This window comes from Scomber japonicus, chromosome 7, assembly GCF_027409825.1.
Source record: "Scomber japonicus isolate fScoJap1 chromosome 7, fScoJap1.pri, whole genome shotgun sequence".
Classification (NCBI taxonomy): Eukaryota; Metazoa; Chordata; class Actinopteri; order Scombriformes; family Scombridae; genus Scomber; species Scomber japonicus.
This window is the reverse complement of record NC_070584.1, coordinates 17,270,015-17,414,193: the sequence shown is the minus strand read 5'-3', so window position 1 is coordinate 17,414,193 and position 144,179 is coordinate 17,270,015. Positions and strand designations below refer to the sequence as shown.

At 43.0% G+C, this 144,179-nt stretch overlaps 2 protein-coding genes and 1 long non-coding RNA gene across 3 annotated transcripts; 2 read left to right on the top strand and 1 right to left on the bottom strand.

Annotated features, from left to right (window-relative positions):
- The first annotated feature begins 73,927 nt into the window (after positions 1–73,927).
- Positions 73,928–74,306, top strand: LOC128362408 (uncharacterized). Its single transcript, XR_008321624.1, has 3 exons — positions 73,928–73,984; positions 74,074–74,173; positions 74,262–74,306. It is a non-coding gene; the product is annotated as an uncharacterized LOC128362408 (long non-coding RNA).
- Positions 74,307–80,953: 6,647 nt separating this feature from the next.
- Positions 80,954–91,752, top strand: enc3 (ectodermal-neural cortex 3). Its single transcript, XM_053321945.1, has 4 exons — positions 80,954–81,207; positions 82,302–83,336; positions 83,438–84,211; positions 91,249–91,752. Exons 2-3 carry the CDS (start codon positions 82,314–82,316, stop codon positions 84,182–84,184), a joined length of 1,770 nt encoding a protein of 589 aa, XP_053177920.1. The 5' UTR covers positions 80,954–81,207; positions 82,302–82,313; the 3' UTR covers positions 84,185–84,211; positions 91,249–91,752.
- Positions 91,753–106,228: 14,476 nt separating this feature from the next.
- Positions 106,229–143,290, bottom strand: arhgef18b (rho/rac guanine nucleotide exchange factor (GEF) 18b). Its single transcript, XM_053322056.1, has 31 exons — positions 143,179–143,290; positions 142,403–143,022; positions 141,868–142,051; positions 141,023–141,149; positions 140,850–140,904; positions 140,194–140,238; positions 139,644–139,715; positions 139,321–139,429; positions 138,749–138,923; positions 131,034–131,101; positions 130,095–130,140; positions 128,544–128,751; positions 127,834–127,940; positions 125,564–125,704; positions 125,067–125,317; positions 124,859–124,984; positions 124,619–124,736; positions 124,250–124,504; positions 124,050–124,126; positions 123,645–123,823; positions 123,430–123,503; positions 122,893–123,078; positions 122,553–122,699; positions 122,107–122,222; positions 121,079–121,147; positions 120,930–120,977; positions 119,348–119,629; positions 119,090–119,239; positions 111,915–112,251; positions 111,047–111,190; positions 106,229–110,600 (listed from the first exon to the last, which is right to left on the bottom strand). The coding sequence occupies exons 2-31, from the start codon at positions 142,570–142,572 to the stop codon at positions 110,275–110,277; spliced, it is 4,392 nt and encodes a 1,463-aa protein (XP_053178031.1). The 5' UTR covers positions 142,573–143,022; positions 143,179–143,290; the 3' UTR covers positions 106,229–110,274.
- Between the last annotated feature and the right edge of the window lie 889 nt (positions 143,291–144,179).

The following is a 144,179-nucleotide window of genomic DNA, read 5'->3' as shown; positions in this document are numbered from 1 at the left end:
GTTTTTTTCAATTTTTGGCCGCTTTGGAAAATCCTTCATAATTTTCACACAATGCCCTCACGGTGCTTGATTTTACAAATTTTTCATTCAGGCCGCCCCTCTGGCCCCTTGTAGCAAGTTTTGGGACAATCCCCCACCCTTCCCATTTTTGACTTTTTCGACACTACCGGCCCTGTCGTTTTTTTCAATTTTTGGCCGCTTTGGAAAATCCTTCACAATTTTCACACAATGCCCTCACGGTGCTTGATTTTACACATTTTTCATTCAGGCCGCCCCTCTGGCCCCTTGTAGCAAGTTTTGGGACAATCCCCCACCCTTCCCATTTTTGACTTTTTCGACACTACCGACCCTGTCATTTTTTTCAATTTTTACCCCTATGGAAAATCCTTCACAATTTCCACACAATGCCTTCACGGTGCTTGATTTTACACATTTTTCAATCAGCCCGCCCCTCTGGCCCCTTGTAGCAAGTTTTGGGACAATCCCCCACCCTTCCCATTTTTGACTTTTTCGACACTACCGGCCCTGTCGTTTTTTTCAATTTTTGCCCGCTTTGGAAAATCCTTCAAAATTTTCACACAATGCCCTCACGGTGCTTGATTTTACACATTTTTCATTCAGGCCGCCCCTCTGGCCCCTTGTAGCAAGTTTTGGGACAATCCCCCACCCTTCCCATTTTTGACTTTTTCGACACTACCGACCCTGTCATTTTTTTCAATTTTTACCCCTATGGAAAATCCTTCACAATTTTCACACAATGCCCTCACGGTGCTTGATTTTACACATTTTTCAATCAGCCCGCCCCTCTGGCCCCTTGTAGCAAGTTTTGGGACAATCCCCCACCCTTCCCATTTTTGACTTTTTCGACACTACCGGCCCTGTCGTTTTTTTCAATTTTTGGCCGCTTTGGAAAATCCTTCATAATTTTCACACAATGCCCTCACGGTGCTTGATTTTACAAATTTTTCATTCAGGCCGCCCCTCTGGCCCCTTGTAGCAAGTTTTGGGACAATCCCCCACCCTTCCCATTTTTGAATTTTTCGACACTACCGGCCCTGTCGTTTTTTTCAATTTTTGGCCGCTTTGGAAAATCCTTCATAATTTTCACACAATGCCCTCACGGTGCTTGATTTTACAAATTTTTCATTCAGGCCGCCCCTCTGGCCCCTTGTAGCAAGTTTTGGGACAATCCCCCACCCTTCCCATTTTTGACTTTTTCGACACTACCGACCCTGTCATTTTTTTCAATTTTTACCCCTATGGAAAATCCTTCACAATTTCCACACAATGCCTTCACGGTGCTTGATTTTACACATTTTTCAATCAGCCCGCCCCTCTGGCCCCTTGTAGAAAGTTTTGGGACAATCCCCCACCCTTCCCATTTTTGACTTTTTCGACACTACCGGCCCTGTCGTTTTTTTCAATTTTTGCCCGCTTTGGAAAATCCTTCAAAATTTTCACACAATGCCCTCACGGTGCTTGATTTTACACATTTTTCATTCAGGCCGCCCCTCTGGCCCCTTGTAGCAAGTTTTGGGACAATCCCCCACCCTTCCCATATTTGACTTTTTCGACACTACCGACCCTGTCATTTTTTTCAATTTTTACCCCTATGGAAAATCCTTCACAATTTTCACACAATGCCCTCACGGTGCTTGATTTTACACATTTTTCAATCAGCCCGCCCCTCTGGCCCCTTGTAGCAAGTTTTGGGACAATCCCCCACCCTTCCCATTTTTGACTTTTTCGACACTACCGGCCCTGTCGTTTTTTTCAATTTTTGGCCGCTTTGGAAAATCCTTCATAATTTTCACACAATGCCCTCACGGTGCTTGATTTTACAAATTTTTCATTCAGGCCGCCCCTCTGGCCCCTTGTAGCAAGTTTTGGGACAATCCCCCACCCTTCCCATTTTTGAATTTTTCGACACTACCGGCCCTGTCGTTTTTTTCAATTTTTGGCCGCTTTGGAAAATCCTTCATAATTTTCACACAATGCCCTCACGGTGCTTGATTTTACAAATTTTTCATTCAGGCCGCCCCTCTGGCCCCTTGTAGCAAGTTTTGGGACAATCCCCCACCCTTCCCATTTTTGACTTTTTCGACACTACCGGCCCTGTCGTTTTTTTCAATTTTTGGCCGCTTTGGAAAATCCTTCACAATTTTCACACAATGCCCTCACGGTGCTTGATTTTACACATTTTTCAATCAGCCCGCCCCTCTGGCCCCTTGTAGCAAGTTTTGGGACAATCCCCCACCCTTCCCATTTTTGACTTTTTCGACACTACCGGCCCTGTCGTTTTTTTCAATTTTTGCCCGCTTTGGAAAATCCTTAAAAATTTTCACACAATGCCCTCACGGTGCTTGATTTTACACATTTTTCATTCAGGCCGCCCCTCTGGCCCCTTGTAGCAAGTTTTGGGACAATCCCCCACCCTTCCCATTTTTGACTTTTTCGACACTACCGACCCTGTCATTTTTTTCAATTTTTACCCCTATGGAAAATCCTTCACAATTTTCACACAATGCCCTCACGGTGCTTGATTTTACACATTTTTCAATCAGCCCGCCCATCTGGCCCCTTGTAGCAAGTTTTGGGACAATCCCCCACCCTTCCCATTTTTGACTTTTTCGACACTACCGGCCCTGTCGTTTTTTTCAATTTTTGGCCGCTTTGGAAAATCCTTCATAATTTTCACACAATGCCCTCACGGTGCTTGATTTTACAAATTTTTCATTCAGGCCGCCCCTCTGGCCCCTTGTAGCAAGTTTTGGGACAATCCCCCACCCTTCCCATTTTTGAATTTTTCGACACTACCGGCCCTGTCGTTTTTTTCAATTTTTGGCCGCTTTGGAAAATCCTTCATAATTTTCACACAATGCCCTCACGGTGCTTGATTTTACAAATTTTTCATTCAGGCCGCCCCTCTGGCCCCTTGTAGCAAGTTTTGGGACAATCCCCCACCCTTCCCATTTTTGACTTTTTCGACACTACCGGCCCTGTCGTTTTTTTCAATTTTTGGCCGCTTTGGAAAATCCTTCACAATTTTCACACAATGCCCTCACGGTGCTTGATTTTACACATTTTTCATTCAGGCCGCCCCTCTGGCCCCTTGTAGCAAGTTTTGGGACAATCCCCCACCCTTCCCATTTTTGACTTTTTCGACACTACCGACCCTGTCATTTTTTTCAATTTTTACCCCTATGGAACATCCTTCACAATTTTCACACAATGCCTTCACGGTGCTTGATTTTACACATTTTTCAATCAGCCCGCCCCTCTGGCCCCTTGTAGCAAGTTTTGGGACAATCCCCCACCTTTCCCATTTTTGACTTTTTCGACACTACCGGCCCTGTCGTTTTTTTCAATTTTTGGCCGCTTTAGAAAATCCTTCATAATTTTCACACAATGCCCTCACGGTGCTTGATTTTACAAATTTTTCATTCAGGCCGCCCCTCTGGCCCCTTGTAGCAAGTTTTGGGACAATCCCCCACCCTTCCCATTTTTGACTTTTTCGACACTACCGGCCCTGTCGTTTTTTTCAATTTTTGGCCGCTTTGGAAAATCCTTCACAATTTTCACACAATGCCCTCACGGTGCTTGATTTTACACATTTTTCATTCAGGCCGCCCCTCTGGCCCCTTGTAGCAAGTTTTGGGACAATCCCCCACCCTTCCCATTTTTGACTTTTTCGACACTACCGGCCCTGTCGTTTTTTTCAATTTTTGGCCGCTTTGGAAAATCCTTCATAATTTTCACACAATGCCCTCACGGTGCTTGATTTTACAAATTTTTCATTCAGGCCGCCCCTCTGGCCCCTTGTAGCAAGTTTTGGGACAATCCCCCACCCTTCCCATTTTTGAATTTTTCGACACTACCGGCCCTGTCGTTTTTTTCAATTTTTGGCCGCTTTGGAAAATCCTTCATAATTTTCACACAATGCCCTCACGGTGCTTGATTTTACAAATTTTTCATTCAGGCCGCCCCTCTGGCCCCTTGTAGCAAGTTTTGGGACAATCCCCCACCCTTCCCATTTTTGACTTTTTCGACACTACCGGCCCTGTCATTTTTTTCCATTTTTGGCCGCTTTGGAAAATCCTTCACAATTTTCACACAATGCCCTCACGGTGCTTGATTTTACACATTTTTCATTCAGGCCGCCCCTCTGGCTCCTTGTAGCAAGTTTTGGGACAATCCCCCACCCTTCCCATTTTTGACTTTTTCGACACTACCGACCCTGTCATTTTTTTCAATTGTTACCCCTATGGAAAATCCTTCACAATTTTCACACAATGCCCTCACGGTGCTTGATTTTACAAATTTTTCATTCAGGCCGCCCCTCTGGCCCCTTGTAGCAAGTTTTGGGACAATCCCCCACCCTTCCCATTTTTGACTTTTTCGACACTACCGGCCCTGTCATTTTTTTCCATTTTTGGCCGCTTTGGAAAATCCTTCACAATTTTCACACAATGCCCTCACGGTGCTTGATTTTACACATTTTTCATTCAGGCCGCCCCTCTGGCCCCTTGTAGCAAGTTTTGGGACAATCCCCCACCCTTCCCATTTTTGACTTTTTCGACACTACCGGCCCTGTCATTTTTTTCCATTTTTGGCCGCTTTGGAAAATCCTTCATAATTTTCACACAATGCCCTCACGGTGCTTGATTTTACACATTTTTCATTCAGGCCGCCCCTCTGGCCCCTTGTAGCAAGTTTTGGGACAATCCCCCACCCTTCCCATTTTTGACTTTTTCGACACTACCGGCCCTGTCGTTTTTTTCAATTTTTGGCCGCTTTGGAAAATCCTTCACAATTTTCACACAATGCCCTCACGGTGCTTGATTTTACACATTTTTCATTCAGGCCGCCCCTCTGGCCCCTTGTAGCAAGTTTTGGGACAATCCCCCACCCTTCCCATTTTTGAATTTTTCGACACTACCGGCCCTGTCGTTTTTTTCAATTTTTGGCCGCTTTGGAAAATCCTTCATAATTTTCACACAATGCCCTCACGGTGCTTGATTTTACAAATTTTTCATTCAGGCCGCCCCTCTGGCCCCTTGTAGCAAGTTTTGGGACAATCCCCCACCCTTCCCATTTTTGACTTTTTCGACACTACCGGCCCTGTCATTTTTTTCCATTTTTGGCCGCTTTGGAAAATCCTTCACAATTTTCACACAATGCCCTCACGGTGCTTGATTTGACACATTTTTCATTCAGGCCGCCCCTCTGGCCCCTTGTAGCAAGTTTTGGGACAATCCCCCACCCTTCCCATTTTTGACTTTTTCGACACTACCGACCCTGTCATTTTTTTCAATTTTTACCCCTATGGAAAATCCTTCACAATTTTCACACAATGCCCTCACGGTGCTTGATTTTACACATTTTTCAATCAGGCCGCCCCTCTGGCCCCTTGTAGCAAGTTTTGGGACAATCCCCCACCCTTCCCATTTTTGAATTTTTCGACACTACCGGCCCTGTCGTTTTTTTCAATTTTTGGCCGCTTTGGAAAATCCTTCATAATTTTCACACAATGCCCTCACGGTGCTTGATTTTACAAATTTTTCATTCAGGCCGCCCCTCTGGCCCCTTGTAGCAAGTTTTGGGACAATCCCCCACCCTTCCCATTTTTGAATTTTTCGACACTACCGGCCCTGTCGTTTTTTTCCATTTTTGGCCGCTTTGGAAAATCCTTCATAATTTTCACACAATGCCCTCACGGTGCTTGATTTTACAAATTTTTCATTCAGGCCGCCCCTCTGGCCCCTTGTAGCAAGTTTTGGGACAATCCCCCACCCTTCCCATTTTTGACTTTTTCGACAATACCGGCCCTGTCGTTTTTTTCAATTTTTGGCCGCTTTGGAAAATCCTTCACAATTTTCACACAATGCCCTCACGGTGCTTGATTTTACACATTTTTCATTCAGGCCGCCCCTCTGGCCCCTTGTAGCAAGTTTTGGGACAATCCCCCACCCTTCCCATTTTTGACTTTTTCGACACTACCGACCCTGTCATTTTTTTCAATTTTTACCCCTATGGAAAATCCTTCACAATTTTCACACAATGCCCTCACGGTGCTTGATTTTACACATTTTTCAATCAGGCCGCCCCTCTGGCCCCTTGTAGCAAGTTTTGGGACAATCCCCCACCCTTCCCATTTTTGAATTTTTCGACACTACCGGCCCTGTCGTTTTTTTCAATTTTTGGCCGCTTTGGAAAATCCTTCATAATTTTCACACAATGCCCTCACGGTGCTTGATTTGACAAATTTTTCATTCAGGCCGCCCCTCTGGCCCCTTGTAGCAAGTTTTGGGACAATCCCCCACCCTTCCCATTTTTGACTTTTTCGACACTACCGGCCCTGTCGTTTTTTTCAATTTTTGGCCGCTTTGTAAAATCCTTCACAATTTTCACACAATGCCCTCACGGTGCTTGATTTTACACATTTTTCATTCAGGCCGCCCCTCTGGCCCCTTGTAGCAAGTTTTGGGACAATCCCCCACCCTTCCCATTTTTGACTTTTTCGACACTACCGGCCCTGTCATTTTTTTCTATTTTTGGCCGCTTTGGAAAATCCTTCATAATTTTCACACAATGCCCTCACGGTGCTTGATTTTACACATTTTTCATTCAGGCCGCCCCTCTGGCCCCTTGTAGCAAGTTTTGGGACAATCCCCCACCCTTCCCATTTTTGACTTTTTCGACACTACCGGCCCTGTCGTTTTTTTCAATTTTTGGCCGCTTTGGAAAATCCTTCACAATTTTCACACAATGCCCTCACGGTGCTTGATTTTACAAATTTTTCATTCAGGCCGCCCCTCTGGCCCCTTGTAGCAAGTTTTGGGACAATCCCCCACCCTTCCCATTTTTGAATTTTTCGACACTACCGGCCCTGTCGTTTTTTTCAATTTTTGGCCGCTTTGGAAAATCCTTCATAATTTTCACACAATGCCCTCACGGTGCTTGATTTTACAAATTTTTCATTCAGGCCGCCCCTCTGGCCCCTTGTAGCAAGTTTTGGGACAATCCCCCACCCTTCCCATTTTTGAATTTTTCGACACTACCGGCCCTGTCGTTTTTTTCAATTTTTGGCCGCTTTGGAAAATCCTTCATAATTTTCACACAATGCCCTCACGGTGCTTGATTTTACAAATTTTTCATTCAGGCCGCCCCTCTGGCCCCTTGTAGCAAGTTTTGGGACAATCCCCCACCCTTCCCATTTTTGACTTTTTCGACACTACCGGCCCTGTCGTTTTTTTCAATTTTTGGCCGCTTTGGAAAATCCTTCACAATTTTCATACAATGCCCTCACGGTGCTTGATTTTACAAATTTTTCATTCAGGCCGCCCCTCTGGCCCCTTGTAGCAAGTTTTGGGACAATCCCCCACCCTTCCCATTTTTGAATTTTTCGACACTACCGGCCCTGTCGTTTTTTTCAATTTTTGGCCGCTTTGGAAAATCCTTCATAATTTTCACACAATGCCCTCACGGTGCTTGATTTTACACATTTTTCATTCAGGCCGCCCCTCTGGCCCCTTGTAGCAAGTTTTGGGACAATCCCCCACCATTCCCATTTTTGACTTTTTCGACACTACCGACCCTGTCATTTTTTTCAATTTTTACCCCTATGGAAAATCCTTCACAATTTTCACACAATGCCCTCACGGTGCTTGATTTTACACATTTTTCAATCAGGCCGCCCCTCTGGCCCCTTGTAGCAAGTTTTGGGACAATCCCCCACCCTTCCCATTTTTGAATTTTTCGACACTACCGGCCCTGTCGTTTTTTTCAATTTTTGGCCGCTTTGGAAAATCCTTCATAATTTTCACACAATGCCCTCACGGTGCTTGATTTTACACATTTTTCAATCAGGCCGCCCCTCTGGCCCCTTGTAGCAAGTTTTGGGACAATCCCCCACCCTTCCCATTTTTGAATTTTTCGACACTACCGGCCCTGTCGTTTTTTTCAATTTTTGGCCGCTTTGGAAAATCCTTCATAATTTTCACACAATGCCCTCACGGTGCTTGATTTGACAAATTTTTCATTCAGGCCGCCCCTCTGGCCCCTTGTAGCAAGTTTTGGGACAATCCCCCACCCTTCCCATTTTTGACTTTTTCGACACTACCGGCCCTGTCGTTTTTTTCAATTTTTGGCCGCTTTGTAAAATCCTTCACAATTTTCACACAATGCCCTCACGGTGCTTGATTTTACACATTTTTCATTCAGGCCGCCCCTCTGGCCCCTTGTAGCAAGTTTTGGGACAATCCCCCACCCTTCCCATTTTTGACTTTTTCGACACTACCGGCCCTGTCATTTTTTTCTATTTTTGGCCGCTTTGGAAAATCCTTCATAATTTTCACACAATGCCCTCACGGTGCTTGATTTTACAAATTTTTCATTCAGGCCGCCCCTCTGGCCCCTTGTAGCAAGTTTTGGGACAATCCCCCACCCTTCCCATTTTTGACTTTTTCGACACTACCGGCCCTGTCGTTTTTTTCAATTTTTGGCCGCTTTGGAAAATCCTTCACAATTTTCACACAATGCCCTCACGGTGCTTGATTTTACACATTTTTCATTCAGGCCGCCCCTCTTGCCCCTTGTAGCAAGTTTTGGGACAATCCCCCACCCTTCCCATTTTTGAATTTTTCGACACTACCGGCCCTGTCGTTTTTTTCAATTTTTGGCCGCTTTGGAAAATCCTTCATAATTTTCACACAATGCCCTCACGGTGCTTGATTTTACAAATTTTTCATTCAGGCCGCCCCTCTGGCCCCTTGTAGCAAGTTTTGGGACAATCCCCCACCCTTCCCATTTTTGACTTTTTCGACACTACCGGCCCTGTCGTTTTTTTCAATTTTTGGCCGCTTTGGAAAATCCTTCACAATTTTCACACAATGCCCTCACGGTGCTTGATTTTACACATTTTTCATTCAGGCCGCCCCTCTGGCCCCTTGTAGCAAGTTTTGGGACAATCCCCCACCCTTCCCATTTTTGAATTTTTCGACACTACCGGCCCTGTCGTTTTTTTCAATTTTTGGCCGCTTTGGAAAATCCTTCATAATTTTCACACAATGCCCTCACGGTGCTTGATTTTACACATTTTTCATTCAGGCCGCCCCTCTGGCCCCTTGTAGCAAGTTTTGGGACAATCCCCCACCATTCCCATTTTTGACTTTTTCGACACTACCGACCCTGTCATTTTTTTCAATTTTTACCCCTATGGAAAATCCTTCACAATTTTCACACAATGCCCTCACGGTGCTTGATTTTACACATTTTTCAATCAGGCCGCCCCTCTGGCCCCTTGTAGCAAGTTTTGGGACAATCCCCCACCCTTCCCATTTTTGAATTTTTCGACACTACCGGCCCTGTCGTTTTTTTCAATTTTTGGCCGCTTTGGAAAATCCTTCATAATTTTCACACAATGCCCTCACGGTGCTTGATTTTACAAATTTTTCATTCAGGCCGCCCCTCTGGCCCCTTGTAGCAAGTTTTGGGACAATCCCCCACCCTTCCCATTTTTGACTTTTTCGACACTACCGGCCCTGTCGTTTTTTTCAATTTTTGGCCGCTTTGGAAAATCCTTCACAATTTTCACACAATGCCCTCACGGTGCTTGATTTTACACATTTTTCATTCAGGCCGCCCCTCTGGCCCCTTGTAGCAAGTTTTGGGACAATCCCCCACCCTTCCCATTTTTGAATTTTTCGACACTACCGGCCCTGTCGTTTTTTTCAATTTTTGGCCGCTTTGGAAAATCCTTCATAATTTTCACACAATGCCCTCACGGTGCTTGATTTTACAAATTTTTCATTCAGGCCGCCCCTCTGGCCCCTTGTAGCAAGTTTTGGGACAATCCCCCACCCTTCCCATTTTTGACTTTTTCGACACTACCGGCCCTGTCGTTTTTTTAAATTTTTGGCCGCTTTGTAAAATCCTTCACAATTTTCACACAATGCCCTCACGGTGCTTGATTTTACACATTTTTCATTCAGGCCGCCCCTCTGGCCCCTTGTAGCAAGTTTTGGGACAATCCCCCACCCTTCCCATTTTTGACTTTTTCGACACTACCGGCCCTGTCGTTTTTTTCAATTTTTGGCCGCTTTGGAAAATCCTTCACAATTTTCACACAATGCCCTCACGGTGCTTGATTTTACACATTTTTCATTCAGGCCGCCCCTCTGGCCCCTTGTAGCAAGTTTTGGGACAATCCCCCACCCTTCCCATTTTTGAATTTTTCGACACTACCGGCCCTGTCGTTTTTTTCAATTTTTGGCCGCTTTGGAAAATCCTTCATAATTTTCACACAATGCCCTCACGGTGCTTGATTTTACAAATTTTTCATTCAGGCCGCCCCTCTGGCCCCTTGTAGCAAGTTTTGGGACAATCCCCCACCCTTCCCATTTTTGACTTTTTCGACAATACCGGCCCTGTCGTTTTTTTCAATTTTTGGCCGCTTTGGAAAATCCTTCACAATTTTCACACAATGCCCTCACGGTGCTTGATTTTACACATTTTTCATTCAGGCCGCCCCTCTGGCCCCTTGTAGCAAGTTTTGGGACAATCCCCCACCCTTCCCATTTTTGACTTTTTCGACACTACCGACCCTGTCATTTTTTTCAATTTTTACCCCTATGGAAAATCCTTCACAATTTTCACACAATGCCCTCACGGTGCTTGATTTTACACATTTTTCAATCAGGCCGCCCCTCTGGCCCCTTGTAGCAAGTTTTGGGACAATCCCCCACCCTTCCCATTTTTGAATTTTTCGACACTACCGGCTCTGTCGTTTTTTTCAATTTTTGGCCGCTTTGGAAAATCCTTCATAATTTTCACACAATGCCCTCACGGTGCTTGATTTTACAAATTTTTCATTCAGGCCGCCCCTCTGGCCCCTTGTAGCAAGTTTTGGGACAATCCCCCACCCTTCCCATTTTTGACTTTTTCGACACTACCGGCCCTGTCGTTTTTTTCAATTTTTGGCCGCTTTGTAAAATCCTTCACAATTTTCACACAATGCCCTCACGGTGCTTGATTTTACACATTTTTCATTCAGGCCGCCCCTCTGGCCCCTTGTAGCAAGTTTTGGGACAATCCCCCACCCTTCCCATTTTTGACTTTTTCGACACTACCGGCCCTGTCATTTTTTTCCATTTTTGGCCGCTTTGGAAAATCCTTCATAATTTTCACACAATGCCCTCACGGTGCTTGATTTTACACATTTTTCATTCAGGCCGCCCCTCTGGCCCCTTGTAGCAAGTTTTGGGACAATCCCCCACCCTTCCCATTTTTGACTTTTTCGACACTACCGGCCCTGTCGTTTTTTTCAATTTTTGGCCGCTTTGGAAAATCCTTCACAATTTTCACACAATGCCCTCACGGTGCTTGATTTTACACATTTTTCATTCAGGCCGCCCCTCTGGCCCCTTGTAGCAAGTTTTGGGACAATCCCCCACCCTTCCCATTTTTGAATTTTTCGACACTACCGGCCCTGTCGTTTTTTTCCATTTTTGGCCGCTTTGGAAAATCCTTCATAATTTTCACACAATGCCCTCACGGTGCTTGATTTTACAAATTTTTCATTCAGGCCGCCCCTCTGGCCCCTTGTAGCAAGTTTTGGGACAATCCCCCACCCTTCCCATTTTTGACTTTTTCGACACTACCGGCCCTGTCGTTTTTTTCAATTTTTGGCCGCTTTGGAAAATCCTTCACAATTTTCACACAATGCCCTCACGGTGCTTGATTTTACACATTTTTCATTCAGGCCGCCCCTCTGGCCCCTTGTAGCAAGTTTTGGGACAATCCCCCACCCTTCCCATTTTTGAATTTTTCGACACTACCGGCCCTGTCGTTTTTTTCAATTTTTGGCCGCTTTGGAAAATCCTTCATAATTTTCACACAATGCCCTCACGGTGCTTGATTTTACAAATTTTTCATTCAGGCCGCCCCTCTGGCCCCTTGTAGCAAGTTTTGGGACAATCCCCCACCCTTCCCATTTTTGACTTTTTCGACACTACCGGCCCTGTCATTTTTTTCCATTTTTGGCCGCTTTGGAAAATCCTTCACAATTTTCACACAATGCCCTCACGGTGCTTGATTTTACACATTTTTCATTCAGGCCGCCCCTCTGGCCCCTTGTAGCAAGTTTTGGGACAATCCCCCACCCTTCCCATTTTTGACTTTTTCGACACTACCGACCCTGTCATTTTTTTCAATTTTTACCCCTATGGAAAATCCTTCACAATTTTCACACAATGCCCTCACGGTGCTTGATTTTACACATTTTTCAATCAGGCCGCCCCTCTGGCCCCTTGTAGCAAGTTTTGGGACAATCCCCCACCCTTCCCATTTTTGAATTTTTCGACACTACCGGCCCTGTCGTTTTTTTCAATTTTTGCCCGCTTTGGAAAATCCTTCATAATTTTCACACAATGCCCTCACGGTGCTTGATTTTACAAATTTTTCATTCAGGCCGCCCCTCTGGCCCCTTGTAGCAAGTTTTGGGACAATCCCCCACCCTTCCCATTTTTGACTTTTTCGACACTACCGGCCCTGTCATTTTTTTCCATTTTTGGCCGCTTTGGAAAATCCTTCACAATTTTCACACAATGCCCTCACGGTGCTTGATTTTACACATTTTTCATTCAGGCCGCCCCTCTGGCCCCTTGTAGCAAGTTTTGGGACAATCCCCCACCCTTCCCATTTTTGACTTTTTCGACACTACCGGCCCTGTCATTTTTTTCAATTTTTGCCCGCTTTGGAAAATCCTTGACAATTTTCACACAATGCCTTCACGGTGCTTGATTTTACACATTTTTCATTCAGGCCGCCCCTCTGGCCCCTTGTAGCAAGTTTTGGGACAATCCCCCACCCTTCCCATTTTTGACTTTTTCGACACTACCGGCCCTGTCATTTTTTTCCATTTTTGGCCGCTTTGGAAAATCCTTGACAATTTTCACACAATGCCTTCACGGTGCTTGATTTTACACATTTTTCATTCAGGCCGCCCCTCTGGCCCCTTGTAGCAAGTTTTGGGACAATCCCCCACCCTTCCCATTTTTGACTTTTTCGACACTACCGGCCCTGTCATTTTTTTCAATTTTTGCCCGCTTTGGAAAATCCTTGACAATTTTCACACAATGCCTTCCCAGTGCTTGATTTTACACATCTTTAATTCAGGCCGCCCCTCTGGCCCCTTGTAGCAAGTTTTGGGACAATCCCCCACCCTTCCCATTTTTGAATTTTTCGACACTACCGGCCCTGTCGTTTTTTTCAATTTTTGGCCGCTTTGGAAAATCCTTCATAATTTTCACACAATGCCCTCACGGTGCTTGATTTTACAAATTTTTCATTCAGGCCGCCCCTCTGGCCCCTTGTAGCAAGTTTTGGGACAATCCCCCACCCTTCCCATTTTTGACTTTTTCGACACTACCGGCCCTGTCATTTTTTTCCATTTTTGGCCGCTTTGGAAAATCCTTCACAATTTTCACACAATGCCCTCACGGTGCTTGATTTTACACATTTTTCATTCAGGCCGCCCCTCTGGCCCCTTGTAGCAAGTTTTGGGACAATCCCCCACCCTTCCCATTTTTGACTTTTTCGACACTACCGACCCTGTCATTTTTTTCAATTTTTACCCCTATGGAAAATCCTTCACAATTTTCACACAATGCCCTCACGGTGCTTGATTTTACACATTTTTCATTCAGGCCGCCCCTCTGGCCCCTTGTAGCAAGTTTTGGGACAATCCCCCACCCTTCCCATTTTTGAATTTTTCGACACTACCGGCCCTGTCGTTTTTTTCAATTTTTGCCCGCTTTGGAAAATCCTTCATAATTTTCACACAATGCCCTCACGGTGCTTGATTTTACAAATTTTTCATTCAGGCCGCCCCTCTGGCCCCTTGTAGCAAGTTTTGGGACAATCCCCCACCCTTCCCATTTTTGACTTTTTCGACACTACCGGCCCTGTCATTTTTTTCCATTTTTGGCCGCTTTGGAAAATCCTTCACAATTTTCACACAATGCCCTCACGGTGCTTGATTTTACACATTTTTCATTCAGGCCGCCCCTCTGGCCCCTTGTAGCAAGTTTTGGGACAATCCCCCACCCTTCCCATTTTTGACTTTTTCGACACTACCGGCCCTGTCATTTTTTTCAATTTTTGCCCGCTTTGGAAAATCCTTGACAATTTTCACACAATGCCTTCACGGTGCTTGATTTTACACATTTTTCATTCAGGCCGCCCCTCTGGCCCCTTGTAGCAAGTTTTGGGACAATCCCCCACCCTTCCCATTTTTGACTTTTTCGACACTACCGGCCCTGTCATTTTTTTCCATTTTTGGCCGCTTTGGAAAATCCTTGACAATTTTCACACAATGCCTTCACGGTGCTTGATTTTACACATTTTTCATTCAGGCCGCCCCTCTGGCCCCTTGTAGCAAGTTTTGGGACAATCCCCCACCCTTCCCATTTTTGACTTTTTCGACACTACCGGCCCTGTCATTTTTTTCAATTTTTGCCCGCTTTGGAAAATCCTTGACATTTTTCACACAATGCCTTCACAGTGCTTGATTTTACACATCTTTAATTCAGGCCGCCCCTCTGGCCCCTTGTAGCAAGTTTTGGGACAATCCCCCACCCTTCCCATTTTTGAATTTTTCGACACTACCGGCCCTGTCGTTTTTTTCAATTTTTGCCCGCTTTGGAAAATCCTTCATAATTTTCACACAATGCCCTCACGGTGCTTGATTTTACAAATTTTTCATTCAGGCCGCCCCTCTGGCCCCTTGTAGCAAGTTTTGGGACAATCCCCCACCCTTCCCATTTTTGACTTTTTCGACACTACCGGCCCTGTCATTTTTTTCCATTTTTGGCCGCTTTGGAAAATCCTTCACAATTTTCACACAATGCCCTCACGGTGCTTGATTTTACACATTTTTCATTCAGGCCGCCCCTCTGGCCCCTTGTAGCAAGTTTTGGGACAATCCCCCACCCTTCCCATTTTTGACTTTTTCGACACTACCGGCCCTGTCATTTTTTTCAATTTTTGCCCGCTTTGGAAAATCCTTCACAATTTTCACACAATGCCCTCACGGTGCTTGATTTTACACATTTTTCATTCAGGCCGCCCCTCTGGCCCCTTGTAGCAAGTTTTGGGACAATCCCCCACCCTTCCCATTTTTGACTTTTTCAAAACTACCGGCCCTGTCATTTTTTTAAATTTTTGCCCGCTTTGGAAAATCCTTGACAATTTTCACACAATGCCTTCACAGTGCTTGATTTTACACATCTTTAATTCAGGCCGCCCCTCTGGCCCCTTGTAGCAAGTTTTGGGACAATCCCCCATCCTTCCCATTTTTGACTTTTTCGACACTACCGGCCCTGTCATTTTTTTCAATTTTTGCCCGCTTTGGAAAATCCTTGACAATTTTCACACAATGCCTTCACAGTGCTTGATTTTACACATTTGTCATTCAGGCCGCCCCTCTGGCCCCTTGTAGCAAGTTTTGGGACAATCCCCCACCCTTCCTATTTTTGACTTTTTCAACACTACCGGCCCTGTCATTTTTTTCAATTTTTGCCCCCTATGGAAAATCCTTCACAATTTTCACACAATGCCTTCACGGTGCTTGATTTTACACACTTTTAATTCAGGCCGCCCCTCTGGCCCCTTGTAGCAAGTTTTGGGACAATCCCCCACCCTTCCTATTTTTGACTTTTTCAACACTACCGGCCCTGTCATTTTTTTCAATTTTTGGCCGCTTTGGAAAATCCTTGACAATTTTCACACAATGCCCTCACGGTGCTTGATTTTACACATTTTTCATTCAGGCCGCCCCTCTGGCCCCTTGTAGCAAGTTTTGGGACAATCCCCTACCCTTCCCCATTTTTGACTTTTTCGACACTACCGGCCCTGTTATTCTTTAAAATTTTTTCCCGCTTTGGAAAATCCTTGACAATTTTCACACAATGCCTTCACGGTGCTTGATTTTACACATTTTTCATTCAGGCCGCCCCTCTGGCCCCTTGTAGCAAGTTTTGGGACAATCCCCCACCCTTCCCATTTTTGACTTTTTCGACACTACCGACCCTGTCATTTTTTTCAATTTTTGCCCGCTTTGGAAAATCCTTGACAATTTTCACACAATGCCTTCACGGTGCTTGATTTTACACATTTTTCATTCAGGCCGCCCCTCTGGCCCCTTGTAGCAAGTTTTGGGACAATCCCCCACCCTTCCCATTTTTGACTTTTTCGACACTACCGGCCCTGTCATTTTTTTCAATTTTTGCCCGCTTTGGAAAATCCTTGACAATTTTCACACAATGCCTTCACAGTGCTTGATTTTACACATCTTTAATTCAGGCCGCCCCTCTGGCCCCTTGTAGCAAGTTTTGGGACAATCCCCCACCCTTCCCATTTTTGAATTTTTCGACACTACCGGCCCTGTCGTTTTTTTCAATTTTTGCCCGCTTTGGAAAATCCTTCATAATTTTCACACAATGCCCTCACGGTGCTTGATTTTACAAATTTTTCATTCAGGCCGCCCCTCTGGCCCCTTGTAGCAAGTTTTGGGACAATCCCCCACCCTTCCCATTTTTGACTTTTTCGACACTACCGGCCCTGTCATTTTTTTCCATTTTTGGCCGCTTTGGAAAATCCTTCACAATTTTCACACAATGCCCTCACGGTGCTTGATTTTACACATTTTTCATTCAGGCCGCCCCTCTGGCCCCTTGTAGCAAGTTTTGGGACAATCCCCCACCCTTCCCATTTTTGACTTTTTCGACACTACCGGCCCTGTCATTTTTTTCAATTTTTGCCCGCTTTGGAAAATCCTTGACAATTTTCACACAATGCCTTCACGGTGCTTGATTTTACACATTTTTCATTCAGGCCGCCCCTCTGGCCCCTTGTAGCAAGTTTTGGGACAATCCCCCACCCTTCCCATTTTTGACTTTTTCGACACTACCGGCCCTGTCATTTTTTTCCATTTTTGGCCGCTTTGGAAAATCCTTGACAATTTTCACACAATGCCTTCACGGTGCTTGATTTTACACATTTTTCATTCAGGCCGCCCCTCTGGCCCCTTGTAGCAAGTTTTGGGACAATCCCCCACCCTTCCCATTTTTGACTTTTTCGACACTACCGGCCCTGTCATTTTTTTCAATTTTTGCCCGCTTTGGAAAATCCTTGACAATTTTCACACAATGCCTTCACAGTGCTTGATTTTACACATCTTTAATTCAGGCCGCCCCTCTGGCCCCTTGTAGCAAGTTTTGGGACAATCCCCCACCCTTCCCATTTTTGAATTTTTCGACACTACCGGCCCTGTCGTTTTTTTCAATTTTTGCCCGCTTTGGAAAATCCTTCATAATTTTCACACAATGCCCTCACGGTGCTTGATTTTACAAATTTTTCATTCAGGCCGCCCCTCTGGCCCCTTGTAGCAAGTTTTGGGACAATCCCCCACCCTTCCCATTTTTGACTTTTTCGACACTACCGGCCCTGTCATTTTTTTCCATTTTTGGCCGCTTTGGAAAATCCTTCACAATTTTCACACAATGCCCTCACGGTGCTTGATTTTACACATTTTTCATTCAGGCCGCCCCTCTGGCCCCTTGTAGCAAGTTTTGGGACAATCCCCCACCCTTCCCATTTTTGACTTTTTCGACACTACCGGCCCTGTCATTTTTTTCAATTTTTGCCCGCTTTGGAAAATCCTTGACAATTTTCACACAATGCCTTCACGGTGCTTGATTTTACACATTTTTCATTCAGGCCGCCCCTCTGGCCCCTTGTAGCAAGTTTTGGGACAATCCCCCACCCTTCCCATTTTTGACTTTTTCGACACTACCGGCCCTGTCATTTTTTTCCATTTTTGGCCGCTTTGGAAAATCCTTGACAATTTTCACACAATGCCTTCACGGTGCTTGATTTTACACATTTTTCATTCAGGCCGCCCCTCTGGCCCCTTGTAGCAAGTTTTGGGACAATCCCCCACCCTTCCTATTTTTGACTTTTTCGACACTACCGGCCCTGTCATTTTTTTCAATTTTTGCCCCCTATGGAAAATCCTTCACAATTTTCACACAATGCCTTCACGGTGCTTGATTTTACACACTTTTAATTCAGGCCGCCCCTCTGGCCCCTTGTAGCAAGTTTTGGGACAATCCCCCACCCTTCCTATTTTTGACTTTTTCGACACTACCGGCCCTGTCATTTTTTTCAATTTTTGGCCGCTTTGGAAAATCCTTGACAATTTTCACACAATGCCCTCACTGTGCTTGATTTTACACATTTTTCATTCAGGCCGCCCCTCTGGCCCCTTGTAGCAAGTTTTGGGCCAATCCCCCACCCTTCCCATTTTTGACTTTTTCGACACTACCGACCCTGTCATTTTTTTCAATTTTTGCCCGCTTTGGAAAATCCTTGACAATTTACACACAATGCCCTCACGGTGCTTGATTTTACACATTTTTCATTCAGGCCGCCCCTCTGGCCCCTTGTAGCAAGTTTTGGGACAATCCCCCACCCTTCCTATTTTTGACTTTTTCGACACTACCGGCCCTGTCATTTTTTTCAATTTTTGCCCCCTATGGAAAATCCTTCACAATTTTCACACAATGCCTTCACGGTGCTTGATTTTACACACTTTTAATTCAGGCCGCCCCTCTGGCCCCTTGTAGCAAGTTTTGGGACAATCCCCCACCCTTCCTATTTTTGACTTTTTCGACACTACCGGCCCTGTCATTTTTTTCAATTTTTGGCCGCTTTGGAAAATCCTTGACAATTTTCACACAATGCCTTCACAGTGCTTGATTTTACACATCTTTAATTCAGGCCGCCCCTCTGGCCCCTTGTAGCAAGTTTTGGGACAATCCCCCACCCTTCCCATTTTTGACTTTTTCGACACTACCGACCCTGTCATTTTTTTCAATTTTTGCCCGCTTTGGAAAATCCTTCACAATTTTCACACAATGCCCTCACGGTGCTTGATTTTACACATTTTTCATTCAGGCCGCCCCTCTGGCCCCTTGTAGCAAGTTTTGGGACAATCCCCCATCCTTCCCATTTTTGACTTTTTCGACACTACCGGCCCTGTCATTTTTTTCAATTTTTGCCCGCTTTGGAAAATCCTTGACAATTTTCACACAATGCCTTCACAGTGCTTGATTTTACACATCTTTAATTCAGGCCGCCCCTCTGGCCCCTTGTAGCAAGTTTTGGGACAATCCCCCACCCTTCCCATTTTTGACTTTTTCGACACTACCGACCCTGTCATTTTTTTTCAATTTTTGCCCGCTTTGGAAAAGCCTTCACAATTTTCACACAATGCCCTCACGGTGCTTGATTTTACACATTTTTCATTCAGGCCGCCCCTCTGGCCCCTTGTAGCAAGTTTTGGGACAATCCCCCACCCTTCCCATTTTTGACTTTTTGAACACTACCGGCCCTGTCATTTTTTTCAATTTTTGCCCGCTTTGGAAAATCCTTGACAAATTTTCACACAATGCCTTCACGGTGCTTGATTTTACACATTTTTCATTCAGGCCGCCCCTCTGGCCCCTTGTAGCAAGTTTTGGGACAATCCCCCATCCTTCCCATTTTTGACTTTTTCGACACTACCGGCCCTGTCATTTTTTTCAATTTTTGCCCGCTTTGGAAAATCCTTGACAATTTTCACACAATGCCTTCACAGTGCTTGATTTTACACATTTTTCATTCAGGCCGCCCCTCTGGCCCCTTGTAGCAAGTTTTGGGACAATCCCCCACCCTTCCTATTTTTGACTTTTTCGACACTACCGGCCCTGTCATTTTTTTCAATTTTTGCCCCCTATGGAAAATCCTTCACAATTTTCACACAATGCCTTCACGGTGCTTGATTTTACACACTTTTAATTCAGGCCGCCCCTCTGGCCCCTTGTAGCAAGTTTTGGGACAATCCCCCACCCTTCCTATTTTTGACTTTTTCGACACTACCGGCCCTGTCATTTTTTTCAATTTTTGGCCGCTTTGGAAAATCCTTCACAATTTTCACACAATGCCCTCACGGTGCTTGATTTTACACATTTTTCATTCAGGCCGCCCCTCTGGCCCCTTGTAGCAAGTTTTGGGACAATCCCCTACCCTTCCCATTTTTGACTTTTTCGACACTACCGGCCCTGTTATTCTTTAAAATTTTTTCCCGCTTTGGAAAATCCTTGACAATTTTCACACAATGCCTTCACGGTGCTTGATTTTACACATTTTTCATTCAGGCCGCCCCTCTGGCCCCTTGTAGCAAGTTTTGGGACAATCCCCCACCCTTCCCATTTTTGACTTTTTCGACACTACCGACCCTGTCATTTTTTTCAATTTTTGCCCGCTTTGGAAAATCCTTGACAATTTTCACACAATGCCTTCACGGTGCTTGATTTTACACATTTTTCATTCAGGCCGCCCCTCTGGCCCCTTGTAGCAAGTTTTGGGACAATCCCCCACCCTTCCCATTTTTTACTTTTTCGACACTACCGGCCCTGTCATTTTTTTCCATTTTTGGCCGCTTTGGAAAATCCTTGACAATTTTCACACAATGCCTTCACGGTGCTTGATTTTACACATTTTTCATTCAGGCCGCCCCTCTGGCCCCTTGTAGCAAGTTTTGGGACAATCCCCCACCCTTCCCATTTTTGACTTTTTCGACACTACCGGCCCTGTCATTTTTTTCAATTTTTGCCCGCTTTGGAAAATCCTTGACAATTTTCACACAATGCCTTCACAGTGCTTGATTTTACACATCTTTAATTCAGGCCGCCCCTCTGGCCCCTTGTAGCAAGTTTTGGGACAATCCCCCACCCTTCCCATTTTTGAATTTTTCGACACTACCGGCCCTGTCGTTTTTTTCAATTTTTGCCCGCTTTGGAAAATCCTTCATAATTTTCACACAATGCCCTCACGGTGCTTGATTTTACAAATTTTTCATTCAGGCCGCCCCTCTGGCCCCTTGTAGCAAGTTTTGGGACAATCCCCCACCCTTCCCATTTTTGACTTTTTCGACACTACCGGCCCTGTCATTTTTTTCCATTTTTGGCCGCTTTGGAAAATCCTTCACAATTTTCACACAATGCCCTCACGGTGCTTGATTTTACACATTTTTCATTCAGGCCGCCCCTCTGGCCCCTTGTAGCAAGTTTTGGGACAATCCCCCACCCTTCCCATTTTTGACTTTTTCGACACTACCGGCCCTGTCATTTTTTTCAATTTTTGCCCGCTTTGGAAAATCCTTGACAATTTTCACACAATGCCTTCACGGTGCTTGATTTTACACATTTTTCATTCAGGCCGCCCCTCTGGCCCCTTGTAGCAAGTTTTGGGACAATCCCCCACCCTTCCCATTTTTGACTTTTTCGACACTACCGGCCCTGTCATTTTTTTCCATTTTTGGCCGCTTTGGAAAATCCTTGACAATTTTCACACAATGCCTTCACGGTGCTTGATTTTACACATTTTTCATTCAGGCCGCCCCTCTGGCCCCTTGTAGCAAGTTTTGGGACAATCCCCCACCCTTCCTATTTTTGACTTTTTCGACACTACCGGCCCTGTCATTTTTTTCAATTTTTGCCCCCTATGGAAAATCCTTCACAATTTTCACACAATGCCTTCACGGTGCTTGATTTTACACACTTTTAATTCAGGCCGCCCCTCTGGCCCCTTGTAGCAAGTTTTGGGACAATCCCCCACCCTTCCTATTTTTGACTTTTTCGACACTACCGGCCCTGTCATTTTTTTCAATTTTTGGCCGCTTTGGAAAATCCTTGACAATTTTCACACAATGCCCTCACTGTGCTTGATTTTACACATTTTTCATTCAGGCCGCCCCTCTGGCCCCTTGTAGCAAGTTTTGGGCCAATCCCCCACCCTTCCCATTTTTGACTTTTTCGACACTACCGACCCTGTCATTTTTTTCAATTTTTGCCCGCTTTGGAAAATCCTTGACAATTTACACACAATGCCCTCACGGTGCTTGATTTTACACATTTTTCATTCAGGCCGCCCCTCTGGCCCCTTGTAGCAAGTTTTGGGACAATCCCCCACCCTTCCTATTTTTGACTTTTTCGACACTACCGGCCCTGTCATTTTTTTCAATTTTTGGCCGCTTTGGAAAATCCTTGACAATTTTCACACAATGCCTTCACAGTGCTTGATTTTACACATCTTTAATTCAGGCCGCCCCTCTGGCCCCTTGTAGCAAGTTTTGGGACAATCCCCCACCCTTCCCATTTTTGACTTTTTCGACACTACCGACCCTGTCATTTTTTTCAATTTTTGCCCGCTTTGGAAAATCCTTCACAATTTTCACACAATGCCCTCACGGTGCTTGATTTTACACATTTTTCATTCAGGCCGCCCCTCTGGCCCCTTGTAGCAAGTTTTGGGACAATCCCCCATCCTTCCCATTTTTGACTTTTTCGACACTACCGGCCCTGTCATTTTTTTCAATTTTTGCCCGCTTTGGAAAATCCTTGACAATTTTCACACAATGCCTTCACAGTGCTTGATTTTACACATCTTTAATTCAGGCCGCCCCTCTGGCCCCTTGTAGCAAGTTTTGGGACAATCCCCCACCCTTCCCATTTTTGACTTTTTCGACACTACCGACCCTGTCATTTTTTTTCAATTTTTGCCCGCTTTGGAAAAGCCTTCACAATTTTCACACAATGCCCTCACGGTGCTTGATTTTACACATTTTTCATTCAGGCCGCCCCTCTGGCCCCTTGTAGCAAGTTTTGGGACAATCCCCCACCCTTCCCATTTTTGACTTTTTGAACACTACCGGCCCTGTCATTTTTTTCAATTTTTGCCCGCTTTGGAAAATCCTTGACAAATTTTCACACAATGCCTTCACGGTGCTTGATTTTACACATTTTTCATTCAGGCCGCCCCTCTGGCCCCTTGTAGCAAGTTTTGGGACAATCCCCCATCCTTCCCATTTTTGACTTTTTCGACACTACCGGCCCTGTCATTTTTTTCAATTTTTGCCCGCTTTGGAAAATCCTTGACAATTTTCACACAATGCCTTCACAGTGCTTGATTTTACACATTTTTCATTCAGGCCGCCCCTCTGGCCCCTTGTAGCAAGTTTTGGGACAATCCCCCACCCTTCCTATTTTTGACTTTTTCGACACTACCGGCCCTGTCATTTTTTTCAATTTTTGGCCGCTTTGGAAAATCCTTCACAATTTTCACACAATGCCCTCACGGTGCTTGATTTTACACATTTTTCATTCAGGCCGCCCCTCTGGCCCCTTGTAGCAAGTTTTGGGACAATCCCCTACCCTTCCCATTTTTGACTTTTTCGACACTACCGGCCCTGTTATTCTTTAAAATTTTTTCCCGCTTTGGAAAATCCTTGACAATTTTCACACAATGCCTTCACGGTGCTTGATTTTACACATTTTTCATTCAGGCCGCCCCTCTGGCCCCTTGTAGCAAGTTTTGGGACAATCCCCCACCCTTCCCATTTTTGACTTTTTCGACACTACCGACCCTGTCATTTTTTTCAATTTTTGCCCGCTTTGGAAAATCCTTGACAATTTTCACACAATGCCTTCACGGTGCTTGATTTTACACATTTTTCATTCAGGCCGCCCCTCTGGCCCCTTGTAGCAAGTTTTGGGACAATCCCCCACCCTTCCCATTTTTGACTTTTTCGACACTACCGGCCCTGTCGTTTTTTTCAATTTTTGCCCGCTTTGGAAAATCCTTCATAATTTTCACACAATGCCCTCACGGTGCTTGATTTTACAAATTTTTCATTCAGGCCGCCCCTCTGGCCCCTTGTAGCAAGTTTTGGGACAATCCCCCACCCTTCCCATTTTTGACTTTTTCGACACTACCGGCCCTGTCATTTTTTTCCATTTTTGGCCGCTTTGGAAAATCCTTCACAATTTTCACACAATGCCCTCACGGTGCTTGATTTTACACATTTTTCATTCAGGCCGCCCCTCTGGCCCCTTGTAGCAAGTTTTGGGACAATCCCCCACCCTTCCCTATTTTTGACTTTTTCGACACTACCGGCCCTGTCATTTTTTTCCATTTTTGGCCGCTTTGGAAAATCCTTCACAATTTTCACACAATGCCCTCACGGTGCTTGATTTTACACATTTTTCATTCAGGCCGCCCCTCTGGCCCCTTGTAGCAAGTTTTGGGACAATCCCCCACCCTTCCCATTTTTGAATTTTTCGACACTACCGGCCCTGTCGTTTTTTTCAATTTTTGGCCGCTTTGGAAAATCCTTCATAATTTTCACACAATGCCCTCACGGTGCTTGATTTTACAAATTTTTCATTCAGGCCGCCCCTCTGGCCCCTTGTAGCAAGTTTTGGGACAATCCCCCACCCTTCCCATTTTTGACTTTTTCGACACTACCGGCCCTGTCGTTTTTTTCAATTTTTGGCCGCTTTGGAAAATCCTTCATAATTTTCACACAATGCCCTCACAGTGCTTGATTTTACAAATTTTTCATTCAGGCCGCCCCTCTGGCCCTTTGTAGCAAGTTTTGGGACAATCCCCCACCCTTCCCATTTTTGACTTTTTCGACACTACCGGCCCTGTCGTTTTTTTCAATTTTTGGCCGCTTTGGAAAATCCTTCACAATTTTCACACAATGCCCTCACGGTGCTTGATTTTACACATTTTTCATTCAGGCCGCCCCTCTGGCCCCTTGTAGCAAGTTTTGGGACAATCCCCCACCCTTCCCATTTTTGACTTTTTCGACACTACCGGCCCTGTCATTTTTTTCCATTTTTGGCCGCTTTGGAAAATCCTTCACAATTTTCACACAATGCCCTCACGGTGCTTGATTTTACACATTTTTCATTCAGGCCGCCCCTCTGGCCCCTTGTAGCAAGTTTTGGGACAATCCCCCACCCTTCCCATTTTTGACTTTTTCGACACTACCGGCCCTGTCATTTTTTTCCATTTTTGGCCGCTTTGGAAAATCCTTCACAATTTTCACACAATGCCCTCACGGTGCTTGATTTTACACATTTTTCATTCAGGCCGCCCCTCTGGCCCCTTGTAGCAAGTTTTGGGACAATCCCCCACCCTTCCCATTTTTGACTTTTTCGACACTACCAGCCCTGTCATTTTTTTCAATTTTTACCCCTATGGAAAATCCTTCACAATTTTCACACAATGCCTTCACGGTGCTTGATTTTACACATTTTTCAATCAGCCCGCCCCTCTGGCCCCTTGTAGCAAGTTTTGGGACAATCCCCCACCCTTCCCATTTTTGACTTTTTCGACACTACCGGCCCTGTCATTTTTTTCCATTTTTGGCCGCTTTGGAAAATCCTTCACAATTTTCACACAATGCCCTCACGGTGCTTGATTTTACACATTTTTCATTCAGGCCGCCCCTCTGGCCCCTTGTAGCAAGTTTTGGGACAATCCCCCACCCTTCCCATTTTTGACTTTTTCGACACTACCGACCCTGTCATTTTTCTCAATTTTTACCCCTATGGAAAATCCTTCACAATTTTCACACAATGCCTTCACGGTGCTTGATTTTACACATTTTTCAATCAGCCCGCCCCTCTGGCCCCTTGTAGCAAGTTTTGGGACAATCCCCCACCCTTCCCATTTTTGACTTTTTCGACACTACCGGCCCTGTCATTTTTTTCCATTTTTGGCCGCTTTGGAAAATCCTTCACAATTTTCACACAATGCCCTCACGGTGCTTGATTTTACACATTTTTCATTCAGGCCGCCCCTCTGGCCCCTTGTAGCAAGTTTTGGGACAATCCCCCACCCTTCCCATTTTTGACTTTTTCGACACTACCGGCCCTGTCATTTTTTTCCATTTTTGGCCGCTTTGGAAAATCCTTCACAATTTTCACACAATGCCCTCACGGTGCTTGATTTTACACATTTTTCATTCAGGCCGCCCCTCTGGCCCCTTGTAGCAAGTTTTGGGACAATCCCCCACCCTTCCCATTTTTGACTTTTTCGACACTACCGGCCCTGTCGTTTTTTTCAATTTTTGGCCGCTTTGGAAAATCCTTCACAATTTTCACACAATGCCCTCACGGTGCTTGATTTTACAGATTTTTCATTCAGGCCGCCCCTCTGGCCCCTTGTAGCAAGTTTTGGGACAATCCCCCACCCTTCCCATTTTTGACTTTTTCGACACTACCGGCCCTGTCATTTTTTTCCATTTTTGGCCGCTTTGGAAAATCCTTCACAATTTTCACACAATGCCCTCACGGTGCTTGATTTTACACATTTTTCATTCAGGCCGCCCCTCTGGCCCCTTGTAGCAAGTTTTGGGACAATCCCCCACCCTTCCCATTTTTGACTTTGTCGACACTACCGGCCCTGTCATTTTTTTCAATTTTTGCCCGCTTTGGAAAATCCTTGACAAATTTTCACACAATGCCTTCACGGTGCTTGATTTTACACATTTTTCATTCAGGCCGCCCCTTTGGCCCCTTGTAGCAAGTTTTGGGACAATCCCCCATCCTTCCCATTTTTGACTTTTTCGACACTACCGGCCCTGTCGTTTTTTTCCATTTTTGGCCGCTTTAGAAAATCCTTCACAATTTTCACACAATGCCCTCACGGTGCTTGATTTTACAGATTTTTCATTCAGGCCGCCCCTCTGGCCCCTTGTAGCAAGTTTTGGGACAATCCCCCACCCTTCCCATTTTTGACTTTTTCGACACTACCGGCCCTGTCATTTTTTTCCATTTTTGGCCGCTTTGGAAAATCCTTCACAATTTTCACACAATGCCCTCACGGTGCTTGATTTTACACATTTTTCATTCAGGCCGCCCCTCTGGCCCCTTGTAGCAAGTTTTGGGACAATCCCCCACCCTTCCCATTTTTGACTTTGTCAACACTACCGGCCCTGTCATTTTTTTCAATTTTTGCCCGCTTTGGAAAATCCTTGACAAATTTTCACACAATGCCTTCACGGTGCTTGATTTTACACATTTTTCATTCAGGCCGCCCCTTTGGCCCCTTGTAGCAAGTTTTGGGACAATCCCCCACCCTTCCCATTTTTGACTTTTTCGACACTACCGGCCCTGTCATTTTTTTTCCATTTTTGGCCGCTTTGGAAAATCCTTCACAATTTTCACACAATGCCCTCACGGTGCTTGATTTTACACATTTTTCATTCAGGCCGCCCCTCTGGCCCCTTGTAGCAAGTTTTGGGACAATCCCCCACCCTTCCCATTTTTGACTTTTTCGACACTACCGGCCCTGTCATTTTTTTCCATTTTTGGCCGCTTTGGAAAATCCTTCACAATTTTCACACAATGCCCTCACGGTGCTTGATTTTACACATTTTTCAATCAGCCCGCCCCTCTGGCCCCTTGTAGCAAGTTTTGGGACAATCCCCCACCCTTCCCATTTTTTACTTTTTCGACACTACCGACCCTGTCATTTTTTTCAATTTTTGCCCGCTTTGGAAAATCCTTGACAATTTTCACACAATGCCCTCACGGTGCTTGATTTTACACATTTTTCATTCAGGCCGCCCCTCTGGCCCCTTGTAGCAAGTTTTGGGACAATCCCCCACCCTTCCCATTTTTGACTTTTTCGACACTACCGGCCCTGTCATTTTTTTCAATTTTTGCCCGCTTTGGAAAATCCTTGACAAATTTTCACACAATGCCTTCACGGTGCTTGATTTTACACATTTTTCATTCAGGCCGCCCCTTTGGCCCCTTGTAGCAAGTTTTGGGACAATCCCCCATCCTTCCCATTTTTGACTTTTTCGACACTACCGGCCCTGTCATTTTTTTCAATTTTTGCCCGCTTTGGAAAATCCTTGACAATTTTCACACAATGCCTTCACAGTGCTTGATTTTACACATCTTTAATTCAGGCCGCCCCTCTGGCCCCTTGTAGCAAGTTTTGGGACAATCCCCCACCCTTCCCATTTTTGACTTTTTCGACACTACCGACCCTGTCATTTTTTTCAATTTTTGGCCGCTTTGGAAAATCCTTCACAATTTTCACACAATGCCCTCACGGTGCTTGATTTTACACATTTTTCATTCAGGCCGCCCCTCTGGCCCCTTGTAGCAAGTTTTGGGACAATCCCCCACCCTTCCCATTTTTGACTTTTTCGACACTACCGACCCTGTCATTTTTTTCAATTTTTGCCCGCTTTGGAAAATCCTTGACAATTTTCACACAATGCCCTCACGGTGCTTGATTTTACACATTTTTCATTCAGGCCGCCCCTCTGGCCCCTTGTAGCAAGTTTTGGGACAATCCCCCACCCTTCCCATTTTTGACTTTTTCGACACTACCGGCCCTGTCATTTTTTTCCATTTTTGGCCGCTTTGGAAAATCCTTCACAATTTTCACACAATGCCCTCACGGTGCTTGATTTTACACATTTTTCATTCAGGCCGCCCCTCTGGCCCCTTGTAGCAAGTTTTGGGACAATCCCCCACCCTTCCCATTTTTGACTTTGTCAACACTACCGGCCCTGTCATTTTTTTCAATTTTTGCCCGCTTTGGAAAATCCTTGACAAATTTTCACACAATGCCTTCACGGTGCTTGATTTTACACATTTTTCATTCAGGCCGCCCCTTTGGCCCCTTGTAGCAAGTTTTGGGACAATCCCCCATCCTTCCCATTTTTGACTTTTTCGACACTACCGGCCCTGTCATTTTTTTCAATTTTTGCCCGCTTTGGAAAATCCTTGACAAATTTTCACACAATGCCTTCACGGTGCTTGATTTTACACATTTTTCATTCAGGCCGCCCCTTTGGCCCCTTGTAGCAAGTTTTGGGACAATCCCCCACCCTTCCCATTTTTGACTTTTTCGACACTACCGGCCCTGTCATTTTTTTTCCATTTTTGGCCGCTTTGGAAAATCCTTCACAATTTTCACACAATGCCCTCACGGTGCTTGATTTTACACATTTTTCATTCAGGCCGCCCCTCTGGCCCCTTGTAGCAAGTTTTGGGACAATCCCCCACCCTTCCCATTTTTGACTTTTTCGACACTACCGGCCCTGTCATTTTTTTCCATTTTTGGCCGCTTTGGAAAATCCTTCACAATTTTCACACAATGCCCTCACGGTGCTTGATTTTACACATTTTTCAATCAGCCCGCCCCTCTGGCCCCTTGTAGCAAGTTTTGGGACAATCCCCCACCCTTCCCATTTTTTACTTTTTCGACACTACCGACCCTGTCATTTTTTTCAATTTTTGCCCGCTTTGGAAAATCCTTGACAATTTTCACACAATGCCCTCACGGTGCTTGATTTTACACATTTTTCATTCAGGCCGCCCCTCTGGCCCCTTGTAGCAAGTTTTGGGACAATCCCCCACCCTTCCCATTTTTGACTTTTTCGACACTACCGGCCCTGTCATTTTTTTCAATTTTTGCCCGCTTTGGAAAATCCTTGACAAATTTTCACACAATGCCTTCACGGTGCTTGATTTTACACATTTTTCATTCAGGCCGCCCCTTTGGCCCCTTGTAGCAAGTTTTGGGACAATCCCCCATCCTTCCCATTTTTGACTTTTTCGACACTACCGGCCCTGTCATTTTTTTCAATTTTTGCCCGCTTTGGAAAATCCTTGACAATTTTCACACAATGCCTTCACAGTGCTTGATTTTACACATCTTTAATTCAGGCCGCCCCTCTGGCCCCTTGTAGCAAGTTTTGGGACAATCCCCCACCCTTCCCATTTTTGACTTTTTCGACACTACCGACCCTGTCATTTTTTTCAATTTTTGGCCGCTTTGGAAAATCCTTCACAATTTTCACACAATGCCCTCACGGTGCTTGATTTTACACATTTTTCATTCAGGCCGCCCCTCTGGCCCCTTGTAGCAAGTTTTGGGACAATCCCCCACCCTTCCCATTTTTGACTTTTTCGACACTACCGACCCTGTCATTTTTTTCAATTTTTGCCCGCTTTGGAAAATCCTTGACAATTTTCACACAATGCCCTCACGGTGCTTGATTTTACACATTTTTCATTCAGGCCGCCCCTCTGGCCCCTTGTAGCAAGTTTTGGGACAATCCCCCACCCTTCCCATTTTTGACTTTTTCGACACTACCGGCCCTGTCATTTTTTTCCATTTTTGGCCGCTTTGGAAAATCCTTCACAATTTTCACACAATGCCCTCACGGTGCTTGATTTTACACATTTTTCATTCAGGCCGCCCCTCTGGCCCCTTGTAGCAAGTTTTGGGACAATCCCCCACCCTTCCCATTTTTGACTTTTTCGACACTACCGGCCCTGTCATTTTTTTCAATTTTTGCCCGCTTTGGAAAATCCTTCACAATTTTCACACAATGCCCTCACGGTGCTTGATTTTACACATTTTTCATTCAGGCCGCCCCTCTGGCCCCTTGTAGCAAGTTTTGGGACAATCCCCCACCCTTCCCATTTTTGACTTTTTCGACACTACCGGCCCTGTCATTTTTTTCCATTTTTGGCCGCTTTGGAAAATCCTTCACAATTTTCACACAATGCCCTCACGGTGCTTGATTTTACACATTTTTCATTCAGGCCGCCCCTCTGGCCCCTTGTAGCAAGTTTTGGGACAATCCCCCACCCTTCCCATTTTTGACTTTTTCGACACTACCGGCCCTGTCATTTTTTTCCATTTTTGGCCGCTTTGGAAAATCCTTCACAATTTTCACACAATGCCCTCACGGTGCTTGATTTTACACATTTTTCATTCAGGCCGCCCCTCTGGCCCCTTGTAGCAAGTTTTGGGACAATCCCCCACCCTTCCCATTTTTGACTTTGTCAACACTACCGGCCCTGTCATTTTTTTCAATTTTTGCCCGCTTTGGAAAATCCTTGACAAATTTTCACACAATGCCTTCACGGTGCTTGATTTTACACATTTTTCATTCAGGCCGCCCCTTTGGCCCCTTGTAGCAAGTTTTGGGACAATCCCCCATCCTTCCCATTTTTGACTTTTTCGACACTACCGGCCCTGTCGTTTTTTTCAATTTTTGGCCGCTTTGGAAAATCCTTCACAATTTTCACACAATGCCCTCACGGTGCTTGATTTTACACATTTTTCATTCAGGCCGCCCCTCTGGCCCCTTGTAGCAAGTTTTGGGACAATCCCCCACCCTTCCCATTTTTGACTTTTTCGACACTACCGGCCCTGTCGTTTTTTTCAATTTTTGGCCGCTTTGGAAAATCCTTCACAATTTTCACACAATGCCCTCACGGTGCTTGATTTTACAGATTTTTCATTCAGGCCGCCCCTCTGGCCCCTTGTAGCAAGTTTTGGGACAATCCCCCACCCTTCCCATTTTTGACTTTTTCGACACTACCGGCCCTGTCATTTTTTTCCATTTTTGGCCGCTTTGGAAAATCCTTCACAATTTTCACACAATGCCCTCACGGTGCTTGATTTTACACATTTTTCATTCAGGCCGCCCCTCTGGCCCCTTGTAGCAAGTTTTGGGACAATCCCCCACCCTTCCCATTTTTGACTTTGTCAACACTACCGGCCCTGTCATTTTTTTCAATTTTTGCCCGCTTTGGAAAATCCTTGACAAATTTTCACACAATGCCTTCACGGTGCTTGATTTTACACATTTTTCATTCAGGCCGCCCCTTTGGCCCCTTGTAGCAAGTTTTGGGACAATCCCCCATCCTTCCCATTTTTGACTTTTTCGACACTACCGGCCCTGTCGTTTTTTTCAATTTTTGGCCGCTTTGGAAAATCCTTCACAATTTTCACACAATGCCCTCACGGTGCTTGATTTTACACATTTTTCATTCAGGCCGCCCCTCTGGCCCCTTGTAGCAAGTTTTGGGACAATCCCCCACCCTTCCCATTTTTGACTTTTTCGACACTACCGGCCCTGTCATTTTTTTCCATTTTTGGCCGCTTTGGAAAATCCTTCACAATTTTCACACAATGCCCTCACGGTGCTTGATTTTACACATTTTTCATTCAGGCCGCCCCTCTGGCCCCTTGTAGCAAGTTTTGGGACAATCCCCCACCCTTCCCATTTTTGACTTTGTCAACACTACCGGCCCTGTCATTTTTTTCAATTTTTGCCCGCTTTGGAAAATCCTTGACAAATTTTCACACAATGCCTTCACGGTGCTTGATTTTACACATCTTTAATTCAGGCCGCCCCTCTGGCCCCTTGTAGCAAGTTTTGGGACAATCCCCCACCCTTCCCATTTTTGACTTTTTCGACACTACCGACCCTGTCATTTTTTTCAATTTTTGGCCGCTTTGGAAAATCCTTCACAATTTTCACACAATGCCCTCACGGTGCTTGATTTTACACATTTTTCATTCAGGCCGCCCCTCTGGCCCCTTGTAGCAAGTTTTGGGACAATCCCCCACCCTTCCCATTTTTGACTTTTTCGACACTACCGACCCTGTCATTTTTTTCAATTTTTGCCCGCTTTGGAAAATCCTTGACAATTTTCACACAATGCCCTCACGGTGCTTGATTTTACACATTTTTCATTCAGGCCGCCCCTCTGGCCCCTTGTAGCAAGTTTTGGGACAATCCCCCACCCTTCCCATTTTTGACTTTTTCGACACTACCGGCCCTGTCATTTTTTTCCATTTTTGGCCGCTTTGGAAAATCCTTCACAATTTTCACACAATGCCCTCACGGTGCTTGATTTTACACATTTTTCATTCAGGCCGCCCCTCTGGCCCCTTGTAGCAAGTTTTGGGACAATCCCCCACCCTTCCCATTTTTGACTTTTTCGACACTACCGGCCCTGTCATTTTTTTCAATTTTTGCCCGCTTTGGAAAATCCTTCACAATTTTCACACAATGCCCTCACGGTGCTTGATTTTACACATTTTTCATTCAGGCCGCCCCTCTGGCCCCTTGTAGCAAGTTTTGGGACAATCCCCCACCCTTCCCATTTTTGACTTTTTCGACACTACCGGCCCTGTCGTTTTTTTCAATTTTTGGCCGCTTTGGAAAATCCTTCACAATTTTCACACAATGCCCTCACGGTGCTTGATTTTACAGATTTTTCATTCAGGCCGCCCCTCTGGCCCCTTGTAGCAAGTTTTGGGACAATCCCCCACCCTTCCCATTTTTGACTTTTTCGACACTACCGGCCCTGTCATTTTTTTCCATTTTTGGCCGCTTTGGAAAATCCTTCACAATTTTCACACAATGCCCTCACGGTGCTTGATTTTACACATTTTTCATTCAGGCCGCCCCTCTGGCCCCTTGTAGCAAGTTTTGGGACAATCCCCCACCCTTCCCATTTTTGACTTTGTCAACACTACCGGCCCTGTCATTTTTTTCAATTTTTGCCCGCTTTGGAAAATCCTTGACAAATTTTCACACAATGCCTTCACGGTGCTTGATTTTACACATTTTTCATTCAGGCCGCCCCTTTGGCCCCTTGTAGCAAGTTTTGGGACAATCCCCCATCCTTCCCATTTTTGACTTTTTCGACACTACCGGCCCTGTCGTTTTTTTCAATTTTTGGCCGCTTTGGAAAATCCTTCACAATTTTCACACAATGCCCTCACGGTGCTTGATTTTACACATTTTTCATTCAGGCCGCCCCTCTGGCCCCTTGTAGCAAGTTTTGGGACAATCCCCCACCCTTCCCATTTTTGACTTTTTCGACACTACCGGCCCTGTCGTTTTTTTCAATTTTTGGCCGCTTTGGAAAATCCTTCACAATTTTCACACAATGCCCTCACGGTGCTTGATTTTACAGATTTTTCATTCAGGCCGCCCCTCTGGCCCCTTGTAGCAAGTTTTGGGACAATCCCCCACCCTTCCCATTTTTGACTTTTTCGACACTACCGGCCCTGTCATTTTTTTCCATTTTTGGCCGCTTTGGAAAATCCTTCACAATTTTCACACAATGCCCTCACGGTGCTTGATTTTACACATTTTTCATTCAGGCCGCCCCTCTGGCCCCTTGTAGCAAGTTTTGGGACAATCCCCCACCCTTCCCATTTTTGACTTTGTCAACACTACCGGCCCTGTCATTTTTTTCAATTTTTGCCCGCTTTGGAAAATCCTTGACAAATTTTCACACAATGCCTTCACGGTGCTTGATTTTACACATTTTTCATTCAGGCCGCCCCTTTGGCCCCTTGTAGCAAGTTTTGGGACAATCCCCCATCCTTCCCATTTTTGACTTTTTCGACACTACCGGCCCTGTCGTTTTTTTCAATTTTTGGCCGCTTTGGAAAATCCTTCACAATTTTCACACAATGCCCTCACGGTGCTTGATTTTACACATTTTTCATTCAGGCCGCCCCTCTGGCCCCTTGTAGCAAGTTTTGGGACAATCCCCCACCCTTCCCATTTTTGACTTTTTCGACACTACCGGCCCTGTCATTTTTTTCCATTTTTGGCCGCTTTGGAAAATCCTTCACAATTTTCACACAATGCCCTCACGGTGCTTGATTTTACACATTTTTCATTCAGGCCGCCCCTCTGGCCCCTTGTAGCAAGTTTTGGGACAATCCCCCACCCTTCCCATTTTTGACTTTGTCAACACTACCGGCCCTGTCATTTTTTTCAATTTTTGCCCGCTTTGGAAAATCCTTGACAAATTTTCACACAATGCCTTCACGGTGCTTGATTTTACACATTTTTCATTCAGGCCGCCCCTTTGGCCCCTTGTAGCAAGTTTTGGGACAATCCCCCACCCTTCCCATTTTTGACTTTTTCGACACTACCGGCCCTGTCATTTTTTTTCCATTTTTGGCCGCTTTGGAAAATCCTTCACAATTTTCACACAATGCCCTCACGGTGCTTGATTTTACACATTTTTCATTCAGGCCGCCCCTCTGGCCCCTTGTAGCAAGTTTTGGGACAATCCCCCACCCTTCCCATTTTTGACTTTTTCGACACTACCGGCCCTGTCATTTTTTTCCATTTTTGGCCGCTTTGGAAAATCCTTCACAATTTTCACACAATGCCCTCACGGTGCTTGATTTTACACATTTTTCAATCAGCCCGCCCCTCTGGCCCCTTGTAGCAAGTTTTGGGACAATCCCCCACCCTTCCCATTTTTGACTTTTTCGACACTACCGACCCTGTCATTTTTTTCAATTTTTGCCCGCTTTGGAAAATCCTTCACAATTTTCACCCAATGCCCTCACGGTGCTTGATTTTACACATTTTTCATTCAGGCCGCCCCTCTGGCCCCTTGTAGCAAGTTTTGGGACAATCCCCCACCCTTCCCATTTTTGACTTTTTCGACACTACCGGCCCTGTCATTTTTTTCCATTTTTGGCCGCTTTGGAAAATCCTTCACAATTTTCACACAATGCCCTCACGGTGCTTGATTTTACACATTTTTCATTCAGGCCGCCCCTCTGGCCCCTTGTAGCAAGTTTTGGGACAATCCCCCACCCTTCCCATTTTTGACTTTTTCGACACTACCGGCCCTGTCATTTTTTTCCATTTTTGGCCGCTTTGGAAAATCCTTCACAATTTTCACACAATGCCCTCACGGTGCTTGATTTTACACATTTTTCATTCAGGCCGCCCCTCTGGCCCCTTGTAGCAAGTTTTGGGACAATCCCCCACCCTTCCCATTTTTGACTTTTTCGACACTACCGGCCCTGTCATTTTTTTCCATTTTTGGCCGCTTTGAAAAATCCTTCACAATTTTCACACAATGCCCTCACGGTGCTTGATTTTACACATTTTTCATTCAGGCCGCCCCTCTGGCCCCTTGTAGCAAGTTTTGGGACAATCCCCCACCCTTCCCATTTTTGACTTTTTCGACACTACCGGCCCTGTCATTTTTTTCCATTTTTGGCCGCTTTGGAAAATCCTTCACAATTTTCACACAATGCCCTCACGGTGCTTGATTTTACACATTTTTCATTCAGGCCGCCCCTCTGGCCCCTTGTAGCAAGTTTTGGGACAATCCCCCACCCTTCCCATTTTTGACTTTTTCGACACTACCGACCCTGTCATTTTTTTCAATTTTTACCCCTATGGAAAATCCTTCACAATTTTCACACAATGCCTTCACGGTGCTTGATTTTACACATTTTTCAATCAGCCCGCCCCTCTGGCCCCTTGTAGCAAGTTTTGGGACAATCCCCCACCCTTCCCATTTTTGACTTTTTCGACACTACCGGCCCTGTCGTTTTTTTCAATTTTTGGCCGCTTTGGAAAATCCTTCACAATTTTCACACAATGCCCTCACGGTGCTTGATTTTACAAATTTTTCATTCAGGCCGCCCCTCTGGCCCCTTGTAGCAAGTTTTGGGACAATCCCCCACCCTTCCCATTTTTGACTTTGTCAACACTACCGGCCCTGTCATTTTTTTCAATTTTTGCCCGCTTTGGAAAATCCTTGACAAATTTTCACACAATGCCTTCACGGTGCTTGATTTTACACATTTTTCATTCAGGCCGCCCCTTTGGCCCCTTGTAGCAAGTTTTGGGACAATCCCCCACCCTTCCCATTTTTGACTTTTTCGACACTACCGGCCCTGTCATTTTTTTTCCATTTTTGGCCGCTTTGGAAAATCCTTCACAATTTTCACACAATGCCCTCACGGTGCTTGATTTTACACATTTTTCATTCAGGCCGCCCCTCTGGCCCCTTGTAGCAAGTTTTGGGACAATCCCCCACCCTTCCCATTTTTGACTTTTTCGACACTACCGGCCCTGTCGTTTTTTTCAATTTTTGGCCGCTTTGGAAAATCCTTCACAATTTTCACACAATGCCCTCACGGTGCTTGATTTTACACATTTTTCATTCAGGCCGCCCCTCTGGCCCCTTGTAGCAAGTTTTGGGACAATCCCCCACCCTTCCCATTTTTGAATTTTTCGACACTACCGGCCCTGTCGTTTTTTTCAATTTTTGGCCGCTTTGGAAAATCCTTCATAATTTTCACACAATGCCCTCACGGTGCTTGATTTTACACATTTTTCATTCAGGCCGCCCCTCTGGCCCCTTGTAGCAAGTTTTGGGACAATCCCCCACCCTTCCCATTTTTGACTTTTTCGACACTACTGGCCCTGTCATTTTTTTTCATTTTTGGCCGCTTTGGAAAATCCTTCACAATTTTCACACAATGCCCTCACGGTGCTTGATTTTACACATTTTTCATTCAGGCCGCCCCTCTGGCCCCTTGTAGCAAGTTTTGGGACAATCCCCCACCCTTCCCATTTTTGACTTTTTCGACACTACCGACCCTGTCATTTTTTTCAATTTTTACCCCTATGGAAAATCCTTCACAATTTTCACACAATGCCTTCACGGTGCTTGATTTTACACATTTTTCAATCAGCCCGCCCCTCTGGCCCCTTGTAGCAAGTTTTGGGACAATCCCCCACCCTTCCCATTTTTGACTTTTTCGACACTACCGGCCCTGTCGTTTTTTTCAATTTTTGGCCGCTTTGGAAAATCCTTCACAATTTTCACACAATGCCCTCACGGTGCTTGATTTTACAAATTTTTCATTCAGGCCGCCCCTCTGGCCCCTTGTAGCAAGTTTTGGGACAATCCCCCACCCTTCCCATTTTTGAATTTTCCGACACTACCGGCCCTGTCGTTTTTTTTCAATTTTTGGCCGCTTTAGAAAATCCTTCATAATTTTCACACAATGCCCTCACGGTGCTTGATTTTACAAATTTTTCATTCAGGCCGCCCCTCTGGCCCCTTGTAGCAAGTTTTGGGACAATCCCCCACCCTTCCCATTTTTGAATTTTCCGACACTACCGGCCCTGTCGTTTTTTTTCAATTTTTGGCCGCTTTAGAAAATCCTTCATAATTTTCACACAATGCCCTCACGGTGCTTGATTTTACAAATTTTTCATTCAGGCCGCCCCTCTGGCCCCTTGTAGCAAGTTTTGGGACAATCCCCCACCCTTCCCATTTTTGACTTTTTCGACACTACCGGCCCTGTCGTTTTTTTCAATTTTTGGCCGCTTTGGAAAATCCTTCACAATTTTCACACAATGCCCTCACGGTGCTTGATTTTACACATTTTTCATTCAGGCCGCCCTTCTGGCCCCTTGTAGCAAGTTTTGGGACAATCCCCCACCCTTCCCATTTTTGAATTTTTCGACACTACCGGCCCTGTCGTTTTTTTCAATTTTTGGCCGCTTTGGAAAATCCTTCATAATTTTCACACAATGCCCTCACGGTGCTTGATTTTACAAATTTTTCATTCAGGCCGCCCCTCTGGCCCCTTGTAGCAAGTTTTGGGACAATCCCCCACCCTTCCCATTTTTGACTTTTTCGACACTACCGGCCCTGTCATTTTTTTCCATTTTTGGCCGCTTTGGAAAATCCTTCACAATTTTCACACAATGCCCTCACGGTGCTTGATTTTACACATTTTTCATTCAGGCCGCCCCTCTGGCCCCTTGTAGCAAGTTTTGGGACAATCCCCCACCCTTCCCATTTTTGACTTTTTCGACACTACCGACCCTGTCATTTTTTTCAATTTTTACCCCTATGGAAAATCCTTCACAATTTTCACACAATGCCCTCACGGTGCTTGATTTTACACATTTTTCAATCAGCCCGCCCCTCTGGCCCCTTGTAGCAAGTTTTGGGACAATCCCCCACCCTTCCCATTTTTGACTTTTTCGACACTACCGACCCTGTCATTTTTTTCAATTTTTACCCCTATGGAAAATCCTTCACAATTTTCACACAATGCCCTCACGGTGCTTGATTTTACAAATTTTTTATTCAGGCCGCCCCTCTGGCCCCTTGTAGCAAGTTTTGGGACAATCCCCCACCCTTCCCATTTTTGAATTTTTCGACACTACCGGCCCTGTCGTTTTTTTCAATTTTTGGCCGCTTTGGAAAATCCTTCATAATTTTCACACAATGCCCTCACGGTGCTTGATTTTACAAATTTTTCATTCAGGCCGCCCCTCTGGCCCCTTGTAGCAAGTTTTGGGACAATCCACCACCCTTCCCATTTTTGACTTTTTCGACACTACCGGCCCTGTCGTTTTTTTCAATTTTTGGCCGCTTTGGAAAATCCTTCACAATTTTCACACAATGCCCTCACGGTGCTTGATTTTACACATTTTTCATTCAGGCCGCCCCTCTGGCCCCTTGTAGCAAGTTTTGGGACAATCCCCCACCCTTCCCATTTTTGAATTTTTCGACACTACCGGCCCTGTCGTTTTTTTCAATTTTTGGCCGCTTTGGAAAATCCTTCATAATTTTCACACAATGCCCTCACGGTGCTTGATTTTACAAATTTTTCATTCAGGCCGCCCCTCTGGCCCCTTGTAGCAAGTTTTGGGACAATCCCCCACCCTTCCCATTTTTGACTTTTTCGACACTACCGGCCCTGTCATTTTTTTCCATTTTTGGCCGCTTTGGAAAATCCTTCACAATTTTCACACAATGCCCTCACGGTGCTTGATTTTACACATTTTTCATTCAGGCCGCCCCTCTGGCCCCTTGTAGCAAGTTTTGGGACAATCCCCCACCCTTCCCATTTTTGACTTTTTCGACACTACCGACCCTGTCATTTTTTTCAATTTTTACCCCTATGGAAAATCCTTCACAATTTTCACACAATGCCCTCACGGTGCTTGATTTTACACATTTTTCAATCAGCCCGCCCCTCTGGCCCCTTGTAGCAAGTTTTGGGACAATCCCCCACTCTTCCCATTTTTGACTTTTTCGACACTACCGGCCCTGTCATTTTTTTTCATTTTTGGCCGCTTTGGAAAATCCTTCACAATTTTCACACAATGCCCTCACGGTGCTTGATTTTACACATTTTTCATTCAGGCCGCCCCTCTGGCCCCTTGTAGCAAGTTTTGGGACAATCCCCCACCCTTCCTATTTTTGACTTTTTCGACACTACCGGCCCTGTCATTTTTTTCAATTTTTGCCCCCTATGGAAAATCCTTCACAATTTTCACACAATGTCTTCACGGTGCTTGATATTACACATTTTTCATTCAGGCCGCCCCTCTGGCCCCTTGTAGAAAGTTTTGGGACAATCCCCCACCCTTCCCATTTTTGACTTTTTCGACACTACCGGCCCTGTCATTTTTTTCCATTTTTGGCCGCTTTGGAAAATCCTTCACAATTTTCACACAATGCCCTCACGGTGCTTGATTTTACAGATTTTTCATTCAGGCCGCCCCTCTGGCCCCTTGTAGCAAGTTTTGGGACAATCCCCCACCCTTCCCATTTTTGACTTTGTCAACACTACCGGCCCTGTCATTTTTTTCAATTTTTGCCCGCTTTGGAAAATCCTTGACAAATTTTCACACAATGCCTTCACGGTGCTTGATTTTACACATTTTTCATTCAGGCCGCCCCTTTGGCCCCTTGTAGCAAGTTTTGGGACAATCCCCCACCCTTCCCATTTTTGACTTTTTCGACACTACCGGCCCTGTCATTTTTTTTCCATTTTTGGCCGCTTTGGAAAATCCTTCACAATTTTCACACAATGCCCTCACGGTGCTTGATTTTACACATTTTTCATTCAGGCCGCCCCTCTGGCCCCTTGTAGCAAGTTTTGGGACAATCCCCCACCCTTCCCATTTTTGACTTTTTCGACACTACCGGCCCTGTCGTTTTTTTCAATTTTTGGCCGCTTTGGAAAATCCTTCACAATTTTCACACAATGCCCTCACGGTGCTTGATTTTACACATTTTTCATTCAGGCCGCCCCTCTGGCCCCTTGTAGCAAGTTTTGGGACAATCCCCCACCCTTCCCATTTTTGAATTTTTCGACACTACCGGCCCTGTCGTTTTTTTCAATTTTTGGCCGCTTTGGAAAATCCTTCATAATTTTCACACAATGCCCTCACGGTGCTTGATTTTACACATTTTTCATTCAGGCCGCCCCTCTGGCCCCTTGTAGCAAGTTTTGGGACAATCCCCCACCCTTCCCATTTTTGACTTTTTCGACACTACTGGCCCTGTCATTTTTTTTCATTTTTGGCCGCTTTGGAAAATCCTTCACAATTTTCACACAATGCCCTCACGGTGCTTGATTTTACACATTTTTCATTCAGGCCGCCCCTCTGGCCCCTTGTAGCAAGTTTTGGGACAATCCCCCACCCTTCCCATTTTTGACTTTTTCGACACTACCGACCCTGTCATTTTTTTCAATTTTTACCCCTATGGAAAATCCTTCACAATTTTCACACAATGCCTTCACGGTGCTTGATTTTACACATTTTTCAATCAGCCCGCCCCTCTGGCCCCTTGTAGCAAGTTTTGGGACAATCCCCCACCCTTCCCATTTTTGACTTTTTCGACACTACCGGCCCTGTCGTTTTTTTCAATTTTTGGCCGCTTTGGAAAATCCTTCACAATTTTCACACAATGCCCTCACGGTGCTTGATTTTACAAATTTTTCATTCAGGCCGCCCCTCTGGCCCCTTGTAGCAAGTTTTGGGACAATCCCCCACCCTTCCCATTTTTGAATTTTCCGACACTACCGGCCCTGTCGTTTTTTTTCAATTTTTGGCCGCTTTAGAAAATCCTTCATAATTTTCACACAATGCCCTCACGGTGCTTGATTTTACAAATTTTTCATTCAGGCCGCCCCTCTGGCCCCTTGTAGCAAGTTTTGGGACAATCCCCCACCCTTCCCATTTTTGACTTTTTCGACACTACCGGCCCTGTCGTTTTTTTCAATTTTTGGCCGCTTTGGAAAATCCTTCACAATTTTCACACAATGCCCTCACGGTGCTTGATTTTACACATTTTTCATTCAGGCCGCCCTTCTGGCCCCTTGTAGCAAGTTTTGGGACAATCCCCCACCCTTCCCATTTTTGAATTTTTCGACACTACCGGCCCTGTCGTTTTTTTCAATTTTTGGCCGCTTTGGAAAATCCTTCATAATTTTCACACAATGCCCTCACGGTGCTTGATTTTACAAATTTTTCATTCAGGCCGCCCCTCTGGCCCCTTGTAGCAAGTTTTGGGACAATCCCCCACCCTTCCCATTTTTGACTTTTTCGACACTACCGGCCCTGTCATTTTTTTCCATTTTTGGCCGCTTTGGAAAATCCTTCACAATTTTCACACAATGCCCTCACGGTGCTTGATTTTACACATTTTTCATTCAGGCCGCCTCTCTGGCCCCTTGTAGCAAGTTTTGGGACAATCCCCCACCCTTCCCATTTTTGACTTTTTCGACACTACCGACCCTGTCATTTTTTTCAATTTTTACCCCTATGGAAAATCCTTCACAATTTTCACACAATGCCCTCACGGTGCTTGATTTTACACATTTTTCAATCAGCCCGCCCCTCTGGCCCCTTGTAGCAAGTTTTGGGACAATCCCCCACTCTTCCCATTTTTGACTTTTTCGACACTACCGGCCCTGTCATTTTTTTTCCATTTTTGGCCGCTTTGGAAAATCCTACACAATTTTCACACAATGCCGTCACGGTGCTTGATTTTACACATTTTTCATTCAGGCCGCCCCTCTGGCCCCTTGTAGCAAGTTTTGGGACAATCCCCCACCCTTCCCATTTTTGACTTTTTCGACACTACCGGCCCTGTCATTTTTTTCCATTTTTGGCCGCTTTGGAAAATCCTTCACAATTTTCACACAATGCCCTCACGGTGCTTGATTTTACACATTTTTCATTCAGGCCGCCCCTCTGGCCCCTTGTAGCAAGTTTTGGGACAATCTCTCACCCTTCCCATTTTTGACTTTTTCAACACTACTGGCCCTGTCATTTTTTTCAATTTTTGCCCGCTTTGGAAAATCCTTGACAAATTTTCACACAATGCCTTCACTGTGCTTGATTTTACACATTTTTCATTCAGGCCGCCCCTCTGGCCCCTTGTAGCAAGTTTTGGGACAATCCCCCATCCTTCCCATTTTTGACTTTTTCGACACTACCGGCCCTGTCATTTTTTTCAATTTTTGCCCGCTTTGGAAAATCCTTGACAATTTTCACACAATGCCTTCACAGTGCTTGATTTTACACATCTTTAATTCAGGCCGCCCCTCTGGCCCCTTGTAGCAAGTTTTGGGACAATCCCCCACCCTTCCCATTTTTGACTTTTTCGACACTACCGACCCTGTCGTTTTTTTCAATTTTTGGCCGCTTTGGAAAATCCTTCACAATTTTCACACAATGCCCTCACGGTGCTTGATTTTACACATTTTTCATTCAGGCCGCCCCTCTGGCCCCTTGTAGCAAGTTTTGGGACAATCCCCCACCCTTCCCATTTTTGAATTTTTCGACACTACCGGCCCTGTCATTTTTTTCCATTTTTGGCCGCTTTGGAAAATCCTTCACAATTTTCACACAATGCCCTCACGGTGCTTGATTTTACACATTTTTCATTCAGGCCGCCCCTCTGGCCCCTTGTAGCAAGTTTTGGGACAATCCCCCACCCTTCCCATTTTTGACTTTTTCGACACTACCGACCCTGTCATTTTTTTCAATTTTTACCCCTATGGAAAATCCTTCACAATTTTCACACAATGCCTTCACGGTGCTTGATTTTACACATTTTTCAATCAGCCCGCCCCTCTGGCCCCTTGTAGCAAGTTTTGGGACAATCCCCCACCCTTCCCATTTTTGACTTTTTCGACACTACCGGCCCTGTCGTTTTTTTCAATTTTTGGCCGCTTTGGAAAATCCTTCACAATTTTCACACAATGCCCTCACGGTGCTTGATTTTACACATTTTTCATTCAGGCCGCCCCTCTGGCCCCTTGTAGCAAGTTTTGGGACAATCCCCCACCCTTCCCATTTTTGAATTTTTCGACACTACCGGCCCTGTCGTTTTTTTCCATTTTTGGCCGCTTTGGAAAATCCTTGACAATTTTCACACAATGCCCTCACGGTGCTTGATTTTACACATTTTTCATTCAGGCCGCCCCTCTGGCCCCTTGTAGCAAGTTTTGGGACAATCCCCCATCCTTCCCATTTTTGACTTTTTCGACACTACCGGCCCTGTCATTTTTTTCAATTTTTGCCCCCTATGGAAAATCCTTCACAATTTTCACACAATGCCTTCACAGTGCTTGATTTTACACATCTTTAATTCAGGCCGCCCCTCTGGCCCCTTGTAGCAAGTTTTGGGACAATCCCCCACCCTTCCCATTTTTGACTTTGTCAACACTACCGGCCCTGTCATTTTTTTCTATTTTTGGCCGCTTTGGAAAATCCTTCACAATTTTCACACAATGCCCTCACGGTGCTTGATTTTACACATTTTTCATTCAGGCCGCCCCTCTGGCCCCTTGTAGCAAGTTTTGGGACAATCCCCCACCCTTCCCATTTTTGACTTTTTCGACACTACCGACCCTGTCATTTTTTTCAATTTTTACCCCTATGGAAAATCCTTCACAATTTTCACACAATGCCTTCACGGTGCTTGATTTTACACATTTTTCAATCAGCCCGCCCCTCTGGCCCCTTGTAGCAAGTTTTGGGACAATCCCCCACTCTTCCCATTTTTGACTTTTTCGACACTACCGGCCCTGTCATTTTTTTTCATTTTTGGCCGCTTTGGAAAATCCTTCACAATTTTCACACAATGCCCTCACGGTGCTTGATTTTACACATTTTTCATTCAGGCCGCCCCTCTGGCCCCTTGTAGCAAGTTTTGGGACAATCCCCCACCCTTCCTATTTTTGACTTTTTCGACACTACCGGCCCTGTCATTTTTTTCAATTTTTGCCCCCTATGGAAAATCCTTCACAATTTTCACACAATGTCTTCACGGTGCTTGATATTACACATTTTTCATTCAGGCCGCCCCTCTGGCCCCTTGTAGCAAGTTTTGGGACAATCCCCCACCCTTCCCATTTTTGACTTTTTCGACACTACCGGCCCTGTCATTTTTTTTCCATTTTTGGCCGCTTTGGAAAATCCTTCACAATTTTCACACAATGCCCTCACGGTGCTTGATTTTACACATTTTTCATTCAGGCCGCCCCTCTGGCCCCTTGTAGCAAGTTTTGGGACAATCCCCCACCCTTCCCATTTTTGACTTTTTCGACACTACCGGCCCTGTCATTTTTTTCCATTTTTGGCCGCTTTGGAAAATCCTTCACAATTTTCACACAATGCCCTCACGGTGCTTGATTTTACACATTTTTCATTCAGGCCGCCCCTCTGGCCCCTTGTAGCAAGTTTTGGGACAATCTCCCACCCTTCCCATTTTTGACTTTTTCAACACTACCGACCCTGTCGTTTTTTTCAATTTTTGGCCGCTTTGGAAAATCCTTCACAATTTTCACACAATGCCCTCACGGTGCTTGATTTTACACATTTTTCATTCAGGCCGCCCCTCTGGCCCCTTGTAGCAAGTTTTGGGACAATCCCCCACCCTTCCCATTTTTGACTTTTTCGACACTACCGGCCTGTCATTTTTTTCAATTTTTACCCCTATGGAAAATCCTTCACAATTTTCACACAATGCCTTCACGGTGCTTGATTTTACACATTTTTCAATCAGCCCGCCCCTCTGGCCCCTTGTAGCAAGTTTTGGGACAATCCCCCACCCTTCCCATTTTTGACTTTTTCGACACTACCGGCCCTGTCATTTTTTTCCATTTTTGGCCGCTTTGGAAAATCCTTCACAATTTTCACACAATGCCCTCACGGTGCTTGATTTTACACATTTTTCATTCAGGCCGCCCCTCTGGCCCCTTGTAGCAAGTTTTGGGACAATCCCCCACCCTTCCCATTTTTGACTTTTTCGACACTACCGACCCTGTCATTTTTTTCAATTTTTACCCCTATGGAAAATCCTTCACAATTTTCACACAATGCCTTCACGGTGCTTGATTTTACACATTTTTCAATCAGCCCGCCCCTCTGGCCCCTTGTAGCAAGTTTTGGGACAATCCCCCACCCTTCCCATTTTTGACTTTTTCGACACTACCGGCCCTGTCATTTTTTTCCATTTTTGGCCGCTTTGGAAAATCCTTCACAATTTTCACACAATGCCCTCACGGTGCTTGATTTTACACATTTTTCATTCAGGCCGCCCCTCTGGCCCCTTGTAGCAAGTTTTGGGACAATCCCCCACCCTTCCCATTTTTGACTTTTTCGACACTACCGACCTGTCATTTTTTTCAATTTTTACCCCTATGGAAAATCCTTCACAATTTTCACACAATGCCTTCACGGTGCTTGATTTTACACATTTTTCAATCAGCCCGCCCCTCTGGCCCCTTGTAGCAAGTTTTGGGACAATCCCCCACCCTTCCCATTTTTGACTTTTTCGACACTACCGGCCCTGTCATTTTTTTCCATTTTTGGCCGCTTTGGAAAATCCTTCACAATTTTCACACAATGCCCTCACGGTGCTTGATTTTACACATTTTTCATTCAGGCCGCCCCTCTGGCCCCTTGTAGCAAGTTTTGGGACAATCCCCCACCCTTCCCATTTTTGACTTTTTCGACACTACCGGCCCTGTCATTTTTTTCCATTTTTGGCCGCTTTGGAAAATCCTTCACAATTTTCACACAATGCCTTCACGGTGCTTGATTTTACACATTTTTCAATCAGCCCGCCCCTCTGGCCCCTTGTAGCAAGTTTTGGGACAATCCCCCACCCTTCCCATTTTTGACTTTTTCGACACTACCGGCCCTGTCATTTTTTTCCATTTTTGGCCGCTTTGGAAAATCCTTCACAATTTTCACACAATGCCCTCACGGTGCTTGATTTTACACATTTTTCATTCAGGCCGCCCCTCTGGCCCCTTGTAGCAAGTTTTGGGACAATCCCCCACCCTTCCCATTTTTGACTTTTTCGACACTACCGACCCTGTCATTTTTTTCAATTTTTACCCCTATGGAAAATCCTTCACAATTTTCACACAATGCCTTCACGGTGCTTGATTTTACACATTTTTCAATCAGCCCGCCCCTCTGGCCCCTTGTAGCAAGTTTTGGGACAATCCCCCACCCTTCCCATTTTTGACTTTTTCGACACTACCGGCCCTGTCATTTTTTTCCATTTTTGGCCGCTTTGGAAAATCCTTCACAATTTTCACACAATGCCCTCACGGTGCTTGATTTTACAGATTTTTCATTCAGGCCGCCCCTCTGGCCCCTTGTAGCAAGTTTTGGGACAATCCCCCACCCTTCCCATTTTTGACTTTTTCGACACTACCGGCCCTGTCATTTTTTTCCATTTTTGGCCGCTTTGGAAAATCCTTCACAATTTTCACACAATGCCTTCACGGTGCTTGATTTTACACATTTTTCATTCAGGCCGCCCCTCTGGCCCCTTGTAGCAAGTTTTGGGACAATCCCCCACCCTTCCCATTTTTGACTTTTTCGACACTACCGGCCCTGTCATTTTTTTCAATTTTTACCCCTATGGAAAATCCTTCACAATTTTCACACAATGCCTTCACGGTGCTTGATTTTACACATTTTTCAATCAGCCCGCCCCTCTGGCCCCTTGTAGCAAGTTTTGGGACAATCCCCCACCCTTCCCATTTTTGACTTTTTCGACACTACCGGCCCTGTCATCTTTTTCAATTTTTGCACGCTTTGGAAAATCCTTCACAATTTTCACACAATGCCTTCACAGTGCTTGATTTTACACACTTTTAATTCAGGTCGCCCCTCTGGCCCCTTGTAGCAAGTTTTGGGACAATCCCCCACCCTTCCCATTTTTGACTTTTTCGACACTACCGACCCTGTCATTTTTTTCAATTTTTGCCCGCTTTGGAAAATCCTTGACAATTTTCACACAATGCCTTCACGGTGCTTGATTTTACACATTTTTCATTCAGGCCGCCCCTCTGGCCCCTTGTAGCAAGTTTTGGGACAATCCCCCACCCTTCCTATTTTTGACTTTTTCGACACTACCGGCCCTGTCATTTTTTTCAATTTTTGCCCCCTATGGAAAATCCTTCACAATTTTCACACGTCTTCACGGTGCTTGATATTACACATTTTTCATTCAGGCCGCCCCTCTGGCCCCTTGTAGCAAGTTTTGGGACAATCCCCCACCCTTCCCATTTTTGACTTTTTCGACACTACCGGCCCTGTCGTTTTTTTCAATTTTTGCCCGCTTTGGAAAATCCTTCACAATTTTCACACAATGCCCTCACGGTGCTTGATTTTACACATTTTTCATTCAGGCCGCCCCTCTGGCCCCTTGTAGCAAGTTTTGGGACAATCCCCCACCCTTCCCATTTTTGACTTTTTCGACACTACCGGCCCTGTCATTTTTTTCCATTTTTGGCCGCTTTGGAAAATCCTTCACAATTTTCACACAATGCCCTCACGGTGCTTGATTTTACACATTTTTCATTCAGGCCGCCCCTCTGGCCCCTTGTAGCAAGTTTTGGGACAATCCCCCACCCTTCCCATTTTTGACTTTTTCGACACTACCGGCCCTGTCATTTTTTTAAATTTTTGCCCGCTTTGGAAAATCCTTCACAATTTTCACACAATGCCTTCACAGTGCTTGATTTTACACATCTTTAATTCAGGCCGCCCCTCTGGCCCCTTGTAGCAAGTTTTGGGACAATCCCCCACCCTTCCCATTTTTGACTTTTTCGACACTACCGACCGTGTCATTTTTTTCAATTTTTGCCCACTTTGGAAAATCCTTCACAATTTTCACACAATGCCCTCACGGTGCTTGATTTTACACATTTTTCATTCAGCCCGCCCCTCTGGCCCCTTGTAGCAAGTTTTGGGACAATCCCCCACCCTTCCCATTTTTGAATTTTTCGACACTACCGGCCCTGTCGTTTTTTTCAATTTTTGGCCGCTTTGGAAAATCCTTCATAATTTTCACACAATGCCCTCACGGTGCTTGATTTTACACATTTTTCATTCAGGCCGCCCCTCTGGCCCCTTGTAGCAAGTTTTGGGACAATCCCCCACCCTTCCCATTTTTGACTTTTTCGACACTACTGGCCCTGTCATTTTTTTTCATTTTTGGCCGCTTTGGAAAATCCTTCACAATTTTCACACAATGCCCTCACGGTGCTTGATTTTACACATTTTTCATTCAGGCCGCCCCTCTGGCCCCTTGTAGCAAGTTTTGGGACAATCCCCCACCCTTCCCATTTTTGACTTTTTCGACACTACCGACCCTGTCATTTTTTTCAATTTTTACCCCTATGGAAAATCCTTCACAATTTTCACACAATGCCTTCACGGTGCTTGATTTTACACATTTTTCAATCAGCCCGCCCCTCTGGCCCCTTGTAGCAAGTTTTGGGACAATCCCCCACCCTTCCCATTTTTGACTTTTTCGACACTACCGGCCCTGTCATTTTTTTCCATTTTTGGCCGCTTTGGAAAATCCTTCACAATTTTCACACAATGCCCTCACGGTGCTTGATTTTACACATTTTTCATTCAGGCCGCCCCTCTGGCCCCTTGTAGCAAGTTTTGGGACAATCCCCCACCCTTCCCATTTTTGACTTTTTCGACACTACCGGCCCTGTCATTTTTTTCCATTTTTGGCCGCTTTGGAAAATCCTTCACAATTTTCACACAATGCCTTCACGGTGCTTGATTTTACACATTTTTCAATCAGCCCGCCCCTCTGGCCCCTTGTAGCAAGTTTTGGGACAATCCCCCACCCTTCCCATTTTTGACTTTTTCGACACTACCGGCCCTGTCATTTTTTTCCATTTTTGGCCGCTTTGGAAAATCCTTCACAATTTTCACACAATGCCCTCACGGTGCTTGATTTTACACATTTTTCATTCAGGCCGCCCCTCTGGCCCCTTGTAGCAAGTTTTGGGACAATCCCCCACCCTTCCCATTTTTGACTTTTTCGACACTACCGACCCTGTCATTTTTTTCAATTTTTACCCCTATGGAAAATCCTTCACAATTTTCACACAATGCCTTCACGGTGCTTGATTTTACACATTTTTCAATCAGCCCGCCCCTCTGGCCCCTTGTAGCAAGTTTTGGGACAATCCCCCACCCTTCCCATTTTTGACTTTTTCGACACTACCGGCCCTGTCATTTTTTTCCATTTTTGGCCGCTTTGGAAAATCCTTCACAATTTTCACACAATGCCCTCACGGTGCTTGATTTTACAGATTTTTCATTCAGGCCGCCCCTCTGGCCCCTTGTAGCAAGTTTTGGGACAATCCCCCACCCTTCCCATTTTTGACTTTTTCGACACTACCGGCCCTGTCATTTTTTTCCATTTTTGGCCGCTTTGGAAAATCCTTCACAATTTTCACACAATGCCTTCACGGTGCTTGATTTTACACATTTTTCATTCAGGCCGCCCCTCTGGCCCCTTGTAGCAAGTTTTGGGACAATCCCCCACCCTTCCCATTTTTGACTTTTTCGACACTACCGGCCCTGTCATTTTTTTCAATTTTTACCCCTATGGAAAATCCTTCACAATTTTCACACAATGCCTTCACGGTGCTTGATTTTACACATTTTTCAATCAGCCCGCCCCTCTGGCCCCTTGTAGCAAGTTTTGGGACAATCCCCCACCCTTCCCATTTTTGACTTTTTCGACACTACCGGCCCTGTCATCTTTTTCAATTTTTGCACGCTTTGGAAAATCCTTCACAATTTTCACACAATGCCTTCACAGTGCTTGATTTTACACACTTTTAATTCAGGTCGCCCCTCTGGCCCCTTGTAGCAAGTTTTGGGACAATCCCCCACCCTTCCCATTTTTGACTTTTTCGACACTACCGACCCTGTCATTTTTTTCAATTTTTGCCCGCTTTGGAAAATCCTTGACAATTTTCACACAATGCCTTCACGGTGCTTGATTTTACACATTTTTCATTCAGGCCGCCCCTCTGGCCCCTTGTAGCAAGTTTTGGGACAATCCCCCACCCTTCCTATTTTTGACTTTTTCGACACTACCGGCCCTGTCATTTTTTTCAATTTTTGCCCCCTATGGAAAATCCTTCACAATTTTCACACGTCTTCACGGTGCTTGATATTACACATTTTTCATTCAGGCCGCCCCTCTGGCCCCTTGTAGCAAGTTTTGGGACAATCCCCCACCCTTCCCATTTTTGACTTTTTCGACACTACCGGCCCTGTCGTTTTTTTCAATTTTTGCCCGCTTTGGAAAATCCTTCACAATTTTCACACAATGCCCTCACGGTGCTTGATTTTACACATTTTTCATTCAGGCCGCCCCTCTGGCCCCTTGTAGCAAGTTTTGGGACAATCCCCCACCCTTCCCATTTTTGACTTTTTCGACACTACCGGCCCTGTCATTTTTTTCCATTTTTGGCCGCTTTGGAAAATCCTTCACAATTTTCACACAATGCCCTCACGGTGCTTGATTTTACACATTTTTCATTCAGGCCGCCCCTCTGGCCCCTTGTAGCAAGTTTTGGGACAATCCCCCACCCTTCCCATTTTTGACTTTTTCGACACTACCGGCCCTGTCATTTTTTTAAATTTTTGCCCGCTTTGGAAAATCCTTCACAATTTTCACACAATGCCTTCACAGTGCTTGATTTTACACATCTTTAATTCAGGCCGCCCCTCTGGCCCCTTGTAGCAAGTTTTGGGACAATCCCCCACCCTTCCCATTTTTGACTTTTTCGACACTACCGACCGTGTCATTTTTTTCAATTTTTGCCCACTTTGGAAAATCCTTCACAATTTTCACACAATGCCCTCACGGTGCTTGATTTTACACATTTTTCATTCAGGCCGCCCCTCTGGCCCCTTGTAGCAAGTTTTGGGACAATCCCCCACCCTTCCCATTTTTGAATTTTTCGACACTACCGGCCCTGTCGTTTTTTTCAATTTTTGGCCGCTTTGGAAAATCCTTCATAATTTTCACACAATGCCCTCACGGTGCTTGATTTTACACATTTTTCATTCAGGCCGCCCCTCTGGCCCCTTGTAGCAAGTTTTGGGACAATCCCCCACCCTTCCCATTTTTGACTTTTTCGACACTACTGGCCCTGTCATTTTTTTTCATTTTTGGCCGCTTTGGAAAATCCTTCACAATTTTCACACAATGCCCTCACGGTGCTTGATTTTACACATTTTTCATTCAGGCCGCCCCTCTGGCCCCTTGTAGCAAGTTTTGGGACAATCCCCCACCCTTCCCATTTTTGACTTTTTCGACACTACCGACCCTGTCATTTTTTTCAATTTTTACCCCTATGGAAAATCCTTCACAATTTTCACACAATGCCTTCACGGTGCTTGATTTTACACATTTTTCAATCAGCCCGCCCCTCTGGCCCCTTGTAGCAAGTTTTGGGACAATCCCCCACCCTTCCCATTTTTGACTTTTTCGACACTACCGGCCCTGTCGTTTTTTTCAATTTTTGGCCGCTTTGGAAAATCCTTCACAATTTTCACACAATGCCCTCACGGTGCTTGATTTTACAAATTTTTCATTCAGGCCGCCCCTCTGGCCCCTTGTAGCAAGTTTTGGGACAATCCCCCACCCTTCCCATTTTTGAATTTTTCGACACTACCGGCCCTGTCGTTTTTTTCAATTTTTGGCCGCTTTGGAAAATCCTTCATAATTTTCACACAATGCCCTCACGGTGCTTGATTTTACACATTTTTCATTCAGGCCGCCCCTCTGGCCCCTTGTAGCAAGTTTTGGGACAATCCCCCACCCTTCCCATTTTTGACTTTTTCGACACTACCGGCCCTGTCGTTTTTTTCAATTTTTGGCCGCTTTGGAAAATCCTTCACAATTTTCACACAATGCCCTCACGGTGCTTGATTTTACACATTTTTCATTCAGGCCGCCCCTCTGGCCCCTTGTAGCAAGTTTTGGGACAATCCCCCACCCTTCCCATTTTTGAATTTTTCGACACTACCGGCCCTGTCGTTTTTTTCAATTTTTGGCCGCTTTGGAAAATCCTTCATAATTTTCACACAATGCCCTCACGGTGCTTGATTTTACAAATGTTTCATTCAGGCCGCCCCTCTGGCCCCTTGTAGCAAGTTTTGGGACAATCCCCCACCCTTCCCATTTTTGACTTTTTCGACACTACCGGCCCTGTCATTTTTTTCCATTTTTGGCCGCTTTGGAAAATCCTTCACAATTTTCACACAATGCCCTCACGGTGCTTGATTTTACACATTTTTCATTCAGGCCGCCCCTCTGGCCCCTTGTAGCAAGTTTTGGGACAATCCCCCACCCTTCCCATTTTTGAATTTTTCGACACTACCGACCCTGTCATTTTTTTCAATTTTTACCCCTATGGAAAATCCTTCACAATTTTCACACAATGCCTTCACGGTGCTTGATTTTACACATTTTTCAATCAGCCCGCCCCTCTGGCCCCTTGTAGCAAGTTTTGGGACAATCCCCCACCCTTCCCATTTTTGACTTTTTTGACACTACCGGCCCTGTCATTTTTTTTCATTTTTGGCCGCTTTGGAAAATCCTTCACAATTTTCACACAATGCCCTCACGGTGCTTGATTTTACACATTTTTCATTCAGGCCGCCCCTCTGGCCTCTTGTAGCAAGTTTTGGGACAATCCCCCACCCTTCCCATTTTTGAATTTTTCGACACTACCGACCCTGTCATTTTTTTCAATTTTTACCCCTATGGAAAATCCTTCACAATTTTCACACAATGCCTTCACGGTGCTTGATTTTACACATTTTTCAATCAGCCCGCCCCTCTGGCCCCTTGTAGCAAGTTTTGGGACAATCCCCCACCCTTCCCATTTTTGACTTTTTCGACACTACCGGCCCTGTTGTTTTTTTCCATTTTTGGCCGCTTTGGAAAATCCTTGACAATTTTCACACAATGCCCTCACGGTGCTTGATTTTACACATTTTTCATTCAGGCCGCCCCTCTGGCCCCTTGTAGCAAGTTTTGGGACAATCCCCCACCCTTCCCATTTTTGAATTTTTCGACACTACCGGCCCTGTCGTTTTTTTCAATTTTTGGCCGCTTTGGAAAATCCTTCATAATTTTCACACAATGCCCTCACGGTGCTTGATTTTACAAATGTTTCATTCAGGCCGCCCCTCTGGCCCCTTGTAGCAAGTTTTGGGACAATCCCCCACCCTTCCCATTTTTGACTTTTTCGACACTACCGACCCTGTCATTTTTTTCAATTTTTACCCCTATGGAAAATCCTTCACAATTTTCACACAATGCCTTCACGGTGCTTGATTTTACACATTTTTCAATCAGCCCGCCCCTCTGGCCCCTTGTAGCAAGTTTTGGGACAATCCCCCACCCTTCCCATTTTTGACTTTTTCGACACTACCGGCCCTGTCGTTTTTTTCAATTTTTGGCCGCTTTGGAAAATCCTTCACAATTTTCACACAATGCCCTCACGGTGCTTGATTTTACACATTTTTCATTCAGGCCGCCCCTCTGGCCCCTTGTAGCAAGTTTTGGGACAATCCCCCACCCTTCCCATTTTTGACTTTTTCGACACTACCGACCCTGTCATTTTTTTCAATTTTTGGCCGCTTTGGAAAATCCTTCATAATTTTCACACAATGCCCTCACGGTACTTGATTTTACAAATTTTTCATTCAGGCCGCCCCTCTGGCCCCTTGTAGCAAGTTTTGGGACAATCCCCCACCCTTCCCATTTTTGACTTTTTCGACACTACCGGCCCTGTCGTTTTTTTCAATTTTTGGCCGCTTTGGAAAATCCTTCACAATTTTCACACAATGCCCTCACGGTGCTTGATTTTACACATTTTTCATTCAGGCCGCCCCTCTGGCCCCTTGTAGCAAGTTTTGGGACAATCCCCCACCCTTCCCATTTTTGAATTTTTCGACACTACCGGCCCTGTCGTTTTTTTCAATTTTTGGCCGCTTTGGAAAATCCTTCATAATTTTCACACAATGCCCTCACGGTGCTTGATTTTACAAATTTTTCATTCAGGCCGCCCCTCTGGCCCCTTGTAGCAAGTTTTGGGACAATCCCCCACCCTTCCCATTTTTGACTTTTTCGACACTACCGACCCTGTCATTTTTTTTCAATTTTTACCCCTATGGAAAATCCTTCACAATTTTCACACAATGCCTTCACGGTGCTTGATTTTACACATTTTTCAATCAGCCCGCCCCTCTGGCCCCTTGTAGCAAGTTTTGGGACAATCCCCCACCCTTCCCATTTTTGACTTTTTCGACACTACCGGCCCTGTCGTTTTTTTCAATTTTTGCCCGCTTTGGAAAATCCTTCACAATTTTCACACAATGCCCTCACGGTGCTTGATTTTACACATTTTTCATTCAGCCCGCCCCTCTGGCCCCTTGTAGCAAGTTTTGGGACAATCCCCCACCCTTCCCATTTTTGACTTTTTCGACACTACCGACCCTGTCATTTTTTTCAAGTTTTTACCCCTATGGAAAATCCTTCACAATTTTCACACAATGCCTTCACGGTGCTTGATTTTACACATTTTTCAATCAGGCCGCCCCTCTGGCCCCTTGTAGCAAGTTTTGGGACAATCCCCCACCCTTCCCATTTTTGACTTTTTCGACACTACCGGCCCTGTCGTTTTTTTCAATTTTTGCCCGCTTTGGAAAATCCTTCAAAATTTTCACACAATGCCCTCACGGTGCTTGATTTTACACATTTTTCATTCAGGCCGCCCCTCTGGCCCCTTGTAGCAAGTTTTGGGACAATCCCCCACCCTTCCCATTTTTGACTTTTTCGACACTACCGACCCTGTCATTTTTTTCAATTTTTACCCCTATGGAAAATCCTTCACAATTTTCACACAATGCCTTCACGGTGCTTGATTTTACACATTTTTCAATCAGCCCGCCCCTCTGGCCCCTTGTAGCAAGTTTTGGGACAATCCCCCACCCTTCCCATTTTTGACTTTTTCGACACTACCGGCCCTGTCGTTTTTTTCAATTTTTGGCCGCTTTGGAAAATCCTTCACAATTTTCACACAATGCCCTCACGGTGCTTGATTTTACACATTTTTCATTCAGGCCGCCCCTCTGGCCCCTTGTAGCAAGTTTTGGGACAATCCCCCACCCTTCCCATTTTTGAATTTTTCGACACTACCGGCCCTGTCGTTTTTTTCAATTTTTGGCCGCTTTGGAAAATCCTTCACAATTTTCACACAATGCCCTCACGGTGCTTGATTTTACACATTTTTCATTCAGGCCGCCCCTCTGGCCCCTTGTAGCAAGTTTTGGGACAATCCCCCACCCTTCCCATTTTTGACTTTTTCGACACTACCGGCCCTGTCGTTTTTTTCAATTTTTGGCCGCTTTGGAAAATCCTTCACAATTTTCACACAATGCCCTCACGGTGCTTGATTTTACACATTTTTCATTCAGGCCGCCCCTCTGGCCCCTTGTAGCAAGTTTTGGGACAATCCCCCACCCTTCCCATTTTTGACTTTTTCGACACTACCGACCCTGTCATTTTTTTCAATTTTTACCCCTATGGAAAATCCTTCACAATTTTCACACAATGCCCTCACGGTGCTTGATTTTACACATTTTTCATTCAGGCCGCCCCTCTGGCCCCTTGTAGCAAGTTTTGGGACAATCCCCCACCCTTCCCATTTTTGACTTTTTCGACACTACCGACCCTGTTGTTTTTTTCCATTTTTGGCCGCTTTGGAAAATCCTTGACAATTTTCACACAATGCCCTCACGGTGCTTGATTTTACACATTTTTCATTCAGGCCGCCCCTCTGGCCCCTTGTAGCAAGTTTTGGGACAATCCCCCACCCTTCCCATTTTTGACTTTTTCGACACTACCGACCCTGTCATTTTTTTCAAGTTTTTACCCCTATGGAAAATCCTTCACAATTTTCACACAATGCCTTCACGGTGCTTGATTTTACACATTTTTCAATCAGCCCGCCCCTCTGGCCCCTTGTAGCAAGTTTTGGGACAATCCCCCACCCTTCCCATTTTTGACTTTTTCGACACTACCGACCCTGTCATTTTTTTCAATTTTTACCCCTATGGAAAATCCTTCACAATTTTCACACAATGCCTTCACGGTGCTTGATTTTACACATTTTTCAATCAGCCCGCCCCTCTGGCCCCTTGTAGCAAGTTTTGGGACAATCCCCCACCCTTCCCATTTTTGACTTTTTCAACACTACCGGCCCTGTCATTTTTTTCAATTTTTGCCCGCTTTGGAAAATCCTTGACAAATTTTCACACAATGCCTTCACGGTGCTTGATTTTACACATTTTTCATTCAGGCCGCCCCTCTGGCCCCTTGTAGCAAGTTTTGGGACAATCCCCCACCCTTCCCATTTTTGAATTTTTCGAAACTACCGGCCCTGTCGTTTTTTTCAATTTTTGGCCGCTTTGGAAAATCCTTCATAATTTTCACACAATGCCCTCACGGTACTTGATTTTACAAATTTTTCATTCAGGCCGCCCCTCTGGCCCCTTGTAGCAAGTTTTGGGACAATCCCCCACCCTTCCCATTTTTGACTTTTTCGACACTACCGGCCCTGTCGTTTTTTTCAATTTTTGGCCGCTTTGGAAAATCCTTCACAATTTTCACACAATGCCCTCACGGTGCTTGATTTTACACATTTTTCATTCAGGCCGCCCCTCTGGCCCCTTGTAGCAAGTTTTGGGACAATCCCCCACCCTTCCCATTTTTGAATTTTTCGACACTACCGGCCCTGTCGTTTTTTTCAATTTTTGGCCGCTTTGGAAAATCCTTCATAATTTTCACACAATGCCCTCACGGTGCTTGATTTTACAAATTTTTCATTCAGGCCGCCCCTCTGGCCCCTTGTAGCAAGTTTTGGGACAATCCCCCACCCTTCCCATTTTTGACTTTTTCGACACTACCGACCCTGTCATTTTTTTTCAATTTTTACCCCTATGGAAAATCCTTCACAATTTTCACACAATGCCTTCACGGTGCTTGATTTTACACATTTTTCAATCAGCCCGCCCCTCTGGCCCCTTGTAGCAAGTTTTGGGACAATCCCCCACCCTTCCCATTTTTGACTTTTTCGACACTACCGGCCCTGTCGTTTTTTTCAATTTTTGCCCGCTTTGGAAAATCCTTCACAATTTTCACACAATGCCCTCACGGTGCTTGATTTTACACATTTTTCATTCAGCCCGCCCCTCTGGCCCCTTGTAGCAAGTTTTGGGACAATCCCCCACCCTTCCCATTTTTGACTTTTTCGACACTACCGACCCTGTCATTTTTTTCAAGTTTTTACCCCTATGGAAAATCCTTCACAATTTTCACACAATGCCTTCACGGTGCTTGATTTTACACATTTTTCAATCAGGCCGCCCCTCTGGCCCCTTGTAGCAAGTTTTGGGACAATCCCCCACCCTTCCCATTTTTGACTTTTTCGACACTACCGGCCCTGTCGTTTTTTTCAATTTTTGCCCGCTTTGGAAAATCCTTCAAAATTTTCACACAATGCCCTCACGGTGCTTGATTTTACACATTTTTCATTCAGGCCGCCCCTCTGGCCCCTTGTAGCAAGTTTTGGGACAATCCCCCACCCTTCCCATTTTTGACTTTTTCGACACTACCGACCCTGTCATTTTTTTCAATTTTTACCCCTATGGAAAATCCTTCACAATTTTCACACAATGCCTTCACGGTGCTTGATTTTACACATTTTTCAATCAGCCCGCCCCTCTGGCCCCTTGTAGCAAGTTTTGGGACAATCCCCCACCCTTCCCATTTTTGACTTTTTCGACACTACCGGCCCTGTCGTTTTTTTCAATTTTTGGCCGCTTTGGAAAATCCTTCACAATTTTCACACAATGCCCTCACGGTGCTTGATTTTACACATTTTTCATTCAGGCCGCCCCTCTGGCCCCTTGTAGCAAGTTTTGGGACAATCCCCCACCCTTCCCATTTTTGAATTTTTCGACACTACCGGCCCTGTCGTTTTTTTCAATTTTTGGCCGCTTTGGAAAATCCTTCACAATTTTCACACAATGCCCTCACGGTGCTTGATTTTACACATTTTTCATTCAGGCCGCCCCTCTGGCCCCTTGTAGCAAGTTTTGGGACAATCCCCCACCCTTCCCATTTTTGACTTTTTCGACACTACCGGCCCTGTCGTTTTTTTCAATTTTTGGCCGCTTTGGAAAATCCTTCACAATTTTCACACAATGCCCTCACGGTGCTTGATTTTACACATTTTTCATTCAGGCCGCCCCTCTGGCCCCTTGTAGCAAGTTTTGGGACAATCCCCCACCCTTCCCATTTTTGACTTTTTCGACACTACCGACCCTGTCATTTTTTTCAATTTTTACCCCTATGGAAAATCCTTCACAATTTTCACACAATGCCCTCACGGTGCTTGATTTTACACATTTTTCATTCAGGCCGCCCCTCTGGCCCCTTGTAGCAAGTTTTGGGACAATCCCCCACCCTTCCCATTTTTGACTTTTTCGACACTACCGACCCTGTTGTTTTTTTCCATTTTTGGCCGCTTTGGAAAATCCTTGACAATTTTCACACAATGCCCTCACGGTGCTTGATTTTACACATTTTTCATTCAGGCCGCCCCTCTGGCCCCTTGTAGCAAGTTTTGGGACAATCCCCCACCCTTCCCATTTTTGAATTTTTCGACACTACCGGCCCTGTCGTTTTTTTCAATTTTTGGCCGCTTTGGAAAATCCTTCATAATTTTCACACAATGCCCTCACGGTGCTTGATTTTACAAATGTTTCATTCAGGCCGCCCCTCTGGCCCCTTGTAGCAAGTTTTGGGACAATCCCCCACCCTTCCCATTTTTGACTTTTTCGACACTACCGACCCTGTCATTTTTTTCAATTTTTACCCCTATGGAAAATCCTTCACAATTTTCACACAATGCCTTCACGGTGCTTGATTTTACACATTTTTCAATCAGCCCGCCCCTCTGGCCCCTTGTAGCAAGTTTTGGGACAATCCCCCACCCTTCCCATTTTTGACTTTTTCGACACTACCGGCCCTGTCGTTTTTTTCAATTTTTGGCCGCTTTGGAAAATCCTTCACAATTTTCACACAATGCCCTCACGGTGCTTGATTTTACACATTTTTCATTCAGGCCGCCCCTCTGGCCCCTTGTAGCAAGTTTTGGGACAATCCCCCACCCTTCCCATTTTTGACTTTTTCGACACTACCGACCCTGTCATTTTTTTCAAGTTTTTACCCCTATGGAAAATCCTTCACAATTTTCACACAATGCCTTCACGGTGCTTGATTTTACACATTTTTCAATCAGCCCGCCCCTCTGGCCCCTTGTAGCAAGTTTTGGGACAATCCCCCACCCTTCCCATTTTTGACTTTTTCGACACTACCGACCCTGTCATTTTTTTCAATTTTTACCCCTATGGAAAATCCTTCACAATTTTCACACAATGCCTTCACGGTGCTTGATTTTACACATTTTTCAATCAGCCCGCCCCTCTGGCCCCTTGTAGCAAGTTTTGGGACAATCCCCCACCCTTCCCATTTTTGACTTTTTCGACACTACCGGCCCTGTCGTTTTTTTCAATTTTTGGCCGCTTTGGAAAATCCTTCACAATTTTCACACAATGCCCTCACGGTGCTTGATTTTACACATTTTTCATTCAGGCCGCCCCTCTGGCCCCTTGTAGCAAGTTTTGGGACAATCCCCCACCCTTCCCATTTTTGACTTTTTCGACACTACCGACCCTGTCATTTTTTTCAAGTTTTTACCCCTATGGAAAATCCTTCACAATTTTCACACAATGCCTTCACGGTGCTTGATTTTACACATTTTTCAATCAGCCCGCCCCTCTGGCCCCTTGTAGCAAGTTTTGGGACAATCCCCCACCCTTCCCATTTTTGACTTTTTCGACACTACCGACCCTGTCATTTTTTTCAATTTTTACCCCTATGGAAAATCCTTCACAATTTTCACACAATGCCTTCACGGTGCTTGATTTTACACATTTTTCAATCAGCCCGCCCCTCTGGCCCCTTGTAGCAAGTTTTGGGACAATCCCCCACCCTTCCCATTTTTGACTTTTTCAACACTACCGGCCCTGTCATTTTTTTCAATTTTTGCCCGCTTTGGAAAATCCTTGACAAATTTTCACACAATGCCTTCACGGTGCTTGATTTTACACATTTTTCATTCAGGCCGCCCCTCTGGCCCCTTGTAGCAAGTTTTGGGACAATCCCCCACCCTTCCCATTTTTGAATTTTTCGAAACTACCGGCCCTGTCGTTTTTTTCAATTTTTGGCCGCTTTGGAAAATCCTTCATAATTTTCACACAATGCCCTCACGGTACTTGATTTTACAAATTTTTCATTCAGGCCGCCCCTCTGGCCCCTTGTAGCAAGTTTTGGGACAATCCCCCACCCTTCCCATTTTTGACTTTTTCGACACTACCGGCCCTGTCGTTTTTTTCAATTTTTGGCCGCTTTGGAAAATCCTTCACAATTTTCACACAATGCCCTCACGGTGCTTGATTTTACACATTTTTCATTCAGGCCGCCCCTCTGGCCCCTTGTAGCAAGTTTTGGGACAATCCCCCACCCTTCCCATTTTTGAATTTTTCGACACTACCGGCCCTGTCGTTTTTTTCAATTTTTGGCCGCTTTGGAAAATCCTTCATAATTTTCACACAATGCCCTCACGGTGCTTGATTTTACAAATTTTTCATTCAGGCCGCCCCTCTGGCCCCTTGTAGCAAGTTTTGGGACAATCCCCCACCCTTCCCATTTTTGACTTTTTCGACACTACCGACCCTGTCATTTTTTTCAAGTTTTTACCCCTATGGAAAATCCTTCACAATTTTCACACAATGCCTTCACGGTGCTTGATTTTACACATTTTTCAATCAGGCCGCCCCTCTGGCCCCTTGTAGCAAGTTTTGGGACAATCCCCCACCCTTCCCATTTTTGACTTTTTCGACACTACCGGCCCTGTCGTTTTTTTCAATTTTTGCCCGCTTTGGAAAATCCTTCAAAATTTTCACACAATGCCCTCACGGTGCTTGATTTTACACATTTTTCATTCAGGCCGCCCCTCTGGCCCCTTGTAGCAAGTTTTGGGACAATCCCCCACCCTTCCCATTTTTGACTTTTTCGACACTACCGACCCTGTCATTTTTTTCAATTTTTACCCCTATGGAAAATCCTTCACAATTTTCACACAATGCCTTCACGGTGCTTGATTTTACACATTTTTCAATCAGCCCGCCCCTCTGGCCCCTTGTAGCAAGTTTTGGGACAATCCCCCACCCTTCCCATTTTTGACTTTTTCGACACTACCGGCCCTGTCGTTTTTTTCAATTTTTGGCCGCTTTGAAAAATCCTTCACAATTTTCACACAATGCCCTCACGGTGCTTGATTTTACACATTTTTCATTCAGGCCGCCCCTCTGGCCCCTTGTAGCAAGTTTTGGGACAATCCCCCACCCTTCCCATTTTTGAATTTTTCGACACTACCGGCCCTGTCGTTTTTTTCAATTTTTGGCCGCTTTGGAAAATCCTTCACAATTTTCACACAATGCCCTCACGGTGCTTGATTTTACACATTTTTCATTCAGGCCGCCCCTCTGGCCCCTTGTAGCAAGTTTTGGGACAATCCCCCACCCTTCCCATTTTTGACTTTTTCGACACTACCGGCCCTGTCGTTTTTTTCAATTTTTGGCCGCTTTGGAAAATCCTTCACAATTTTCACACAATGCCCTCACGGTGCTTGATTTTACACATTTTTCATTCAGGCCGCCCCTCTGGCCCCTTGTAGCAAGTTTTGGGACAATCCCCCACCCTTCCCATTTTTGACTTTTTCGACACTACCGACCCTGTCATTTTTTTCAATTTTTACCCCTATGGAAAATCCTTCACAATTTTCACACAATGCCCTCACGGTGCTTGATTTTACACATTTTTCATTCAGGCCGCCCCTCTGGCCCCTTGTAGCAAGTTTTGGGACAATCCCCCACCCTTCCCATTTTTGACTTTTTCGACACTACCGACCCTGTCATTTTTTTTCAATTTTTACCCCTATGGAAAATCCTTCACAATTTTCACACAATGCCTTCACGGTGCTTGATTTTACACATTTTTCAATCAGCCCGGCCCTCTGGCCCCTTGTAGCAAGTTTTGGGACAATCCCCCACCCTTCCCATTTTTGACTTTTTCGACACTACCGGCCCTGTCGTTTTTTTCAATTTTTGCCCGCTTTGGAAAATCCTTCACAATTTTCACACAATGCCCTCACGGTGCTTGATTTTACACTTTTTTCATTCAGGCCGCCCCTCTGGCCCCTTGTAGCAAGTTTTGGGACAATCCCCCACCCTTCCCATTTTTGACTTTTTCGACACTACCGACCCTGTCATTTTTTTCAAGTTTTTACCCCTATGGAAAATCCTTCACAATTTTCACACAATGCCTTCACGGTGCTTGATTTTACACATTTTTCAATCAGCCCGCCCCTCTGGCCCCTTGTAGCAAGTTTTGGGACAATCCCCCACCCTTCCCATTTTTGACTTTTTCGACACTACCGGCCCTGTCGTTTTTTTCAATTTTTGCCCGCTTTGGAAAATCCTTCAAAATTTTCACACAATGCCCTCACGGTGCTTGATTTTACACATTTTTCATTCAGGCCGCCCTTCTGGCCCCTTGTAGCAAGTTTTGGGACAATCCCCCACCCTTCCCATTTTTGACTTTTTCGACACTACCGACCCTGTCATTTTTTTCAATTTTTACCCCTATGGAAAATCCTTCACAATTTTCACACAATGCCTTCACGGTGCTTGATTTTACACATTTTTCAATCAGCCCGCCCCTCTGGCCCCTTGTAGCAAGTTTTGGGACAATCCCCCACCCTTCCCATTTTTGACTTTTTCGACACTACCGGCCCTGTCGTTTTTTTCAATTTTTGGCCGCTTTGGAAAATCCTTCACAATTTTCACACAATGCCCTCACGGTGCTTGATTTTACACATTTTTCATTCAGGCCGCCCCTCTGGCCCCTTGTAGCAAGTTTTGGGACAATCCCCCACCCTTCCCATTTTTGAATTTTTCGACACTACCGGCCCTGTCGTTTTTTTCAATTTTTGGCCGCTTTGGAAAATCCTTCATAATTTTCACACAATGCCCTCACGGTACTTGATTTTACACATTTTTCATTCAGGCCGCCCCTCTGGCCCCTTGTAGCAAGTTTTGGGACAATCCCCCACCCTTCCCATTTTTGACTTTTTCGACACTACCGGCCCTGTCATTTTTTTCAATTTTTGCCCGCTTTGGAAAATCCTTCACAATTTTCACACAATGCCCTCACGGTGCTTGATTTTACACATTTTTCATTCAGGCCGCCCCTCTGGCCCCTTGTAGCAAGTTTTGGGACAATCCCCCACCCTTCCCATTTTTGACTTTTTCGACACTACCGGCCCTGTCGTTTTTTTCAATTTTTGGCCGCTTTGGAAAATCCTTCACAATTTTCACACAATGCCCTCACGGTGCTTGATTTTACACATTTTTCATTCAGGCCGCCCCTCTGGCCCCTTGTAGCAAGTTTTGGGACAATCCCCCACCCTTCCCATTTTTGACTTTTTCGACACTACCGGCCCTGTCGTTTTTTTCAATTTTTGGCCGCTTTGGAAAATCCTTCACAATTTTCACACAATGCCCTCACGGTGCTTGATTTTACACATTTTTCATTCAGGCCGCCCCTCTGGCCCCTTGTAGCAAGTTTTGGGACAATCCCCCACCCTTCCCATTTTTGACTTTTTCGACACTACCGGCCCTGTCGTTTTTTTCAATTTTTGGCCGCTTTGGAAAATCCTTCATAATTTTCACACAATGCCCTCACGGTGCTTGATTTTACAAATTTTTCATTCAGGCCGCCCCTCTGGCCCCTTGTAGCAAGTTTTGGGACAATCTCCCACCCTTCCCATTTTTGACTTTTTCGACACTACCAGCCCTGTCATTTTTTTCAATTTTTGCCCGCTTTGGAAAATCCTTGACAATTTTCACACAATGCCCTCACGGTGCTTGATTTTACACATTTTTCATTCAGGCCGCCCCTCTGGCCCCTTGTAGCAAGTTTTGGGACAATCCCCCACCCTTCCCATTTTTGAATTTTTCGACACTACCGGCCCTGTCGTTTTTTTCAATTTTTGGCCGCTTTGGAAAATCCTTGACAATTTTCACACAATGCCCTCACGGTGCTTGATTTTACACATTTTTCATTCAGGCCGCCCCTCTGGCCCCTTGTAGCAAGTTTTGGGACAATCCCCCACCCTTCCCATTTTTGACTTTTTCGACACTACCCGGCCCTGTCGTTTTTTTCAATTTTTGGCCGCTTTGGAAAATCCTTCACAATTTTCACACAATGCCCTCACGGTGCTTGATTTTACACATTTTTCATTCAGGCCGCCCCTCTGGCCCCTTGTAGCAAGTTTTGGGACAATCCCCCACCCTTCCCATTTTTGAATTTTTCGACACTACCGGCCCTGTCGTTTTTTTCAATTTTTGGCCGCTTTGGAAAATCCTTCATAATTTTCACACAATGCCCTCACGGTGCTTGATTTTAAAAATTTTTCATTCAGGCCGCCCCTCTGGCCCCTTGTAGCAAGTTTTGGGACAATCCCCCACCCTTCCCATTTTTGACTTTTTCGACACTACCGGCCCTGTCATTTTTTTCCATTTTTGGCCGCTTTGGAAAATCCTTCACAATTTTCACACAATGCCCTCACGGTGCTTGATTTTACACATTTTTCATTCAGGCCGCCCCTCTGGCCCCTTGTAGCAAGTTTTGGGACAATCCCCCACCCTTCCTATTTTTGACTTTTTCGACACTACCGGCCCTGTCATTTTTTTCAATTTTTGCCCCCTGTGGAAAATCCTTCACAATTTTCACACAATGTCTTCACGGTGCTTGATATTACACATTTTTCATTCAGGCCGCCCCTCTGGCCCCTTGTAGCAAGTTTTGGGACAATCCCCCACCCTTCCCATTTTTGACTTTTTCGACACTACCGGCCCTGTCATTTTTTTCAATTTTTGCCCGCTTTGGAAAATCCTTGACAATTTTCACACAATGCCCTCACGGTGCTTGATTTTACACATTTTTCATTCAGGCCGCCCCTCTGGCCCCTTGTAGCAAGTTTTGGGACAATCCCCCACCCTTCCCATTTTTGACTTTTTCGACACTACCGGCCCTGTCGTTTTTTTCAATTTTTGGCCGCTTTGGAAAATCCTTCACAATTTTCACACAATGCCCTCACGGTGCTTGATTTTACACATTTTTCATTCAGGCCGCCCCTCTGGCCCCTTGTAGCAAGTTTTGGGACAATCCCCCACCCTTCCCATTTTTGAATTTTTCGACACTACCGGCCCTGTCGTTTTTTTCAATTTTTGGCCGCTTTGGAAAATCCTTCATAATTTTCACACAATGCCCTCACGGTGCTTGATTTTACACATTTTTCATTCAGGCCGCCCCTCTGGCCCCTTGTAGCAAGTTTTGGGACAATCCCCCACCCTTCCCATTTTTGACTTTTTCGACACTACCGGCCCTGTCATTTTTTTCAATTTTTGCCCCCTGTGGAAAATCCTTCACAATTTTCACACAATGTCTTCACGGTGCTTGATATTACACATTTTTCATTCAGGCCGCCCCTCTGGCCCCTTGTAGCAAGTTTTGGGACAATCCCCCACCCTTCCCATTTTTGACTTTTTCGACACTACCGGCCCTGTCATTTTTTTCAATTTTTGCCCGCTTTGGAAAATCCTTGACAATTTTCACACAATGCCCTCACGGTGCTTGATTTTACACATTTTTCATTCAGGCCGCCCCTCTGGCCCCTTGTAGCAAGTTTTGGGACAATCCCCCACCCTTCCCATTTTTGACTTTTTCGACACTACCGGCCCTGTCGTTTTTTTCAATTTTTGCCCGCTTTGGAAAATCCTTCACAATTTTCACACAATGCCCTCACGGTGCTTGATTTTACACATTTTTCATTCAGGCCGCCCCTCTGGCCCCTTGTAGCAAGTTTTGGGACAATCCCCCACCCTTCCCATTTTTGACTTTTTCGACACTACCGGCCCTGTCGTTTTTTTCAATTTTTGGCCGCTTTGGAAAATCCTTCACAATTTTCACACAATGCCCTCACGGTGCTTGATTTTACACATTTTTCATTCAGGCCGCCCCTCTGGCCCCTTGTAGCAAGTTTTGGGATAATCCCCCACCCTTCCCATTTTTGACTTTTTCGACACTACCGGCCCTGTCGTTTTTTTCAATTTTTGCCCCTATGGAAAATCCTTCACAATTTTCACACAATGCCCTCACGGTGCTTGATTTTACACATTTTTCATTCAGGCCGCCCCTCTGGCCCCTTGTAGCAAGTTTTGGGACAATCCCCCACCCTTCCCATTTTTGACTTTTTCGACACTACCGGCCCTGTCATTTTTTTCAATTTTTGCCCGCTTTGGAAAATCCTTCACAATTTTCACACAATGCCTTCACGGTGCTTGATTTTACAAATTTTTCATTCAGGCCGCCCCTCTGGCCCCTTGTAGCAAGTTTTGGGACAATCCCCCACCCTTCCCATTTTTGACTTTTTCAACACTACCGGCCCTGTCGTTTTTTTCAATTTTTGCCCGCTTTGGAAAATCCTTGACAAATTTTCACACAATGCCTTCACGGTGCTTGATTTTACACATTTTTCATTCAGGCCGCCCCTCTGGCCCCTTGTAGCAAGTTTTGGGACAATCCCCCACCCTTCCCATTTTTGAATTTTTCGACACTACCGGCCCTGTCGTTTTTTTCAATTTTTGGCCGCTTTGGAAAATCCTTCACAATTTTCACACAATGCCCTCACGGTGCTTGATTTTACACATTTTTCATTCAGGCCGCCCCTCTGGCCCCTTGTAGCAAGTTTTGGGACAATCCCCCACCCTTCCCATTTTTGACTTTTTCGACACTACCGGCCCTGTCGTTTTTTTCAATTTTTGGCCGCTTTGGAAAATCCTTCACAATTTTCACACAATGCCCTCACGGTGCTTGATTTTACACATTTTTCATTCAGGCCGCCCCTCTGGCCCCTTGTAGCAAGTTTTGGGACAATCCCCCACCCTTCCCATTTTTGACTTTTTCGACACTACCGGCCCTGTCATTTTTTTCAATTTTTGCCCGCTTTGGAAAATCCTTGACAATTTTCACACAATGCCCTCACGGTGCTTGATTTTACACATTTTTCATTCAGGCCGCCCCTCTGGCCCCTTGTAGCAAGTTTTGGGACAATCCCCCACCCTTCCCATTTTTGACTTTTTCGACACTACCGGCCCTGTCGTTTTTTTCAATTTTTGGCCGCTTTGGAAAATCCTTCACAATTTTCACACAATGCCCTCACGGTGCTTGATTTTACACATTTTTCATTCAGGCCGCCCCTCTGGCCCCTTGTAGCAAGTTTTGGGACAATCCCCCACCCTTCCCATTTTTGAATTTTTCGACACTACCGGCCCTGTCGTTTTTTTCAATTTTTGGCCGCTTTGGAAAATCCTTCATAATTTTCACACAATGCCCTCACGGTGCTTGATTTTACACATTTTTCATTCAGGCCGCCCCTCTGGCCCCTTGTAGCAAGTTTTGGGACAATCCCCCACCCTTCCCATTTTTGACTTTTTCGACACTACCGGCCCTGTCATTTTTTTCAATTTTTGCCCCCTGTGGAAAATCCTTCACAATTTTCACACAATGTCTTCACGGTGCTTGATATTACACATTTTTCATTCAGGCCGCCCCTCTGGCCCCTTGTAGCAAGTTTTGGGACAATCCCCCACCCTTCCCATTTTTGACTTTTTCGACACTACCGGCCCTGTCATTTTTTTCAATTTTTGCCCGCTTTGGAAAATCCTTGACAATTTTCACACAATGCCCTCACGGTGCTTGATTTTACACATTTTTCATTCAGGCCGCCCCTCTGGCCCCTTGTAGCAAGTTTTGGGACAATCCCCCACCCTTCCCATTTTTGACTTTTTCGACACTACCGGCCCTGTCGTTTTTTTCAATTTTTGCCCGCTTTGGAAAATCCTTCACAATTTTCACACAATGCCCTCACGGTGCTTGATTTTACACATTTTTCATTCAGGCCGCCCCTCTGGCCCCTTGTAGCAAGTTTTGGGACAATCCCCCACCCTTCCCATTTTTGACTTTTTCGACACTACCGGCCCTGTCGTTTTTTTCAATTTTTGGCCGCTTTGGAAAATCCTTCACAATTTTCACACAATGCCCTCACGGTGCTTGATTTTACACATTTTTCATTCAGGCCGCCCCTCTGGCCCCTTGTAGCAAGTTTTGGGATAATCCCCCACCCTTCCCATTTTTGACTTTTTCGACACTACCGGCCCTGTCGTTTTTTTCAATTTTTGCCCCTATGGAAAATCCTTCACAATTTTCACACAATGCCCTCACGGTGCTTGATTTTACACATTTTTCATTCAGGCCGCCCCTCTGGCCCCTTGTAGCAAGTTTTGGGACAATCCCCCACCCTTCCCATTTTTGACTTTTTCGACACTACCGGCCCTGTCATTTTTTTCAATTTTTGCCCGCTTTGGAAAATCCTTCACAATTTTCACACAATGCCTTCACGGTGCTTGATTTTACAAATTTTTCATTCAGGCCGCCCCTCTGGCCCCTTGTAGCAAGTTTTGGGACAATCCCCCACCCTTCCCATTTTTGACTTTTTCAACACTACCGGCCCTGTCGTTTTTTTCAATTTTTGCCCGCTTTGGAAAATCCTTGACAAATTTTCACACAATGCCTTCACGGTGCTTGATTTTACACATTTTTCATTCAGGCCGCCCCTCTGGCCCCTTGTAGCAAGTTTTGGGACAATCCCCCACCCTTCCCATTTTTGAATTTTTCGACACTACCGGCCCTGTCGTTTTTTTCAATTTTTGGCCGCTTTGGAAAATCCTTCACAATTTTCACACAATGCCCTCACGGTGCTTGATTTTACACATTTTTCATTCAGGCCGCCCCTCTGGCCCCTTGTAGCAAGTTTTGGGACAATCCCCCACCCTTCCCATTTTTGACTTTTTCGACACTACCGGCCCTGTCGTTTTTTTCAATTTTTGGCCGCTTTGGAAAATCCTTCACAATTTTCACACAATGCCCTCACGGTGCTTGATTTTACACATTTTTCATTCAGGCCGCCCCTCTGGCCCCTTGTAGCAAGTTTTGGGACAATCCCCCACCCTTCCCATTTTTGACTTTTTCGACACTACCGGCCCTGTCATTTTTTTCAATTTTTGCCCGCTTTGGAAAATCCTTGACAATTTTCACACAATGCATTCACGGTGCTTGATTTTACACATTTTTCTTTCAGCCCGCCCCTCTGGCCCCTTGTAGCAAGTTTTGGGACAATCCCCCACCCTTCCTATTTTTGACTTTTTCGACACTACCGGCCCTGCAATTTTTTTCAATTGGCCGCCCCTCTGGCTCTTTGGTCATACACAACTTTATCATATTAATCAAAAACTTTTGGATGTTGCCAAAGTCCCATCTAAACAGAAACCGAACAATAGAAATTAGTTCCCTTGAACTGAGACCTGCTTTCTTACCTGCCTGTTTCTACATCTGTTTGTCCACCTCACCTGTTGTTTCAGCTGGCTCTGTCACAGCAGCATGTTGGATGCTGTCCTCCTCTCCTATGCCTAACGAATCTATCTCTTTCTCTCCCTGACCCTGTCTTTCTGCTTGAGCAGCACTGGTTGAAGCCTGAAAATATTGTAAACAAATTAATAACATAGCTAATTACACTGGTCGGACTGTTCAGCTCTGTTTCAGACTGATACCTCCGGTTCAGGCTGGTCCTCATCCTCAACACGTCTCTTTTTCAATCGCGGGAAATATTTTTCAATACTCATCTGGATTTAAGCAGCAAACATTCAGTGTAAGGGTAAAAAAACTACATAACAGTACTTATAACAACTTTATTTGATTCACAGCTGCTAGTGTTTTGACCTCGACAACCCAACTACATTTTACCGCAAACTTGCGACTAATTAACTTTATAAAGAAGGTGTAAGGGTCGGGTCGGGACGGGACAATATTGTATTCAAAATATAAAATATTTTATAAGACTTTTTAATGTGTGATTTTATAAAGGTGCACGTGATACCAATCTTTCTTGAATTTCACCAGCCGTCTTCTCTGCACTAAGGCACAGCTTCCACGCTTCTAGGGATGATCTCGCTGATGGAGACACGCGGTGTGCACGGAGGGGAGGGGCTGTGTGTGTGTGTGTGTGTGTGTGTGTGTGTGTGTGTGTGTGTGTGTGTGTGTGTGTGTGGGGGTGTGTGTGGGTGTGTGTGGGTGTGTGGGCTATGTGAGAGAGACGCGTGAGTGACAGAGAGACGCAGGGAGAGCAGGGAGAGGAAATGCAGCTTAACGAATACGATGCGTATTTTTTAAATAGCGTTAAAAAAAAATTAATAACGAAACGCAATATGTGGCGGCCGGTGTTGAATCTGTGGCGCACCGCCACGAATTAGTCTATGTGTGGGAAACACTGCATCAGGGGAGTGTGGGTTGAAGAGCCTGCGAGGCCGGCGTGCGCCTGCGGGGCCGGCATGCGCCTGCGAGGCCGGCATGTGCCCCACGGGGCGCTCGGCTGCGGTCTGCTGCTGTGTGACGAGAGGAGAGCCGGTTTCCCACGAATCTTTAGTCAAGTCGGACGGGTTGATCTGCAGTTCGTAATCCGTGGTGAGTTCACTCTTGGAGTAGTAATCGTAGCATTTGTTCAAGTTTTGTTGATGCAATGCGGGAAGTACGATCTGTTTCTGTGATGACCATGAAAGCTTGACTGAGACTGCCTGCACGTGAAACTCGAAAGCGAGAGTGAACGAGGGGGAAGCAGTTAGGTCTGTTTATATAGGAGCCGGAAGGGGTGTAATTGGTGTGTGTTCCCGCTCCTGAAACTGCGCTTATCAAGCTTCGATTCAAGAAAAACTAACTAACATGAGATATCTATTCAAGTGCATTGACCTCTGTTTCAGGTCAGGCGCTGTCACCAAGTTAAAGTTTGTGTTTGTGAATGAGGTATGATAAATACAATATTAGATAAACCATGATCATCTTCATAGCTGCAGATCATTCTTACAGACTTTGTTGTATTGCTCTTGTATACATATTTACAGCTCAACAAAGAGATCTTCACACTGCTAAACATGATGATGTGGTCCTGTTGGCTTCATCAGATCGTGACCTCCAACTCTCACTGGATCGGTTCGCAGCCGAGTGTGAAACGGCCGGGATGAGAATCAGCACATCCAAATCCGAGTCCATGGTCCTCAACCGGAAAAGGGTGGAGTGCACTCTTCGAGTCGGGGATGAGATCCTGCCCCAAGTGGAGGAGTTCAAGTACCTCAGGGTCTTGTTCACGAGTGAGGGAAGGATGGAACATGAGATCGACAGGCGGATTGGTGCGGCGTCTGCAGTAATGCAGACTCTGCACAGATCCGTCGTGGTGAAGAGAGAGCTGAGCCGAAAGGCAAAGCTCTGGATTTACCAGAGAGTTCCTACCCTCACCTATGGTCATGAGCTTTGGGGAGTGACCCAAAGAACTAGATCGTGGGTACAAGCGGCCGAAATGAGCTTCCTCCGTAGGGTGGCTGGGTTCTCCCTTAGAGATAGGGTGAGAAGCTCAGTTATCCGGAGGGAGCTCGGAGTAGACCTGCTGCTCCTCCGCGTTGAGAGGAGCCAGATGAGGTGGCTCGGGCATCTGATTAGGATGCCTCCCGGACGCCTCCCTGGTGAGGTGTTCAGGGCACATCCCACCGGTAGGAGACCCCTAGGAAGACCCAGGACACGCTGGAGAGACTATGTCTCTCGGCTGGCCTGGGAACGCCTCGGGATCCACCGGGAAGAGCTGGATGAAGTGGCTGGGGAGAGGGAAGTCTGGGCTTCCCTGCTTAGGCTGCTGCCCCCGCGACCCAACCCCGGATAAGCGAAAGAGGACGGTACGGTACGGTACACTGCTAAACATAAAACATGCAGTATCAAGTGCCTACCATCCACAAACCAATGGCCAGGTAAACATGGATACATTTTTTTTCATGGATGGATGTTACGTAGACATTACATGATATATGTGTGTAATATGTACATAAATCTGCAATTCACATTGTTATTGTACAGGATAGAGGACAAATCAAAATATCAAACGTGCTCTCCGGCGCTATGTGAATGAGCGCCACAACGACTGGGACATTCACCTGCAAGCTGTGGTGTATGGCATAAATACCGCCAAACAGGTGTGTTTTTTACTTTACAATCACTAATGCTGTTAAATTTGCATCTTGAGGAATGTCACATGTCACATTGTTTTTTACTGTGAACTTAGAGCTCCGCGAAGAACACCCCGTTTTTCCTGTTCTTCAACCGCCACTACCTCCTTCCTGAGGTTCTCAACGCCTGTCCCATGGGAGACCACTTTGAAGTTGGAGACCCAGAGGACGATCTGGAAGCTAGGATGAGGACAATCACAGACCTCAATGAAAAGGTAGTGAGGCACAAAGCTCATATATTGAAGTTGTTGTATTTATGTGTTTCATGTTATTTACTTTATTTGTGGCTTTGGCCAATAGGTTCTTGCCAACATAGAAAAGGCCCAGGAGAAGCAAAAGAGCTGTTATGCAGCACGCAAAAGGAAGCGCTGCAAAACAGTAGAAATTAACACAGGTGATGACATTCTCCTGTCTTCTGAGCCAAAGAGGCAGCGGCTGGGGCATGGCCTGAAACATATGCATCAAGGCCCCTACAAAGTCCTTGATATGTCAGAAAATGGCGTGGCCACCATCCAAAAGAACACTGGGTCCTTGCAGAAGGTGAATGTCGATCGCCTGAGGCCGTACTACAGACAGAAACGTAAGTGTTTTTAGTGTACTGCTAAACTGTTTGTGTGGCCATTGTTCCATTCTCCACTCTTGGTAACAACCAGATTTGGTAGTTTGTACTTTGTCTATGGGATCAATGCCCAACTTGTCTTACTTCAGATCGACAGTCTAGAGGACTGTCTAGGAGAGAGTGATCAAATCTGAGCTGGACATCTACGCCAAATACAGTAAAGTCATCCTCATCATCCTCCTGAAGTACCTGCCTCCCCATCTACGTCAATTTAAATGACACCCTTTCGGTCTCCACTCTCGGTAAGAGCCTGATGTCAGTAGTTTGTACTTTGTCTGTAGGATCAACACAATACTTAACTTATTTCCATCTTCTTGTTGTCTTAATTCAGATTGACAGTCTAAAAGACTAGGAGAGAGTGATCAAGTCTGAGCTGGACATCTATGGCAAACACAATGAAGCCAATTGTGTTTAAATGACACCTGTTCTCGGTAAGAAGCTGATTAGGTAGTTTGTACTTTCTCTGTGGGAGCAATGCCTAACTTATCTTATTTTCAATTTCTTGTTGTCTTACTTCAGATTAACAGTAGGAGAGGGTGATCAAATCAGAGCTGGACATCTACGTCAATTGTGTTTAAATGACATGCTTCCAGTCTCCACTCTCAGTAAGAAGCTGATTTGGTAGTTTGTACTTTGTCTGCCTAACTTCAATTTCTTCAACACTGACGGCATCAATGACAAGAGGTGCAGTTCCAGGGAAGGAAGCTCTTGAGAGGAGAGTACAGCATCCCAACACAAGACACTGAGGTAAAGTTAACTAGTATGAGGTAGAACTGGTGCTTAATTTGTTTTATTAACTGTAATATCTACTGAGTGTGTGGACACATGTTTAAAAGACAGTGCCATATAGCTTCAAGTTTACTATAATATCTGTTGTACTAATATCGTTATTTTTGTGCAATTTCAGGAAAAGATGAAGATGATCGGGAGACTGCACTGTTGACAATCATCCTTCTGCCTTAATCAACTACATACCTGTATGCTCCAGATTCGGATTGCTTCAGTCTTTCTCTCTCTCTTTCTGTATCAACCCCAACCGGTTAAGGCAGATGGCTGCCCACCTAGAGCCTGGTTCTGCCTGAGGTTTCTTCCCATTACGGAGTCGCCAAGTGTTGCTCATGGGGGAATGTTGGGTCTCTTTAAATTAAAGAGTATAGTCATATCTTCTTATGTGATTACATAAAATTGTCTTTACTTGAATATGTGCACAATTTTTCATATAGCTATGTACATACATGTGTCTTTAGTTTCCTCCATTGTTTATATTCATTTTTTAAAGCATGTGGTTAAAATTCAAGATTTAAATTCTTTGACAGTACTGTTTAAGCTCTGTCTTTTGTTTTTTCCATCTCTGACATTAATTTGATGGAAACACATTTTTGTATTTTTAGATTAAAATGTTTGGTTCATGTTCAATGGAATTCTTTGGTCCTTCAAAGTTATAAACTAAAAGTTAACAAACTTTCAGTACTGGCTTGAGCATTCATTCATTTGAAATGGTCTTGTGATAGTGTGTCAAACAGAGGCATGCATACCACAGTTTAAATATCTGTCTGCATCAAAACAACAGCTGAGGAAGTCCATCAGGTGAGTGGAGGAGCTGTGACAGAACTAGAAAGGGTGGTACCTGTGTCTATAACAAAGTATAAAAGAGTGCACATCACACATCAGATAAATCTTGGCCTTTTTTTCGTTAACAAAACTGTTCCAAAATCAAAGCTCTATGAATGTGAAATGGATGTAATGTAATGTTAAAAACTTCAGTTAGTTTATACCATTCTCAATTGAAAAAATATAAAATATATAATATGTTTATAGTACAATATATCTATATATACATATACATATATATAATAAAATAATATGATATAAATATATAAATAAAACAGATAGATACATAAGATAGTGTGTATCTATCTATATATATTTATATATTATATAAAGATATATATACTATCTTAACTATCTATTTTATAGCTATATATAGATATATATTGTGTATATATATACTATCTTATCTATCTATTTTATATATGTATATAATAAAATAATATAATATAAATACGGTATATCAATAAAAATATAGATAGATAAGATAGTGGATAGATAGATATAATTATTATTACTATTACCTCGTATTATTTTATTTCCATGTCTGATTTCCAGATAGTTCAATGATATGTATACTTACTCTTAACCTCTGACAACTATTTATAACCAAACTATTTATATTCATTCATATTTATGTATTTATACTATTGATTTATTTTATTTATATTTATACATGTCTGATTTCCAGATATTTCCATGATATGTATACTTACTCTTAACCTCTGACAACTATTTACAACCAAACTATTTATATTTATTCATATTTATACATTCATACGATTGATTTATTTTATTTATATTTATATGTTTATACAACTGATTTATTTCGCGTATCGCGTTTTGAGTCTGGGGGCGTTTTTTCCAAGCAGAGTTGCCGTACATAACGGTACATAACCGTCCAAGATGGTGGACGATCGAGAACGCTACTGCGCATGTCAGACTCACATCGGGTAGGCGACTCACATCGGGTAGTGACAGATACAATCCATACAGTCTATGATACAATCAGACTGTTTCTAATAGGAGTACTGTATAATCCGTAGAAGGGCTCTGATACAGTACAGTCAATATATCACAGCCCAAAACACTTTCTGCGATATATATTTGAACTAATATGTTTGTAATACTCAGAGATTCCGTACTAATAGCACCTTTCACAGAAATAAAATGCACAAAGTGCTTCACAGAATACAAAAAGACCCTAAAAACATACATGCAAACATTAATAAACAAAGGCAATACAAACATTCAATCAATGAGACAGAAGAAAGAAAAGCAATAAAAAAACTAAATTAAAACATAAAAGGCCATTAAAATATAGGAGCAAAACACAGGGAAACAGAGGACATACAAGAGAAACAAGCACTAAATCAATTTAAGGTGAGAGAAAAGCCAATTTAAACAGATGAGCCTTCAGTTGCTTGTTAAACCCCTCTACAGAGGCTGTTAGACCGTAACCCTAAAGGCAAAGAGTTCCATAGTGTTGGAGCCACTACTTCAAAGGTCAGATCACCTTTTGTTTTCGAAGGACAACCAGTAGACCCTGGTCAGCAGACCTCAATGTCCTACTCGGTATAGATGGATGGAGAAGGTCACATAAGTAATAGTTATATGTTATTATGTTATTATGTGTGTGTAATAGATAATGTGTGACCTCCGACTGGATCTAAGAGGTCCACTATTTTCCACTGTAAGGTCAATTCTCAGTGTTGTGTGCATTGGAGATTTATGGAGATGTGTAAATTGAGTACTGTACCCGAATTGGCTTGCTAACTAGTTGGGATATCACAAATCATTCTCATACACACCCCAAGAAATAAGATTTTCAGTGAGCTCAGAGAAACGTTCCACTTTCAGCAGATAATTGTGAAAGCATCGTTCATGTTCCAAACTCTGCACAAATATTATTCTGCATAGTGAAGCTCAAACATCCAGCTAGAAGAACAAGAAGAGTGGATAGGGACTTCAAGGACACAGATGGCTTTACGCACACATACACCCGCTCCTTTACAAATCCTGCGCGTTACGCATGTTTTGCACCAGGTGGCGGTATACTCCACTTAAACACTCTACTCAAATTTTCTAATGGAGTGGAGTTCGACTCCACCTCCACCATGGACTTCTCTTGCCACCAAGAGATACCTGTAACGATTGATAAAAGTATACTTTCAATATATATGATCAGATATACTGTTCATCTTCCTTTAACTTTAAAATGTATAGCATATTCAGCCATATCATTGTATCAACAGTATGGTTTGATTACGTCCTGTGATGGGACCAGTTTTGGACTGTTCTGATTGCTTTATATTAAATAAATTACTGCACAGGCTATTTTGCTTATTTTGTTTTAGAATAGAATAGAATAGAATTAATAATCCACAAATAGTGGACCCAAGTCTTTGTCTCATCCAGCTCTTCATCAAAACATACTCACAGAACAAACACACAACAACACTGACAGTACGAATAATCCAAATAATAGAATATGATATACAGATACACAAAGAAAAAAAAAGATTAGAATTAAAGGCTAAAATAGAGTCTCTAAGATTTGAGCCTTTTTGTATCTTGTATTTATTTTGGCTAAATTTTGTTATGATAAAGTTTATAAATAAATCCACAGCAAGCGTGTATCCTGATTCTCCATGACAAGCTATTTGAAAATAAATAGAATAAAAAATGCAGTGACAGTGCATAATTTAAAATATATTTCCTCTCATTTATCTTAAGTATATCCTTTACACAGTTAGTCATTCCAGGTTTGTTATTGTATGATTGCTTTGTTTAAATAGATGAATAAGTTCACATTACAGTAGACTAAACTTGTCAACTACAACTGTGTGAAAGGGTAAATAAATAAAACATTTACTTCAAACTACCATTACAGGAAGAGCAGGAGTCAACTAAAGAAATAGAAATGCATAAGAACCTCAGCATTGTTTTTAATCACGAGGCCATGAGGAGGCTTGAGGCATAAGGATGACCCCCTCTGAGGACCCCTCTCCTTATGTTTCAGATAGGATGACCTCACTAAGAAGACCACCTGCCATGAGTGAAAAGAATATGTGGTACAGTGAGTCTGCCGGCAACAATGGAGTGACGGTTACTGTCATCTAAACAGACACTGCGAGTGGCTTGTTGCAATGCTGGGGACACTAAGGAATAATTGTGGGGGGTCTGATTCGTGGCGTGCCTGCCTTAGAGTAATTAATGACCAGTTACACAATGCTTGCACCCACTCACATGCAAATACACACACATACACATAAGTCCCTGGACAAGTTTGGCTTCAAGCCACAGGACTGAAAGGGGGGAGGGGAGGGGTTGGGTTAAAGTGCAGCAAAATGAATTAACCCTAGATTATAATCATGAGTTCATTAATCTAATCTTCTTAAATTCTTAATCTCCTTTAGGCACACTTGTGTGTATGAAAGCATTTGGCCCTGTCAGCTACAAGGGAGGCTTAAATGAGCACTGGCAACAATGGTTATGAGAATGTGATTTACCCATGAGTGTGTTTATTGATGTCAAACTCTGAGGTTGGTTGAGTGGTTACTTCAGGAATTTCAAGTGTAAGAAAATACATTTGGTATATTGTGGTATGAGATGCTCTCATATTTAGAAGAAAACGAGACCAAATAGTGGTAGAAAGGAAGTCTGAATGTCTTTGCTTTTGCTTTTTCTTCTTCTTCTTTTGCTCTCAAACACTTACACTCTCACTAACATGGAGAAGAAAGCATGCGTTGAGTGAGAGTGACATCCCCACCTCCCCTCCAAATATCCCCCAAAAGTCTCTATTGTTTGAATAAGCATGAGACTTACAACATTACAAATATCTGTGATCCAGTATGTCATATATTTTTTACTTTGCACTATATAACATCAACACTGCCAATTAGTTGTATATACTGTTGTACATTAAATTTTATTTTATTTATTGCTATTTTGCTATTTTATTATGTATAGTTAGTTTGTTACAGTTTGTTCTTTATATTCTTATATGCTGTTATCGTCACTGTGTGTAATGCTGCTGCTGCACTGTAATTTCGCAGTTTGGGATCAATAAAGTATATCTATCTATCAATCTATCAATCTATCTATCTATATACATATGACATTTCTGACTACTATTCTTTCTCGTTAGCTTTCTCACAGCAACACTTTGACTTGGAAAAGCACAGCTGCAACCAACAATATTAACGATTCATCTTCTCCCTTTACCTGGTGTTGAGCCACCAGCATATCTCTGTATCTATGGTATATAGAGCCATTGTTAATGTTATTAGTATTATTATTATCACTGCAAGACATGTTGGTACATGTCCCAACAAAAAACGATGTGTATCTTGCGTTTTTTTTAATTTCTTGAGTCTCTGCTTCTATAATTCTACTTTCAAACACACATACCGACCTATTTTCTCAAATGTCTACTTAACTATGGTAATGGTGTTCATATCTTCTGAGTGATACCTTTTTAAGCAGCGCATGAGGTTCCTTGGCTGATGCTTATTCTGAACTGAGGAGCATTCTTGATGAATTCCTGTAAACCTCACGAGTACTTAAATCCTGCAGACAATGCGAGGAATTCAGCCGTAGAAACAATCTCATGGTCCTTCAGAGGGACTTTAACCTGCCATCATATGATTATTAAGACTGTTTGTTATGTGGAGCTGGCACTCTGAGCGCAGCAGGGGTAGCTGATCCTGGTGCTTGGTAGAGCAGAGATGCTGATCAGTTTGTTGGAGGGACTCATATATTTCTAAAGCGGCCTTTTATTGGGCATTGAGTGAAGGGGTTAAACAACACGTCCACTGTCTGTTCATTGGGAGAAAGAAATATAGCTAAAAACAATTTAGATAAGACAAAAGTCTTTATGACTAAAATTCTAGTTTTATAACTATTTGATTTATTTTCCCATTTCTGTAGGCTAGTTCTTCTTTTATCTCATTTTTCTTATTGCTCCATTCTATTTCAACCAGTTCTTATTACAGGTGTGTATTTCATGTCATTTCTATATTGCATGCCGATCAAGGGTTGTGTATCCATACCAGACGCTTTCTGTTTTATTATGGTTTAGTGTGTGTGTGTGTGTGTGTGTGTGTGTGTGTGTGTGTGTGTGTGTGTGTGTGTGTGTGTGTGTGTGTAATCTATAGCCTATATATACAGCCTATATATAGTCGATATATATATATATATATATATATATATATATATATATATATATATATATATATATATATATATATATATAATCGATATATATATATTTCCCTTTCTTTTATATGTACTCTTAATTCTTTTTAATGTCAAAGCTCTTTAAATGATGTTGCCTTGACTCCATGGTGACCAATGAGAGCAGTTCTCCTGCGAGCACTTTCAAACAGGTGAAACATGGTGACAGGTGTTTTTGTGTTTTTCTGGCAGTAGTCTAATATGTGACTCTGCAGGCTCTGCAATGGGATGAAGAATAAAGAAATGTTTGGGTGTTTGATCTCATTGGACGGCAGCAGGAGGAGGAGGAGGAGCTATACACAACGCTACTGCTCCCTCTCTGTCCGCTCCGTTCAGCTCGCTGTTCTGCTGCAAGCTGCGTGGCTTCACGAGAGCAAACACGGCTCACCAACTTTTCTGTCTTTTGTTATATTGTTTTGAGTTTTAGTGTGAAGTCAAAACTCGCGACGGAGACAAATGGCTCGTCAGTTTTGCGGCGGTTTAGGTTAGGACAGTTTTGAACTCGGAAAGTGGATTTTGTAGAAATTCGTGCCACAACTTCAAACAAAACCAACGGCGGAAGAAGTTGAAGCCGAGATAAAGAATCTGGATCAGCTTTGCTTCCTTGCTTCCTATCAAGGTAAACAGCAGTTAATTACATGTTAATTAATCCAAATGAAGCTTCTGTCGTCGGTGCTTGTTTGTTTTCTGCAGCTTCCGAAATGTGAGAAGTTTGGTTACAGGCTCAGCCACGGGATCCTTTGATGTTTAGAGAGAGAGAGAGAGAGAGAGAGAGAGAGAGACCTTGGATGATGTGTGCAGGGCTGCTGCTAACTTGGGAGGAAAGCTGAGCGCATGCTGAAGTGCTGACCGTAGTTTCACATTTACTGCACAAAACGAATTGGATTTCACGCTGAGTCCCTCCACGGAAGTCCCCCCTCGCCCCGTCGCCCACCCTCTTACCCCCTTTCAGTGGGATTGAATAACCGACTTACATTTATCTGCTATGAAACAATGGAGGCTTTAAAGTGAAGATATTTATTTGGTCGTTTTCAAGTTGTGTACAGTCTTTTGTTTATCTTCAAGATGCAGTAAAGTTAATCTTGTTGTAAATTCAGCATATGTCTCTAACCCAGATTAACATCCCACTCAGCCTGTCAAACCCCACTGCAGATGATCAAAAGATTTTTTTTTATCTGTTGCATGGAGGTTACATAATTTTATCCTAAAGGAGCTTGTCTGAGGTGTCACATCTTATGTGGGTTTGAAAGCTTTGCCGTTGGCACCACCTTGTATGAGAGCCAGTTGGGGAACAGAACAAATTGGCAGGAATTTATTGGAGCTAGCTGTGGTTGGAGGTGACTCACAACCCTGATATGTTTATAGGGGTGGAAAGATGTGATATAAGGCAACACACCCAGGTGCTCTGTCATTAATAATAGAGAGCTTGTGTAAATGTAGCTGGTTTGCCATCTTTTGTTCTCTATGTTTTATATTACAGTATCTCTTTGCCATCGAGTGTACGCAAGGTGGCTTTCTGTGGGAGTGCTCCTTATCTGACCGCCTTTCATCTCTAACTTATGTCTGAAGTTCATTTCCGTTGTGACCCAGCATGCTAATTATGAGCGTTTCATAAATCCATAAAATGTCTCCCTCGTGTTCATCATAAAAGTTACCAAGCAATGACTCTTCCCACTTGTTTTAAATAATGCTCTTCTGTATTTTCTGTCCCAGGTCCAAGTCAAGATGTCCGTCAGTAACCACGAAAACCGAAAGTCTCGTTCTAGTTCCGGCTCCATGAACATCCATCTCTTCCACAAGACATCCCACGCTGACAGCCTGTTGACTCAACTCAACCTACTACGCAAACGAAAAGTCTTCACAGATGTTTTGCTAAAGGCCGGAAACCGGACTTTCCCTTGCCACCGGGCTGTCCTGGCCTCCTGTTGTCGATATTTTGAGGCCATGTTCAGTGGCGGACTCAGGGAGAGCCGTGACGCTGAAGTCAACTTCCATGACTCTCTCCATCCGGAAGTGCTGGAGCTCTTGCTTGACTATGCCTACTCAGCGCGAATCATAATTAACGAGGAAAATGCAGAGTCACTCCTGGAGGCGGGCGACATGCTTCAGTTCCACGACATTAGGGATGCAGCGGCAGATTTTCTAGAAAAGAACCTCCACCAGTCCAACTGTCTGGGGATGATGTTGCTGTCAGATGCTCACCAGTGCCAGAGACTGTATGAGCTGTCGTGGCGAATGTGCTTGGCAAATTTTGCTACCCTCTACAAGACAGAGGACTTCCTGAACTTGCCCAGAGACAAAGTCCAGGAGCTGATCCTCAGTGAGGAACTGGAGGTGGAGGATGAGAGCCTGGTGTACGAGGCAGTTATCGACTGGGTCAAGGCGGACATGGAACAGCGGCACAGTGAGCTGCCTGAGCTGCTGCGCTGTGTCCGTCTGGCGTTGCTCCCCGAGACGTACCTGCTGAAAAACGTTGCTTCGGAGGAGCTGGTCATGTGTCACAAAGTTGGCAGGGAGATCGTCGAAGATGCCGTGCGGTGTAAGATGAGGATCCTCCAGAACGACGGTATAGTAACAGGGTTCTGTGCCCGGCCAAGAAAGGTCAGCCAGGCCCTGCTACTCCTGGGAGGACAGACATTCATGTGTGATAAAGTCTACGTGATTGACAACAAGACCAAGGAGATCACCCCCAAAACAGACATCCCAAGCCCCAGAAAAGAATGCAGCGCCTGTGCCATTGGCTGCAAGGTATGCATGTGATGAAAATCTGGATATAAAAATATTTATGAGATTTTAAAAACTGTTATAGTTGTACTTATACTGTGATTTTTCTTCTTCTTTGGTCTCAGGTTTATGTTACAGGAGGACGTGGCTCAGAGAACGGGGCCTCCAAAGATGTCTGGGTGTACGACACATTACATGATGAATGGTCCAAAGCTGCACCCATGTTAGTAGCTAGATTTGGACATGGGTCTGCGGAGCTCGACCACATGCTATTTGTTGTGGGAGGACACACTTCCCTGGCAGGATCCTTCCCTGCATCTCCATCTGTGTCTCTCAAACAGGTGGAGCAGTACGATCCTCAGACTAACAAATGGACCCTCGTGGCTCCGCTCAGAGAAGGTGTGAGCAATGCTGCTGTTGTCGGTGCCAAAAACAAACTCTTTGCCTTTGGTGGAACCAGTGTAAACAGAGACAAATATCCTAAGGTGCAGTGTTTTGACCCTTGCCAGAACCGGTGGTCAGTACCGGCCTCCTGTCCACAACTGTGGCGCTACACGGCAGCAGCTGTGGTCGGCAACAACGTTGTCGTGATTGGGGGCGACACAGAGTTCTCAGCCAGCTCTGCATACAGGTTCAACAGTGAGACGTACCAGTGGTCAAAGTTTGGTGACGTAACAGCAAAACGGATCAGCTGTCATGCAGTGGCATCAGGAAACAGACTATATGTGGTCGGGGGTTACTTTGGGGCTCAGAGGTGTAAAACACTAGACTGTTATGATCCATCATCAGACTCTTGGGACAGTGTTACCAGCGTGCCCTACTCACTCATTCCCACCGCCTTCGTCAGCACATGGAAGTACCTCCCAGCCTAGAGACATGCTGACTCTGAGGTTTCAACGGTGAGTAATTATAGTCTCTTTAAACTGATGTTAATTATACATGTCATACACGGTGTCTCTTCTATTGTCAGATAATATCTTTGAGCTCACTTTATTAAAACAGAACAGAATATTTTAAATTAATTTAAACCAGGTTTACTCAACAGACCCAGGTAAATGTCAGTCTGAACTGGACGAGGCCAGTTTAAAAACCCCTGACTTAGGGCTGGGCGATACAGACAAAATCAAATATCACAATATTTCTGACCAAATACCTCAATATCGATACTGCAACAATATTGTCGAGATGACTGTCGATGCTTTCACAAAATATTCACACTATGAAATTTTTGATAAATAATGATCAGTAATGTGGATATAATGATGAAGTGGGTAAAAGGTAAATAACAGAACAGCTAGAACATTCTGTTAAGTTCAGAAAATTATATATTTCACTGTAATACAGCTTTAAAACCAGGAAAAGACAACTATGATGACATATCGCGATGTTAATCATAATTTCAATATATTACCCAGCCCTACCATGACTGTTTTCAGGGTTGCTAGTGGTTACAGTTACACATTATCTAGCTTCTGTGACGGCTGGGTGTTGGATAAACATGGTGGAGTCCTGGTTTAGAGTGCAGGAGGAATGTCAGCAGTCCTGGTAATTACAGAGCAAGGGCTACAACACAAGACCTCTGTCACTGACAGGGAGCGAGGTGGAGAGGCAGGGATCAGGTCTGTGCTTGTAGCACCACGAAGGCAAGAGGGAAGGCCGCTCTGCAGGGCTAACTGTAATGAGTCAGTCGGTACCTTGAAACAGTTGAAAGCTATAAAAAGTGATGTGACACGTGATGTTTAACATATGAAGGGCCTGGAGCTAGAGGAGAGTAATAAGGTTTTGGTGAGCTTTACAGAAGAGCCTATAAGTAAGTTTCATTGTCTTTTTATGTGTATCCATACCTAACTTCTCACCCTCATTCCGGTGTACACTTATTGATACAAGACCTCTTTTTCTCTAATAAAAATTACATCATTTTAGACTTATAGCACCTTTTTTTAAAATTATGTTTACACAGTGCTCTGCAGGATAAAAAGTTACATTTGTTAGTTATTTCAGTACCATATGTTTGGATGGAAGAGAAATCTGTGCTACTTTAAGTGGGGGAAAAAAAGTTGGTCATCATTGATCTTATCAGGCATGTATGGAGAAAAAAGGAAGAATCCAGCTCAAGGGTATGAAAATACGATTGACTGAAATGTTACATGCCATATCAGTGAAGTATTGCTCAGCCTAATCTGCCTGAAGAAACAACAGGTGGCAGTTTTCACAGCTTCTTGTTAGATAAGACATGATACATTTTTCCTGAGGTGGTTTCACGAGGTGAGCTCAGCAGGAGGGATGGAGGGGCTAGTAGATGAAATTGTAGGAGGAAATTCAGTGTTTTTTTTTTTGAAGATTTGCAGGTTGTCTTCACATGACTCTGATGGTGTTAGAGTTAGTTTTAAGTTTCACAGTATGAAGTGTCATCCTTTTGATCTTATTTATATTATTTTACAGCTCTGATGCAATCAGTGGGAAACGGCTCATTGCTGTCGCTTGAGTCAGTTTTTCAAAGCTCAGACTCTGCCGCATCTTTGTTGTTGGTTTATGGTTTTATCTTTATTAGAGCAATGAAATTTCAAAGAAAGAACAAGCCGAGGTTTTATTACACCAACAACAGTCACTGAGCTTTCACAATGCATATGTCTGCTTGCATGTATTATTGTGTGCTTTCTATATAGCTTCATATTTAGTTATTTTCATTTTGGCAGATTGGTCGGCATTCATGATGGAGGTTTGGGTACATCACTCTCCTTTATACTGCAAAACAACTGCTTTTTTCGGTCTGGCAAACAGTAAAATGACTCCAAATCAGCTCTTTGTTACGCTGCCAAGAACTCTGAAGCTGAGCGGAAGCAAGTGAGAAGCAGAGGGCTTATGTGTGACTTGTGTCTACAGTAAACAGCTGGATATGATGGAGCGGGGGGACTTAGTGTTACAAGGCTGCTAGTATGGACCACTGTCTCCATGGTAGCCTAGGTTTTTGGGGCTGAGATGGAGACAGACAGGCTGGCTATGAAAGATCAAGGCACTGCATCCCTATGAACACTTGCAGTTACCGTAGCTCCCATCCCACTGCCGACTGCCTTTATGTTTAATTACAGCAGAGATGGAAAAAGCTCAGATTTCCAGAAGTCGCGCTTGTTAAGCAGGCGTCCTACCCTGATGCTGCTTGTCTCTCTCTCTCGCCCGCAACAGCAGGACTTGAGAGGAGGAGTGAAGTGGCAAAAATGTAGGGAACAAAGGACACGCGCATAGACACACATACACACAGAAGGAGAAGAAGAGGAGAGCGAGTAAGACCAGAAGAAGCTAAGCTATATTTTGCGCCATTTGGCAGCCGAGACTAACTCCTGCCTAAAAATACTTTGCTCCCGAGGCTGTCAACTTTCAGCTGGGGTCAGAGAGAAAAATAATGTGTGTGTGTGTGTGTGTGTGTGTGTGTGTGTGTGTGTGTGTGTGTGCGTGTGCGTGTGCGTGTGTGTATGGACTTCTTTTATGTGTAACGGCCGAAAACCACCAGTCAGCTGTTCAAGCGTTCACTAGTGTTTTGAGTTTTTACGCCGTTGTGAAACCACTCGTTTTCCACGCATACTATTTTGTGTCTCTCTCTCTCTCACACACACACACACACACACAGGCAGTTGCATTGCTGGCATTGCCTGTCCTTTAAACAGCCAGCCATCCTTACTCTAATTTGGGAGGAATGAAGGTGTGGCCTGCATTCCCATTAGTAAAGATTTGTTAATGTTGCCTTGCGGTTGAGGCATTTCAGTTGTCCTGGCAGTTGTGTGGCCTGTATGGGATTACTAGCCTCTCTGGTCTTTTTGTCACCACCTACGGTAGTTTGTAGCCCTGCTGTACAAATTCACCAGATGTGACTAACCACAGACTCCAGGGCCAAGCCAGAACCCACTGTTGATGGAAAAGTATTTGTAAAAGTAAAAACATTAAGACTCGTATTTGTTATGGTCAGGAAGGGGGAGGTAAATAACCTTTGTAACATTCTGTAACATTCTCAAACAGACTAAGAACATGCAGATTTAATTTTTGTACTTTGGCTTTTTCCAGTAGTCTCAACAGCTGCCAGCAAGGCTTTAAATAATATGTCTGTGTGTGTTTTGGAGGTAGCTGGCAGAGTAGCATAAGGGGTGTAATCTGGTCAGTTGTTGGTACCAGGATGTAACCAGAGATGTCTGCACAAAGTTCAGCACAGTCTCACTCTTTTAACCACTGAACCCAGAAATGACTATTATCTATGCTTGAGCCTTTGTTTTTTCAGCGCCCCCTCCTCCTCCTCCTCCTCCTCCTCCTCCTCCTCCTCCTCCACCACCCTTCTCCTTCTCTATCCCTCCCTCCCCATCACCTCTCTCAAAAATCACAGCCATAAGCCGCGTTCTCCTTTTTTAACGGCTTCAACCGAAGCTCTTATGAGGTGGGCACGGCTCTGTGTGATAGGGTACACCTGGAGAGGGCAAGGGTCACTAAGGGAGTCCTCGGCAGGCTCTCTGCATCCCAGACAGCTGCTGTAAAATGGAAAGGTCACGGTGGGATCATGGAGGAGGAGTGCAGAGGCCCCAGTCACTCAATACTAATGTTTTATTAATGCCTCACTGTGAGGGCCACCAGGAACACAAGCTGAATGAGGCTTTTATTGTGGCATCTGTGTACAACAACGACACACACATACACCGTTAGAGGTAGCACGTGCACACACACTTCGTCTCCGGTCCCTCGAGTAATCAATCTGCCACATTACAGCCCTCAGCACGGCTGCTTAAATTTGCATAAACTTAATGGAGTTTTTATTGGTCTTTTCTCCATGCTGTGAGTAACAAAAAGGAAAAGGAGGAAAGATGCTTAAAATGGCTGAATAATCACCCAGACTAATTTGATTACACCCTTAAAAAGAGACGAGCTGTCATACAGTTACAGGGGCCTCTTCAGGAAGCCAGCTGGGATGGGACAGAGTGTGTCTGCCTGGTAATTAATCTGAATTACGTAATATTTTCGCCTCTGAAGTAGCACTGAAGTGGCGCGTATTCAGTTACAGAGCCCCTCTTTGTTCCAGTCTTAAACTGGAGACTAACGTTTTCTGCAAGGATTCATCAAGACGCGGCTCATTAGATTTTGCAGCTGTACTGAGATGCTTATGTCTCTCTCTGAGCTCATCTCAAAGTCTTTGTCCCTGAAAACAATACAAGCCCATGTAAATGAAGTGACTGTTATTCACACATGGATCAATACAGTGGAATTCTGGGTGGTCATTAGTAAACATGGCAGAGGCCGTGTTGGACACGGGGGACAGATTAAGAAAGGGATCTTAGCTTTGGTTTGGCGTATTGTGGGTAATTGGGCTTCTGGAAGACGCAGATGCATACCACGCTACAATCAAGCTAAAAGAAAATGGAGATGAATGGCATGGTGCACGTCATTTATTTGATAAAGATGATCTGGCATCATAGTCAGTGAGCTGTCTCAGCTTGACAATGTAATTTTTATGGGATGGGAGCAGACAGAGTCAGAGAACCAGATCCAATCACTTCATACATTCCCAGACCATCTGTTTGGTCTGCTGAAGGCCACATGGAGTCCTCCGTCCCTCTCAGCTGCACACTGTGGTTCCTGCAGTGGACCAGACCGAAGAATCACACAGGGCGCCTGAGTTACAGTTATTAACCCCGCCACCTGTTTGCATCCTATTCATATTGACTCAAAACCTTAAACTCACAGTAAGATGTTTGTTTTGTGAAGATCAGTTTACTTATTTTGGTACAGTGAGAATGTAACAAAAGTTTAAATGCACATCAGGATGAGATTTCCATACACATGACTGAGGTTTCTCATATGGGTAAAAGGTGAACAACGTATTACTGATGTGGTCGTGACGGGTAATAATAAAGAAACAGGAGCCTTGTTGTGGCTGACAGAGCTGACGTATGATGATGTGAGTCAGGCATGGTGTTGCACCAGTAATGACAGACATAAAACCTCTGTAGGTCATAGTCTGTCTCTGTGGAATACTTTCTGACAGTCCAACTTTTTTTGTTCCCCTCTGGACTGCTATTCACGTTGAAAAGGTTAAATAATGCACAAGAAATCACAGAAGAAGTCAGGGCTTTTTTGATCTATGAGATAATGACTGTAATCAACTTTGCACCCTCTTCATATTGTTGGCCTGAGTTCAGATCAGGCAGCTGGCTCGACAAAATAAATGTAGACAGAGATAGATGACTGAAATGTAAAACTGCAATTCCTATGAAATAGTGATATTGTGATGGTTGGAGCTCAGCAGCGAGTTTTTAAGATTCAGAGGCATGCTCTTCATTATCTGAACTTGAGAGAGATTAGACCAGCAGCGGCAGCAGAACTGGAGAGGAGCAGGCAGTGACCCATGCTTATGTACACACAGAGCAGCAGTGGAAACTTCCATCAGGCTTGCAGTTGCACGTGATTAGTGCTGGTGCTGCTGCCTGACTCGGGCTTTGATCGGGGTGAGCAGAGTTTGTCTTGCAGTAAATGTACGCAGTTGGTTTTAGGGCCGATTATCAAACCTTATTGGAACTGCCAAGTACTGAAAGATGACATTGAACAGTCAGATAGTTTTGGTTATTTTTATCAGCCAGTGCTTTAAGTAAAAATGATGCCGATTTTGGGCAGTTATGTTCTTGCACATCTGCTTTTGTTCGACTTGGAGTCTTTTGTTAAAGGAATAAGATTGGGTCGGGGAATTCAAGTAGGTAAATGATGGGATTATACAACTAAAACTTTTAGTATTAGTACCAAAATATGACTATTGCATTGGCCCTTGTTAACAAAACTACAGATGCAGCCGTAGTCTGTTTCTGCCTCAAAGCGTTTCAACTGAAAACATGCAGCATTCTTTACATTTGCTGTGTACAATGAAGTCATGTGAAGTTTAGCAAGCTGGTTTAATGCAAGATAATACATTTCCCTGGCTGGCAACTTGCCAGAGTAATTAATTTTAGCCTTGTTCCAAAGAGTTCTTATGTATAAGCAGACAATATTTTTATTCTGCTGCTTAATATGAATCTTCAATGTAACCTCTTGTTGCCTCCCTGTTGTACTTATAGTAGTACGCCACTCAGGCTGTGTCTTACTGTTATGCCTCAGGTGATGAATCAGTGGAGGCTTCTGTAGTATTGGCCGGCTTTGCCATGGTAATGCGAGCTCATTAGGTTATCTAAACGAGCCTCGAGCAAAAAGGTGCTTCTAACTGGCAACTCTCCCCTTCCACTCCACACACACACACACACACACACAAACACACCCAAGATATTATCACAAACATGCAAATCGGAGGTAAACATCATGTTCATATTTCATCCCAAATATCCAGTGGTGCATTCCACCATAACATCAGGGGAGGAAAATTAGATGCCGAAGTATCTGAGGTTGCCACAAAAGCCAGAGATCAGAGATTCTGGAGAGTTCATGAGTGTTTCAAAAGTGATGCCTAACACATGCAGGAATTTGAAAATTTAACCATAAGAAGGTCTCATTCAGTATGAATTATATCCGGATAAAGCAGATGGTTTAGGAATGTCTGTGTTTTTTATCATCCCCTCTTCTGAATCCATAGAAGCTTATTTCTACAGAGAAGGGTCCTCTCTGCTGCCACCGTCAGATATTTATTACCAAGCGACATAAATGGCTTGAGCAGCTTAATCCCACATGCCAGGAGGACTTTGGTTAAATAACGGTCCGTCCTGCGGCATTATTAACGCTATGCGGGTAAGCCTGATAAAATGGCACAGTGATAAGCTGATGTGTAGCCCGGAGGACCCAAGTCTCTGCATTCCTTTTCTGTTCCCTGAGAAATGTCCAGGCCGCCCCTCTAGTCATGTGGTCAGCCTTCACAGGGTCCTCATACAGCACTTTACAGGACTGGAGCATTAATCTCCCTCTGTCACCCTGTCTCTTTCCCCAGGTCAACCGTGGTGTCTGGTATGCAGGCATGTGTCTCCCTTCACTGGCTACAGCAAGGAGGAGGAGGAAGAGGAAGGGTTTCTGAGTTCCTGCTGCGGGTTCATCCAGCCTGATTCAGTATCTTCAGTAGTGGACTGGAGGCTTGATTCCTGGAAACAGCCCAGGGACTGGAAGTCTCCTCATCTGCCTGGCCCCGGCCTCTCTCCACCTGATCTGTTGACTCATACTTGTTGTGTAACTTTCCCATGTAGCCACTGCAGGGTCTTCACAGTCGCCTCTGTATATCATGCCAACCACAGCCAGGAAAAAGATAGCAGAGACGTGTGCTCTCGGCATGAGGAATGTTTGGTCTGCCTTGGAGTGGTCTCTGCACACACACTTCTCTCTTTTCACTTCCTGAGGCTTATAAGCTACTGTGACTGTATCAGCCGTGTACTGCTCAACTGACTCATCATCAAACATCATCCCACCAGTAGATAAGCAGTTCAACTGGCATGTTGTTTTACAGTTAACTAACTAAAAAAGAAAGTCAGCTATCCTTCCAACACTGGGTGTGTACTCAGGTGTAATTTATTTGGACTGCTGAGACTGAATTAGACCTTTTGCTCTGCAAGGCGTACGAGGAAGGAGAGAAGACATTTGGGGAAGTGTATGATTTTGTGCACAGAAACAATCTTCCTGTCTGTATTTTTAGATTTTTGGACTTGGGCTTCCCTCAATTTTGGTGAGCTAAATTTGTATCTTCCTCCTCCACTTAAAATACACGCTCGCAAGAGAGAGAGAATGTGGCTGATTATGGCTGAAGAAGTTACTTTTCTGTTTCAAGATGTTATTTCAATGATGATATTTGCCAGTCATGTCATTATTTTTCTTATGTGTTTTGTGTCTCAGGGTTGTGTATAGTTTGTTTTCTGTATAGATGGACATTGCCTGTATTTTTCAAGGAAGGGTAATCTCTTTATTTTCTGTTTTATTTTTTTGTGAATGTACTATTTTTGAGAATCATTTTACTGAACTCTCATTTTAGAAGACATCCTTGTGTTGTATGATTGTACTTCACAGCAGCGGTCATATTTAAAACACAAATATTGCCAAAAGCTGAAAAGCTAACCTTAGCATTACTCTGGATTTAAAATACACAAGTGTGCCCAAAGTAGTTTAAAACATACTTTGTAGCTTCATTTCATATTTGAGTACCTTTTTAATAGTCTTTTTTGTGTGTAGTTTGTATATTTGCTTTGTAATTAATTTCTAGAAGCCTTTGATTTGCACAATTTGTACAAAGAAATCTCTTAATGGTCTTAATTTTGTATCTTTGTCTTAGCCCAGCTCGGTAGTGTGAATAATCAAAGCCTTTTTGTAGCAAATAATTGAGTTATTTCTCTTTCAACAAACTTAATTTGCTCTGTGTGCAAGTCTCTGATGTATCAAATATTGTGATATGTTAGACCAACTGTTACTTCACATCTTGTCCATGTTTTTACAGCTCAACTTGTCAATAAATGGCATCTTGTTGAAAACATATTCCGTTGTTTGTCCTCTGTTTTCCAGGGAATGACTGGAATTTGGCAGCTGTAAACAGTGTGGGTAGCCATATAATCACACAGGTACTCTTAACGTGCCCCGAATAGTTTCCAAACGCAGGTTAGGAATGGTTTTTGGTATTTACTGGGAACACCCGTCTCTTTCCTCCTGTCTGCCTGGGAGCTGAGGATTCAGTGAGATGAATGGTCCATGCCCCCTTGTCGTTGCGATATCACACATTATGGTTATGTGGTATGTGAAGTGCAAGCCTCTGCTGCTCACCATTTAAAAATATGCACAGACATCATAACCCTCAAAGGTTGAATAATGTGATAATGCTGTGCCGTGTTAGTCAGATGATGTGCCTCCATACCTCTCACTCTACAGCTGCAGGTTTATGTAAGAGAACAATGCAGTCCAGACTGGGCGTTGGATAAGAACAAGTCTGGTTGGCGTATTTGTGCAGGGTGGCAGCGAGGAGAGTCAGATAGGAATGTGGCCATGCTCAGGTTCAGGGAGGTGACTCTGGATGTGCTGCCTGCAGGCTCATAGTTTGCAAGATGTTGCTGATGTCTGACCTGCTACTGAGCCATCTTTGCTGCTGTTTTAACAAGCCACCTCCAGTTCAAAATCAGCATTTGATGGTTGTTGCTGTCACTTTTAATTACATTTGAATTTTGGGAACTCTCAATATTACAGAAGCATATTGCATTCACTTGAATAAAAAAGAAAAAATCAGTTTTTTCTAAGTAATTTATTTTTTGGTCTGTTTTTCGAGGTAATTATTTCTGTTTTTCTGAGAATTTTTTTCTCTCCTGTTCTTCTGTCTAATCCTTTTTCCTGTTTTGTGGCTATTTTTTTCCCTGTTTATTGGAGTAATTTTTCCTGTTTTTCGGGGCAATTATTTTTCTGTTTTTCGTGGTAATTTTTTTCTCTGAATTATCGAGATACTTCGCGAGAACAGCCAACCTGCAAGTGACTCCCATCTGTGGTGACTTCTGCTCCGCACATATGCCCAGTTTCTGAGCTTTTTGGTGAGACTTTGTCTTTTGACCAATATATGCAATTAGAGAGAGAAAAGGCAAAGAGGAAGAAAGATGTATAATAATAGTAATACCATCTATATTTGACTTAAAGACAGGACAATCTCCCATGTGTCTTAAACCCAGATCAAAGTAAAACTTGATTAAACTAAACAAGCAGGTCATGTTTGCTTCCATTACATCGAGCTCTCAATAAAGAGTGAATGTGTCCAATGTTTTGAATGCCCTCTAAACTTAGCCTGAAAAACAGAAAAGAAAGAAATTACTCAGAAAATTAGAAAAAAATTCCCCTGAAAAACCAAGCATAAAAATAAATTACTATGGAAAACAGAAATAATTACCTCGAAAAACAGACCAAAAAATAAATTACTCTTACCAGACTTTTTTTTTATTCAAGTGAATGCAATATGCTTCCGTACAATATAACCTTTCAAATTCTTGTTCTATTTATTTCAAAGAAAACTGCTGTCTGTGTTGTCGGAGCATTTGTCCCTCAGAGGGTTTAGAAACAGATCATTTAAACACATAGAGATCTCTTTAAAAGGTCTGGTGAAGTGAGTATAGGATAAATTATTGTTTTATTAACAAAAAGAGAACCCTACATGGATATAAAATGTCAAAGAAGGTCCTCTTATGTGAATAGAGGTCCTGCACATGTTATACATTTATTTTGGTGTTTGAACAGTCAAGTTGGAGCTTTCCAGTGTGCTTTTAGCTGTTTTTTTGGGAAGGCTGCACTTCAAGGTTTTAAGGACATCTACCTCATGTTTGTTTGAATATATTACACTATATACACTTATTGTAAGTCGCTTAGGGACAAATATAATGTGACATTACTTACAGCCTAGTTTGATGAAAGACAGACTGTTCTTTGAGTGTGGATTTTCTTTCTTGGCCTTGGAAACAGTAAATTGACCAAAAAACAACAAAAACAATCTTAACTCAAGGTCCATTTACTTTCTTTTTGGCAAGCTTAAAAACACATCACAGTCATCCTCAACAGATTTACTTCTCTTAAAAGCTCAAGTGAGAGCTTATAAAAAGCTAGTATGTGGATTTTAAATGGTTGAACTTTTTTTTTTTTAATTTGAAAACATATGTGGCTATTTATTATGTGGGCAAAATATGGTTTAAAACTGATGAAGGAAGGGCAGGAGAAGTCTCCAACACCTGCTATGGTAGACCTAAAGTTGTTTTTTTATTGCAGGATTAAAAATAAAGTTTAACCTTTACCAAAGGTTACTGTGTGAGTACTAACTCTTCTCCCAGGCCATCACTAACATTTCATCCTCCTGTTCCGTTCTTCCTCACTCCTCGTCTCCTTTTCCACTCGACTCTGCCTTGCTTGGAAATGAGGTGAGTTACCTTGAGGATGTTTGAGGAAGTCAGGTAGATTAACGCATATATCAATGTGTGTGTTAATGTGTGTGTGATGGCAAGAAGGAGGGAAATGTGGGATTGACTCGAGGGAAACAGCCTGCTGAATGTTTTGCAAGTTGTTTGCAAGTTGTGCTCTGAATGATTTGAATATCAAATTAACATTTCCTCAGATACGTTGGCAGCTGTAACATCATGTTCTCAATATTAAAACATGGGGTACAATGATGTAAACATCTACAAGTTTCAACATCAACAGATAATATTCCACTCAGCAATGTCTCGCATTATACAAAATGATTTCCCAATTACAAGATTTGTGAGACAAATGACATAAAATCTTGAGGGGGATGCCCTAAAACAAACATGAGTGACACAATGCAACCGCATTTTTGAATCTTTTCAAATCCAACCACAAAAAAACTTCAAAGGATGCCGTTAATTGGATGTAAATAAGAGGCGGCTCCAAATATGCCCCTCAGCAGCCATGACATCATGCCTGTAACAGGCTCTGTCCAGTCAGGCATGTGTACATGTTTGTGCCATGGGTACAGGGATTCATCAAAGGTTAATTTATGGATTTTTAAATACAATGCAGAAGTGCATAAAAAGATGAAAAACCCTTCTCTGAAAAGAGGACCTGGCACTGGACAGCGGGATGAGCAGGCCGGTCAATGGCTCCTATTGTAATGCAAAATGTGCAAACTGAGCAATTTCAAACAGATCTTACCGACAACACAATTAAACCACAGCGAATAAATAGTCATTTGAAAGTCGGCTGGAGACAAAAGAACCTCAGAAGCCGCCAAAACAAAAAAAAAGGAGGGAGGGAGGAGAATAAAGGAAAAGAAAGACAACAAACCGCCATAACAATCTGGATCCTTGGATATGTGGGGTCTGTGCATGTTTGTGTGTGTGTGTGTGTGTGTGTGTGTGTGTGTGTGTGTGTGTGTGTGTGCGTGCGTGCGTGTGTGTGTGTGAGTGTGTACATGTACGTGTGTGTGGTTTCTGTGCACGTATGAATTTATGCTTGATGTACATGTGTGTCTGTGGTGGTGTGGTTGTATGTTTGTTTGAGAGGTGGAGGGAAGAGCAGTTACAGCTTCTTGTTAACCCATAAGAAAGGAGGCAGTGAGGTGGAACGGACACTGCCTCTCCACCCAAATATAGGCTTGTGTCTGCTGGCCTGAGACCCCCAGCTGGGGCCTCCGCTTGCTCTGGATGGGGACAAAGACGCCTTGATGAGGCCAAAATCGACCTCCTCTCACCTTCCCTGGGGGGCCTGCCACTGAAGGCCAGGAAGCCCCACAGCAAAAGGGAAAATCAATATGTACCTTTTGGCCAAATCAAATCAGATTAGATAGCAAAAGACTGCCCTTGAGTCTAAACTTAAAACACTACACAATGAGAAAAAAAACGACAAACAGACTAAAATATGTGGGATTGTAACCAGCAGGCATAAAGATGAGATGAGCAATAAAATATAAAGTGAGTGTGAGGATTGAAGTTCCACCAGGAGCCATAACTTAAAAGAGCAGACTGTCTAAGAGTGGATTCACTGTTACATCAGTCTCTCTTGTTGCAAAGCTCTTGTCAGCAAACATCAATCTTCCTCTCTCAATCTTGTGCTTTATTGGCATAAATACTAAGAAAGACACCGCAAGCCTTACTGAACAATGGTGTCACCCTCTTTTGTGTCTATGCCTGTTGTGGTGTCTCTCTCCCTCTTCTCTCTGGCTATGGGCACCTCTGCTGGCAGCAGCTCTGAGGTTTCAGAGCTGACTGGGTAAGCAAATGAGGAGTAAACCAAGTGTGAGACAGAGAGACAGCCAGTCAGACAGCCTAACCATTGGAGCGAACGCAGGGGTTGTCTATGCTGTCTGAGCAGGAGGTGTGTGGGTTAGGGGAGGGAGGGGGGAGAGGGGAGAGGGGAGTTTGGCTTTACAGGTTTGCTAGCACCAAGAGGAAAGAGAGACCTGAAGCTCCTGTATTGAATCTGCACCCACATATTCAGAACCTCTGTAGATTGAGCCACATACAGTGTGTCTCTGGCATGGTGGAGTGACACTGCATACACTTTCCATCTATTAAGGTGATGAATATGTAGATCAGTGTTTCATACAGCCTTATAATTTAAATCATCAGGTGCACCAGATGACCTTTTCAGCAACAGCTTCCAAAAAATAAAGGGATAATTTTCATTTAATAAAATAAATCCTCCTTTAAGTCTAACTGAATATGTTCTGAAAACAAGCTAACTTAGGATTCAGTTTGCACACTCTGCATGTAACAGGGTATTTATGCTACGTCTGTGTGGTACAAATCAATATCTAATTCAGTACTTATAGCGTTGATAGTATTTGTACAATGAATTTGCATTGTAAGCTTCATATGACTACAGATGCTGCACACTCAGTCCAGTTGAGACTGTCTGTTCCTGCAAAGCTGGGATTTGATTTTGTATTGGATTTTTCCTGTTGATCGTTTTTGATAGTTTGACACAATGATCTTAAATTAAGGACATGTATTGATCCTGCTTTGGCAGAATGGTGTCAACAGACAACATAGCAGAATAGCAAACAAATGGTTAAAAGGTAAATTAAAGTTATTTGCTGCTGGAAACACAGCCCCATTCTTTCAACTGGCTTTATTATAAAATATATTGTTTTTTCACATTATGAGTTGACACAGACATGTGAGACTACAATCAGACTTGATTTTTTTTGCAGACTTGTTCCAACAACATTTGAGTCTCTCTTTCTCTCTCTCTCTCAGCCAGATTAATTTCACGGCTTCTATTTTTGAGTGTCTGTGCAGTGAAGACCTGTGGCTTTGAAAAAAAAGACAGAGAGGGAGAAACGTGAGCATTGTGACAGGAGAACGCTCTCAGACTTGCCAGGATTCGGCCACAGTAATAGCTGTTTACACAATGGAATAATTACCCAGTAAATTGCAGGGGGAAGAACAGAGGAGAGGAGAGGAGATTTAGTCTCTGGTTCTGGCAGGCACACAATGGATTTGACAGTCAGAGAGTTGATTGTTCAGCATTCAGGCCTTTGATGAGCCACTGTTCAGTCAGTTCTGTGTGTTATCTGCTTTGCTCAAACATGCAAATCCATATCTAGCTATTTTACTATTTGTGCTGAGCTTTAACAACAAGAAACCTCTTCCTGTTGATATAACCACCCCACGATTTCATGAGTGTGTAGTTGCATGCCTCTCTGACAAATGGCATTTTTAAGATGCCTCTCCCCTCCCATGGTTTCAGCAGAATTGGGAGGGACCGACTGAAATATGTTCTTTGATAGAAGAGCCATTGTGATCACCCAACACGAGGACAGCTTCATTCACAGGAAAAGCACACAAAAGCTTCATTCGCTGACTGTAGCCGATAAGCGGCACTGTGGGCAAAGTAGAGACGAGCCAGCGGACATTCCAGGCAAGCCTGACATACTTGGATTCATGTGGTACAAATAGATACATTTCACCTCCTCTTCAACACAAAGCCACCACAAAGCCCTTTGTTTTTTGCAGGAACTGAGTTTTTCTTTTTTTAATTGACACTTCCTTTCACTCTCATTAATAAAACAGAGATGAGTTCCCAGTGGGGTTGGAGTGAGGCTGAACGGTGGGGGTTGCTAAAGGTTGGGATGGCATGGAGGGGTTTGATATGTTGCCTGAGGTGACATATTTATGCACAAACACACACACACACACACACACAGAGACACACATGGCTACCAAAACCCCCTTGATTCTTCAATCAAAAGCCCTCTTCCCCTATTGAGAAAAAAAACTTCAAAAGCATCATCCACAGCCTGATGAGAAGCCCTCCGAGCTGGAGTGTGGCAGATGTAAACCCGCCTTCTGGCACATACACACAAATACAGAGGACACACCAAACAGAATTATGAAAATAAGCCACATGCATGCCTGTGTGTGTGTGTGTGTGTGTGTGTGTGTGTGTGTGTGTGTGTGTGCGTGTGTGTGTTTGAGACATCCCTTCTGTTGCATCGTGTCCGGCTGACCACTTCGGATGAGATGTGACACTGAGGATGAATAATACAATAGAGAGATACTCGGACGTGTCAGCAGCATCTGTCTCTGTCTGGGGCTGACGTGTGTCGTCCTCCCTCCTCATTCAGAGCAGAGCGCATGGGCTTATATGAAACTAATGAAGCAGACACATGCTGTATTAACACACACACACTCTCTCATGCATGCACGCACACATATAGAGACAGAGTGTAGCTCTGATTGAACGAGGGGTGCCATGTGGTCAAATTCCCTCAAGAGCCTCACTCTGCTTTTGATACTCCAAAAAAAAGAGATCTCAGTCAAGAAGAAAAGCTTAAGCAGAGGTGGGTTACTGCAAATACTTTCCAGTAAGAGCACAACACTGAATGATTAAGATGAGATTGTAGCCAGTTGTTGCTGAGTGTATTGTTCAGCTCTGTAACTGATGAAGTTTGTTATTTTAATGAAGGCCTTACCGTTGCTCTCCCATTGGCAAGCAGATGCTGTTTCCCAGACTGCCTAGGGAGGGTTAATTAAAAGATACAGAAAGTAGGGGTAACGGATAAAAAGACCCTGGATGGAGGTTGAGAGGAAATGGAGGCAGGCAGGAAGAGATTTGCTGGACTTGGAACAAAAGCGCAGTCTTCCTTTGTTTGTGGTGGAACAGGTTCCTGGAGAGTTATAGTAGATGACGGTGCTTTCATCAAAGCTTTCTGTGACATTATCATAGTATCCAACTTAATGCACTTCAACACTATGCCAAGAATCGTTGACATGTTAATAGCCTGAAATAAGACTCCTGGATTAAAAAAAGAAAAAACATGCTGTACGTGTGTTTGGGTGAGTGTGTTTAGACAATGCTTTGCATGTGTGTGCACGCCTGAGTGGGATTTCATAAATAGTTTGCATAATTTAAGTTTCTTCCTCAGAGTTGTTGAGAACCTTAGCAGAAGACTATGGGCTTTTTACTGTGAGTGGGGTCAAAGGTGAGTCAGAGGTGCTGTGCATGTGTCACTAATTTGAGGCAGCAAATACATTAACAGTGAAATGTGATGCCACCTAAATAATGTATTTTATCAACATGAGGACATTTTTTTATTGAACGTATCTGTAAAAAATCCAGTGCCAAGAAATTTAATTTGTTTTAAAGTTTGTTAAGATTATGTTTAGGCACTCCAAGCACTTGTTTAAGGATTTGGAAAAGATTGTGGTCTTGAACATTAAAGGATTTGACACACTGACTTGTAGCTTGACACAGGACATGTTTACTTTATTAAGATTTACCTGAAACTGCAATCTTTTCTTTAAACCCAGTGCTTTTGTTGCCAAAACTGAACCATAAGCAGGGCTCAGGATGGAGACCTCACCTTCCTGTATCAAAGTCCTGCATGTTATACACCAACCATCCATCCAAAAACATTCCACTTCCTTCACTGGTGAAAATGTTGCCGCTTGACGCGATCCATGCAGCAAATACATTTCTTGCAAAACATATCTGGCAAAACAAGAGTAGAGTGTGAATTCTAGGGAAAAAGCTGGCTGCTTTGTACAACAGGCACACACACACACATAGCATACCTAAAACCAGTTCACAAATTCAGGTGTCCTTTTTGCACCCAAGATTAGACTTTGGCACATGGGCTTGGAAAATATTTTCTTTCGTTTATTTTTGATCAAAAAGAAAGATGCGAAGGAAGTGTATACTCAGACAAATGTCCTGTCTGGCAGCTAAATTGGTCTTTAGGATTAGAATTCAGAGTTGGCTCCAGATATCCATTACAGACCCTGCAGGAGATGGTGGCAGTTCGCCTCACAACTAAATTATGCATTTTATCGAAGAGCAGTATAAAGATGTCTAGTATTTAATATTTTATGCTTCTTATCAATAATGGATTCTAACTGTTTCCATCCTGTCTGTTTCTCTTTTTTTCAATTTTTGTTAGGGTTTGTTTTTTGTAGGGCTGATGGATACGGGTCTGTGTTTAATAATGGTACCTTTGAGTAGTTAAATAAAGGCACTTTCTTTTTTTTCTGCACACTGGCACAGAATCCACCCAGCTTTGTCTTATTCTGGTGTTTGGTGTTTCAGCAGTTAGTGGCCTTTTGGTCTTTTGGCAGCGTCTTTCTGTCTCCACTCCCCCTCACTTCCCTCCTCTTCCCCCCATCAACAGCGGCCAGACAGCCATCCAACCCTGCCAGCTCTGGTGGGAGGCTGGCGACTGCTTCGTTCCAGCTCCTAAATCAGAGAGGCTGTGTTTAGATCCCTCCTGTAGAGCAGCACTGCACTTGCGATGAGCTCTGCTGAGCTCCGCTCTTCCATTCTGAGATGAAAGAAGGAAGCGCAAAGGAAGCTGCATGCAGTTATTTTCACCCCTGCTTCTCCATTTTAGAGCTGGGTTTGGATCTTTCTGGTTTGGTTTCTACTTCATCAGCTAATATCACATTTTTTAAAAAGACTATCAGGGAGAAAAAATGTAATGGTGTTTTTTCAGTTGCAGAAGCACTTAGGGAAAATGTCAAAGAACACATACAGATATAGGACACAAAGCGTCTTATTATGCCAGATAAAGCAACTTTCCTCTGGCTTTTAAAGATGTTGAAAGGGTCATGCTAGAGTGAAGTGCAGTACCTCAGGCTACTTTCTTCGAAAGGGATGACAAATCCTCACAGAGAGCTCCTCAAGATAATATGAGTAGGTTTAAGTGCACTGTCAACAAAAGTGCATCTGCTTTACCTGATAGTAAAAGCCTACAGCTTCCTTTTACTCACTTCAGAGTCATTTTGCCATGCTATCTAGAAGTAAAGGCTCCCTGCAGGCCTGCTCTTTTCTTTTACTCTAGATACACATGTATTTAAACATCCACTTCTTATTCTCATTTTCTTGAAAGTAGTGCATATATTGCCCAGGCTTTCTGAAACAACTTTGATAATGGCAAGAAACTTTACACAAAGCTCCTACTGGGTCTTTCCAGGGAGGAACTTAGCAACTTAAATTGTCCACATCTTCACATTCTGAGATGGAGAGTGTTTTCCATGTTCGCTGCCAGGAAGCTATTTGTCTTGGCACGATCATAGCATTTGACTTTAGGTACCAAAAATGTGAGAGTGTGTGCGCCTGTGTGTGTGTGTGTGTGTGAGGGAAGTTCTTTCGACTTCTTTGAAAATGCCACAGAGACCTCCCACACTGCATCAGCCTTGAACAATGCTGCATCCTGAAACACAGATGGAAAATGCTTAAAACAGTGGACAAGCCTTACATTTAACACTGTACAGACAAAGAATCACCCCATAAAATGTTGAAGGGTTCCTTGTTGGTGACCAAACAGCTGCCAGCTGACTACAGGCGTGAGATACATGTAAAATGTGCTCTCCTGTGTGTTAATAGTGAATTATTCATTTTTAAACTCTATCTCGATAGAAAAATACAGACATTTTAGGAAATCTACTTAATCACTTTCTTGCCAAGAGTTAGATGAGAAGGTTGATACCATTCTCATGTTCATACATTTAATATGAAGCTACAGCCGGCAGCTGTTAGCATAGTTTAGCATAACGACTGGAAACAGGTGGAAACAGCTAGTCTGGCTCTATCTAAAGTACCTCTAATTCTCACTAATAAACACTTCACATCTCTTTTCTTTAGTCCATTTAATATGGGAGGTTGTATGTGGGACTTGGAGCAGTACTTTACCTTAATGTTGCTAAGCAACAAGCACAGACTCCAGGAAGTCACTGCACCCAATCAGGAAACAGTCCCCCCCAAAAAACTGAACTAAACTGAAATTAAGGAGGTCGACAGAGGAAGTCCCCCTCGCTGAGCTAATACCTTATCGTGGTGGAGGGGTTTGCGTGTCCCAATGACCCCAGGAGCTCAGTTGTCTGGGGCTTTATGCCCCTGGTAGGGTCACCCATGCATGGCATGCTGCCCCTGCGACCCGACCCCAGATAAGCGGCAAGAAGATTGATGGATGGATGTATGGCAGAGCAAGTCCCACCGTCATATCTATATATTTTCACCTTTGACTGAAAAATGCTTCTACAAAATAAAAAAACTACACTGACAATACATGATGTTGGCTGGTGTTTCTTTAATCTAAATGTGCTTCATGATTGGTCTCCAAATGCAGATCATGGCTCTGTTCAGCAGCTCAACTCAAATCATTGTTTGGTCCAAGATATCTACATCATGATACATGACCAAACATGGCAGATCCGATCTACTATCGCAGACTGCAATCATAACCAGCCCAATTTAATATTGGCTTATAACTTGCTGGATATTGGATTATAACTGGCTGGACTGATATGGCCTATCAGAGTTAGGCAAACATTCTTAAGGCAATAAATAAAAATAATAATTTGAGGAAATATACATCAACCAATATGTCAAATATTAGTTAGTTAACAATGCAACATATTACTGATGATTCTGCCATCTGGCGTAATAACTAAAATGACAGATCATAAATGAGGACATGGCAATCCTATCCTATGTCGGCCAAACTGAAAGTTCTCAGACCTGGCACCAATATGCATTCACGTGCTACACAGTAACCTGATGACCCTTCCTTCTTTTATAGTTTCCTTGCCGTTTCCTGGCTCCAGCTTCAAAGTGAACAGACATGAGAGTATTATTGATCTTCTCATCTAACCCTCTGTAAGGAAACAAATAATTATATTTCCCATTATATTTCCCATCAAACTATTCCTGTTTTCTAAGACTAAATGTTTTGTGCTGAAGATTTGTCTCCATAAAACACAAAAGGACATGACAACATGAGAATATAACTTGTTTACAGTTCCATGTAACAGATATCAGAATGGCAGCATTCATCACTTCCTGATACAGTGTAATCTGCACACAGGCACATAGGAATAAAACTGGCTCAACAAGATAGTCACCAGGTTACAGCTGACTGCAAAATGCAAATGCTGTGAGCACAAAGGACGAGCCAGCAAAGAGCACACTTCCTTTATGATCCACCTTCCCCATTTCAATTCACCAGAGGCGTCTCTTCTGGCAGAACAATAGCCCCCCACCTGATCTGATTTCTACCTGGCATAACCTTTCTCTGAGGAGGCCTTGTTCGCCATTGCCCCCACACAGGGGGGTTTCCTTTGTTGATGCAAGATAGAAGATTAGTTGTGCAGGTCGGAGGAACAATGAATCCCATTCATCCGGAGCAGAACTATGAACCAGACAGCATGAAATCATGAAACTGATGTAAATCTGTAACTGCACATAGTTGTTGCAGGCCCAAGACCTTCACTCTCAGGCTCTTTATCTGTCACTGATAACAGCTACAACCTGGAAAACTCAAAAAAGAGCCTTATCTTGGTCAAACTTCTCCTTTCCAGAATATACCTCAGCCTGCCAAGAAGGTTATGTAAGCATAGTTTGAAGTAGCCTTGGCTGAGAGATGAGTTTTACTGCCAGCTATCTTCTTGTAATCACCTTGGGTGTTAGCAAAAAGTACAGATAGAGTGCACTTTGTGTCTTTTCAACAAGAAGATCTTTGTGTCAGCCAGGAGCAATGAAACAGCCCCTTAGATTAGCAGCCATCAAGCACATTCCTTCATAACATCACTTGCAAAAACATTGACCTGGAAGTTGCTAGGAGAGTAGCCTGGTTTAGATGTAGGCCACTGCACAAGCGGTCATAAGATGAATTTTGAGGGGTTGGATGTTGTGATGATTAACAGAAAAACATTTCTGTCACATGAAATCATTCTTTTGTCTTTTGAATTGCTTGATTTATTTTATTTTTTTACCTATTTGTACTGACATAAGTGCTCAGGGTGCCACTGTTGACATTTTTGAATGGAAAGTTGTTTTTCCCTAACCTTAACCCTCCTGATCCTTTAGTATTATATATTTTTTCACACAAAGAAAATTTAAAAATATATTTTTATGTTTTATTATATTTAATTACAAATGCATAATACTTTCAAATTCAAAATGATGATGATGGAAATGGAGCAGGGTGGGGTTGGCTGCCCTTAATGTGTCCAGGGACTCCTTGTCTCATTATATATCCATGCCAATTGACATACATTCAGTAGCGAAGCTAAACCCTTTTAATGACCTGATGGTTCATTGTAACCTGCATGGTGCCAAAGCTCGGAGGTAGCTGAATGGAAGTGCAAAAAACAATAGAAACCAACTGCCAACACAGAATCTATCAAACTAAATTTTGCCTGTGTGCCTTTTATGAGTCTGTAGGGAAGTTTGTCTGCACATCTGTCTTGGTGGAACATCTATTTGTTTAACTTTGTGGCAGGAAGCGCCTCTCACAGAGAACAACAGCCAAGACTTCTTGCAAACTCCATTAAATAAAACGCCTCAAAGCTCTGAGGCGGTTGAGCTAAAGAGGATTGGAGATGTTGGAGGGTAGGGGAAGAGACGTGGAGACGTTAAATAGGCAGAGCAGTAGACTGAATGAGACAGAAACAAAGACAGAGTAAAATGCAGCTTCCCTCCACAGGGGAAGCAGCCTGGAAAAATAATTGTTGAGAGGAGACAGAGGAAAGCCACTAATGACAGCAGACAATAAAAAAAAACTGGCCACTACTGTAGCGTCTTCCCAGCCAGAATGACAACAACGCAGGAACCGGCAGCCCTACTGTTAAGAGAGGACTACAGAGGGATTGAACAGCCACAACCACAGTACCTGAAAATAGAGCTTTGTCTGAGAATAGACTGTTATTAGTTGGTCTAAACACAGGGTCAATAACATTGTTACTGCACTTCCTAGACACTGAGGAATGGCTAGGGTGTGAGCTAATTGGGTGGCCAGGATTATTTTGATGAGCAGTGAATAGAAATCTAAATTATGAGGCAGAATTATATGTTGCATTTACGTACATGTGGTGGTTGTTGAGGCGGGAAAAAAGGAGAAAAAATCCTTGTAAATACAAATTTACTCATATGTGAATCATTCATTGCATGTTTGAGTTTTCCTAAATTATTACAGACTCAAAGAAAAACTCAGGACAGTAAAGACGCCAGTAAAATCATTTCAAGACTGTTTTTATTACTAAACTTTCTCTAAGGCAGCAGTTTGTGTCCACAGGTTGTTCTAACATCTCGCAGTGAATAAAATAAAAAGTACAAAAATCACTGTCACTGTGTGCTACAAATGTCATTTGACAGCTCTTGGTAAAGACAGACAATAACAACAAGCATGATAAACATTCATTTTCCCCTTCAAGTATGCTACTATCCAAAGTGACTAGTGTAAAATTGGCCGAGGAAACAAAAGTATGTTCAGGATTATTTACACAATACAGGTCCAACGTGTGTGTGTGTGTGTGTGTGTATTTAAAAAAAAAACAAAAACAAAACAAAACTGACTCTGGAAACAACTGTTAGAAATGTTTTTGTCGTGTTTTCGGTGGCGAGGGTGCTCACACACACGCACACAGACACACACAGTGATGTGACTGACAGGCTGCCCGGTTTAAAACAGCAAAGAGGTTAGGCAGGTCAGTAAAGAAAAAGAGCATTTAAGACTTGAGTTGATCTGAACAGTGGCACCAACAGACAACATGCACTCCTCACTATAAGTCTCGTACCTGGAGCAGAACTGAAGTACTCTTACACCAGTTTTCCGGCTATGGAACATCTCTCATTCAGAGAGACTCACATGGAAATATCTTGAAGTGCTAAACATCAAAGTTTATTCTTATTCTAATAGTTTGGCAAAACAATCACAACTCAAGATCAGGGCTTTTTCTGGACCATTCAACCATTTTGCATGGTCTTCATCAGCATATTTACAGAAGCTTTCTCAGTTGCCATGACAAGCGAACCAAGAAGCTGGAATGATATCACACTCTTAAGACTTTACATCTGTATTGGAGTTTAAATTAAGCTGATGCTTTGCTAATTAAGTGGAATGAGATTGAAAGTTCTGGTGGGAAAAAAAGTTAGAAAGTGGACCTTGAGTCGGGATTGTTTTGTCATTTTAAAAGTCTTTTAAAAGTATGAGTTTTAATAGGGTTCCACCCACTGAAAACCATATAGTATGTCCACGTGCATATTACCAGCCCACTTTTTTTTTTGGTGATCTCTTTGTAGTTTGGATGTGCCACTATGGGTGAGAATTGACAGATTGTTGTGTAATATCTTGTTCTTCAGAATATTATGTTCACCTTGGTATAAAGATATATTTGTTATATTTGTGGATATGAGGATGCAAACTAATCCATTTCCTGAAGCAGGATATGAGCTGGACAACAATGTGCTGTAACCATACTTGTTATGGACACTCCCTGGAGGATGATTTCACAGGTAATAACACTTTGTGGACAACCTCACAACCAACACAGTGTCATTCATCTTTCATATACGAGTGCAGAGAGGAACCCAGTCAGCCGAATGTCTCTTTGGTTTAACCGACTGAAACAAGCAGATTCATTTTTCTTTGCTTTTTTAACTGCTACATAATCTTGATGAAACATCACTCATGAATTGCAGGACAAAGACGGCAGACAGTACACCTCAACTTCAATGCTACAACATTAACACACATCAAGAGATTAAATATGCAAAACCTTCATTTCATTTGAATAACAGAATTTGAATAGTTGTGGTTTCTTGTCCTGCTGTTAGTCTATTGGAGAAAGGCATACCGTATCGTACATACACACCCACATGTGTATTTACATGTGTGAACAAACAGACTTTTGGCTGACTTTTGCATCTTGATTCACATCAAATATTTCTGTTCCTAATACAAGCATGTGTAAGAGGGCAGATGCTGCAGGAAAGATCACTTACAATATGTACAAAAATCTACACAATATATTAAATCAAACTCCAGCTTCTGATCACAGCTTCAGAGACAAGCTTATTTGGACTAAGACAAAAAAGCTCTTGACATTCCCTCCAGAGACACAAAACACATTCATGTACTGACTACTTCATGATTTAGAAAGGTACCGCACGCACAAACCCCATGATGGACATCTTCATATTTCTTCTTTGAAGAAAAATAAAGACTGAAATCTTAGACAACAGCTGATAGTCGTTCTTGCTGCGGGACCACTGCACCCATCACAGTACTGCTTTTCTGTCAGGCACAGAGATTTAAGACCTAGCTAAAGAAATGTCATTAGTGACCAATGTAACGAACTGTCTATGACACCTAAGGGCCTCAATTAAAACTGACACCTTCATATATATCTCAAAGATATACCGGCTCGCTACAATTAACTCAGTCTAACAAATTTAAAAACTGTCGATTCAGCAAAATGAAGTACAGACACGTGAGCTCTCAAAAAGTAGACTTGTCAAACACGTTAACTTTTTATCACAAAGGGAGTAAAAATCTGACACAAGTGGATTGAACTGGAAATCCATTAAACTTCAACTTGCTGAAATGTTCTGCACAGTCCTGTCCTGCAAGTCTCTAGAAGAATTCCCAAATGTTTATAACATTTATGAATGGGAGACAGTGAGAGAGAGAGAATTGGGTGTTTTTATGACTGTTCATATTCCTACTTTACCTCAGGCGTCTTTTCTACTTTTTTATAATTAGTATTGTGATGAATTTGAATCATTTCAGCACATATCTTCAAAACAGTGCATTGTGATTATCACCATGTATTCAATGTACTATCCAGTTAATCCTCATATTTTCCAGGGAGGTCACTGGTCAGAATATTTAAGCAGAATTAATTTTCCCCTTAAAATAACATGTAGCATGAATTGTACAGTACACTACAGGTCCACTAAAATGGGAATAGATATGCTTTTTGTTTTTTATGCTGAAGGGTACCAATTGTAGTTAATTCCCTGACTGTCAATGGAAATAGTGGCACATCTGATTCCAATTTGGGAATGGATCTTTAATGAAACCAGCCAACAACCTTTTAGCTTTAAAGTACATACTGAATTTATGTACTTCTTTGTTGATAATTTTATATTTAATGAATAATCTTTTGTCTTTTGTAACATCTGGTGTACCTGCTGTGAAGAGTCCACAACCTTTGTGAGAGAAAGTAAAATGTGAAAAGGCTGTTTAAAAATACTGTTAATGCTAGGAAAAGCAGAGTATGAAATTCTCAGTGATTTTGAGAACTGCTGCCCAGAAATGCAAGAACAGAGCTTAAATAGATTAATCTCACCTTCTTTCTAACAGTACAGACATAAGAAAGGCCTCCTTGAGTTCATCTTGCTCTGTATGAGCTGGAAAATCCATATAAAAACCATATGAAACAACTGAAAAAACTGAACTCTTCCTTAAATGATCAGGACCATTTTTACACAACAGCCTTGTTTCTCATCTACTGACCTATCATTAGAAAACAAAACAAAACAAAACAAAAAATAATGAAATGAAATGTTCACAATTTCAACAACTGTACATCCAAGCACTAGTCTGTAAGAGTTCATTCATTAGTCTGGAATGGAGTATTTACACTGTGCAAATGAAACATCAAAGCAGAGTGTGTTCATGTTTTAAGAGCTGAATCACTTCTGAGTTCCTGCTGAATCATTTCTCGTTCCAGGTCCAGTGGGAGCAGACGGTGAGGCCAGAGCACCATCGCGGCACTGCTCACTTTTCATGCTTCACTAACTAGTCTGATCAGAGTCTCCTGAAATGCACCTGGCAGTTTTTCTTTCACATTGTCTCTCATAGTTAAATCCCCTTCAGCTCTCACAGCTAATGTCTTTGGATTGCTATAACTTCATTTAAACCTTTTAAGATACAACATTCCTTTGTTTCACCTATGGTTTCCACTTCAAAGTTGTGGTCCTCTCTAAATAAAAAGGAAACTGTGGCAGTTTAAAAGCAAGGATGGTGTAGCTGTGTTAAAATAGAAATGTCCTCTTTTTTTAATAAAATGTGAATTTTTCTTTCCATGTGAGCCAGTGTAGCCCCAACAAAGGCTTTGCTCTCTGCAATAAATTGCTACAACAAATAACCTTACCTTAATCAACTCTCAGAAACAACACAAGCTAAACTGAACTGCCAATGTCACAGGATTGTGTATAATGAGAACCAGCAAACTTCTTTGTTTTGCATCCAGCTTCTGATCTGAGGGCAGCAGACTCAAGTTTAGAAGAAGATGACGTCCTCCTTATTGAGGTCTTCAGTGGTGATCTTATAGGGCGGCGGCATGCTGTGGCTGTGTGTGAGCCCCTGAATGTTCATCTGGACATTGGCCTGGGTGTTGGGACTGAGGCTCTGCGGCGGCAGATGGGGCTGGAACTGGACACCTCCTGTGCTCTGCAAGTGCAGAGGCACGGTGGGAGGCTGCATGCCAGGCTGAGGATGGGACTGTGCAGGAGGCATGGGGGGCTTCTGAGCATTGGGGTGGGAGGTGCTGATGGTGGATGTGGATTGGCCGTCTGGTCCAGCATTGTCTGGAGGACTTAGTTGATCTGTTGAAGACATACAGGAAAGTCTATTAGAAAACAAGGAATTACTCCAAGAACAGAATAAAAACTAATGGCAGATTAGCCATTCTAGTTTACTCAGCCGCACTGCAAACTATCATGTGAAATCCTGCCAATGTTTTTTTTCTATGGTAATTGTGGGGGAACAGGATTAAAGTGTTAAAATGTGTGTGTCAGCAGTACAGCCTGCCATTAATCACAGAGAAGCATGTGAAATTGATAGGTGTTTACACAGGGTGAGGCTGGGCATGAAGGCAGGCTTTAGAGAGGAACGTGATCGGGTGGGGTCAGGTTTGCCCAGGTGGAGAATGTGTGTGTCTGTGAGAACCAATTTAATAATGCAGCAGAAATAGACAGACGAGAAGAGATTGTGTCTGGGTTTGTCCTGAGGGAGTGAAAGTGTATGTGTGTGTTTGTGTGCGGAAAGATACCTGTGTGGTGATGATGGGAGTGAGGCTGAGAAGGGGTTGAAAGCGGGAGCTGCTGGTGGGGGCTGATAGAGCGCTTGGCCTTGACGGTGTTGTCGTCTCGGGCAGACAGCTTCAGTGGCAGCATCTGCTTCATATCCACTGAGGCTGAGAGGAGCAGGAGGAAGAGCAAACAGCAAACAGAAAGAGGCAGAATGTGATTTAATCATGAAATTAGATTGCAACGCTCAACTACAGCTCCCAGGCCATTATTTGATATATCAGAGGACTGACCAAATTTAGACAGCTAATGTGATCCTAATGAGCCACTTAAAAGGTGCTGATCTGGTCAAGCCCGTGTCAGACTCAGATAGTTTGGATTTCACTGACAGTGAACAGAACAGAGTTGCTGCACTGTTACACAACACATTAAAGAGTAAGAAAAAAAACATGAGCCCCAATGCAGCATGTGTTGACTGATTTTTCCAGCAGTGTACTTATTGATACTTTTTATGCTAGCAGGAGTTGGCACCTGATGCACTGCAGTTTTGAAGGTGGTAAAAAAAAAAAAGGTTACAACGTCAAACACAAGGTAACATAGTATCTGCTAGGCGAGGTTTATACTGGTGGAAATAAATTATCAGTAACAAAAGATCTACAAACTCCACCCTCTCCATTTTGCAATGATACATTTTATACGTGATAAAAGATAAAATGATATAAAATTAGAAAAGAATGCACACATTTAGTGTGTGTAGTTATTGTTGATTCTTTCCATCATTAAATATTTTCACATGGAGATACCACAAGTAGATGAGTGTATCCCAAAACAAGTACAGACTTGTATCCTACTGATAACATAAAACTCAGTATTTGGCTTCTGGCTCCTCACCAGTGCTGTCAGTGCGATGTGAGGCTTTGCCACTCTTGCCTCCTTTCCCTTTGCCGCTACTGAAGGCTGCCAGCTTGGTGGGGATCTGCTGCTGCACCCCAACCAGCTTATGCTGCTGGTTGGTGGCGCTAAAGAGATGGAGCGGCACCTCTGTCTTCAGTAGCTGGGTTGAAGAGCCCGCCTCCCGTCGCAACATCAATTCGGGGCGCTCTGGGTAGTCAGCTGGTGCAACAGATAAGCTGGCTCGCACCAGAGGCTTCAGGGGCAAGTCGGACACGTTAGTGGAGCTGGAGGACGTGAGGAGCTCCCCATTCAGGCTGCCAGACAGAGGAGCCACCTGGAGGAGAAGGAAGGAGAAAGACAGAGGACTATATGTTAGTTGCTGAGAGATGAGTTGTTGCAAACATCAATGATGGCTTCCCAACTCCAAACTGCAATTATTCATATTTGTGGTCATATTTAGTTTGAAATCAGAGCCAGGGAGCATCATGTTTGTTCTGTTTGTTTATAAACAGCCTGCACTGTGGGTTATGTATGGGAATATCTTTTAAAAGGAAAAAAAACTTCAAAACAGCTTCTTAAGAGTACAGAGGACACACAAACACTCTCACACACACACACACACACACACTGTAAATCGTCTGTGTGACGCCGTGCCACTACAGAAACACAATCTGTTGAGGAGAAGGGTATTTATGGGCTAAGAGGGAATCAGAAACACATGCCACTACTTTCTGCTGAGCACACAGTTTGTTAAGTTTGGTGCAGGCTTTTGATGTGTTCTCAGTGGCCCAAGGACAATGCACACACACACACACACACACACAAAACACACACATGAACACAAAATGAGAAACATAAAACCTTTAATAATCCCTGTGTACATAAAGGTGTGTCTAACAAAACAGACAGGGCTGTTGGACAAGCAGGGGAACAAGAAAATGTCTTTCATGACATCAGTGGATAAAAGACACTGAGTTCATTGTCTGCTTAATTACCAGAGTGAATAAAAGGTGATCTAAATATTGAGTCAACATCATCATCTAATCTGCAATCAATAAGATTCCCCGCAAGGATTCTGTAACAATGGTTTGTATAAAATATGTGATGTGTAGAGTCAAGAGATTTTAAATGGACTGTAAATCTTTCCCATCCCCAAACTCAGACATGAGTATGTATGTGTATGTGTGTGTGTGTGTGTGTGTGTGTGTGTGTGGTGCAGTATCATTACATCTTTTGTTTGGCTTTAATGATTTTAACTGGCAATTTCTTAAAATACAACTAGTCAATGTTATTCAAACTAGGTCTACGTTTGATAAGTTAGAGGTCTCTTTGTAGTCATATCAAATACATTATAAAAACTTTGTAGTTTTACTCAGTCTGGATGATTTGATAAGTTTATGTTTGAAGGCCAGTAAGCTTGGTATTTTTTTGGACTTAGACAGCTAATATTTAACATACATATTTTTTAATCACACAATTTAGCACCATTCATAAAATTGTTAGTTTCTCTATATCTGAATCCCAGCAATCTTGAAAAGCATCCGAATCATCTACTGAAAGTTCATGAGAATAAATAATAACTATAGGAATATGAGGAATCTAATGAAAGTTTAATTTCAATTAAACCAAGTAAAATGTTTCAGATAAAATAGTAATTGTTAATATGAAATAATGACAGATTGATTAAAAACATTGCAACACTGACTAAATTATGAATATTTAAAATAACCAATAGCACAGAGTGAATAATGCAAACTATGCTGTATTTGACATGTAATGAAAAGTGCATTATCACCAGAATACAGTAAATCACTGGACCAATATGTCAGTCTAACATCTGTTTTAACTGTCGTGTCTTTAGGTTAAACTCTGACATCAGGCAGAAACTGCTCTGTTTGGTATGCGGTCTACATGCTCCATGATTGATGATGATGCAGAATACTTCCTGTGGCGATGGGGAATACATGATGCCTGTGTTTTACAAGGCATGAAGGGCAAACTCATCTAACTGTGACTATGTGTCTGTGAAGACTGTAGCTTCCCCCTGCTGTAACAGCAGAGCATGACGGGACGACCTGAGGCAGAGAGGGGCCCTGCAGAAGGGAAAGTCTCCGCACCTCCTTCCCTAAATCTCCTTTTCTTATTTCCCCTCCATCATTCTTCTTTTTTCAGCACTCACTCATCTTGGCACACAGATGTTCCTTTGTTCACAGAACAAAGTGATTGGCATTAAGCGGCATAAACAGCAGGTTTCCAGGGCAGTAAACCGTGTGGAAGCTGCAGAGCACAAACAGCCCTGACTGACAGCACATAAACAATTAGCACTGGCTTCCTTCCAGAAGCTTCTGTTAATGACAGGCTTGGACTAGCTAATTATACAGCCAGGTTCCTCTCATCCTGAAAACTGCCTGGATACTCCCATATCATACAAACTCAACCAAGCATTTCAGCTAACACTGCACAATGTGCTGCCTTGTGCACAATGGACACAGCTGAGAAATAGATATTGGCTGCTGAATCGTACCTGGACAAGATGATCCATGGAACAGCTACGTTAATGATGTGTTGACTTGAAAAGTTAAATCAACCATGTGCAGCTTTGATCCCTCATTTAATGTGATTAGTAAACACTATACATTTAAATCTGTCTAATCCAAAATCAAACTGTGTTGAAGGGATTTAAAAGTGACGATTAAATACTGTTTTGAATGAAGTTTGGTGATGAACATTTGTACAACAATTCAGTATAAGGTCTCTTGGGGATGAACATTAGAGCTAAGATAATTGATAAGCGGATTAACAAAAAATAATTTAGCAACTATTTTAATACCGTAATCAACTACCCATTCAAATCATTTATCAATGACAAGCTTCTGATGTGATAATGATTTGCGTTTTTTTTTTTTTTTTTTTTTAAAAGGTGGTCAAGAGCGCATGCCATGTACGCAGAGGACCCCAGTTCGAGTCCCAACCAGCAGGCCTTTCTGTATGTGACAACCCCCCACTCTCTCCCATAATTTCCTGTCTCTCTACTTTCAAATAAAAAGGTGTCTATGCCAGAGAAAATCTTGCTGCAGCTCAACATCAGATTACCTACAACCTAACAAACAAAATGTATAGAAAAGTCTAACTATGTTTTTCTTCTCTCACAGAGCAAACAGTTAATTCCAACTATGAGGAAAAACTTTCAGTAAATATTCAAGTTAAAGAAAGTTACAATGTGGCGCTGCACAAAGCGTAAACAGGCAGATGGTGGCGGTACAGAGAAAAATATCTGCCCTCAAGCTTGATGTTCCGGCTCAGCTCTGGGCAGCAACTGCTACTGGCTGATTATAGAAGAAGCAAGTCACAAGCATTTAGATGTGTGCACATGGTCAGAGTGCTAATGGGTAAACAGTTACTCATTGGGTTTTTTTCCCCCAACCACAGGAAGAGACTTGGAAAACAGTGTCATAAATCAGCCTGGAGAGAGCAAAATATAACTCAGAGTACTCACCGCAGGTATAGGTCACCATTTTACGACTGACCTTTTTAATGTTTTCCTTGACTTTGCAAAACCTCTCATGTTTTGGAAATGTTCTCAGTCATGTTCATGTAGTTATTCACACTAAGTAGGAATATAGTTTTACAGTTTTCTGCTCTTGAGCAGGAGAGAGGGTCAGTTGCTACACTGAGCACTTTGCTTTGCTTGCACTTTCTTAATGCATGCACTTTATTAATGCATTTCCCCCTCAAGACCCAATAAATCTGTGAAATGAACCTTTGACCATTGTGCCACAAGCCCAGTTTCTACTGTTTACAGTAGCTTCAAGTTTATGTTTCTCTTTTTACATTACATCTTGCTGCATCGAGCCATTCCTCTTCTAAACTGTCATTCAAATCATAAAAACTGCAGCTCTGACCTTGATTATGCACATGCTTTATAACTTTATATCCACGGGGCTATTGAGAAATCAGATGCAAGGCTGTGTCTGTCCTGGGTCAGAGCCAATAAAAGAAAGCATGAGCCAAATGTCTTCCTTATCAAGGGGCCAACTGAGATCAGATGAGATAACACATGAAAGAAAGCTCCACTCAAGTCAGGACATGCAGTGACTAGCACCCTTCTCCCTTAAACACCCACACATGTTCAGTAACCAACATACACAAACATACGCAGAGGCACGACTTTTTTTTTTTTTTTTTTTTTTTTTTTTAAATGGAGGTCTAATCATAGCTCTACAGGTTTGCTGATGAGTCTTAATGTTGGGTGGTGGTGATTAAATGTCTATTGATATCAGGCTGCCTGGAGCCTGGAACAGATCCTGAGGTTGCAGCTCATGAAAAGGCTGTTTGAAGTGTTTGACGCAGAAGGGGAACAAACCACTTCCAAATCTCCCATTACTGAAGCCAAGAAAGTCCCATAGCAGAACCAACAAAACAGCACATACATACCCTTACATCTGCATGCATAGAAAACACACACATGTGCTACTTAGCTGCTATAAGCATGATTTAATGGGGTGCTAAGTGCTGACATGGTCGAGATCTCATTGGTTCCATGTCTTATCTTGCAGTCTGTGCAACAAACAAACAAACAAAACAAACCACACAATCTTATTCATATTGCTCTTTCAGTGAAGGCCTCTAATTACCAGGGTCCCTGTATAACTCATCATTGTAGATTAGGATAAATCAGCAAGAAGCTCCTTTGATTCTCAGGCTGTGGTTTTCCAGGAGTCACTGTGATGGGTTCTAGGTATAACTCACAGTCAAAGAGCTGCCTTTTGCAGAAATTAGATGAGTGTAATAATTCATGTCAGCTGGTTGTGTTTGTTTACGTCTTGAGTTAAGGCTCCAGTTAACTGGGTGTCACTGAAAGGTCTTGTTACCATGAAATCCTTGGGATACCACAAAAAAATGGATGAACAGATAGGCAGCCAGATGTCTGGAGATGTTATGAGTAAAGCTAAAGCAGATGGATAAAAAAATGTACCGTATGATTGGTTGAGAAGAGAAAAAAAAAAAAAAAAAGGTACACAATTTTTAAAAAGATTTCTAGGAACAAGTCAGGACATGAATGGATGACACTGTGTCCATCAGCTACACAGTTTAAGATTGGTATGCAGAAAGAGACGCTGGCTAATTGGAGATATCAGATTTAGGAATGTATGGTGTACTTGTCTGACTAAGTCTGTCTCCAATGATGTCATTACTCCCTTTCTGCTGTCTATGTGGAAGAAAGCATGTGTATCAGTGAGCTTATAGCACAGGCAGACAGCTCATCAGGCGATCTGTACTTCTCAGGAAATAAAAATCCAGTCAGCACACTTTCTAACTTTTTCTTCTTAAGCTGAAAACATGACACTGACTCACTGACCTCAGTAAACATGGGAGCATTAGTCAGAGTAAACAATCCCTTCATTAGATGTGCTTTACACGGCCTCCTCCTAATGACAGAAAATGTGTGACTCAGGTTGTTGAGCTCTCTTCAGTATTCATGACTAAATAAGCCATCGCACCGTAAAAGGAAAATCAAGGATTGCCAAAAGAATAATAAAATAAACTTGACAGCAGATTACAGTTCAATAACAAAACTGTCAGTCAGATTGTATTTTTTTTGGCTTGTTAAGAAGATAAACTCTGTATCAAGATAAAACTTCCCATGCTCCACACCTTCCTTAACCTCCCCTCAACTTATCAGAGAATGCCAATATACCAAACTGAGGTGGTGATACAGTCCTATGAAAACAACAATGACTTATTTAGTAACTTAACTGTAACTCCTTGACAGATCTGTTAGCACCAGGCATGAAATTACAGTCAGTGAATCTTTCTCAAACCTCCTCTCCCATGAAACACATAAACAATGGCCCGCATTGTGCTGTGAGGAGAGAAAGAGGGATACAAGTAAGCAAACACAGGGAGGAAAGTAGAGACAGAGGTAAAGAGAGGTGAAGAGAAAGGCTGCGTAGGTAGATTCCTGGGTTGAGTGGTTAGAGATGTATTCAGTTGTATGTGCGTTTTTCATTACTCCCATCAATGAAACAGGCCATGGGGGCTGAAACCAATGCCTCTTTTCAACCAGTAAGAGGGCCTGAACTCAAGAACTAAAGATTCATTCGGTAGATTCATGTTTCCACTGTATCTCATTTACTAGTAAGGTTAAGCAAATTTGACTGATGAACGCTAAAAAAACAGTCTGCATATTTCCTTCCCAGTACCCATCAGTGGGTATGGAGATTAAAAAATTATAGAAAGGACAGACTTGCTGGAAAATAAATAGGTTTGATGGGCCACTGTTGAGACTCTATAACATATATTTTAGACTACCTTAGAAGGGTGGGTACCGGATTCATGCCCAGGGGAAGGGATTGAAGGAAGACAAGGAGAACCAAAGTAGGGTGAGGTTTGGGAAACTGAAGCAAGAACAGTGAGAGGAAGCAGGACAGACAGGAAAGTCCCTTCTTATTCTTTATCCTGCTTCTAATCATCAATCTTCATCTCACTGTCACCCAGCGACTCATCCGTGTCCTCTGTTCTCCCCTTCTTACACACGCACAGACACTTAAAAGTGCAGCATATAGTTCAAAGCATTATGTATCTTGTGAAAACTCACCTTCACACCACTCAAAAATGATAAGATTAATAAATGTTATATAATAAATGTTGTATAAGTGGTTGTTTAACAAAACCATAAAGAAATTGTGATTAAAATTGGCATCTGCTAGCTTCTTAAAGCTGTAATATGTAACTATTATGCATTAAAATGTCTAAAACAATTACATCTATGCTATATTTTTTACTTACATTACCCTTAAATGTTTCCAAAAAATTTCAAACCGAGAGCAATAATTTTAATTAAGGTAACAGTCTGATGGCCTATCAATGGTGTCTTACTGCCCTCTCCCAAAGAGTATAAGCGCACAAGATAATAAAAACAAGAATTTAAAAGTCATGAATTGACTTTTATTTGGATTTAAGCCACAGTTTTATGATGTAAGTCTTAAATCTTGGTCATTGTTTAGAGTATATCTTTTAACTCAATGAAGGATTTTAGTCATCGCACATCTAGATGTCAAATTATTATAGAGACAAGCTGAGTTAGTGGCCGAAGTGTATTTCTGCATGATCAATTACTGTATTTAGTAATACTGCTGTCAGTCTGCCTATGACCATCACACGTTCCCCACCTCAATGGTTTTCCTCTTGATCTTCTTCTGGTGCTCCAGGCGTTCCTTCTCTTTTTCTACAGCTCTGGTGGATTCTCGTAGCCTCTCCAGGTCCTGCTGGTATGTCTCCCTCTGCCTTTCCAGCTCCACCTTCTCTTCTGCCAGACGCTCCTGCATTTAAAGAACGACCAATGTTGCACAGTTTGAGTAAACTAGAACATTTCATTACTAATTATAAATATTACAATGAACCACAGCCAACAGGACTAGGCACTTTACCTCCAGCCGCCTGCACTCATCTTCCCTTAGTCGGAGTCTGGTCTCTGTGGCCTCTACTTGCTGGCGGTGCCTCTCCCGCTCCCTCTCCCAGCGATGCTGTTCCTGCCGGTGCTGAGACTGCAGCTTGTGGAAGCTGGCTAGTTCCTCTCTTTGCAGGGCCAGGGTCCGCTGTTTTTCCTGCTCCAGGAGCACGTTGCCTCTGTGGCGTCCAGGCAGGGAGGCCCGCTCTATCAGTGAGGCCCGCTGCAGCTCAATGTGGCTGTCCTGCTGTGATATGATGGCCTGAAGATGGAGACAGTGACAGGAGGAATATAGCATAAGGTCATAATGTGAAGCTACATTTGAATCTTATGCCTACAAATGAAACAATTTTAATATTCACTAATAAAGTGAAACTGAAACTGTATACATTTTTGTCATGAATATTGTGAATTTTTAATAAAGCAAACCACAAATTCAAACACTATATAATTAGGAAAAAAAATGCAAACATATGGTACATATCACTGTTTTGAAATTCAGAAATTGGATTTATTTCTTTCACTGCTAAAAAAAAATCTGATTATGATACTTCAGACTTGGCAGTTGTAGGGTTTGCATAATGTACTGCATCATTTTTTTGTTCATAACATTTGCAAAACATAATTATTTTATTGTCAAGACTTTTTCCTAATAGAAATTGTTAAAATACTTTTCTGTAACAATTAATTTCTGTATATTTATGGCTATATTCGCTTGCTGTAGCATCAGTGTGGCTGCAAAAGCTTATACACTTTAAGGTATGATGTGTTGTGTTTTCAGAGATGTTCTTCTGCATATCACTATTGTAACATGCAGTTATTTGAGTTATAGTTGCCTGCCTTGAACTAGCCATTCTCGTCTGACCTCTCTCATTAACAAGACATTTTGCCCACAGAACTGCCGCTCAGTGGATACAGGGATTAAAGCAGGAAAAGATTTAAGTAAGACATGATTTATGAGCCTGAAAAGTTGTCCAAGAGGAAATATGTACAAAGTATTGAATTAAGTGTTACATGAATTTAAAACTGCTCTATGCCTGAGAACTTTAATCCCTGCTGGATGTTTTTTGCACCATTCATTATGAACTCCAGAGACTGTTGTGTGTGAAAATCCCAAGAGATCAGCAGTTTCTGAGACACTCAAACCACCCTGTCTGGCACCAACAATCATCCCACTGTCAAAGTCACTGAGATCACATTTCTGCCTTGTTCTGATGTTCGGTCTAAACAACAACTGAACCTTTGGACTATGCCTGCAAGCATTTATGCATTAAGCTGCTGATATTTGCATTAACAAGCAGTGGCCACTGAGTAAATGTTGCTCAGAAGAAACCACATTTCTGTGGAGGAACTCAGATAATTGTGGGTGCCGCTGCTCTACAACTAGAACTTTTTGTTCATTCAGCATTTTTTCGAATGTAATAATGTTCATGTGCTGACAGATTACATTTCAAATGAATGTCTTATCCTGCAAAATGTGTAAAAGTGGCTGTTTCACAATGAATCTACAGTGGGCACATTCAAATGGAGGATTAAAAGTGTAGGAGGCAGTATTACAGTACCTGCAGACTGTAGAGCCTCTGGGAGAGCATCAGCACTCTGTCAAAGAACTGAAAAGGAGACATAGACAAGGTTATTATAAATCAAATAACCACCTGAGTCACCAAAACAACATGTCACTGGATAAGCAAACTACTGTTGGGGATCTAACCTCAGCCTCGGGGAAGGAGCTGGACCAAATGCAGTTCCATCTGGCAGGAGAGCAGCAGCTTTCATCAACCTGAGCAACAACAATGAGACACAGAGCAAGTCATACTAGTGAAATATCATTACAAGCAATCATTACATGCTAACTGCTGCCCAGTACTGCTACATAACGTACTGCTACATAACCTAATTTAGAGTAAAACTGTTGTGATTGTGATTTGTGTGTTTGGCTAAAAACTCTAAAAGCCTTTAAATTAAATTAAATGTATGATAATGTACAGAAGCTGAAACTTTATATCAGCTTATACAATATTCAGAATTAACCCACACTATGCAAATGTTTTATACATTTCCATCCATCCTTCACACTTCTCAGTTATAATGGTAGAAAAGGCAAAGTTAAGACAAATCTTAATGTTTAAAAACCTGTTAACTACAACCTGAATATGAGAGCTGAGCAGCTTAAGATATGAAATATTGATCAAATATTTGGCAGTAATATAACAATGCCTACATTTAGAGCAATGCTGATAACACTGTACAGGTTTGACATTAATAAATACATTTTGCAAGGACTGTATGAACTTTTTCCCAGCACTGAAACTGATTCTGTGATAGACAGAAAGACTGGTTTTCCTTTTCACACACTAAACACTGTAAGGCAGCATGTCATTACATTTTGTCTGCCTGATTATTCTCAAGCACTAGGATTTACTGAGAGTTAAATCAATGTTCAGAGTACATAGTTTTATCAAGGCTTTATCTATTTATAAACAAAAAGTGACCTGCAAGAACAAGGTTACAGTAAACATCACGACATGGAAACTTTCCAGATGACTTGGTTTGCTTGGTTTATTGCTATTTACAGGAAATAACACTGAGTCATCCCAAGATTTGTGTGTGTTTGTGTGTGTGTGTGTGTGTGTGTGTGTGGATGCGTATGTGGGTGTGTGTGAGCGTGTGGGTGTGTGTGGATGCATGGAGTGTGTGTGTGTGTGTGTGTGTGTTTGTGTGTGTATGATGAGCCCCTACCGTCTGCTCCTGAGTGTGGCTGCCAGAGAGGTCTTTGAGCTGAGGGTCGGAGCTGGCTCTCTGGCTTCTGTCTCTGTTTCTCGACTCGCCAGAAAAGTTCTTCTTGACGCTGCCATCTGGCATGGGCACATTGACACCGACAGAAACAAACAGTGACACACAGACATGATGAAACCAAACCAACCAGGAAAACAAGACACAATAACAACCACACATACTGCACAGAAACAACAAGTATATGCCTATAAAACTATGGCTACAACTGCATTGAATTATTATATTGTCTTTTTTGACTGTAAACAAGGCCAGCAAATAAATCCAATCAAGATAATCAACAACTTTGTAAAAGAAAGTCAAATTTATTCATAGCATAAGATCCACTGAAATACAACTGCAAATCCATTAGATAGTAGACTTCCCCAGAGCATCGAGTGTATTGCACTCACTCTTACTCAGGATGGAGGGGCTGCTGTCATAGCCCCCAAAGGTGTCTGCTCTCCTGGGCAGAACTCCAGAGCTGCTCCCTTCATCCAGCCGTGAGGTTGGAGTTTCCTCCCTCACTCCAGACTGCAGCAGGTTCTGGAGGTTTTCAACTAAATTACCAGGGAGAACACATCGAGATTAAAAGGTTGTACAGTGAGTGGTTCAGAGGAATAGTAGTTAATTCAACAACGCTACTACCTACTACTTTATAAGTACTTTAATATTCAATACTACAAATTTGTGTATTAAAAATTCACATAATGTTAAGTATCTAGATACACATATCATGCAGCACTCTCCTACCGTCAGTGATTGCTCCTTTGAGCAGCGTCTCCCCCTGCTGGAGGTCTGAGGCTTCTCCTCGCAGAAGCAGTCTGGGACGAGAACCTGTGTCCTCCAGACCTGACACAGACTCTGCCATGTCTGCAAACAGCTGCAGCTTCTCAGTAAGAGCCTGGACGATTACTGCATCCTTCTGGCTCAGACGTTCTACAAATACAGACACAAAATAACATTAAAAAAGATTTAATGGCTTAAAACATTGAGGTTTTACAATTTGTCACAAACTTCACCTCAACCCCCAGTCTTAAAAGGCACTGTATGATTTTGAAATTCGTATAAACAGCTTTGGTTGCATAAAAAAAACCTAATATGTGCCCTCAAAAGTTTTGCACCACTGACATTGATATGGAGGAAAAGGACATAAAAGCCACTTCTGACAGTTTGAATGTTAAAATGATACATGAGCACCCCCTAGTGGCTTGGAAAATTACATAATAATTTCCCTGGGCATTTTTTCTTTTTTTTAACATCTGTCAATGTAGTATCAGAAGTTAGTACCTTGAAATTCTTTGAATCGGGAAGCGCGTGCCTCTTCCTCCTCACTGACAAACCTCTCTTCTGTATTAGGACAGCTAATAGAGGGACAGGACAGATACCATTACAAGTGAGGAGACACTGGAAGTACACTGACGGTTATTGTTCTGCATTCTCTGTTTCATCTACACATATTGTGCAATAACATGTTTCACAACAATTTTGTTAACTGTAGCTACCTCTCAACAGCTTGCCGTATTTGTGTCATCCACGTGTTTCGTTCCTCCTTGGAATAGGTATGGATCTCGTACATCTCTGGCTCATTGGAGGAAGCACAAATAAGAAACATAGCTTTCTCCTCATGAGCCACTTCCCTGACAATCAGCTTCTGCAGAGAGATCACTGACGGCTTGTTATCCTAGGGAGATAACAAAAGGAAGATGAAGGTGGAGATATTACTGATTACTAAAAAGTTTTGTGTTTTTTTAAAGAGTGACCTTAACAGAGCTGATTAAATAAACATTTGAGAGTGAAAATTCAGTTCCCACTCATATCTTACTGCACATTTATCAAATATTCTTTAACAAACATAATGTTTTGTTAGATAGTGCTGAACTGACAAAGATGAAAAACAAATCACTCACCACTGTAGCAAATACATATCTCTGGTCCTTCTCTTGTAGCAGGAGTAACACGTCAGAGAGGAGCACTGCAAGAATATCTGGATGGACAAAAGTCAAAAGACACTCGACTTCAGACTGTAAACTGGAAAGATGGAAGATGTACATCCAAAACTATTTTCTCAAGTAGATCAGTAATGTATCTTGTTTTATTCATGCCATACCTTTGAGCCTGCCAGAGGCAGCTTTCCAGTTGACTGTGCCCTCATGCAGCAGCCGTCTCCTGCCCTGTGCCAGGTCCTCCCTGCGAAACACTCGGCCATCTTTGATTTTTCCCAATGCCTTTGGCTCCATCTTGTTGTGTATGTCTCGAAGCCGAGATGTCTTCTCATGGAGATTAACCAGCGCATCCACCTGACTAATTGTGGCTTTAATGAGACCCAGTGCCCGAGTCAGCTCTTCATGTTCTTCTGTACCCACTAGAGATAGAAAACATACAACAGACCAGAACAAGTTATTCTTCACTAAATAGATGTGTGTACTCTCTATTTATATATGTGTATTTAGCAGAAAATGCATGTGAAACAGCAGACCTTCAGTGTTGTGCAGAATGCGCTCCACTAGTACTGGATACTTGGTAATGCGCTGTGTCACCAACAGAATGCACTCAGTCACTCCTAACCTCCGCACAATGGACAGGTTGTTGATTTTCTGAGAAGGAAAAAAAGCATACATTTATTTCTTCATCAGACTGCAAAGTGATCTATGATACTGCACTACTGAGCTCATGTGGATTCAATCTGAACAATAAGAAAACATTTTATGTTTCTTACCCGTATGATGATTTGGAACCTTTTGTTGTTTTGCAGCTGTTCTTTGTAGTAGCTAACAGCCTCAGTGTGGTGACTGCAGAAATCTCCATAGTACTCCTTCATCCTCTCTCCTATTTCACCTGAGAACTGGAGAACAAAGGAATCCGTCTGTATGAGTGCTGCCTCAATTATATGATGTATTCAAAGTTTGACAGGCTCTCCTCCCTACCTGTGTGATCAGTATGTCTGCCACTCTGTTGATAATGTAGTTCCTGTCGGTGGGCGAAACAAGGTTTTCTCGCCGGCGTTCTTTGAGACGAGACAGGAAATGTGTGTGAAGCTCCAGGAGGTTTTCCAAGCGGGGGAACAGACAGTCCAGCCTACTCGAGTCCATCTGGAGGTTCTCCCTCAGCTCTCGAACGTAAACATGCAGCATTATCTTCAGTGTCCGCACATGGTGCATCTCCGTCTGCATCAGCTCTGTGTAGTGGCATAAAGTGACATGTTTATGTTCTGCCATGAAAAGCACATGTACAGTAATAGTTTGCAATGTATGTCTCAAGCCATCCTTCCATTTAAAAAAATTGGCAGGGCCCAGCATAAACATTATTTTGATGGACCCCTGCTGTGTCACCAAATCCCATCAAGTTATCGAGTTATCTATCTGTCCTCAGAACACGTAACTCATTCCCTGATCAGGTTCATGACCCAAGAAATCCCACTTACCATATATCACATCCTGTCTCTTCACTATTTCTTTAGCGTGCTTCTTAACATACTGCTGGTCAACTGCCAAACTCCAAGACTCTGCCTCCAGGTCCTGGGCATCAGACTCCAGATCAGACCGCACTGCTGCATGGTGAGCATCTGAGGAAAAGAGCCAACAGATCAAAAACTATGAAACATTACTGTGTTATAATCAAACACTCTTCTTAAACTGATTGATGACACAACATTAAAATTAATTATTTCCTTTAAAATTACCTCAGGATTCTCAAGTCTTTAGAAATTTTAATTCAAGAATCCTCAACATTTTATACCCTCTATAAATAAAAAAGCATTTTCAAGAAATGACTCCTTCAAAAAGTCTTCCAATAACCAATTGTGAAGCATCCAAAATGTAACCAAATATTAGCTTAAGAATAGTTTACTGCTGACTTAATGTCTCCTTTGTCTTTTTATATTTTGGCATTGTTAAAACGATAGAGACACCAGTTGCAAGTTGCAATCTGATCTAAGTAATCCTGGCTCAACAACAGAAAGTATCCATACTTTAATAAAACTAAACTTTTGAAACAATGAAATATGAGATAAATTCAACCTAAAAAAAAAGTGGCATCCAGTCTTAACAGTAATATGCATTTTAAATGGGATGGATCTGGTTAAGTGAGTTACTGCATGAGTTGAGGATGAATATTCAACTCACAGGTGACTGAGGAAAAAGATTAAGTCTTTTTTTTCTTTAATCTGAGTTCATCTAGATGACGGAATTTACAACTGTTACAATAAAGTTAAAGAAAGTAAAATAATCAAAGCAGAACCACACTTGTTCGGGAGAGTGGTCTGGATGGGTGGGTGTGATGTGATTTTTTTATTTTCATATCTGTGAAAGGAGAGAACAACTCACTAAAATGGGTCTCATGATGGCAGCTTAAAAAAACCAAAACCCCCCAAAAAACCAAAACAAAAACGTGTACTTGATGTTCACCATACAGTAATTTACTACATCCCATGTTTAACAAGGAATAATTTATTCAGGGTATTCAATATATCCTACTCAAACTGAGAAACAGCCTGCTGGGATTTATGTTTATTTACATTATTTATTAACCAATGATACTTTTAAATGTAGGGACATCCTTAAAAAACATGTTTGTGAGAAGGATTTCTGAAACTACTGATTATAAGTTGTTGTCTGTGGGTGTCAGATTAATGTCTGTTTTTCATGGTAAAGGTGTGTCTGATAACAAAATTAACTCTGGACAAAACAATAACAAAGAAAAAAAACCTGAAGACTCCAAGAAAACACTGAAGCATGACACCAGAGGTACAATCTTCGATGTCTTTTTTGAAACCATTAGCAAAACTAGGAGCCTAGTTAGCGTGTCTCTCTCCCACACAATCCAGCTTAATGAGAAAGAGTGAGGTCACCCCTGACTCTACAAAACATTCTCCTCCCTGAAATGAAGAAAACTCCCTTAAGACAAACTACCGTTCTAGGCAAATGCATAGATCTGAATAATACTGAGTAGGCTGAGAAAAGGTTAGAAAAAAACAGTCACCACCACAACTAATAGGGGCAGGATGAAAATAAAATAAAATAAAATAAAAAAATCGATACAGCAACAATACCTCCATTTTCAATACATTACTGATACACGGACTCTAAGTATCAATACATTGTTTTTAAAACATGAGACCGCTCAAAACTGATGCCGACTCTCCGTTTCCGTACTGGAAACACAGAGAGTCTGCTGGAGCTTTGTCACTAGAAGCACATTCATAGTCCTTTGTCAAAGTTTCTGTGTGGTAACTGTGGTGTAGCTGAGCTAGCAGCTCTACTACAAGAGACGCTCTGGTGTGTGTGTGTCTGTGGTGGAGTGTCAGTGCTTAGCTGTAATGAAGCTGTTAATCATGTTAACGGTTATCTTGTAAAGCGCTGAATATCTTGTCAACTCAGAATATAGCCCAGTTCGTTATTGGTGGGTCAGTTGTTGTTTTTACTGCCACAGAATAAATCCTTGCACAAACTGAGGCTACAGTTTTCAGTGGTTGGATATTTAGACCATTTCTTCATGATAAATTGTGTATCACAGGATTGCCTTTGTTGTGATATATCATCATCATGGGATAAATATTGTGATAGTATCGTAGCATGAGCTCATCTGTGATTCCCGCCCATCATAACTAATTTCACTACACAGTACACAATTTCAACCAAAAGAGTGAAACTGCTAGACTTGGTGTTCAATCCCCATCTCAATAAGTCAACCTACCTTCTACGATGATAGACTCGGTGGTGGAAGGAGCGAGGGAAATGGCGTCTTCATTGCAGCGTTTGGAGCGGAGAGCATCGGCCTCATCCATCTCCCCAGGGAGGGATCTGAGGGATGACAACCACAGGTCCAAGGTTGCATACATGCTGAAACTAGTACCCTAAATAAACTTCCAACTTCCGAAATTCCAGCCAACATTCACCAATCGCAATGACATTCAACAAAACAAAAAACACACACACACACAAAAAAAACAAAAACAGCTACATTCTTCTCTCTCCTTTTTCTCAAATTTTCCTAACCATCACTCTCTTGTGCTCTTGTTAACACTTCATCTTCATCTGTCTCTCCTTCCTTCTCCCTATACACTTGTCATTGCAATGTAGTGGAACACTAGTCCACATTGAGAACCGCCTAGACCCAGACAGACTTTCAAAAGGCTGTTATAATAAGGAAGACAGCTTGCCTTGATATGTCAACTATAAATACCCATCTTACGATGACATAGAAAAAAACACTATATTTCAGTAGCAAAGAAAATAATCTAAAAATATTCAGCATTTACATACAGTACATCCTACAAATATTATTAGAGATTCAAAAGTAAGATTTGTTTAAAGAGAAAAAAAAGCTAGGAAAGACAAATAAACAAGCATTCTGCACAGAAAAGGTCTTTACTTAATTGTAACTTGCATGGCAGAGATACTGACCCTGAGCTACTGTGGTGATGGAGGCTGTGGCCAAGACTGTGGGCAGAGGCTGCAGTAGTGTTGGTGGTATGGGCGGCAGTAGGCTGAGTGTTTGGTCCCCGCGGACTAATGGTCATGCCTGGGGCGCTGAGAACACTTGGGTATCCATCCAGGAACTGTGATGAGGCTGTGACTGAATGCTCCCGCTCTCTGTCTCGGTCTTTTAACGCTGGGGAAAAAAGCCGAGAGACAGGTGAATGCAGGAAATGAGAAGGGACGGAGGAAGAACATGAAGAGAAATGAGCAGAGGAGAGGGAGGATGGAGAAGATGACCAGCTGAGAGGAGAGGACGACAATGAGGATGATGAGGATGATGAGGACAATGAGGACGAAGAGGCGAGTGGATGCTTGTTTGACTCCTTTCCACGTCGACGCCAGTATTTTTTCAGCCAGGATCGAGGCAGGGATCGGAAGAATCGGCAGGTGATCAGGTCGCGGTGCATCAGCACTCGCACCCCAACACGTCCAGACAGACCCCATGATGAGGCAGAGGAAGAGGGTGAGGTAGAGGAGGATGGTTTAGCAATCCTGGAGGCCCTTGTGGTTTGGCTAGTGCTCTCGGTCATTGCCCAGTCCATTGCGAATGTCACTATTTAAGAGTAGTGGCAGAGGGAGAAGGATACTACTCCAAACTCCAAGGTAAGCTTCAACAGTAGCCGTTGCAGTATCAGTTGTTCGTATTTCATAAGTAAGTGATGCACCTTCACTGGTGTAAACCACCCAGATGCTTCATATATAAAGTCTCATAGAAACTTCTGGAAAAGAGGCAAACCCTTTCTTGCACTTTCTGGTTCTCAACTCCTCCTTCTGCTCCCCGTCTTCCCGACCCCCTGCACAAGCTACTGATTGGCTGGACAGGACATGAAGTGAAATTAGGTGTGTGGTTGATAGGGATCCAGCTGTTCTCAAGAGAATAACAACTGCTGCAGGAGATTAATTTAAGCTGCTGCCACTGCTCATGTCTCCTGTGGGTTCAATCACATGAACAAGGATGGACCAGTCCATAACAGCTGCATATTTATTCTCAGGGTAATCAATTTAACAATTAAAAATATTCTTTTTAAAATAATTTACAAAAGTCTTATTTTTGTTTCCTTATGTTTATCTTTGTGTGCCGATATAAATTCAACTACTGAATATATGTGTTGTACAATATTACTAAATCTATGTATCCTGGGGTTTGGACAAGAACTGGACCAGAGGTAAATCACCTGCCTGTTCTTAACAAAGGCTAATCATCACCTCTTCCTACAGCCTGTTGGAGGCCAATCTTTTTGGTATACTGTATGTTTGTCACCCCCTGAAGAGGAGAAAGATTTGCAAACTGAAGAAAAAAATAGGATGATTCCATACTAAAGGTCATCATGGTTAATCTTTTTAATCCTCTGCAAAACACCAGAGATGCAACCAGCTCTCTTTAATTTGACACCAGGGGACCCAACCACCTCCCCATCCATCAGTGCGTCCCCTCTACATCAACTGATCTGTCGGAGTCATGGATTTTCTACGTACCAAGGTTAGGAGATCCAGATGGGCCTGTCCTCCGTATGGAATCTCTCTGTGTCGAGAAAATAGAAAACACATTTTTCAAGGCCATTCTCTCAAGCTCTCTTCAGCTGAGTGACAGATTACAAATGTGTAGATGTCTACAAAGTGCTAAAATGGTAAGAACTCAGTTTACTAAACAAACTAAGTAAGAGCATAATGCTCCCTGCCAAAAGTAAATTTCTGTTTCTCTGTATTAGCGTTACAGTTCTTAAATGTAGAGACCTATTTACTGCTACATCAAAGGTTCTGTTACAGCTAATGTGCATCTGCTGTAAAATTTGACTACAGAGAATAGAGCGGGGGCTACATGCTGAAAGCAAGAACTGCAGGAAGTGTTTGTTGCGAGTGAAGACACATAGAGCAGGTTGAAGAAGGTTCAGTAATCTACTCTGTTTCTGTAAAGCTAGTCACATTTTCATTTTTGCTTTTAGCAAAGCCATGTTTGTCTCAATTACAAAGAGAAAGAAAGTGAATGTAACTAACCCCAATGTCTTAGATTATATAATGCATGCACTTCAAAGCCTGCTGTGGCACAACATACATCTAGTGCAACAGTGGCATTACAGCAATCAGAGGCTTTAATTCTCTGCTATAAATATGCAACCTGAAATCTAATTCTGCACCATACACATCTATATTGAGACTGCTAATACACTGCTATGAAGAAGCAAAAATCTGAGTGAAGTGTGACAACAATACTGACAATGTTTTTCTTGGTCTTGTGGTCATGTTTTCTTTACTCTCAACTCATGTATTGTATGTGCAACTGATACAAACTCTGACCATGTACGAGTGCATATAAAACAGTGTATATAAGCAAAGTAATGGAGCACAATGGGAGTTTAGGGACTGGGGCTACTCCACTGCAACCTTTGTTTTTCTATGCTCTAGTGTGGTGTTTACCTTATTCCTGCTGCTGGTGCAGTCACCCAGCAGAGACTTGCAGCTCTTGTGAACGTTCACAGCACAATCTGAAAAACAGCAGGACAGGAACTCAGAGACATTATTGCATTAGTCTTGCTGGACCAGTAGCACATGATACATAGAGTGAGACAGTAAACCGAGTTTTTAAATTTAAAAGGCCATATAATAGCTCCTGAAGGCAATGTTCAAAGTTGAGGCGGTGATTCAAGCAAAGTTACTTAAACATAAGCCTGGAGGCAAACTTTTTCAGCTGCCTGCAGGTTTCAAGTATTTGTTTTCAGATGAGTTTTCTCATCGCAAAGCGGAAGAATCACTTCCCCCTTCCATGAGACTGGTACAGTAGTAATTCAGTGGCCCGTGTTTGTTTACACCTACAGACCCACATGGTCGGCAGGTCAGGAACCCCCTCCTTTTCACAGTAATGTGTTTCTCTTTCGGTCTACTTTTCTCCCTGTATGGAGATCGGAGCTACTGCTGTCAGGTTTAGATACAATGACTGATTGCATTTCTGCTGATTAGCACAGATACATATCAGAGTTGTTTTGGAAAAAAAAACACACACACAGTTGGATATTAAGATCCCCTCTCCATGTTCTCAACTACAAGAAAGACAAAACACTATTAAAATATAATTCAATCTTGCTGCCTGGCTACATACTGTATAAGGTAAACAACAGAAGCCTTTCACCAGGCTGGCCAACCAAATTAAGGTATCACTATGCAAAGTCTGATCCCAACCTAGCCAGGTAAAACCAAGCTGACGTAGACAAGAAGCACATGTCCTTCGATGCAAAACACTTACAGATGTACACAAGTGTAAAAATGTGCACAAATAAACTCTCTGTAGAGAGGCTGGTCAGTAGACACACAGTTGATGAGTTAAACAGACTGATGTAATGCAGCAATTAGAGAAAAGTGGCCTTTAGCTGCCTGAATGATGTGGGTCACTCAATGATGGAGAATACTAGAGAAAAAAAGTGACTCACCTGTGTTAAAGTATTCAGATTAAAGATTTATAACAAGGAACATTTTCATCTGTTTTTCTTGTGAAATGGTTAGGAAGGAAGTAATATTTATGTGTTGTAACAATATAAACATAATCGTTTTAAAATCCCTTCTTCATCCAGCACTGATACCTTCACGTATACCATGTTACACTGTTGTACGCACGAGGCACAACGGGGATTGTTTGAATCTGGTTACATAGCTCTATGACAAAGGTGGCACTCCTAGGAACAACACAATGTAAACATGGCTCATACTAGCAACTTCCACTAACTGCTGTACGGCCTCCAGTAACGGCCTCTATTGCTTATTACTCCTCTGTGCACTACTGCAGTACAATGGAGACAATGATAAAAACACTCCTTCCTGTACAGTGAAAGCAATAAGCAATGAGAGAGATAATCATTTTTGCGTGTGTGGGTCAAGTGAGGAGGCCAAAAAAGGATTAAGTGCATATATTATGTCAGTATTAGTGTAATCTCTCTTCATTTACATTTTAGATCTAGGCCTAACTAATTTCCTCTATGACTTCACTTCATTCACGATCTAAAACCCACCCTCCTCTGCCTCCCTCTCTCTGGTAATAAATTAACAATTGCTGGCTGACCTGAAGGAAAAAGAAAACAGAAACTGGCCTCTGAATAATCTTCACCAGGAGTGCTGTGTCCCTCTTTGACTTGGGTCCAGTAGTACTGAACTGCTACATTGTATGCAAGCCCTATAAATCCCTCTGTAGGCACCGAGTACTGCACAGTTTGCCAAAAAGCACAAAATATCTAATATGAACACCTTATTACTTTGGATCAGGTGGTCTTCTTCAGATTTCACCACAGAACAGACTTGGTTTTTTTTTTACCTTTAGAGGACACAGGCAGTAAAGTCAGTAATCCAGCAAACTCATCAGCAGTCAAGCAGCCAGACCCGGAGATAATTTTCCACCTTGCTCCGACTAATATTCAAAATTCCTATAACTCTGCCAGCCTGGCTCTTTCAGACAGAAGCCAAAAGCACAACATGCCCTCAACGTCTAAGTCTACCAGGCCAGTAGTACACTTTCAACAAAGCCCAAACGCACTGACTGAGCAAGACTGGGGAAAGTATTGTTAACAATGATCAGTGGATCTTGTTTGGTAAAGCAGATATAGATGGAAAAAAAAAGCAAGGTCATTTCAACGTTATTTAAAGTCATCACTGAAGATTCCAAGAGTAAGCTGTTTCCTTTTAGGAATGTGTAGTATTGGTGATTATACGTAAATAGTAATCAGAAGAATTCTTGCTTAGTTGAAGTAAAAGATTATTCTAAGATAAGCAAGAACACTGTGTTGACCGTGTACTGATATTGCAGCACTTATCAGCACTGCCTTCAGCTACAGACCACCTCTAAGATTAGTAACAGCACAGTCAGTGATACCGACGGTGAAAATACACCAGAACTGCAACTGAAAATGAGCCAGGACCCACAGATCAGAGTACATCCAGCTCCACCCGTTGGGCGTACAAAGTGTTTCATACAGTTTCAATCATCTCTGGCGACTCACTCGGTTGAGTCAACAGTACAATGGTTTGCTGCTGATCCACAGGACACCATCAAAAACCACCACCACACCCATCATCTGCTGACTGGTAGCTACTCTATCACAAAAGAAGTACACTTGTGGTGCACCGTACACACTTCAGTGAGTCAGTCACTCAACTAGAAATTCAAACCAAGCCTCAGTTTCCACTGCGATCAGTAGAATGATAGATGTGCATCATTCTCTCTGGCTTACCCTGAGCCTGCCCCCCCCCCCCAAAAAAAAAGAAAGAAAGAAAGGAAAAAGTATCACTGACAAACAACAAAAATGTCAAATCAAGTTAAAATCATCTGAGAATTTACTCTTACTGAGAGAACGTGCTGCCTGGTGTTATCTTACACCCTTACTGAAGGGTGGGTCCTTCAAGGGAAAGGTTACCTCATGCAACAACAAACTGCAACATCTGCACCAAGGGAACAACATTAGCACCAGCCAAACACTGGTAAATTAAGTAATGTCCATGTTTTCTTTTTTAGACTTTCTACTATGGTTTTGAGGTGGTTGTTGGGTTTTTTTTTGTTTTTTGTTTTTTTTAAATCATCCTCCACAAAAAACATGAACACACAAATACAGACACATTTACAGAGCTTCTATCTCAACATTTAGGTTAAGTTAACATTACCTGTGGTTTCCTATTCTTGTTATAGAATAAACCCCTGTGCACCCTCTACAGTACACAGGAAAAAATCAAGCTACCACAATGAGTTGTCACACACTAACTTAAAAGAAAAGGGGCCACAACAGATGTTTTGATGGTGGTACCTTCTCACACAGTAGCCAAAACCTGACATCACCTGCTTCCCGTGTCTGCTTGCATGCACATATATGTCAGAGGTTAGTTCTAATTCTTGGAGACAATATCGGACAAAAACATCAACACTTGGGGCAAAGCGGCCAGCCACCATGACATCATCTGGTGAAACAGGAGGAACTGGGGCTTGGAAAGCTTAATACTCAGTGAAGCGAAACATCTCCGTCGGTCACATTTCTCTCCCGGAAAGCTTGTGGAAAGCTCAACCTTACTTCTGTAAAGTCACAAAAGAGCAATTATTTCACTGATTCAACTCATTGCTCCTCTGCTGATTAGGCCTCTTTATGGGCACTTATATCAGCCACCTGACTAATTAGACACATAGACACAGGAAAAATAGATGACAAAACAATTAAAGAGGTGAAAATCAACTGAGATGTGCTCAGTAGGGACAGGGAGGCAGCCAGATCCTGGGTCTTGTAAAAAGGCAGACATCCAGAGAGTCAGGCATGCTGGAAGGCAAAGCAGTGATGCATGGAGAAGTGGTGTACTAACAGGGTGAGATGGGTGAGACCCAGAGTCAGTGGAGAGGGCTGTTATGCTCTGGCAGACCTGCCAAGCACAATTAGCACCATGTGACCCAGTCAGATCAGAGTGAGGGACAGGCTGAATGGTCACCCCTCAGCCTGGGTCATTCCTATTGCCTGATGCCTGTAAAGCACTGTTAATGTAGCGGGAGGGCATCGCCTGCACGGCTGAGGAATGACAAGAATTTGACACTCCAGAAAACATAACTTAAACACATCGAGGATTATGCACTTTTACAGTACCAACTCAGAGCCAATTATTACAGGTTGGGAACACAATGAGGAGTAGACTGTTATACACTGGCAGATGGAGACCAGCCCAGATTTACACAACAGATAGGAGTGACTAAGCTGTAGATAAGTGTATGGTTGCTTTAACTAACCTTTGGATTTCATGTCACCGTTACATATGAGTACAACTGCACACTTGAACAGCTCAAACTTGTTTAAACAATAAAAGTGATCTTGCGTGCTATCGTTAGCAATCACCTGTTGAGGTTCATGCAGAGTCTGACCAGACAAACTGCAGATAATACACTAAAAAGTTAACCTGGGAGGAGTTATGAGCAACATGCAGACACGAAGACTAAAGACATTAACGTGTTTACTTGTTAGTTTATAAAATACATCACTTTAATTTAATGAAAGCCCACCCAGCGATGTTTCAAATAGAAGCGGTTGTAGGCAGGCTAACACGCTAGCCTTAAGTGGCTTGTTAGCCAGCCAGTTACGTTAAGACTAACTGCGATTTAATTTGAGCAAGTTTGTGATAAATTACACGTAGGGGAAACTTCAGAGGACGGTTTTCCTGGTTAACGCACTGGTTTGAACCCGACATAACAACATGCCTTTAGGGGGGGAAAAGCGATAAGCGGTTGACTGTGATTAGCATCTTAGCTGGGCTAGCTAGCGGCCAGGATGCCTGAAAAGTCCATTGAGCGAAACAAACGGGAGTTCATCCACCTGATCCCGCTGGAGACCATCGCTACAGTAAGTTAGCTGCTTCTTACCATTACAGTTTGAGTTGAATCAGCTGCATCCAAACAGAGAAGTAGTCTGCCCCGTTAGCTCAATAAGTTTGGGTATTGAAATCAGCAGCAACAAGTATCCCACATTCTTGGTTTTGTCCAGTTTTGTGTCCTACTCTCCTCTAGGAACAATCTCTGGCATACAAACGACGCATTCCACAGGCTGAATCCCCACAGGGCTGGGTTCAATTAAAGGGACACTAACTTGTTTTCTCACGCCTCTCTGTGTGTATGTGTGTATGTGAGTGTGACTGTGTGTGTGTGCACCAAAAGCACAAGTGTCAAAATGTAGGATTTGCCTCTATATCACTCTCAACAGCCATTTTTTGATGAATGGAGAAAGACAAACATGGAGGCAAATGTCTTATTGGTTTCTGGTTCATGTCAATTTGAAGAAGTGCAGCCTGAATCATACTGGATGTGTGGTGCCCTGTGCCTAGTGATATATGCCAGAACAACTTTGTTTAATAAGCACACTATTTAAAAACAACATTACATGCCCCTCTGCCAGACTGGAGCATTAATAAATGTCCTGAGTTTATTACAGCCTTTGTCTCCCAAACATCAAGAGGAGTAAAGGAACTTATTAGGCTACAGATATGACATAATGAAGTGGTACTGCCTTGAAATAATGCAATTCAAAGAAACTGAAATAGCACCAACAATGAAAATGATTTTACTTCCTCTTTTTTGGAAACGTTCTATTTGGTGATGTGAAATGGACACTGAAACTGCAAACTGTCCTGTAGCTGAGTGTTTCTTTTTGTTTAGAGACCGCATTTTCGCTCAAGAGGATTCTCCCCCTGACAGACCATGTGGTTTATAAGAAGACAGCCTCTGGATTGCAATCATGTCAACAGACCTGTCTAAGCAGCTGACATGGCTGTGTCATGATGGTGTAAAGGAAATACCCTGCTTGGGTTAAAAAGTATCACTTTTAAAATAATCTGTATCCACTTTTATAGGGGCTATGGAAGAGCAAAGTACAGAGAAACAACAGTTCATGCAGCCATATCACATCAGAAGAATTAACATTTATTTTAACTAATAATACAGACAAAATACTTTTTAGTGTGTTGCTTTTTCATCAAAAAATTAGATGAATTAAAAACTTGATTCTGTGTGTTTGTGGTAAATAAATGATGTACAAGCACTGGTCTGTGACTAACTATTTATAGGTACTAAGTAGGTACAGTAAAACAAAATTTAGCAACCATTTTACTTTTTACTCCACACATCTGTCAGCTACAGATCGTAGTAATTTTTCTGATTATTTTAAACATATGATTGGCTTCAAATATGATTGATTATGATGTCTAAAGTTTGCTTAAATTAGCTCAATCACTACACTAAAATGCTGCATACTGACTACTTTACTTTTGATATTTTTAGTATATTTTGCTTTTTTAACTAAAATGTTGTAAGCAAGACTTTTTAGTTATAATCCTGTATTTTTACACTGAAGTACTGCAACTTTTACTTAAGTAAAATATCTTAGTACTTCTACCACTAGTTTAAATACCTATGAAATAGCTATATCTTACTGAAATCTGAACTGAACTGTATTATTATCTTACTAGTTTATCTCCACTGGTGCGCTTCAAATGTTTTTAATGCACTTTAATGCCACATTTAATGCATCTACTACCAAAGGCTGTGGCAAGAATAATGATACACAATAATTAGTTTCTGCCAAATTTGACCCCTCCAATTGTTTTGATTATTTCATTGATAAGCCTACTTGTTTTAAATGTGTTTTATAATTCTTAAAAAAAGCTATTCCTCCTGCTATTTCAAACAACTATTACCCGTTCATCATGCAGTCTGTATTCTTGGATCGCAGTTTTTTCCACTGTAGTCTACTCACCGCTGCCTGCATAGTTTAACGTATTGCAGAGCTTATCAGCTGACTGACAGGCTGCAGAGGAGTGGCATAAGAATGAGAGAAAGAGGAGCTGCAGGGTGTTGATATGTCCTGCACAGGTCTACTCCATGAATGGACATGAGAGGCTGTGGTTGCCTTCAGTCAAAGCAGGGCCTAGTTTCTTATTGTCAGATCTCATCCAACACACAAAAGAGTCAGGAAATGTGAAGAATATTACAAGACGTAAGAAAAAAGTTAAGGCCTGCTGTCGTGTCATGTAAACACCTGTCAGAGGATTGTACTGATACATCAGATAAGAGATAAGTTGTTCTAAGTTGTGCAAAATCTAGAGCCGCAGCAATCATACAATGCAGAAAAAAAGTGCAGACAATGTTATTGTAAATAAGTTCAAACGCTGTGATTGGGAACTGAAAGGGAATGGTGTCTTCTTTTTAGAAACAAGTGCAAAAGACAAGCTACAGTGAATATGCTGAATGGCTATAATCACTTTAAGAGTTATGACATTATGGTGATTGCAAAGATGAAGTGAGAATTTGCTATTTAAATGCTCTGTAATCTGCTGCATAACAAAGATGTCAACATATATATTAAAATGACACAAAGTCAGAAATAGGCATGTACTCCACCCAAGAATAGTATTTTGGTGTTCAAAGATTAAATCCTCTGTGTGTAATCGTCTATATGACCCTGTTTGTTTGATTATGTGCTTGAGTGCTCCAATAAGTGGTTGAGTGCGCAGGCGTGCAGTCACACAGGTATAAATAGATGCAGGGTTGTGTGTGAGCAGAACACCTGTGCACGTGTGTGTGTCAGCTTAAGTATGAGCGTGGGTACGTGTGCAGTTGTCGCTGTGGCGTTACTCACTCGTGCACTGCATGCTGTGTTTTTTCTGCAAGGTCTTGCTGCACAGTGAGCAGGTGGCACAGCTGGAGAAAAAGCCTGGCACCAAATTATGGCTGTTATTGTACACTTTCTCTTTCTCTCTGGCCTCCTTCTCCTTCCCCTTCTCTTTCTGCAGCTCTTTTTCTCGGATCTTACCCTGCAGGAGGAACAGAAAGAGCAAACAGAGAGGTTTGCGTTTACATGCAAACTTATGTGTTCATTTTCTGCACAAACTCAATGGCTGGGTATGACAGCTCATAACTGTGTCAGAGGCAGGATATATAACAGGGTTTGTGTAAGGAGATTAGTGTGTCGTGTGCATAGCAACATGCACACCAGTGAACTGTTTAAACCTCAGGATTTGTTTTTAGTAATATGTAAATACAACAGCAACTGAATTCACTTTCCTGAATTTTATATTTAAATGTGATGGAGTATTTTATCCAAAGAAGAACTATTGCTCTTAATTCTTATATTGTATTAGCCATTACAGTTAAGGCAGCATGGTATATTGCGCTATAAGTTCAAACCATTTGTCTGTGGTGTGTGTTTACCTTGTCTTTACTGAAGGAGCCCGTCACCCGGTTCCTCAGAGAGCTGAGAGTTCTCTTTACCTTGGTACCTTTCTCCACCTTCTCAAAATGATCATCCTCTTCCTCATTCCTGGTATAAGAAGAAGAAGAAGAAGAAGAGAATAAAATCCAGACCATAGTATACAGGAAATACCAACATTGTTCTTTTTTCCATTCCCACTTTTTCCATTCACTTGTATATTAATTAAGAATTATTTCATTGATCATCTGTGACTAATTTTTAATGTCATTACAAAGTCCATAGATGTGAAAATGTCCGAGGGGACAGTACAGACGGTACTTACTCTTTAGAGAGGAACTCATACCAAGTGACATTTCCAACCTCTTTGGTCTCTGATTTGTTCCTCTGCTTCGCTCTGTGGGAGACAATGAGATGATGTTATTGTGAAGAGAGACAGTAATTTTCAGAGGAAATCCAGTCTGAACTCTCTGAACCTTAAATCTAAGATTGTGAAATATTCAAAACAACATGCTGGGAAATTGTGATAAATGTGATAAATGTTAAGGAAAAATAAGAAACAATCAGAGAGTATAGATAAGTTGCATTCAATAAGCTGAGTTTCATTGTCAGGTGAGTGAAACATCAACTAAAAAAAACTTTTGTTGAACAGTCTCTTTCCGGACTCAGTGCCATACTGTGTCAGTGCACAATCAGAGGGATGCAAACACACATGCCAAAAAAAATGCATACGTGAACACACACTCACAGCGACACCCACACATACTGTGTTTTAAACTTGTCACAAACTGGCTCGCCCTTCTGTTGCTGCTCTTAATGTGATGGTGTTTGAGCAGTGGTAGGAGCAGGCAGACCTCCCTCTCCTGTTTACTTACCCATGGTACAGCTTTAGCTCCTGCAGAACTTTCTGTACCATCAGCCTAAGACAAACAAGACACTGAGGCTGAGTGGGGGCTGCGAGTGGAGGGGAGGGGAGGAGGAGACTTCTGGGAGCTGGGTGTCAAACTGTGATTTAGAGAAGAATCCTCCCCTGTCTGCTGCATCCACACAATCGCCAGACATACACACAGACAGTCACACAAGCACACATATACAATACACACACACACTTTAAGGGGCCATCTAAGGAGCTTGGAGAGAGGACTGTGGGAGGAGGACGTTGCAGATGTATGACATGTAGCAGAAATGTCAGAAGAGGCTGGGGAAATCCCCTCTGTTTTGTGGGAGTTAAAAAGATGAAGCAGACTATAACAATTTACAACTGCAGAACAGTATGTGCATACTGTACTGAACCATTCAAACGCTGCTACAGGTATAATTTACATGACACAAGTGACCATCACAAGTTGCCTCCTGCAGAAGAGTTCCTTTTCTTTCAAGTATCATTAAACCTGAGCTGTAAGTCAAACTGAAGCATCTTCTGGAAAGGAAATAGATATACAACTACATATTCCAAGTCACAAAGACCTCTGTAACTTAACTCAAGATTTTAGCACACTTAAACACTTAATCAATGACTGTGTAGACTTACATGTGGCTCTGTCCTTCAGTAGAATGTAAGTTTTCCTCAGGGTCGAACTCCTCTGCTACAGAACAGAGAAGGGAAAAAGTCAATTATGATGAAAAGGCCTCTTTACAGCTGCCTGCTGAGTGTAAAACACATCAATGAACATGTACTCTACATGCACAAACACTCAAACCCACCTCCTGCTGCCCTTGCAGCCTGTTTGGATGTCTGTACAACACGAGAGATGTGTGCAGCACGGGAACATTCGTCTGTTGCAAGAATCTCTGAGCGGGAGTACAGATGCCTGCCAGGAACACCAGCAGCCTGAAATCATTGCAGAATAAACACATGTGAATCATGCGCACATTAAATGTGAGTTAACTCCCTTCTTCAACATACAGCTGAAATACTAATGATGATAACTTTTACTTCCTCTTCATTAGTACATTCAGTATTTTTTGTCACTTGTCACTGGTTATTTTTCTTCAGGTTGTCAAAAGGCTGCAAATAAGTTACATTTAAATTCTGAGGTTATTTTGTGTCCAATGTTAAAGCTACCACCAATATCCTGTTATCTGGTTATATTCCTTTTGTCAATAAGTCCCATGAAAAAAGCAACAGATTTGTTTTACAGATATTAGACAATGGCTGAAAATAGCATTTGCATTTAGTTAAATGTATTGAATTTCTTTATTTGAACAGGCATAATGTACAAAGAACATTAGCCTTATATAAAACATGCAGAGCTATAAAATAAAACCAGATTTTAGAAAATTGCTATTTTGCACCTGTCCCTGGGCAGGAAAGTAAAATAATCTAATATACAGTATACAAACATCATCATCAAAATCATGCCCACATTCCTAACCCACCACCACCAACTTCAGTGGGAACCAATGGGCTTTGAGCTGAGCACCACAGTTATCTGACAGCTGGAGGTTGGAAGGTTTTGAGACAGACAACACATTGTTAGTTTTGGTCTTTTCGTGAGATTTATTGATAATAACAAAATCGTTATCCGTTAAGCATGAAGCATTGTTACCATGCTGGTGACCCTGGGTCTGTGACAGGAGACCCTCTGCTTGAGACCATCTGGCTCATCCCCAGGACAGGCTGTCTGGCTGTCACTCTGCTCCTGGGTGGACTGGAAGAGACTATTCTGTCTCTCCTCATCATCATCCTCTCTCTCTCCATCGCTGTCCATGGCCGTGGTATCCAGACTCAGCCTGGTAGCAGAGCACAACAACAAGTACAGCAGGGGGTTAGTCAGGCAGAAAATTATTTATTAACCAAACAAAACTTTTGCGTGAGATGCTCTTTAACCCAAGGTTATTTATGTTTTACTTTCAGGTTTGGTTTTTCAGAAAGTATTTTTGTGCACTGCTCACGCTGCAAAGTAACCTAGCTGACGAATTTAAAAGCTGTGAAAGAACAACCAACCAACTAAACCACCAGAAATTCAAGTCAGTTGAATAACACAGCAAATGAAGACAGTAATGAGAAGTCATACAAAAACAAACACTTCCTCTTACAGTATTATGCTGAAATTTAAGAAACACATCATCTATCCATCCTACCTCCTCCCCAGGTTAATGGGAGACAGAGGGACACCCCAGCTGTGCCTTCGAGATGTTGACATCGATCTAACCAGAATAGGAAAGCTGTCCAGGTCTTGCTCTCCATCAGAATCCATAGTGGTTTGCTCCTGTTCCCCTTCTGATCCTGTTACCGCTTTCTCCATTTCCATTGATCCTAATAGTCCATTCAGGTTAATTGTCAAACTAAGCCCTACTGCAGGGTCTGATGAGTCACCGCTGTCGATGATACAACCTGGCAACAATTTAGGACTAAGCTGAGAGACCACAAAGCTGTGGTGAGGTTCTTCTGCAGGGACTAAATAGGAGGGGGATATTGGTGCATTGACCTGAGGGCAGTGTGTGGTCAGAGAAGTCTGTACAGGTTGGTTGATGGCAGGACTGTCCGTGTTCAGTGGCACCTGTAGGCCAACTGTGAGGGTTTTGCTCTCTGGGCCTGTGGCTACTGTGGTTGCAGTCGACTGTGAAGCCAGAATCCCTCCCTTTAGGTCTTTGAAGTATTCAGAGTCTCTGAGAGAGGAGCTGAGGGCCAGCAGGTCTTCCACACTATTGCTCAACTCCACACCAGGACAGTCATAGTCACTGACTATTGAACACGCATCCTGCAGGTTATCAAGGGGGACAGGACGGAGCAATGAAATGTTTTAAAAGGTAGGGGAAAGAAAAGGAAGTGGAAAAAAGTTAACATCAGCAACAATCCAAACTTATGAACTAAATATAATTATAAAATGTTCCAAATGCAAGATAAAGTGTTTTACCTGGTCCTCATCAGTGTTACCAAAGAAGACATCCTCAGCGACAGAGGCAGGTGACAGTGAGGGGGACGATCCTGTCCCACTGAGAGCAGGAGGCTGGACACTGAGTTGGGCAATAGGAGGTCCACAGGGTTGACTACATGGTTTGCACTCTGATGCTGAAAAATAATGGATTAAATGTTTGTGAGCAACGTTTTTTACAAAAAATGCTATAGCCCTGACGCAGCTGATTTTAACACCACCCAAAATCAATTTGGGTGATCTTGTGTCTGATGGAAGAAACACTCTGTTGCAGCCCCTGCTCTAGCCTCTCGCTGAAAGCTCCTTTACATTTCCATTGCATAAACAGATTCCTTGATTCACATGATGCCACAAACCACCGTCACCACTGGCAACTGCTCGGTGAGCCAGCATTAGTCTCCATGTCAGTGGTGGAGAACTGGAGATTATTCCCTCACTGAGCATTCAGCTGCCCAAGAAGTTATGTGTTTGTAGTAATATACCGTAGTAAGTACGTTCTATATAAAGGAGATGTACATTACATAGGCAAATATGGAGTCTGATATCACATATTTTAGATAAATGGTGTGTAATTGTAGTATTTCTTATCTTTTACATTAATAAAAATAAACCTGTGCAGTGCTGCAGTACTCATGATGTCTGAAAAGTCTGTTGAGGCATCCTGATCATTGTTAGGGTTTCAGTCACACCATGCCCATCTGAGGAGGGGAGAGCCACAACTATGACAGGTTACATAAGTCTCATTTCATAAGGGACGCCTCCTGTGAACCTGCGCCTTTACCCTTAGCCAGCCTGGCTCTACAGTGCATGACTCAATTCTCTGAACACATTTGGCCTGTTTCTTTTCCCCACTGAAGGCTGAATCTCTGATTTAACATGAACCAGTGGAAACCGGTATTCTTCCATTATTATTTATATCAAACCATAGCAGAGATTTCAGGAATGATGAAAGAGATGCTGATAGATTGGGCACTGAGACTCTC

Coding starts and splice junctions, on each gene's coding strand:
- arhgef18b (XM_053322056.1), bottom strand. CDS start 142,572: ATGGAAATGGAGAAAGCGGTAACAGGATCAGAAGGGGAACAGGAGCAA. Junction 124,127..124,249: donor TGCCTCTGGCAGGCTCAAAG/GTATGGCATGAA, acceptor TTGTCCATCCAG/ATATTCTTGCAGTGCTCCTC. Junction 123,824..124,049: donor GATATGTATTTGCTACAGTG/GTGAGTGATTTG, acceptor TTATCTCCCTAG/GATAACAAGCCGTCAGTGAT.
- enc3 (XM_053321945.1), top strand. CDS start 82,314: ATGTCCGTCAGTAACCACGAAAACCGAAAGTCTCGTTCTAGTTCCGGC. Junction 83,337..83,437: donor CCTGTGCCATTGGCTGCAAG/GTATGCATGTGA, acceptor CTTTGGTCTCAG/GTTTATGTTACAGGAGGACG.